This window comes from Manduca sexta, chromosome 8 (genome assembly GCF_014839805.1).
Source record: "Manduca sexta isolate Smith_Timp_Sample1 chromosome 8, JHU_Msex_v1.0, whole genome shotgun sequence".
Classification (NCBI taxonomy): Eukaryota; Metazoa; Arthropoda; class Insecta; order Lepidoptera; family Sphingidae; genus Manduca; species Manduca sexta.
This window is the reverse complement of record NC_051122.1, coordinates 2,479,410-2,607,356: the sequence shown is the minus strand read 5'-3', so window position 1 is coordinate 2,607,356 and position 127,947 is coordinate 2,479,410. Positions and strand designations below refer to the sequence as shown.

The 127,947-nt window shown below is 36.3% G+C and overlaps 6 protein-coding genes across 11 annotated transcripts in view; 4 read left to right on the top strand and 2 right to left on the bottom strand.

Moving 5' to 3' along the window:
- Positions 1 to 16,932: 16,932 nt before the first annotated feature.
- LOC115451369 lies at positions 16,933 to 26,122 on the bottom strand. Of its 2 annotated transcripts, none has more exons than XM_030179658.2 (7): positions 25,716 to 26,122; positions 24,860 to 25,385; positions 24,230 to 24,446; positions 23,521 to 23,637; positions 22,898 to 23,102; positions 20,409 to 20,594; positions 16,933 to 19,817 (listed from the first exon to the last, which is right to left on the bottom strand). In XM_030179658.2, exons 1-7 carry the CDS (start codon positions 25,903 to 25,905, stop codon positions 19,519 to 19,521), a joined length of 1,740 nt encoding a protein of 579 aa, XP_030035518.2. In that variant the 5' UTR covers positions 25,906 to 26,122; the 3' UTR covers positions 16,933 to 19,518. The 2 variants fall into 2 exon arrangements, with proteins under 2 accessions (XP_030035518.2, XP_030035519.2); XM_030179659.2 differs by having other exon boundaries at positions 22,898 to 23,053; positions 25,716 to 26,121.
- Positions 26,123 to 26,363: 241 nt separating this feature from the next.
- Positions 26,364 to 28,665, top strand: LOC115445955 (immediate early response 3-interacting protein 1). Its single transcript, XM_030172476.2, has 3 exons — positions 26,364 to 26,587; positions 27,483 to 27,584; positions 28,499 to 28,665. Exons 1-3 carry the CDS (start codon positions 26,500 to 26,502, stop codon positions 28,552 to 28,554), a joined length of 246 nt encoding a protein of 81 aa, XP_030028336.1. The 5' UTR covers positions 26,364 to 26,499; the 3' UTR covers positions 28,555 to 28,665.
- Positions 28,666 to 29,953: 1,288 nt separating this feature from the next.
- On the top strand, positions 29,954 to 44,881 carry LOC115445944 (zinc finger RNA-binding protein). Of its 5 annotated transcripts, none has more exons than XM_030172462.2 (20): positions 29,954 to 30,104; positions 30,301 to 30,440; positions 33,069 to 33,280; positions 33,734 to 33,857; positions 34,295 to 34,388; positions 34,987 to 35,110; positions 35,249 to 35,495; positions 36,209 to 36,519; positions 37,126 to 37,245; positions 37,338 to 37,421; positions 37,845 to 38,033; positions 38,165 to 38,247; positions 38,930 to 39,149; positions 39,222 to 39,345; positions 40,269 to 40,363; positions 40,858 to 40,953; positions 41,811 to 41,963; positions 42,352 to 42,447; positions 42,774 to 42,882; positions 43,407 to 44,881. In XM_030172462.2, exons 1-20 carry the CDS (start codon positions 30,052 to 30,054, stop codon positions 43,475 to 43,477), a joined length of 2,745 nt encoding a protein of 914 aa, XP_030028322.1. In that variant the 5' UTR covers positions 29,954 to 30,051; the 3' UTR covers positions 43,478 to 44,881. The 5 variants fall into 5 exon arrangements, with proteins under 5 accessions (XP_030028322.1, XP_030028320.1, XP_030028321.1 ...); XM_030172460.2 differs by having other exon boundaries at positions 34,966 to 35,110; XM_030172461.2 differs by having other exon boundaries at positions 33,719 to 33,857.
- Positions 44,882 to 48,241: 3,360 nt separating this feature from the next.
- LOC115445947 (poly(A) RNA polymerase gld-2 homolog B) lies at positions 48,242 to 67,720 on the bottom strand. Its single transcript, XM_030172466.2, has 10 exons — positions 67,358 to 67,720; positions 66,993 to 67,287; positions 57,325 to 57,513; positions 57,046 to 57,164; positions 56,511 to 56,688; positions 55,991 to 56,122; positions 55,592 to 55,720; positions 54,913 to 55,039; positions 54,299 to 54,384; positions 48,242 to 54,182 (listed from the first exon to the last, which is right to left on the bottom strand). Exons 2-10 carry the CDS (start codon positions 67,273 to 67,275, stop codon positions 54,007 to 54,009), a joined length of 1,419 nt encoding a protein of 472 aa, XP_030028326.2. The 5' UTR covers positions 67,276 to 67,287; positions 67,358 to 67,720; the 3' UTR covers positions 48,242 to 54,006.
- A 351-nt stretch (positions 67,721 to 68,071) lies between these two features.
- On the top strand, positions 68,072 to 78,108 carry LOC115445946. The gene is made up of 2 exons (XM_030172465.2): positions 68,072 to 69,796; positions 71,766 to 78,108. Exons 1-2 carry the CDS (start codon positions 68,342 to 68,344, stop codon positions 71,889 to 71,891), a joined length of 1,581 nt encoding a protein of 526 aa, XP_030028325.2. The 5' UTR covers positions 68,072 to 68,341; the 3' UTR covers positions 71,892 to 78,108.
- A 2,987-nt stretch (positions 78,109 to 81,095) lies between these two features.
- LOC119188677 (chondroitin sulfate synthase 1-like) overlaps positions 81,096 to 127,947 on the top strand; it is a 54,954-nt gene continuing 8,102 nt past the window's right edge. Inside the window, exon 1 of the mRNA XM_037436600.1 lies at positions 81,096 to 82,358. Coding sequence (XP_037292497.1) covers positions 81,594 to 82,358 — 765 coding nt within the window. The 5' untranslated portion in view covers positions 81,096 to 81,593. The remainder of the gene's footprint in view (positions 82,359 to 127,947) is intronic.

Here is a 127,947-nt window from a genome sequence, read left to right as displayed (position 1 = left end):
TCGAATGCCGCTAAGTAAAATTATCTGACAGATTAGTTCACTTTAATTAGACAGACATCGTTCTTATTCCATTTTAACTATATACTAAGCTTAAGACAAGGTCTGAAGTAAGTGGGAGACTATCACTATTTTAAAACTTATGATTGCAATTAGCTCCTTGACTTAGCTCAATTTTGGAGCCACGATTTACTGCATCAAAAATATTTATGTATCAATTGTCTCATCAGGAACAGCTTCCTTCAATGTTTTAATAAATTGATTAATGTAAGGCCAAAGTCATCAATTACTATAGTCAAGATGTTGCATTAGACTTATTAAATTATAACGTCTAGCCGCAGAGAAAACATTTATACTAAATAACCTAAGTTAAATAGAATGGGATTTTGCGTATAAACAACAATTAATTATTTTTTTTCCAAACAATTGATAGCCTAATTCGTTTGTGTCATACAAAATATGAATAAATTATTCACCTAACCTTTCCTCTTGAATCGCTCCGTCCATGAGTGAAAACCGTATGAAAATCCGTTCAGTATTTTTTGACTTTCTCACGACATACGCATCAGAGAGACTTTGTTTTATGATATGGAAGAATATTCGTGTGAAATGAACAGACGGTGTCATAAAAAAGTGAGTAAAAGAGATTCATTATTACAAGACTAAATTATGTCTCAGCAAATGCATTTAATAGAACAAGACAGCAAAACAATTAATATTCATATATAGATCCATATCGTTTGCGTCTTCACGGCTTACAGGGTTCCTAAGTGGTATAATTCAAATAGATATCCGTCCCCCACCTTTAATAAACCCATTCTATATTACAAACTATTATATCAATTAGAATAGATTACCTTCTTTATTTCCAAATGGTTTTACAACCAAGCTTGGTATGTATATTTTCACAAGATGGATATTATGCGGACGCATTAAATCTAGATCTCTCTTGGAAAATACCTTTTAAAGGTCATATTTTAGGAAACTGCGCAGAAAATCCTCTGAAATCTAACAGATACAAAACTTGATCTAATCGATTTTCTCGTCATGTTACACAAAAATTAAAGCAGTACAATAAAGATATTGGAATTATTATTCTGATTGAAGACGCTACTATTTACGAGAAAAGGTAGCGCTTACTAACAAACGAGCGACTTGCTCGTTTCACCATTTACTTGTACAAATACATGTACTACAATAAGTGTAACTATAGTCGGCACAGAATCACGTAACATATCTGTTATCATTGCATAAACAAATCTCGCTATTTATACAAACTTTACGGCACAATAGAATGTGGTGTGTTTACATTCCGCGTGTTTGGGCACATGTCTGTCAAACAAGCACCGAGTATTTACGCCAAATATAAGTTCTTATAAGTCTAAATCCAGAAATGTCCTTAATAAATAACGCCTTTATCACCATTAAACTGATACTGCTAATGCGCCAACGCTTCACCGCTGTTTCAGTTCATTATTGTGCTGAAGATACAACCTATTAACCTATCAACCTATATAATCTAATTCAAACCCAACTTACGGAAATCCTCACATTTTGATTCCGCAGTCGCAAATCTTAAGAATCCTTTAATTCATCACAACACATCGAACATCTCTATTTCGATCCCGAAGCCCATCCCTTGCAATCATAAAGAAGACCCGTGCCCATCAACGAGACAATTCAATGCAAGGCTTAAATAATAAATCTCAGGTATAAATTGACTTGCTGTCCATTATATCGCAGCACAAATTGATGAACACAGTTGGCACAATTTGCATTTATTTGTTCCTAGATGCACGTGAGGTGGTCGTAAATTAATTGTGGAGCGGTTCGCATTCAACGTCAGTCTGTTGTGGGTGACCGCACACACTGCAGGGACCTTGAAACCAGAAATATAATAGACCAAATTATAATTAATAACGTCAGGATCAGAATCGCCTCATTGGCCTACTTAGGCCGAAACCGGCGGGAACCTGGTCGAGGTGGAGCAGCAATGAAAAAAAATGCACCTCATTTGCTTAAACTAAACTTGTTCTATTATATCATGACGGGGACCTGGGAATTTATAGTTACAAGTCCTCCCTATTTTTATTTCATAAATTTGGTAACTTATTAGATAAAATCGGCTCAGTGTTCCCAGAGGCGCGTTGAACTTGTCAGTTCGGTGTCATAAAAAGTTGTGAATACTATCTAATCTGGGTTAGTAGCCAAGAAGACTGATCTTAAAGCACTTTAAACTAAACATATCAAAAAACTAAGCTCAGCTAACTATTGATAGTTGTCATTTTTAGCCTCAATGCCAATATAAACACATGAGTCAAATTAAAACATTAAGACCAAGGAGTTAAAGTTGACAGTTGACACACAAATTGATGGTAACAAATAACAATGAGCAAATCCCAGCAAAAAATGTCAAAACAGACAATAAAAAGAGTCATAAAGTAAATCCTGTTGCGTCACTGCTAAATAAAATCGTGCAAAAACGGCCGTCAATACACAGGTCAGTGCATATGTAACGTGGTTTATTCGCGCCGGACGCGACTGGAAATGTAGACTTGTCAGAGAAAATATAGAATAGAACCAAGGAAAAAAAAAATAAACCTCAAGGGGTCAAACGATAGAATTAGGTCTACATGGCACAGAAAATAACCATGAGGATAGTGCTAAGTATAAAAACCCAATTAAAAAGAATAGTAAAATCTGCCAACTTTTTCACTATATGTCTCAAAACTACAATCTCTTGGACAACGCACGTTACGTCCCCGTCTCGGCGAAGCTTTCATCCCATCCCGTATGCCACAGGCAATATGTTCTCAGACAGCATGTCATCAGGAGCCGCCATGTGCTCACGAATTACATCATGTTTCTATAGTTTAGGCAGTTTCGCACGTTTACGATCTTGGTCTAAAACTATTATTAGTTGACATTAGATTTATCGCCGCTGGACATACGTAAAAAAATGTTTGCGTTGCTTCTGTTGATTTAGGGGATCGATGTAGTTGAGAAATTTCAAATTGTAACGCCGTACTTAAAATGTATTTGTCTCAATTAAAAAACGATATCTGCTGTCGAGGCAAAAATATTTGACTGAGGTCACCTTTAGTATCAACAATAATACTATGTCCGATAAAGGACTATATTTTAATAGGGTCTCAAAAACTTCAATCCGACGTTATGGTTCATAGTCATTAGAATTCTGCAACATTTTGTAATTTGAATTTTTCCACAGATTCTTATCAACAAAACCGTCGTTACGCTACTCATACATCGACATCAAGCATTCGATTTTTCTGTTTCTACAGAACCCGTTTTAGCCTCACAGGATCACACTTCATTGACTTTTAATACTAGTCCAGCAAAGTTCCATTTTGCTAGTTTTATGATTGTTTAACTATACCTATTAGGCTGTGTGTAGGCGTCTCGATTTTATGTAATGGACCGTCGCCAAATTAGGACTAGGATTCTTAAAAATTGTTCAGCCGACGCCTTGCCGTTTTAGTTAGTCTTTTATTTTTATTGAATAATTTTAAGTTTTTATATATTTTATTAATCAGTCAACGACCTTAATATTATAAAATATGTTTATATAAACTAGGAAGATCACTTCTCGGTGTTTATTCTGTCCGAAGCTAAGAACATCTTGCTCATAGGTAGATTCACCATGGGTGTAATATCATGTTAACGAGAATTGTTGAATAAGATTTTTAAAAATATGAAAGCCAATGCCACATTTTGACCTTTAACATCAAAATTCAAGGTGACAAACGTGGTGCATTGGTCGAAACCTCTGGGTGGCATTACTACTGTTTAAGGGTGCGAAACTTCCTCAACAAGCAACAGCTTTATTTCACCATTCAATTCTATAAAATAGCTTCGAAATTAAAAATAAATAATAATAATCAAAATATAACTAACTATGTATATCATAATTGTAAACAATCCAGAATGTGCACTAGGCTAAATCTATTAACGTAACAATGCCAATCAGATTGTTTGCCACCATTACACCAATCACAGGAATGAGAACATCGCAGTGACAGGCTCAATCGAACGACTAATCACTAGGCCATATGCGGCCGGAGTTTTAGTTTTGTTATTACAGAGTGGAAACGGTGATACCGATTATAAATACTGCCAGCTGACAACTAAACAAATTGCTTTTTTTGAATTTGGTAGAAGCATCAAAAATGCTGAAGTAGTTCATAAAAATTATGGTGCTGCTATCGAAGAGGACAGAGAAGAATTATAATCTGGACCTCTTTTTTCCCCCTCTCAAATTATATGCCTCTGAATTACTTGATTACAGGCAGCTAGGCAACTCTAGGTATATCAAAATCACATACGAAGAAGCGTAGGAATATCAATACAAACAAAACCAAAGTAATTTCAAAATTATTCGCAGACACAATTAGCAAATCGTCCCAATTTATACCGTCTGGTGTGGTGGGAACTCTCAGTGGTACAGCTAACTGGAACATATGCGCCGTGTGTTATGTTGTGTGTTTGTTGTTACAACCGCTGCGGCTTCGCAAGTCGACGTGGTTGCGGTCACGTACTGAATCTGGACAGCCTGAGGGTTTTATATAGTAAAGGTATAAACACTTAACTGGACTTGAAGCAGCGTGAAATTTAGGAGTTCTTGGATTCAATAACCAGACGTGTTAAATTTATATTTAAAACTAAATAACATTTCGTAATTTTTGCAACAAATGTGTGCATTGTTATGAACACTAAATCGAATTGGGATCAAAGCAGAAACTAAAACTCTACATTCGAACCCGAGGGTTCCATCTCGGCATGTCTTCCCGTTTCCACGGGCCATCGTAATATACTTATATATACTAACGTACATTTCTCAACGTAGAGTACCTAGTATTAAAAGTATGATTTGTTTGGAGTACCTACACTAACACAAATCCGAGAGCCTGTAAAGCCGCTACATGACGCACCATCGCAAATAAACCAATCTGTGCAAGTTGGCCCACATTTAACGTTGGCCACATGTTCCCAACACATTTGCTGGTAGCAGCTATTGATGTATTCGCAATCGTTTTGCGAATCTGCGAATTCGTGAAGACATCGAGTTTTGTTTACATCTCATTGATCAAGGCAATCGAACTTTTCTGTCCATATTTGTTAGTAAAAGGGGCACTCAAAGTATTTGGCGTTGCTTGGTAACAACCATCGTGCGCATGATAAACTGCAACCACCATTCATGGACACCAACCTTCCCATATTGGATTACTATATAAACCCCATATTGAGCATGTTACCCTTTCATCTTATATAGTAACCCAAGAATAAAATCGTATCTACTCTCATATGAACATCATGAACACCTGAACAGAACTATCGAAATAAAACATTGTCATTCCAATTCTCATAAGTTTCAACTAACATCGATGGCTTTTCGATGTTATTCTACAAATTATAACACGTCAAAACTCTACGGACCCGCAATTCGCAGACGTTTCACCGCATCACCAGGCCTCCACAAGCCTGACGAGTAGAAATATGCGTTATTAATTTCTGAACTATTTGTTCATATACACGAGGTCTTTCACCTCCTTATACAAATGTTTAATTAAATTATTACACATCAAAAACGGTGGATCACTTACATGTGTAAAACTATGTGGGTCGCATTTAACTAGTTTCTTTAGTCACACGAAATATCTATAGGATTTAGGTATACTTCTTTAAAATTCTTTGAATAAACTCGGCTAAAAATATATATATATATATATATACTCGGCTTAAACAAGAAGTAGATACACATTGCGATCGATTTAATAAATACATTAAGATATCAATCCAAAAATGTACACCTTTCAAATTAATAAGACAATTTACAAAAAATATCCTATAAAAATACCTATAAACTTATTTCTCTTGATGAAGTCTAAGCAGTTGTCAGAACACGAAGTAGGTCTAAGATTAAAAAAAAACTAAAAAACGAAGGGAAATGTATGAAAGATGTAATCCTTACTCTCATGATAGTATACAACAATTACATTTTCCAGAGTATACCCGTGGGTTTGGACTTTGGACACATGCCGCTGTAATAATATCTTTACGTGTGTTAATTGAAACACTGAGCATAATTACCAACATGTGACCAAGGCCATCCCAAGCAAGTAAAATGAACTTACATATGTATGTACATACTATCTTTTACTCAAAAACGAAAAAAGCATCTCATTGACGTCTGTCAATCATTCAATATAGCTATTATACTAAAAAAATCACAATAATATTTACAGATCATATGTACATACACAATAATATAATATATATACATACACATATATACACAAACACGTTAATTATATGGGTATAAAATATACAAACATATATGAATGAAAAAATTATACCGTTTGAGAGCTTGAGTTGCGTGCGCTGCGTAAACGGTTAAAGTTAAGCTACAATAATGTATGGCGGAATTGTTCCTTTTAAACAGATCTAAAAAAAATATTTTAATACAAAGTCCCCCACCGCATCTGTCTGCCTGATGAACGCGATAAACTTAAAAACTACCCAATAGATTTTGACGAAATTTGGTGTGGAGATGGTTTCAGAACCTGGAAAACAAATAGGCTACTTTCTATCCCGGGAAAATATGTAGAGGGCATGTTATCCCTAAATCCCTTTCTTAATATTTCAATTGTGTCTCCAAAAGGTCTCCGTTTTCCGTCGCCATTTCTTTCCTCTATATGTATTCTTCTAGCATTATAGCCCTTCATTACATGCTACTGAGTCAAGTCAGATATTTTTTCATGTTAACCTTCTACTAAAAACAAGAATCACAATACTCCGTCTCTATTACTCCACTAAAATGTTTTGTTCGCCTCATATTTCAGATATTACGTACCGTTGAAAAAATTCGCTCGTCATCAAGCGGGATTAATCCGACCCGCGAGATAACACTCTAGCATCTTGTTACTATGTACACTGAGGAATGTATGCTACTATGGAAATTAAAAACAATTTACGTGTCTTTGTTTTATATGAGATCATTGGTATTCTGTGACGCGATATATGTTCAATTATTGTTGAGGTCTTCAATACATTACCTCAAGAAATCAATTTAACTGATGAAGAAATTTAAGTTTTATATATGCTCCAACATATTAATCATAGGAAAGGTTTTATTTCTTTACTTTCTTCTAACATTGAAAGCTTTCGCTTTTCGTTTGATTGTAATGCGTGTAGCGTGTTAAAGTAACTTAGTTTTACACGTCATGGTACCTACTTAGCCCAATCAAAAAACTAGAGTCTGCTCGGTTTTGGCGCCACATAAGTGTGTCACGTTCCGGGATCGGCCTTTGTATATCCGGCTCCAACAGGCCGGCATAATTGTGACGACTGTCGATGGGTAATCATCTCTCGTCAGTCGACATCCTATTGGACCCACTCCACTTACCATCAGGTGCAGTGGGGTCACTCTGTTGTAGCCGTCTAAAAATGGCCTAAAAATCGAGAAGTAACAAACCAATGATATTATTCAAACAAAACCAAATTCCATAGCGAAACACGCAAAAATCTGAAACGTAAACTAAAATGGCAAAAGCCTGAAACAGAGTTCTTTATCAGTGAAAACACAGACATACTTTCGATTACACTCACTGTTTACTTAAAGCATACCAGATCATAATTTACAATTTGATAGCGGTTCATAAACACGAGTTCATATAACTTGGACGAAAATAAGGGATAATTTGTGGACGACAGAAAATTTTCTTACTTTTTTTGTTGTTAAAGGTAATACTGTCCAGCATTTTTTATTGCCTCCGAAGGCAGATGATTTATGGTTACCGAATACCGAGACGTCGGCAATGCCAGGAGCAAACCTAAGCCGCTGCCTACAGTAAAAAAATATATTTCTAAACCTCGTTTGAAAAAGGAGGAAAATCGCGCTAGCTACAATGATACCAACAGGAACACAACAACGTTCGTACAATTTCTCCGAAGGAAGCGTGTTAGCTGTAACACAGTTTATAATTGCAGCAGCTATTATTTTTCACTTTGTTTCTGTAGTTTTAAATATAGTTCAATATAATGTTTTTATTATTGATTAATTCTCCTTGGAAGCTGTAACAGGCAATGCGATGATATAGAACTTATAGTCGAAACGAGCATGTTACTCGTCTGATGATAAGCATCCTGGCTGCCCACAAATAGAAACTTTAACGAGAACTTCGAATTGTAAAACTCTGCATAGCGCTGAATTAGTCTCGTCGACCGAGAAGAATTATTACAATATTATATTAAGGCACTGGCAAACTGCAGCTTGACAACAGAAGTAAACAAAAAGTTAATAACAAGTAAATTAAATATTCCAATTAATGATCTTACAAAGCATCTCTTCGGCTTGTAAAGCATCTAGCAGCACTAGCCTCTGTTTGCGGCAACACTCGCCTATAAATTTATTCTCACGATAAAATCTACCTTAAAACAATTGTTAATACGGTAATATTAAAGGTTTCCAGCATTGAAGATAAGCAACTAACGAATTCATACAAACAAAACAACTATTTCTACAGCTTTACTTATTATCCTTCTTCTTCAGCCTATATATTCACCCAATGCTGAGTGTAGAGGCCTTTACTTACCTATTAGTGTAGATATACATTTAGAACGCAATCAATTATTATTTTCTACAACTAATTTAGCTTCTAATACAAATTCCACACAGAAGGTGTTGTCACGCGCGTGCGCAGACCGCCGTTCGCTATATCAACACAATGTTTGCGCTTCGTATCTCGTATCTAATCTGCGTGTTTGTCGCAGCCTCCTTACTGGGCCTGACCCAATTTGGCGCGGGTTGATTTCTTTTTACAAAATAATTAATGGCGTAATGATTGTCAGGATTTCTGTATTGCTAAATATGACTGATTAGGTTGCTAGTGTTATAGAGACCCGCTGAAATTTGTTTCGTACGTAACATTTACTTACAAGCTACAAAAATAGACTTTCACGGCATGTTATTCATCTTTTCACATTAAGTATATCTATTCAGAAGCATTACTCGTAGGCCAAGCAGTAAAAAAAAAAAATTTAGTTAATTTGATTTCTTACTTATATATACATCATGACTTTTTTTACATCAAAATTGCGGTTTTACTGAAACTCTTGACCGTTTTACGAATAAAAGATGAAATATTTTCTATACAAACGACAAATATTTTAGTTCCATAACCATCTATCGAATTTTTACAGTTTTAAAATTATTTAAATATCATTTAATATTATTTAATTAAATCTTATTCACCTCTGACTCCCGCCTGCCGTCACAAGCAATAAAGAAGACTGCAGTATCCTTCATCAAGATAGAAACAGAAACTATCTATTCATTTAGATTAAATAAATTAATGATCCGATGACGTCACGTTTCACTATCAGAGTTAAGTAGTCAATTAAGATGATATTACGCTTCATGTACTAGGCAATAGGCATTATTCGTTTGATCTTGTTTTCGCAATGTTATCGCGACCAATAACTAATTAACGCGGTTCGCTTTTATGTAATTGCATATTAGAACATAAATAAACATGATTTTATTAACGGAGGCGCTTCGTTTCCATTATTACCATTATATAAGAGCAAAGATTGAAAGAAAAAGACTGCGTGGAGTCGCTTAGATCGTTCCATGCGAGTTCACGTTAAATATACCGGCTTACCTAACTGAACTATCGAGTCTTCCGTTTTTCCAAAACAAAAAATCATTCCTCTTTAGCAAATATCCAACTACCATCGTTTGGTTTCTTTCACCATTCAAAGTGCTTTTATACTGTCGACCGCTAGCTAAAATGTCATTATCTACATAACAAAATTGTATACATAATATTTGTAACATTCATCAGGCCTAGAATATCGCTCATAGTTGCCAATGAGCATTGTTTTAATTTCGGCGCAGTTTTTTTGCTCGTATCCTGTAATTTAGTTTTTATAGATAACGACATTTTAGCTAGTGAATGGCAGATAGGGATCCGGTTTAAAAATAATTATTGCAATTAAAGAGCATTCTTGAACTTATTATGTAATTATTTAAGACGTCGGCGGAGGGAGCGCAGCGTTATAGTATTTTGTAATTCTAAGTACAGAGTTATGTTACAATCGTTTATATGAGAATACATAGTGCTAACCATTCGACGTTTCTCCTATTTTAATGCAATAAAAAATTACTTCACCCCAAGTTATCTACTTTAGGGAACTTTTAGACAATAAAAAATTTACATTTATTCAATCAAATAATTTTTTTAAAGTATTCAGTACCTTGGACAATCCGCTGACCAGAAAAGAACGATCAAGGATCTCAGTCTTTATGTTTTCAATTCTTACATCCCCAATAAGAGTGAGAACCACGCTGTTTCACCATCAGGAATTTCGCCACTGTAAATCAATTAAACGCGAATAAACCGCATCATCCAATTCGCGTTTATCTCAATTGAAATAGTTTGTTAAAATTAATTGCGTTATCTGTAACCTTGGCGTTAAACTATTGGTACGTGCGGTTATCTAATAAAACTACTGTTATAAAACATATTATATATTATCATAGGCGTACCCAGGCGACCGAATTCAACGCAAGCACATACTTTTGTATATTGTATATGTTTGCGAAGTGTAATATAGGGACTACCTATTTGAAATATCTGCTTTGCCTCTCTCTGGATTAAAATTTGAGTTTTTCCCAATCAAATTTGAAAGCTGGGTCCGTTAACGTATATTATGTTTATATAGTTACAGCATACTAAATCCGACTTTGGGTTTTATAACACTACCAGCCCTATACCCTATACCAGTCTTGGTAATGTCCCTCCTACTACTTCTCAGAGGGTTTGGGCATTCTCCACTACGATGGCCTAGTGAGGTTTAGCTAAAATCGAGGTAAGGTTGCTTGTAATTTATGTACACTTAAAAATTAAAACCGATGTTATGGAAAGGTAATTTACTACAACAAGTGATAAAAGTACCTATCTTATCGACAAACTGTCATTAGAGTTTCATTTATATTTCAGGATAATTAACGTAACGCAGAAGCTTGTTGTGAACCAAGTTTTGTGCCATTGCTGCTGATTACAGGTATGACCACTACCACCAAGTAAGCTCATTACTCATCTTATCAGCTGTAAGAAAAGGTTTACATAAAATCACTAATCGCCATTTTCAATAAAAAAAATCAATCGCTTTATTAATTCATCACGAAAATGGACCAATCAGAACTAAGATTTTTGTCGTACTTCCAAATGCCTTATTTTGATTAGTTTATTCTCCGGATCCGATTAAATATAAAGATTAGGATTTTTATATTGAAAACAGCCGTTATAAAATACTTATTTTGATTGACTTATTCTTGGTATCGAATTGAGCATTAGGATCGAGGATTGTGGCCTGTTGTAACCGGATATACACTGGCTGATCCTGAAATGCGACACACTTGCATGGGCCACTACAGCGGGCTTAACACCTTGTGTACGGTGGTCGCTGTCCGGGCGGATGTAAAATGTGTCCTACCGCCAACAAATTTAATATTTTTTCTTGACAGTTGACCCGCACAGATGGCGTATAACACATGATAATTAATTTATACCGCCGGTTCAATAAATAACGTCAGCTAAGGAGCTATTTAACGTAACAATTATGTAACATCAGGTTAGCGGAGTGGGATAATATTTGCTTTACATTATTCAGATGTTTGCGAGTGCCGGCCGGCGTAACTCGGCGGCCGAGTGACATCATGCTACTGCTAGATTAACAATATTTGTTATAATACAATATTTGTTTCAATATGTTAGGTCTTCAATGTTGGAAATGGTTTTGTTTTCAAATTTAATGACGAGATTTGCATGACGCTTGCCTGAAAGTACGATACGATTGCCCTAAAACAGCATTATTACCATTTGATTTACAAAATTCCTCGTGGTACTGCACTACAGTTGTCACCCTGTCAACAGATTTTACACCAAAGTGTGGTCCTACTGGTCGTTCTGAAACTTATGGCCAGTAATTACATTAGACAGGGCACAAGACCACCGTCCGGTCCTCAACGCCGAGGAATTCGCCACGTTCCCCATACCTAATAATCTTATAACATTCCCGGCCCGCGTGCCAACGAATTCGGTAATGGACAGTTAGTACGTACGCTTATCATTAATCGTTGATGTCTAATCCTTTCCTAGTGCCAGCCCTGAGCTGAAATTCGTGACCCGTTAGTGGGTTGCCTTTAGCATGGTCATTTAATTTTTCAAGGGTTGCGAGCGCCTAAAGTAGTCCAGTGACAGCTAATAAACAAGCCCTTAGCGTACGAGAGCCCTACCTTCTAGAAAAGCTAAACTGTCTCTAAGTAACAAAGGCTATATTTTATAACAATTTACTTTTATCATGCAAAAGATTTACACCCAACAGTTAAAACAAACATAGGCGCTAATCCCTAATCTCAAGGTTTTTACAGCATCAGACATTGTATAATGCATCATTATAATCCACAGCTCACAATGAAATACAGCGCTAACGCAGCTGCAAGGCGAGACGCGACCTCAAAAACTGTTGGTTTTTGCTATGCACCAAGCACGCGCAAATATTTTAGCATCTTTCGGCCTGATTATAATGTTTGCGTCTCTGGTGTTTCATAATGTGCAACGGCCTTGGAGCCAACCCCTTTACAAACTGGTGCATCAATCTTATCGTAGATAAGTTTTTGGGAAATTCATTTGGTATTTTGAAATGATTCGAAACATATTCAAGGAACATTTGATTAAAAGAAATGGTGCAAGCATTCAAGCCTTATAATAAACGTCTAAACCAATATTACAATTTAGTTACATGAGTTTGACCCGAGATAAAAAGCCTATGTAATCTGAAAAAAATTGTTAGACATGTTTATGTCACCAATTTAATACTTTATTGGCCATCTTCTTCCAAGCCAAAACTTAATAGCTTGCTTGGCATAAGAAATACACAAAACCGTACACACAAACGGGCTTTAACGTACAAGAGACCTTCTTATTAAATTCAAAAGAATCCGTGTCCTAATTAAAAACATTGGTTGCGCTATAAAACGTGATGGGTGTTGATTATTATTCAATAATATACGTTCATTGTCAATTAACACTTTTCATATCGTGATGTGCGAAATGCGCTAATTGTAACTGCAGGTTTAACGGTACCACGGCAGACCGGGGAAGAATTGTGTAGAGGACGAGACGGATGAGAAATGAAAGGTAACAGGTTCAAACCCCCGAATAGTAAATACAAACCTACTAATCTATACATATTATAACACAAAGTCCTCGTTTCTGTCTATCTGTATGTTATCGATTTTCTAAAAATCTACTGATCGGATTTTTATGAAATTTCATATGAAGATAGTTTAAGACCCTGGGAAGGTTATAGGTTATTTTCTATCCCGAGCCGCGAGCAAAAGCTATAAAAAGTATGAACATATGCGAAAGTTTTGACAACCTTTTCATGTAACGTAGTCATTTGTGAACGGAATTGCATGACATTTGGCACACAATTAAACGAGAATACAAATTTAGGCAAAAGGTAATACATTTCCATATTATCATGTAAGTCATTACCTGGTGGTAAGCGAAAAGCCTCTCTCACTCTGTCTACGTGAGAGTGAAGGAACAGATTACACCTGTATAATATATCGCAAACTTATGCACTATAATGTCTCCTGCGTACCTAGCTGATCTCCGTTGAGATTAGCCGCCGTAGACGAAATTCGGCTAGGAGGGATCCATTAATTCAGTCTACCAAGACGTTAAAAAATTGAGAATTCTTTTTTCGGCTTTGGGTATATTAGAAGTGATCTGAAGGACAAAATCATACAGATATGATTTATTTATGAATGCGTATTTACGGTTTTAGAGACAAATCCGGTTCTGGTAATACTATTATTCAGTTCTGGTACTCAATCTGGTGAACAGTGAGGTGTATTGGTAAGGATTAGATCAGATCCTGGTTGTAAGACTAGACTATTTCTGCCGCCAAGCAGCAGTGTGTATTCACTGTTGTATTCCGGTTTGAAGAACATTGTAGCTAGTGTAACTACTAGACATAAAAAGACTTAACATCTCATCTCAGGATGGCGAGCGCAGTGGATTACCAAATAATACTTTGTAATTCAAGGTGTTGGATGATTTTCCTACTGTTTATGGGCGATCGTATCGCTTACCATCAGGCAAACGGCTTATCATCAAGCTCGTCTCATCATGCAAATAATAAAAAAAAGGATGATTGCAAACAGCTCAGTCTGCACCTGCCTGATTAGTTTTTACATAATTCCTAAACAATTCTGGTAAAATAAACCTAACATTGCAACCCGAGGACAAATTCACCCAAGTTATTAAAGTTAGATTTCAGACACAATCAGTGTTTCGTGTAAACATCACGACCGTATCCGAATCCGGTCAGAGTAAGTTTTTGGGTCATGTTTGAACTGAGAAGTGATGGCAAAACTTTGTTTATCTCTCGCGATAATTACGCCTAAATATACATTACGTTTATCTCGGAACTAAATTTAATATGTAACGTGTTGCGCGGTGTATGGAATATATTTTCTAAATGTATAAAAATTGGGGATCAAACAAAGTGATATTGTGTTTCGATGTGAAATAGTTTCCGCGTTACATCAGGCTTTTTTATAATTGTATGTAACTTTGACTTTTGATGATGTCCACGATACATGTCTATGTCAGGCATAGCCTAGTGTGGACATCGTTGCTAATTGGTATAAGATGTATAACTTTTTGGAAAATAAATTTATTTCTTATTTATTTCTTTTAGGACGGCCAACACCTCAGTCCCCCCGTAACCATGAAGGCTACAAAGTCTTCGGAACGTATTGCTGGGAGAAATTTAAAAATAGAAATCCGCAATAAAATCCGAAACCTCGTTTTATTTAAATGTCTAATATTCGCAAGAACATAAGCAATTATTATGGGTTTTTCTACTCAATATCAGCCTGCAGTTTAGAATTTGTGCCCGATATGGCCACAGTCTCGCTCCCTATCACTTCGGGACGGAACACATGGCGAAAAATGGGTTCTCTGGTTGCACTTCTGTCTACCCCTTTGTGGGTAAAGACGTATTGTACGTTATATTCAAAATATATCAAATAAATTAATTAGGTTATAGGCTATAAATATTGTGAGCGTTCATCAGTGTTGGGTTCCTGGGTAGTACATTGTGACTATTTCTACTTCCACATACTTAGATACATTAATGTTATCCGTTCAGATTTCATGTTTATAGCGGTAACATTGTCATATTTATCTTTACCCGCATGGGCGTTTCTATCTAGTAGGTTACAGTGCCAAAAAATAGGTAAATAAACAAACATACTTCTGGCAATTATTACCTGGAATTCGGATTGTTTCGCGCCACTTGCTTGCAAGACGGTTACATTTTATATGAATTTGTTAACTAAAATTCTAAGAACACGCTTTCACGCTGAAGGAAGCACGCGCGAAGGCAATAAACACAATTGGTCGGTTGATTGATTGGTTGATTAGCTGGTCTAGTGGCAGCGAACTTGGGCAATCAATACCATCGGCCCATATTTACACAAGCAGATCTGGTTGTGAATACTAATAAACTTGTAACAAAAAATCAACAGGGTGGCGATTGCTTTGAACCGATGTGTCCATTTCACTTATACAATCTCATATTGTTTATCTAAATGTATCGGCAATCAAGCTTAATTCTGTCAAATCCGAGCAGCTGAAGCGACTCAAAACTTACTGAAATTTCACTTTCCAGAACTTGAACCAAGAACCTTTTTATTAGAGCTAAAATCGCAATAGGGCAATAGGAAATCCCTTTCAGTAGCAGAGGAGGCCCGTGCCAAACAGTGGGACAGTATATAATACAGGGCAGAGACTATTATTGTTATTATAATACGGAATGTAATAGGGGCGTAGAAATGATTCTTAGTATATATTTTTTCAAATATCTAACATCCAATGTATATCAATAATGTAGATGATAACGCATTTATCAGACATAAATATTGCAAGTGATATTACAGAAGGCGCTGAATCATACAAGAATGGTAGATCTCTGACATGCGAGTGTCTGCACGGTTAAGTACCAATATTAATTATATTTTTATGTTATCTTTTTAATTTTAGACTGTATCAGCAAACATAATTATCAATAGTTATTATTAGTATTATGTGCCTGAATCGCAAATTATTTAACGCAAATGCGTGACAAAACAGTCTAAATCCTAATTAATTAATAGTTAATTACAGACAGTTATTATATTCTTTGAGATTCTAAGCTTTCCCCCGTACTCTATTATAGGTCATGCACATCCAAATAACGATACCGCGTCATTACGTACCGTCGCGACTCCAAACATCCTAGACCTGAATAGCAGTTGAACCGATCGCGGTTAATGAAGATTGAGCGATCCGCGAGATTATGAGATAACTGCGTCGGCTGTATATATCGCTGTGTCGATAAACACTGCACGTACCTTATAAAGACAGTCGTGATGAACTACATTACTTCATTTTTTTTTTATTATGACGAGTCGAGCTTTCCACTCGTCTGATGGTAAGCGATACGACCGCCCATAAACAGTACAAGAGCTATATTCACGAGAGCTGACGCCGTTCTGGTTTGAGTGGACGGGATTAGATAGATTCCTTATCTTGGGGTAAATCATATAAATCAAATCACTTCAATTATTCTACTTAGCCCATAATGTCATCACTTTCCAAATATACAGATCCCTTAATTTATTTCCAAATATTGGCTGAAGCAGTCTCTTTCAATCTGACCTAAACCACAGAAACCTTTATCCTCCACTCTTGGATGAAATAGTTAAAACTATGACAACGTTTATAGGTAATGAGGTTAAAGATTAAAAACCAACCATAGGATATAGCAGTAGGAAAGGAAAATAAAATTTCAAAATAAAGAACTCACTTATATTTAACATATAACATCATAATTGAACATTCAAACATTCAGTAACATAATGCAAAAATTCTTAACAATAGTAGAGGTCATCTTCTGGGTTTTTTATTGAAAATCGCACATTAAAAACTTACAAAATGCGCGCAATTTAACACGTTCTCAATTAAGTCAATGCAAAACCTCTACATCTAAGTGTTTTGTCAACCTAGGGCATATTATTTTATTTAATTTTTTAATTTAATATTTATTTATTTTTACAGCACCATCGTTACATAATGTCTACAAGTCTTATGCACGAGGTTATACTATCTGTACCCTGAGCACAAATATATTTAACGTAAATTTCGACTAAGTAATTTTTTGTATGGAAATTATAGAAGCGCCCCGTGAGTGTATTTAGAACTAAATTACGACAGCGTAGACATTGCACGCGTGTAAACTTCGAGGAGTACATCACGCAATAAACACGCAGTAAACAAAAATATATGGGAGTCGGTCCTTACAACCTACTGATACTCCTAATGTGTGGGTGAGGTATAATGTATATCCACATTTTACAATGTGTCAAAGTAAAATGAACAAAAGCTTAAATTGTCCGTGGTTGCAATATGTTACCAACACGGCGATACACTGCACGTACTCGCAATTAATATCGCGAGAAATAATATTGTATTATACACTAGTTGCATCTCTGCCCACCCCTAGATAACTGGCGTGAGTGACCAGACGCATATAACAAGTTATTAATTCCAATGAAACTGATCTCAACGCTCACCACTCGTCATCAATCACGCAAAGGAAACCTCGTTGATTGACCGAAGTCATTTCCAATTTAACTGCATCTGCCGCTTGCTAAAACCGTATGCACGCGATGAGTCGACCCTTCATTGGAGTGTACATTCTTATTCTGCTTGGAATTCTATATATATCAATGAGAAAGCAATTGCTAACCTGATTGGAACATAAACAATCCATAGCCATAAACAATAAAACTTGGAATTACATATTGGCATAACACTGTACTAAGGCCCACATAATGAGACATTTGCCAAAATAAATGTAAAAAGAAATGAAGTCTGATACCATCCAAAATTTACACTGGCTGAAGGCCAGAGGGGCCGTATATTTGTTGGGGGCTCTTCGGGGCAGTACGAACTTTTGGGCGCCCGCTTAGTTTAATGTAGGGCCCCAAAGTTCGAGGGCCCACATCACTGATACGCCGGTAGCTGCGCCCCTGCTGGTAACCCCTCAGTGCTAGGCTCATAAAACAAACATGCTATGACAATTTTACGAAGGCCATTACATGATTTTTTCATACAGTAAGTAATATATTAGGCATTTTTATAAAAGTATCTGTGGCATTAATAATCCATTGCTATAAGAATTTTGAAAGGGTCGTTCTTTAGCTTCAAAATCTTTGCAAAATTTCTGCCTGTGTAATATTCCCCACTTCAGACACAACGTTCAGACAGAACATGTATTTTATTGACCTACTGAAATATCATTGTTTTGACCTTCCACAACCAAGGCCTTACTAAAATAAATGTTATTATCCGATATCCTCTCGTAACGGATGTATGCCCTTATCAACTTAGTACACGGATTGCAAAAAAATCTTATAATAAATTGTTTTTATCAATTATAACCTTGATGACAAAGAGTCAACACATGAGTAATGGACTAGAAATAGAGAAGGTCCATGTTCGTATATAAATAATATTAAAAAAAAAGTCGATAACTCTTCAAATTGAACTTTATTTATACGTTACAATACTGTTCTCCCGCTCCTGTGATTCCCTAGAACTGGTTTTCTTATAAGTTATAACATGGATTTTTCTTGTGGCACAAAAATGACGCATCCTAACAAACTCGCATATCAGAGATATACTATGATATTCTAATATTTATTCTGTAAAACAACATGACTCTTTCGCCACCATGTTTAGAGCATTTCAATGACCGGCAGACCAACTCTGTCTGTCTTCGTTGACCATAAATTGTCATAACAATACCTCTTATACCTAAGTATCTACTACGAGATTGTTTTTATATACCTAATTAAGACTAGTACTAAATAGGTCTAGCGAACTACAAAAACAGCTCTGGCCCAGAATCTTTTTGGGGATAATTAAATTTTAGACCTTTTTGGTCCTTCGAACCAATATCAATTGTTGCACACATTCAATCATATGAAAAAAAGATCTATCCTTTATTATTATACACAAAAAGACTTATTTTAAAACCCTGTCTTCTACAACCTCGCGCAGCGACATAATAGGAATACGATTAGCATGAGCGTAACTCCCTACGAAATCTTCAAAGGTTCTTAAAAACCGGGTAAATCAAATCCCATTTTGAAATCTTACATCTTCTAACCTAACCAGGGCGGGTGCTGTAGGAAAAACCAACTATCCACCAATTTCAACAAACGATCCCAATTTTAATCTTCGATCCAATCCCGATAATAAACATTAATAATCTTGTTCGGATTGGCCCATTCTCACGATTGATAAAAGCGATCGGGCTCGTTTATTGAAAACGGCTGTATATCGACATACACCACCTCAGCACGGCCTGAGCGTGTTAGTCTCGTTGCCTCTGTACGGATACGCCTTGAAGTCGCCTATCTTCACTCCGTCGATGTACAGGTACTGCTTGAAGCACGTGTCGCAGAAGAAGGCAGGGTCGAATGGTACTCTGGGACACCCCACCACCACCCACTTGGCGCCGAACTCCGCGCACGTGGTGCAGTACACCGTCTGGTGCTGCGACACGGCGGAGTGGCGCGGGTATGCGGACAGGCGGAGAGGGTCCGAGGAGGACAGCAGGCGGATCTCGGAGAATGTGAACACGTGCTCGCAGTTGCCTTGGTGGACGTACACCTGCGACAATAATTATTTCAATATATTTTTACTAGATGGATCGACGACTTGAAAAAAGCGACAAATAACGGATGGATGGCGGGGTGCTCAGGACTGGGATGGTTGGCGCTCACTTAGAGAGGTCTACTTTCAGCAGTGGACGACGACAGGCTGGTTGATTAATGGATTTTTACTAGGTAAGTCTACTGTATGTCCCTGCCTGCCTGCATAGTAAGTTATCTAACCGAATCCGTCTTTGTTACAAAACGGTAATTTTCTAACTCATATTTTGTTCTTAATTCAATATACATTTTAAGAGAAAGCAATAATGTTTCGACATTTGTATTCCATATAGTTAAAATCACTTGTAAAATAAATCTTTGGATGACATTCAACCAAGTTTTCTCTAAAATTAAACGGGCGGTCCACCCCGTGACCACGAAAGTTGCAGTCTTCAAAACGTCGTGAGAAAATTAAAATATAAAAACCGCGATAAAATCTGAAAACTAATTTAATTTTAATGTCTACCATTCTGGTAAACATAAGAAATCATCATGCAAATATTTTCCTATTTATTCAACATTTTTATTGGCTGAAGTAAAATCCCGTCACCTCCGGATAGCCCAGTTTGACGACGACGTCCTCGAGCCGGACCGCGTGCATGTCCCGCACGGGGAAGTCGCCCATGCCGCGCCGCGCCGCCCACTCGCGGATCCCGCGGCTCAGGTCCTTGCACCCCGCGCGCGTGTCCACGTAGAACGTGTTGTTTATGAACAGGAAGCCAGACGGGAACACTTCCTGTACACAATACACTTCTTGAATACTGATGGATGGGTGATGGACGATGGTAGGGTATGATTATGATTATTTTTGAATGATTTTTTATGTTGTGTAAGGGGTCAAAAGATCTATTATCTATGTTCACTTTCGGGAGAGGTTCCTTTATCTATCTATACTATTATATAAAGCTGAATAGTTTGTTTGTTTGTTTGTTTGTTTGTTTGTTTGTTTGAACGCGCTAATCTCAGGAACTACTGGTCCAAACTGAAAAATGCTTTTTGCGTTGGATAGCCCTATGTTCGTGGGTGCTATAGGCTATATATCATCACGCTATACCCAATAGGAGCGGAGCAGTAATGCCTAATCTCAAGAACTATCGGTCCGAACTGAAAAATTCTTTTTGCGTTGGATAGCCCTTTGTTTGTGGAGTGCTATAGGCTATATATCATCACGCTATACCCAATAGGAGCGGAGCAGTAATGGCTAATCTCAGGAACTACCGGTCCAAACTAAAAAAATCTTTTTGCGTTGGATAGCCCTTTGTTTGTGGAGTGCTATAGGCTATATATCATCACGCTATACCCAATAGGAGCAGAGCAGTAATGCCTAATCTCAGGAACTATCGGTCCGAACTGAAAAATTCTTTTTGCGTTGGATAGCCCTTTGTTTGTGGAGTGCTATAGGCTATATATCATCACGCTATACCCAATAGGAGCAGAGCAGTAATGCCTAATCTCAGGAACTACCGGTTCGAACTAAAAAATCATTTTGTATTGGATAGCCCTTTGTTCGTGAAGTGCTATAGGCTATATATCATCACGCTATGACCAATAGGAGCAGAGCAGTAACGGCTAATCTCAGAAACTAGGAGTTTGAACTGAATAATTCTTTTTGTGTTGGATAGCCCTTTGTTCCTGGAATGCTATAGGCTATATATATCAACACGCTATGCCCAATAGGAGCGGAGCAGTAATCGCTAATCTCAGGAACTACCGGTTTGAACTGAAAAAATAGTTTTGTGTTAGATAGCCCTTTGTTCCTGGAGTGCTATAGGTTATATATCGTCACGCTATGACCAATAGGAGCGGAGCAGTAATGAAACATGATGCAAAAACGGGGACATTTTATTAGTTTTGAGAGCTTCTGTTGCGTGCGCTGCGTAAACGGTTAAAGTTATGCAACAATAATGTATGACGGGATTGTTCCTCTTAAAAAGTTCTACAAAAATATATCATAAAACAAAAGTCCACCGCTGCATCGGTCAACCCGAACCAGTTAAACTCAAAAACTACCCAATGTATTAGGTTAAAATTTGGTATGGAGACAGTTTGAGACCCTGGGAAGAACATAGGCTCCCGGGAAAATATATAGCGTGACTTTTATAACGGAAAACTTTAGCCCGAAAAACTTTATAACGCGGGCGGAGCCGCGGGCAAAAGCTAGTACTATTATATAAAGCTGAAGAGTTTGTTTGTTTTTTTGTTTGTTTGTTTGTTTGTTTGTTTGAACGCGCTAATCTCAGGAACTACCGGTCCAAATTGAAAAATTCTTTTTGCGTTGGATAGCCCTATGTTCGTGGAGTGCTATAGGCTATACATCATCACGCTATGACCAACAGGAGCAGAGCAGTAATGGCTAATCTCAGAAACTAGGAGTTTGAACTGAATAATTCTTTTTGTGTTGGATAGCTCTTTATTCCTGGAATGCCATAGGCTATATATATCATCACGCTATGGCCAATAGGAGCGGAGCAGTAATGGCTAATCTCAGGAACTACCGGTTTGAACTGAAAAAATATTTTTGTGTTGGATAGCCCTTTGATCCCGGAGTGCTATAGGCTATATATCATCACGCTATGACCAATAGGAGCGGAGCAGTAATGAAACATGTTGCAAAAACGGGGAAAAAATATTAGTTTTGAGAGCTTCCGTTGCGTGCGCTGCGTAAACGGTTAAAGTTATGCAACAATGATGTATGACGGGATTGTTCCTCTTAAAAAGTTCTAAAAATATATATTATAAAACAAAGTCCCTCGCTGCATCTGTCTGCCTGAACGTGTTAACCTCAAAAACTACCCAACGTATTAAGATGAAATTTGGTATGGAAACAGTTTGAGACCCTGGGAAGAACAAAGGCTCCCGGGAAACTAATACTTTTATAACGTAAAACTTTAGCCTGAAAAACTTTATAACGCGGGCGGAGCCGCGGGCAAAAGCTAGTACTCAATAAAGTGACAGAAATATGGTACAAACATTTTATCACAAAAGTGCATATGAATTTGAAGTATCGAGGCAGTCACCATCGATATAACGGTGCGGTACCTTGGCGCTGGCGGCGGGCGGCGCGTCGGGCGCGTGCGCGGCGTCGAGGCGCATGTCGAGGTCGTTGGTGCAGACGATGCGCTCGCGCACGGCGCTGAGGCGCAGGCGCCCCGCCGCCACCATGTCGCAGCTGAACACCGAGTGCCGGCCCCGCGTCTGCGCACACACCATTACTAACGAGCCACTTCGGCCACGACATACCTTTCTGAAATAAAACCCTACTATCTTTTCCAGAGTAAAGTATTAAGTTGTAATATCTCACTCCAGGACTTAGTTATAATTACTTTAAATCCACTTAGTGTTTTTTGTATTTACTTCTAATATTTTTCGAAAACGACATGAAAAATCAAGCCTACTGAGAGATTAAATTGAAAATGCTCCCTAATCTCTTTGAGATGTAACAAAACAATGTTAAATGGAATTGTTCCTCCTTGATAAGTCCATATAAAAGTCCAAAATGGCACATTATGTCTATCTTTCAATAATACCTTACTTTACCCATTTTAAAGTAAAAAAAACACCATTGTTACTTTAACTGAGCTATGTAGCACTCTGAGAGAGACAATATAATGACAAAAAATTTGGCATATTAGAACAAAGTAAGATGATTTGATAATACTTACATATCTCTCTTTAGTAATTTGATAGTAATACGGCCTGTAGAGACGTATGCGAAACAGGATGTCTCTGCCAGGCTCCAACATAACATCATCAGGCAATAGTGACATGTCTTTATCCTCCTAAACACAGTGAAAAATTACTTTACGGTACCTAATTATTCTAGAGGCTTATATGCGGTATTGTAGCTCAAGAATGACCATTTTTAAGTTAATAACAAGGGGCAAAATTGTCATTGTTTGTACAGAGGTTGAAGATTGACCACACAATATAATGTTGCAATGGCAAAGTGGCCATAAACCCCGGTTCTTACTAGCTTCCCTTTTGGGTTTATGTCTGTGTGTCTTTGTTTTTGTTTACTGTAAAATTGGCCAAGGCAAGTTACCAAAGAGGTTTTTTTCCTCTAGGTACCTTTTGAAAAATTTCACCCTTCACCACTGTTATGTAGACAACTGGTATTTTAACTGTACTAAACAATACTTAAGATGTGAAACCCAATTTGTACCCATATATAGTCACCATGTCATGCAGTTAATATTATAGCAATGTAGTGAATATTATAGTAAGTAATATTCATAAATGTAGTGAATATTATAGCAATAAGATGCCTCGAACTACATTCTAGTATTGAAAACCGTAACTAATGTTAATAAAGCTATGCCCACCCTTTCAAGATAACAGATGAGCCTTGAAACATTTGCTAATGTTACTTACGTCTTGATTGAGTGGTATCAACCTCACACCTCTATACTTGAGCTTTGTTGAGTAATTATTTGCTTTGTCTTTCTCAACTCGCATTTTACATTTCTTCAATATGCACAAATTTGCTTTGACATTGTCCAGTTGTGTGGCATCATCAGCACTCAGGATACCTTGTGATGGCATGCTTGCTTCCACCACTAACTCTTTGCCAGTTTTTAGGTTATTTGGACTGGAATTGGACAAAAGGAGTTTCCTTTTATTGTTTATATTGGCTATTCAACACTAAAAGAATTATTCAATTCGGTTTGAATTGATTAGTAGTGCCTGAGATTAGTGTATTCGAACAAACAAACAAACATACTCTTCAGCTTTATATAATAGTATAGAAAGACCTTTACAACAAAGCTCGGATACCTCAGGTTCTGTCAATATCAAGCAGATACCCATGTGTCAAAACCAAGTCAAATTGTTTCTGCAGCATACTATGCAGGAAAGTGTGTTATGCTGTTCAGGCCCCACTTTGGAGTCACAGGGACAAGCCAGAATTAGAAAAAATAGGAAGACAATCCCATAAGAACTATTAGCATGAAAAACTCAAATTGATATAGGAATTCGCTGTTATGTAAAATTTTAACATCTTACCTACAATACTTGGCTAGCTCCTCAAATTCATCATCATCAATATCTGGCCCAATGAACTCCCTTATCTTCTCTCGGTGGAATCCGTCCACATCTCTATTGTCTGGCCTACCAAAAATAGGCAGAAACTCAAACTGTTTTGTCAAATTCTTGGGTATTATAGACCGTGTCACTACATTCCCTTTAACATTGTACCATTCAGGACCTTTGATATCTGTGAATAACTCTGCTTTTCTCCTTTTATATCCATCAAAATCATCTTCTTGAACTTTTTCTTCTGCAGCTTTGTTGGAGCTTTCTTGAACTCTTTTCCTATTTAATTCATTTACTTCTTCAGGGTTTGTTGATGAATTAACTTGTTGAGTATTGTTATCTCCGATATCATTCATGTTACTGTTTGTTTCTTTATCAATACCACTTGTAGATGCTGATGCTGGATTTATATCATTAACTTCACCAATATTGTTGTTTTCAATTGATAGCAGAGTTACATTTTTGTTTTCTTGACTGTTTTCTTCTTCCATAATAACTAAAATAAATTCAAGGTTTTAAAAAGATATATCTTACTATTCTAAATTTAAGAATATACTTAGACCCAATATTTTGATTTCTGTCTGAGCATTCTGTTGCCCAACAATACTATAATTATGAGAATATTTTTAATAATCTAAAAATGTATTATCCCCAAGTATCCCAACACTAATGTCTTCATACATTCATGTGTAATTTTGTACCTTACACCTAAAATACCATGTTAGTAATGAATTTAACATTTATCTGGTGGAGTTCTATATTGTTAGTAACTATCGAATACCATAAAGTGACTTGAGGCTCACTCGTGTCTGCTATTAATACTCACCTGTAAGTAATTTAACATCCGTTAAATCATCGTCTTCGGACGTCTCTTCCTGTTCGGACGCTGGACTATCATCCAACGTCTCTTCCTTTTCGAGCACCGGTTCCTCTTTGGGCGCACTCTGTTCTGCAGTTGAAGTTGTTTCTTCCATTTGAACCACAACTACAAAGTCATTCTCCTCTGCAGTTTCCATGTTCTTTATTTAAATGTTCAGAATCTTTTTGTGGATTATTATGAAAGTTCTAAGGTAAATTATTAATAATACTGCAGCGAAACTCAATACTGAACACCACAATTTACTGAATTCCCGCAGTATTATATTATTATTTTCTTTCAATACTAGCGCATTAATTAAGCAACAAAACAATCCAAATGTCAGAATTGAGAATTTCTTTCTGTGAAATGTCAAAACTGACTTTAATGATCTAAATAATCTAAGGTTTCAGAGCAATGATATTCTTTGTTTGAGCCATAGATTTTTGGTCTAAGGAAAATGGTTATTGTCGTTTATTTTTATTATAATGTCCTTTCTTTATCCTTCATTTTTATTTCTTCTTTTTCACAGGACCACAATCGATTCAATATCAGAGATTTTGACAGCTCTAATATTACCTGTGACTATTAAACAGAGTTGCAACACTATTAATTTGACAGAAATTGGCACTTGGCAATCGATTGTTGACAGCTGGTTGACAGTAAAGAATAGAGATTTGACAGATTTGTTATGATTTGTCGCAAAAGGATTTAAAAGTTTGTTTTTAAATAATTTATTTAAAATTTTCACATCATGTTGACATTGTGGAATTTATTTGAAGCTAGTTTATTATGCTTGAATGCCGTTTGCGTACTCCATGAGGAGAGGTTTATGCAAAAAAGTAAGTAAGAATAACCTTAAAGAATTTAGTAAAACAGCCTGTGTGTATAATTAACCGTATCAAATACATTTTGTACTAATGATTCAATATCCTCCTTTGTGAATGGTGTTGATGCGGATTGCGCAGAAATTATACTTTTATAATAAATGAATTAATAGATATAGTATGCGCCACGCAGCTCCCAAATGAACTTAGCTTGAAAGGAGGGAAGGAAACGGTCTAGGGTAGGGGTAGGTTATTACGGCAGGAGATTGAGGTAAAAAAAAATATAAATTCTGCCCAATAAATTTATAACTTTAGTACATTTATATATAGAACATGTTTAAACTTGAATAAATTAAATGTTATTATTTATGAAAAAGTTTCCATAAGTATCCCTCTCACCTACCAAATTTAATTCGGAAACTAAGAGTAAAATTAGGTACCAACACTTACATCTGAAAAATATTTGCATTTGTTTTCTGTTATCCAAACAAAGTGTGTTGTACGTTTTTAAAATTTACAATATTCATTAATTGCAGATATGTATTGTCTATATCTATCAATAATTGCTATTGTATACCTGTTTTTTCGGTAATATGGCATCTGACTGAGGAATGCAATGCGTCACATCATTATACCAAGCATAAAATGCCTTTTCAGGGAGAATATTGTGATTAACAATTTTCACATTTTTATTAGAGTGCGTTTTCTCTATTTTTCTATTAATTTTTTTTATATTAGTTTGTTTTAATCTTCAATCATTTTTATATAATGGTTATTTTTGTAATGTAATACTGAACATATACTATAAATATTTTAGAATAAAAGGCTCAGATCACTGTGAGCATTGATTCTGGTTTAAAGACAAAATGTACTTAGTACCTAATAATAGATTGAAAATAATTGTTTGCAGTGGGCTGGGGAGCGAACACACCAAACCAAGGCTTTGAAGACCAATCCTCCATCAAATTCCAAATATTGAACCTAGTCAGATCAATCAGAACTGTCACTAGGAGTAAGTATTGTTCTTTCCATAATGTTCATTGTAAAATTTTATAGAACCAAAGGCAAGACAAAATATAGTTGTTTAATGAACAGTAAGTACCACATAAACCAAGTTGTAAAAAGAAAGATTCTCTTTCATTGATTTGTCTAGCACTAACATTCTCAGCAATAAAGAAGTACATTATAATGATAATGTTTTTAATAAAAAAAAATTAAATTCCATCAATTATATTTTGGAAAGTCTAGGTCTAGTCTAGCCATTTGGCTTGGATAGCAAAATTTTCTCTGCTCAAGACTCCAAAAATTTCTAAAATAACATAATACAAGTAGTAAAGTATTTTCCTCCCCCCAGTCCAGGGTTTGTTCCCGCAACTCTGGGGTCAATATATTACTTGATACTTATATATAATAATAAACATAATGCACATACATTATTTTTTTATTTTTAAGGAGTTTTTTATGTTGGTGGTTATTTAATTTTTTATTCTTGATATCAGATTATTCATTTATGAGTTAAAAAAACATACATAAGTACATATATTTAAAGGGGCCATTCAAGTATAGCGTAAGCAGATTTATTACAATTATTTATTTGCGGGAATCCCCAAAAATGCGTTTCTTTTGCAAACATAGATAATGTGTGGGTTGCCATATGTGCCCTATGGCCCACACGCCCTCCCATGGTGCTTACGTAATACTTCAACGGCTCCTAAAGAGATATCAGTACTAGGTTACTACAAAATTCAATTATAATTATTGTACATTTATAAAAAGAACTATGTTAGTTTTTTATAAATTTTAAGAAAATTTGCAAATTGTGCTAATTTTCAAATTTGGTCTTTCATTACATTGTGTCAATATTTTTTTGTGCTTACTATACTTACCACAAGCTATAACTAATATGTATATTTTTTTTCTTTTCAGTTCCACTGATAATACTCAATATTCTAACAATTATATTTAAATTAATACTAGGGTAACTGGAGATTGTCAGAAAAAATATAAATGTAAGGTACAATAAATTGAGTTAATAACCCAATAAAGAATATTTGGTAAATAAATGTACTCAATAAAGCATATTTTTTATGGTTGAAATGTGTTTTAATGCCTTATCCTTAAAATAATATATGACTATTTGAAACAAATCTCTTAAATCCACAAATAATGGCAAAACTACCTGCCGATACGGGTGCTAGTCAGGTTACATTGCAAAAAGTCTAAACATTTTATACAGACGTGCGTCCACTACAGACGAGCTGCAGTGGAGCACATCGATGGAGCGAGTCACTACGTCCGCCCGCCACTAGTATTGCATAAATATATATTTGTGTAATCCAGCAGTTCTGCCTTCATCTGCTCCCCTCTAGCTATGATTCTGGTCGGATTTGTTGTTTTTCTCTCCGAGGACATTTAAGTACCTTTTTACGCAATTCTAAATTCTAATCTATGTAAAAAGAATATAATTCGATTTTATATATAAAAGCATTTATAAGTAAGGAGAACTAACAATAAAGGATAATATTATTGTTGCAATAATTTTCTGAACTTTATCGATGAATAGTCTACTATATTTTTGAGAATAATTTATAAAAAAAATTATATGCCACATAAACTTATTTTAGTAGCCTCGTTTCCAATAATTACCCCAAAAATAGTGAAGGACATAAAATAATTCTTGTTTATTTTTATAAAATTACAAATAAATAATAAATAATAACTTAACTTTATTGCAACAAAAAGAACACAGAAATAATACATTTTAAGCATTTCAATTATTGTCAGGGGTCCCCAAACTAAGCTATGCCTGTATCTTGGGTCACCTATAATGAGAGTCAAAAACTCATGAGTAGCCGATAATGCAAATTACAGACAAATAAAAACAGTTATTCTAAAAAATATATAATAATAATGAACAAACTAAAATCTACAAACTCTTTTATATAACAAAGAAGAAAAAATAAGTATCTCTATACAAACTTGGCAAACATAGGTACTTGGATAATTATACAAATTCGGAAATGAAAATAATGCATGAAGTTTCAAATAAAAAAGGTACAAAATAAATAAAATAATAATAATGTACAATGTTAAAGTGATACTAGCCATAGTTGCCAAAGAAAAGAAAACCAAAGGGAATCAAAAAAATAAGATAAAATGAGATCAATTTCTATCAATTAAGTAAGTAAGTGAGTGGTGTCCCGCATCGGGAGCAGCAAATTTAAACAACGGTTATTTTATGTTGTGGATATTTTATGTTCATAAATGATCAAATTGCTAGCAATTATGATTTTCTTGCAGCCAGACGCTGCAAATATAGGTATTATAAAAAAAAATAAAAAATATATGCTGAATTTTTTGTAAATTAGTATACTGGCAACATTGTCAGATTTATTTGTCCGCCATATTTGCCAAAGACAAATACGACGCCGGTCTTTTCCGCCCGAAGCGTCAGTTGTTTCAACGCGGAAAATTGGTAAATGATGGCAGCAAATAACTATTTCGGGTTTACTCACGGAGGGACCCAATATGGGTGAGTTTTTTTCCATTAATTCATTCGAAAGAATACAAAATGTGAGCGGTATCAGTTTTATATCCCGGATAAATGATTGATAGCACACGGGCTCGTGTTTGTCTAATCAAAATGGCGCCTGGTTTTTATTGATCGTGATATTTTACAAAGTGCGTGGATATTTTTTTTGAAAACCGGCGTATTGTGGTATCGATAGCGCCGCAACGGCGAGTGCGGCATATGGCGGGCAGACTGGATACGCCGTAGCGCCAGCGGCCACCGCGGCCACGTACGGCACGCAGCGCGCCACAGCAACTGGCTACGATACCGCATACCAGGCTGCGGCCGCCACACAAGGTAAGAACCAATATTCTCACTATTCCAACAATTCTAACTTGTTTACATAATAAACACAACTGCGTCTAAACCCATGTTGAATTAACACGCAGTTGCGTTGCTATCATAATATCGATTTTGTTACGTTATGATTTCACGTAATTGAAGGATTGAGATGACCGTTTATTGGACTAAGGCGGTTTTTGAAGAATGAATCACATTTTAATGTGCATTTCTTGACGTTTTGTTCTATTTGTGAGGAAGGTAACTGTATCGTATCAGCAACTTTACGCTCTGTTACCTCTATTCAGGTGACTGACTCAGTCTATCAAATAACCTATACCATACTAATAAACTTTCAACGATTCATATCAATTCAACTCTCGCTTTTGTCCCCCAAAATGTAGGCAGAGGTATAAGTTGCAAGGCCTTAAGTTATTCTACAAAATTCCTATCCTATTCCTAGGGGCAAATCATGCGTCTGTTTTGGAATCAATAAACTGACTGAATGTTTTGACTACCCAATTCTGATTTTAAAAAACAAATTCTTGTACCATTCATACACAAATATGGAGTTGAGATCAATGAACTTCATGAAAATCTAAATATGATAAATATCATTATTGTCTGCACTATGAGTCGAAGGCCTTTTGAGTTTAATGACTTACCATGTGGTGATTTTAATACCTGACTGATAGATTTTTGCTTTAATGTTTCTTAAAATTTTCTCATTACTTGTCTAATATTGAACCTGTCATCATATTTGTTTAGTTATTTATACATTATATCTAATGCATTTTCCATAAATAAGTAATGAGACACATTGGCCTATTTTATAAGTGTAAACATTATTTATGCCAAGATATTTTAAAAAATAAATAGCTATTAGTATTCAAGGAGAACTAGATATAAGTAAACATACACATTATTCAATTATCTACATTGTTTGTTGTGATAACAATAGGTTAATATTTGTTTACATTTATGTTTTTGTTTCCTTATAGCCAGTATTTCTAAATTTATTTGGGTTGTTTTCAGTAGTTAATGAAAAATAAAAATATAATCATTAATTATCTACACACATGTGTGTTATATTTGGGTGTCATAGTTATAAAGGCAAGTTTAAATTAAAAAAACATGCATTCAAAGTTCTGTTTGGTATTGATAATGTATAGGCAGGCCATAGAGCCTTATGGTTTCCATGACATGAGTTACTTATCATACAATTGTAATAAAAATCTGCACTAAGGAATAAGGTTCTGTGTCTCTAGGAACTCCAGACTTAATTTTTGATTTGATAGCAAACATATTTGTTAAAAATGTCTTGATTTGCAGATATGTTTTAAGATACAACTTATAGGCTTAGTAGTAGTCTTTTTAAATTGTTGTGTTACAAAAATTTCTCTTTCTATTCCTCTCCTTAGAGAGAAATGGAAGAGGTTAAAGGAGGCCTATGTGTTTGCAGGAGACGCTGATTTAGATTTGGATCCGGACTAATGTGCACACTTATATTCCATGTAACTTCCATGTAAAATCAGTAATAAAGGCTTTTGGATTACAACAATATAATTCAGTCAATACTACGAAACTGAAGATAGTGTACAGAAACCCTGATTTAAAACCTAACATATAGCTGGGAAACAACCAGAGCGAGTATGACAATTCAAATATATCAATGTTTGTGTAAATGAATCATGGGTTTTCATATCAAGAAATTAAGACCCAGAAAAACCTTGCCCATGTTTGTTTCAATATAAAGAGAAAGTCTCTGCACTGTCATCAATTAATAATCCACTCAGGGTGAGGATACTTTTGTGCTATATCTGGCTTGTTGTTATGTGCGACTGCAAATTGTGTACTTTAAAAGATGATACCACAACATGCTTAGAAGCATTTGAAATGTGGTGCTATCATCGCATGTTGCGCATAAGTTGGACATAAAAAGTCAGGAATGATACTGTGCTCCAGCCTGTCAATATGCCCTGAAAAATATGCAAACTATCAAACAGCAAGATAGGATATCTCGACCATGTGCTTATGCACGCTAGATAAACGCTGCTACAATTAATAATGATGGGTAAGGTGGAGGGGAAGAGATGCACTGGGCAAAGGAACAAATCATAGCTGACAGACATCTGGGAGTGGACTGGTATCGACTTGGTTCAACACCTGGTCTACGTCACCACTGACAAGAAGGAACAAAAGAAGCTGACTGCTAATATTCAACAATGAAGAGGCACTTAAAGAAGAATATAAAGGCAAATGGCTCACATTTCATGTGACAAGAATATCTTGATGGATCTGATTGAGAATTTATTTTGGCAGTGCATTAGTTTAGTTTCAATTCAATGTTGCCAAAATAAATATTGGTATCTTCTTCATATCAAACTGGTGGTGACACCTAAATTATGTGAAATATAATACACATTTTACAGCATTTGAGTTATGTGGCCATAATATGTAAATTCAGGTGTCCTGTTTCATTAAATCTTAGTTGCAACTAAGTTATGTAAAGAATAACTATTATTTCCAAATAGACACTTAGAAAACTTCCCAAATCATACTAAATGGAGTCAAATTCCTCTGTTATCCCTCACCCAATATAATTAACCGTATTTGCGATTCGTATACAAAGTTTGTGTTGCGCAGTGTATGGCGCGAGCGGCGTAGTATCATCAGCGGCGGCGCACGCCCACGCGCACGCGGCGGTGGCGGCGGCGTCCGCGTACGACGCCAGCAAGAGCGCGTACTACCAGCAGGCTGCGGCCGCGTATCCCACTGCCGCGCCGCCGCAACCACAGCCCACGTACGATACATCCGCCGCCAAGCCGGCCTACAGCACACCGGCCACATACGCACAGGTAGGCATTTATCACTCAATATTACAGGATGACACTTATCTTTCCACATCTGAGAATTTTTCTTAACCGCTCAGTGGTGTAATTGTGTTGGTTAGTACTACTTCCGCTCTAAGGCCACGGATTTGTATTCTGGCTGCACATGTGTGATTTTTTTAGTAACAAAAGTAGTGGAGAAATAAGTTGGTTAAATAAGATACTTTATGAACAAGTCATAAATATTTTTATTTATATTGTAACATATAAGATTTCAATCCTGATAAATTAATATACAAAGTTATAACAAATTCCTGTAAATTGCCTTGAAATATACAAAATACATACAGTGGAATGTATTAATGTGGGAAGAAATAGTCACCAGTGGAACCTAGCCAAATTGTTTTGAGGATATTTTTTTTTACATACCATACATTGAAGGAGTTAGGTGAATAATGGTGGAAGGTTATAAATGTACAGGGAGGCGCACGCGCAGCGGTTGGCACGGCCAAGACCGCTTACGGAGGCGTGTATACCGCCACCACCGCGGCCACCTCTTACCCCACGCAGGCGTACACCGCAACGGCCGCACAAACCGCTAAACGTGAGTAATAGCTCTGTTTTTTATGTTTATTTTATAGACTGAGATTGTTAATATCCCCAAAAATATGGTGATTTGATACTTATGTTACTGAGAGCTTTAAGTGATGCTTGTTTTGAACTTGTATTACATTCATTATAGTGTAACATGGGGTTACACCCCATTATTTACAAACAATGGTACTTGAGATTAGTTACCTTTCCTGTAACCCTACTATTTTTTATTATAAATAGTTCTTAATATTATAATGAATTCATTTTACAATAATATTATGTTTATTAATGATCACTAGGTAGATTAGAGGTAGTCCAAAAAGTCAGTTACAATATCATCCTACATTTTACTATTATTAATATTGCTTACACTCTGCAAGTTCTAACGAATGTAAAAATACATTTACAAAATCCAGAAAGTCACACTAAGAAATACCTTTATTGCAGAAACCACCAACAGAGGGAACACTGCATATGACACAGCATTGTACAACGCAGCTACCATGTATGTAGCCCAGCAGAACAAAACCGGCGGTGGGGGGTGAGATTTACTTTTCTAATATCTGTTATTGCACATAGACATCCCATGAACATGACTGGGTGAACAAATAAGTATGAAATTGCTGCATTTTTGCCATGTTTCTAACTGTACCGGGAAGTTGCCATGCTTGCCCATACAAATTCGCAATTGGTCTTCCAGCTGATAAATGGCTTTATTTGACTTTCATTACTACTTGTTTTGTGGTAATCTGTGTGTTTTTGAAATTCATATTGTCAAACTATGTTTATAATAGTGTTTAATTTATTTATTTATTTATTTCAATTAGAACGGATAAACCAATTACACTAAATATGAAATATGAATGTCAAGTGGGTTTTGATAATAGATGCAAATACAAGCTACAATAGCAAGATATATTACACAAATATCTTTTAACTCAATGGTCTCAAGATTGTTTTATGGAAGTTCAATAAAACATAATAATTCACCAATTTTATACCAAAGGAAAGAAATAGGAGTTATTCACAATACAGAAAATCTTTACATTTTAAAATAAGTAGTATAATTGCCTCCTCAGACCTATCATAACATTACGTTAATGAAAATAAAAAAATAGCGTGAACGTGGTGTGTTCCAGTGGGTGGAAGAACTACAAGGCAAGTGGTGGCGCGGGCGGAGCGGCGCGCAGAGCCAAGCCGCCGCCCAAGGCGCAGCAGTTGCACTACTGTGACGTTTGCCGCATCTCTTGCGCAGGACCACAGGTGCTACATTTAAATCATATGATTAGGTTTTTCTCTAGTCTTACTCAGTCCCGAAAATGAAATTGTGTAAATGATTTAATCGGTAAATGTAAAGTGGAAGTCGAGAAGTATGTGGTAACTGTGTTGTGCGATGTGCAGACGTACAAGGAGCACCTGGAGGGACAGAAGCACAAGAAGAAGGAGGCGGCGGTGAAGCTGGCGGCGGCGGGGTCGGGCGGGCGCGGCGCGGGCGGCGCGCTGCGCTGCGAGCTGTGCGACGTGACGTGCACGGGCGCCGACGCGTACGCGGCGCACGTGCGCGGCATCAAGCACCAGAAGGTCGTCAAGCTGCACACCATGCTGGGCAAGCCCATCCCGTCCACCGAGCCCACCAAACTCGGCGCCGGTACATGTCACTCTCACTACCGACCCTCGCATGACTGCCCACAGAACCCTCTCTGCTACTGTCCCTGTATTGGCTGCATATGTATTATTATTTTGTACTCATTAAATTGTTGTTAGTTTTCAGTTGTCGATATCTCAGCATTATTTTGACGGAAATGTTTGTATGTATGTGTGTACGTCAGATATGATCTCCATGGGGATGGGAACGTGGAGATCGTATTTGTCGCGGCGCCCAGACTTCTGTGCCGATCCCCCGCCAGCCACAGACACTGTATCTGTATCCAGACGCGTTCTCGGCACGTAGATTATCTCGAGACCTAGATGCTATGGTCAAATTTTCTCTGCGATAATTAGTATGAAAATCGATGTCTCGGCACTCGGTACAGATATGGAGTGTGACGTATGTAGTAATATATTATGGGCCTTTTTTATATACATGTATACTGCATCATATATGTATGTATATCTGTAGTATTCAATGTCTTAACTGTTAATTTGTTAAATTGGTATGAAAAAAGCCAGTATCAAATACACTAAATCAGTGGCAAATAAAGAAAAATAATTGCTAAATCGATACAAATAGCCCTTCATGCGAGTTGAAGGTGAATTGGAACAATTTGTAGAAAAGGCTCAAAGGAAGGCCCGGCCACGCCCCAGTTTGAGTGTTGTGATGAAGGTGTATTCAAGAGAAAATTTGACTTCCCCATCTATCAGCCAAAAAGACCGTCGCCGGAACGCCGAAGATCGCATTCGTGGCGTCGGGGGGCCTGAGTACAGTGGCTGGCACCTCCACCAATGAGAACAAACCTGCAGGCGACAAGGACAAGGAGGGCGACGACAAGGACGATGACGAGACTGAGCCCGAGGTGCAGCCCGTGGGGCAGGACTACATCGAGGAGATCCGCGGCGACGACGGCAAGGCGCTCAGCTTCAACTGCAAACTGTGTGACTGCAAGTTCAACGACCCCAACGCCAAGGAGATGCACATGAAGGGCCGCCGACATCGCTTGCAATACAAAAAGAAGGTACGTACATATACACTTGTATTGACACACAAATTGGTCACAATGGACATGCTGTCAAAAATACTTGGTATTTGGGCAAAGTAGAATATTATTCTAGGGCAAACATTATTGGAAAAAAAAAATGTATTTGATTCAGTTTGGTTTTGAAATAATCTTTGTTTTCTGGTTTAAAATTAGGTTTTATCAGACAATGTAAAAAGATTCTTCAAAGAAGTAATTACGAGGTAGGAATATACAGGGTAACCATAACATGGATATATTTGAAATAGAGTTATTGTGTACAATTCACAATAAGATAACTAGCCTGTGGTCCTCCAATGATTACTTAGTAAAAGGTTTGAGGCGCGCGTCGAGCCTGGCGGCCTACCGGCTGCCAAGAGATCCGCGCGTTAAATGATTTCAACTTGCAATGAGGATGACCATTGTATTTTATAATATAACTATAATATATTCAATGTTTGGCTGTAGTGCACGGCCATGGATTATGTTGATTGGATGGCTTTGCTTCTAAGTAGATGTTATTACCACGAGCAACTTACATGTCTTATTCAGGGAGCCACATTCGTTTCTTGAACATGGTAATTTGAAGTGAGGGCGGTGTTGCAGGTGCAGCCCGACCTGGAGGTGAAGGTGAAGCCGTCGATGCACCAGCGCAAGCTTGCGGAGGCCAAGGCACAGCGCTTGCTCGTACGTGATGAGCTCTGGGCCAGGAGGCGCATGCACGACGTATGTATATACGTTTACATACAAAAATACATATACTCTTTACTGAAATTCATTAAGCTGTATTTTAAATTGATAATTAATTGTGTCAATAGGGCATGGAAGAAGATGAGCGCATGTACTGGGAGGGCGGTATGGAGCCGTGGTGGCGAGGACCCCACCACCATCACCATCATCATGTAAGTAATTTTATATAATACTAGCTTTTGCCCGCGTTAAAGTTTCCGCTCCTATTGGGTATAGCGTGATGATATATAGCCTATAGCACTCCACGAACAAAGAGCTATCCAACGCAAAAAGAATTTTTCAGTTTGGACCGGTAGTTCCTGAGATTAGCCATTACTGCTCCGCTCCTATTTGTCATAGCGTGATGATATATAGCCTATAGCACTCCACGAACAAAGGGCTATCCAACGCAAAAAGAATTTTTCGGTTTGGACCGGTAGTTCCTGAGATTAGCGCGTTCAAACAAACTCTTCAACTTTATATAATAGTATAGATAATAATATTACTGCGGTGTATTTGTTAATTAATTACATCATATGCTTTGGTATACAATAGTTTTCATTGTATAGATATAAATTGTAAATGAAATGGTGTAGGGCATGGGCATGGCGTACGGTCCGGTGGCGCGGCGGCCGGAGACGTCGGACGACCGCCACGTGTTGGCCAAGCACCAGGAGATCTACCCGGGCGAGCAGCAGCTGCAGCACATCCAGCGCGCCGTCTCACACACCGAGAAGGCGCTCAAGTCGCTCTCCGACGCGCTCGCCGACCACGCCAAACCCAAGGTACAGCACTGCACACATTATACACTATAACTACTTTATAACTTTTCTTGTGATGTAGACGGCCCGGCATAATTGTTGTGACCGCATGTTTTTACGTATAATCTAAAAATATTCTGTTGTTTCAAATCCAGACTCCAGGCAAGGGACCAATCAAATCTGAAGATAAGAAAGATGAAAAACCAGAGGGAAAAGAAGACGGCCGCGACAATCAATTGTAAGTAGTTATTATTGTGTAGTAAATTTATAGACTCGTCAGTATCGCATCATAATGTTGGCTGGATGCACTTTCACACAGTGGGCACAATGTGTGGCGACCGGTATATGTCGGAGGTTCGAATATAGAAAAATTGAACAGGGACTGTAAAGGAAATAGGTAACTTGAAAATACCTAGTATTGGTGTATATTAGAACAGACTCAATAATGTAGTGAAATAGGCGTTACAATAGTTATTAATCAAAGTAGTGTAGCTAATGTTATAAGTTGTCAAAGTAGATAGCTTTACGTAGCTCGCAAGTAATCCTCGATATAGGCATTATTTTATGTAATTATTGATAAATTATATTTGCGAATACATAGATTAATGACGCAGAATACTTGTTAGCAACATTGTCTATTGGAGTACAAATTAGTGTTGGTGATATTTTGCATAACAACAGTGTTGTCATGTAGAATATCATCTGTGTGCCTAGGCACTGGCTTAGTTTTTTGCCCTATTTCTTACCTGATGATTTGTGTGAAATAAATACAGTATCACAATATTGTTGACAAATATGTCATAATAATGATGTGTCTATTTTACACGAATGACGGTGAATGTGAATATGGGTATAAAAACTAGGTCTAGTCCGTGTGGTGTTCCCTCGGGCAGTGTGTTAAGGGTTGTGGTGCGGCGCAGGTTCTCGTTCGTGTGCGAGGGCGAGGGCGCGTGCGGCGCGGCGGGCGGCGAGGGCGCGCGCGCGCTCAAGGGCGTCATGCGCGTCGGGCTCGTCGCCACCGGCCTCGTGCTCAAGGGCGACCGCGACGTGCAGCTCGTCGTGCTGTGCCACGACCGCCCCACCATCGCGCTGCTCAAGCGCGTCGCCGCCGACCTGCCCGCCCATCTCGCCAGGGTCAAGGTACAACATACAACAACAACAAAGACAAACATAACCGATCGACCGGAGACTCATCGCGCGACATGCTCCCAGGGACCCGGCGACGAACCCAAGTACAAGGTGGAGCTGCTGCCGGCGGAGGGCGCGGTGCAAGTGTCTGACGGCGCGGTGAACGTGTTAGTCAGCCTCACGTCGGCTGTGATGCGCGAGCCCGCGGGTGAGTACACCGCCGCACACTCCCACAGAGCGATTGTCGACTGCGCCAATTTCACCCCTCCCGCACCACTTGCAAATTGTTACAGTCACCTTCCATATGTTTAAGTTCTCAGTACGTGCAGTCACGATAGAAAAACACTCCTGATGAAATTGGTCGTCGAAATCCTCCGAAACATATGTGGGCCCGTGAATATGAGAACAAACTATCTCAATATGGGACATTCACAGTAATTTTGTATGTATTTGAAAGTTGTTTATTTATATTTTGCTCTAATTGATGTGTCAAAAAAAGATAATTTGTTCAATTTGTTTGGTCCCGGCGCGAGGCCGGGTTCTGTGTTTGAACGCTTATTTTTAGGTGTGATTAGGTATGTGCAGCAAGAAGAAAAGGATTTTTGATCATCTATCACGATATATCACGCGCGATTCCACACCGCCGTGGTATATCCCCCTACTGAAACGGAGCAAACATTATTCTAACCTTACTTGTATTTACTGTTATATTGTTTTTTATTTTGCGAAAGCTAAACTACATAGGATTTTGAGCATTGTGAATGGTATTACTGTCCTGTGTCCAGTTTGCTTCGATATGATGGACATACGTTTTGGTGTGTGAGTAACTGTGTGAATGTATTATAATTTAAGTACTTTAGCGTAACGTATGTCCATTTGTATTTGAGCGTGCATTCTTCGGAACGCGGCGTGCAAGCGTGTTCCGAAGAACGGTGGTCGCGTTCGTTACCGACGCATAGATTGCAATGTAACAGTCGCGTGAGTAACTCAGTAATGATAGAGTAAAGTGCTGCCGGCGTCGGTAGCGGGCGCGCCGTAGCGCCGCTCGGCCCCGCTAGGTGTAGGCCATGTGCCATGTTTGCCCCGTCGATGTTGTTGATGGTCAAACACCCTTTGTGTTGTTGTCGCTAGACGGTGGCGACATAAAGCGAGACGACAAGGATGTGCTACCGCGGCAGAAGTGTTTGGACGCGTTGGCCGCCCTTCGGCACGCCAAGTGGTTCCAGGTACATTCGCCAAACATTTACAAAACGTGTGCGCACTCCGCAGTCTAGCTTTATACATTTTTACTAATTGCAACCCCACAGAGGCCGAGTCAAATCGAACCTAACTTTGTTTGCTTTACCGATACGAGGGGAGTGCGCACGTTACCTTAGTCACATGTTTATTTTCTTTTTAATTTGTTTACTGTAAAGAACATAGCTTTTATTTTAAAACATGAGAAGCGTCTCCCATGAACATGTGGCTACAAGTGCTTTATATCTGTGAGAATGCAACTGCGTTTCCTAGCACTTCGTGAGCGTTCATTGGGAGAGTCGGAAGCGCAGTTTATGTGTCAGCTCTCCACATTTATTGCTCTGTTTCTTTGTACGAATATTAATTGCGTTTACTTCGAGAGTGGAGCAATAAATTTGGCAGTCCGCGGAGGGGCGCGCCATGTGGCGCATTCCGGCCGCGGCCCGTAGGAACCCTACTCACTGTGTCCCGCTGTGTGTGTTAGGCTAGAGCGGCCAGCCTGCAGTCCTGTGTGATCATCATCAGGATTATGAGGGACCTCTGCAGGCGCATACCCAACTGGACGCCGCTCAATCCATATGTGAGTACATTTTTTGTTTAAATAAACTAATTAATGAATCAATACTCTTTAGTCTGACAAAGCAATATTAAAGTTACATAAAAAAAAAAATACTTGGCATAACATTATATTACAATCAATATTTATTTTTTGTCCTTTGGCATAGGCCACCACTGACCTTCCTTCACTATGTTCTCCTTCACTATCCTATTGCTTACTATATCACCCATTTACTGAGTAATTTGCCTTTTTCTTTTTCCCGTTCTTATGTGCCAAATCATGCCTTCGGCTCCACTTATCTATATCTCTTACGTACATCTGATTGGTAAATTCATCTGGATATGTAGATGGTACGAGCAGCATTATATCCACTGTAATGGTGATCATCACAATCATATTGCCCCCACTTCTAAAAAAACTCAATTATATTATAAATAGCCAATTCCTATAAATGATATTACCTACTATCTTTGGATATGTCATTATAATGGACCAATCAGAAATATAATGTTTTTTTTACAATCTATTTTTCACCATTACGAAATATATTACTTTTTGTTTGGTTTATTTTAACCATTAACGCGTAGTTAGCGTTTACGATAATTATTATAATCAGCCTTAAATGGAATACTTGGATATTGTTTTTAGAGTTGCATACCTCTCAATGAACCCTTATAGGAGCACTTTGTTGTCTGTCCAGACACTTTTTCTCAGGAACACTTAAAGGTATCAAGTTTAAATTTATATCAACTACTATGGTCTTTTTAACTTCTGAAAAAATCAAACTTGTATAAATTATTTCTTGTTAGTATGTATTTTAATGTCGAACTCAACGTGAATAAAAGATTGACCGTTTATGTCGATTTTCGTGCGCGCAGGCGATGGAGTTGCTGGTGGCGGGCGTGCTGTCGTCGGCGGGCGCGGCGCTGTCGCCAGGAGAGGCGCTTCGCCGCGTCATGGAGGCAGTGAGCGGCGGTCTGCTGCTCGACCACGGACCAGGCTTGAGGGACCCCTGTGAGAAGGAACTGGTGGTCAGTATTAGCACCCACATACTTGTAACAATGTACCGAAATAACTAACAATATAACAGTAAAAATAAACCGCTTTTAAAAAAGGATGGCGCAGCTCAGGAGCATGGCGTGGCACGGAGTCGCTATCTTTCCTATTCTTTCGTATATTTGTCTCGCTCACTGGATGTTGAGAAAACCGCACGGGTTTCAAGTTCCTGGCGCGGCCCTATATTGACGGGTTACATATGAAGCAGCTTCTTGGCCGACATTATAATTTGATTCATTGAAGTGGGGTCACATAGAATTTTTATTTATTACGCCACTATTAACAAAACTGTATTATTTAATTCAAAGGATATTGTATATATTTTTTTGTTTATGCACTAATTAACTACCACCTTTGTTACAGGACGCCCTTGGCAACATGCCGCCGCAGAAACGCGAAGATCTGACTGCCTCGGCGCAGCAATTCCTCAGACAAATTGCCTTTAGACAGATCCACAAGGTGAGCACTCTTTTGTATTGAAAAATGTTGCTTTATTATCTCCTTAAAATATATTTCTTATAAGATTTATTTGTTCTCCGGTTTTTGGAACTAATAAATTTTAATTTAATTCACATATTTTTAAAATGCCACTACTTTTATTCTTCCCCGCTATTTTTGTCTAGAATTAGACGCCTAACTGGAATGTAGGCATAATATTATTATTAAATATATTGACTGTGACGCTACATGCCTGATTTATAGAATACACAAGAGAGGTAAAGGAGCAAGAGTGGATTTTTTAAAATATTGCAGCCAAGTAAAAACTTTTCTAATGATTTGTGCAGGTATTGGACATGGAGCCTCTTCCGAAGCTGAAGCACGCTACCGGTGGCTGGAAGTTCCCCCGCAAGCGCAGGCGCTCTAACACAGATGCAGAGACTGACCAACCCAATGGTACACATTATATTAATATACACATAAGCATTACATTCGTCAACAATCACTAACGCCTTATTGGTCTTGAGGCAACATACATAGGCCTTTGATCTCTAAGGCTCTGGGTTCATAATCCCAGATCAGGTTAAAATTCTTGCCTACGCTGTGTAGGCATCGGAAGTGATGAGACTTGATGACGAGTCGTAGCGGCCGCCACGTGTCCGGTGCGCGTGCGACGGTGGCGAGTTATTCGCCGTCCCGCGAGTGCGCCGGTGCGGGCGATCACAATGGCGACATGGCACTCTGATCCGATATAATCGTTTTATAAAAATCTTATTAGGTCACAATTTAATTATGGCGTGCATATTTTTATTTGGAGATATATATCCTGCTATAAACTTTTGAATTATGATACAAAGTTCAAAAATATGAAACTATTACATTGAATTAATGCAAAACAACTATTTAACTTTTAACGTGACTGTCTTATATTCACAGTTCTAAATACAAATAGCTAATGTATAATATCTGACGAATTGCAGGCGAGGGTAAGGTCGTAAAGACGGAGGAGAAAGCGGACGCCTCGGACGCTCCGGTGGCGGTGAAAAAGTAACTACTATGGCGTTGGTGACAACCACCGCTGCCGCCGCCGCGATAGCAATAAGCAACCGCAGCCGGGCGGCGGGCTGGCCGCGCCGACACCATCTCCATGTGATGTTCTCCCAAAAGTATTTAATATTAGTAGACTACAATGTCGGTGGCTTGCGCTCCACCCCGCCGTCTCACCGCCGCCACACCACTCTCTTCACTTTAACAACTAATCGGTGAAAACATGCTATAAGCGTATACACACAGTGATTTCACAGTTTATTAATGTGGAGAAAGCGGTTGTGAGTAGCTCGGTCCTGGGTTTTACTTGTTCGCAAGACTTGAATCAAATGTCGCGTAATATTTTGTACTGAGTTGTTATTTTTGTGTCGCTCGAGTCCGTGGCGAGTTGATCTGTCCAACACAAAACAATTAGATCCGCGTCTGTTTTAGCGTTTTAACATAGCCATAGGGTATATTCTATATTGTAATTTAGCGTTAGCTGTATGTGGATTGTGGACGTGTGACAGGGATAGTTAGTGAGCGCGCCGCGGTGCCGGCGAGGTGCCGCCGCGTCGGCCCGAGGCAGCGCTGTTAAGGAATTGCAAACCGGGACACGACTGCACAGCTCGTGGGGCGTCTTAGGATTACTATATTTTTATTTTTGACCTTTAGTTCCTTATTCGCCGTGTAGCGGCGCCGTTGCTGTACGCGACTCTTCTCTATAAATTATATACTGTTTAGTGAGATGTATATTATTTTTGTGTGCTCGAGCGCGGGATATGTCCACACCGGTGTCGACACATTAAACTTCGATGAAGGTGGCCCGCGTTCGTGTCGCCTGTATTTATTACAGTGAAAACTATATTATGTATCCTACAAGAGTAGGCTAACGTTTATTTTGACAATTCAAAGCCGTGAGCTGATGTCGAGTGTAATAGTTTAGACTAGATTAATGAAACCTAACATATGCAGTGAGTTATAGAGCGATACGAGAGTTTTAGCTATTATTGACTAACTATACATAAGAGGCGCCGCTGGAGTCTTCGTTTTAACATTCGGTCACAAAATAATGTTATTAAAATAATATAAGTGACTGCAAGTCGTTGTAGTCTTTCTATTAATGTACAGATTGAGAAATTAATATTACTATTTGAAAGTAGAAGAGAGATTTTGCGTCCCACAATAATTATTACATGTTTACAGCACATAATTATAACAATCCGCTCGGGACTCCGGTCGGTGCGGTGTTAATTCGAGAATAGAATACATATTCTCATATAAAATAGAACTTTTTAGATACATTATTGTAAAAAATCTGATTCGTTGTAAGATTCTATGAAACACACGTTTGTTTCTTTTGTGTTTTCTTTTGTATTCTATAAAACTACTTTGGAGATTAATGTCAAATAAATAATATAATGACGAATTTTTGTTTTATTTCTACAATAAATTATAAATGAACCCTGTAATTATACTTGGTCGTTAGCGCTAATTCGATTGCTATTTATGATGAATTTCGAGTAAATTGACTAGACTGAGTTCGAGTATTCATACCCTTAACACTCGTTGCGGCGCACGCAAATAGTGCGTAATTTCAGGCGCGACAAGAGTACCTACATACGGAATCCAAAACTGCGGCGCCCGCACCGGGTGCGTGTCCGAGCGCGCTACGACTATGCGGATAAACACTTCTTTTTAAACTTATCTAATTTAGCCTGCTGGGGTCGGCTTATACAAACACGGGACTCTTGTGAGCGCTTTAGACGCTCGGAACCCTTTGAAATGCAGTGTCCATTCTGAGAGCAACCCAATAACGGGTAACGACCCTCGGCTCAGAACCACCACTGTGTCAGTTCTATTAACGCAAAGAAAATATATCAAATATGTATACCTTACGTAAACTATACTATTTGTAAAACGCTCTTTTTACAGTAAACATTATATTAGCAAAATAATTACAGAATACAATTTTAAACATTCTTTTGACAACGTCCAGCCAGAGAGAATAATAATAGAATAGTCGCCGCGTGACATATCTTCTCTTCTGCCAGCCTGCCCGCGCAGCCGAATACTTCCGGAAACGCCCGATGTCATCGGCTAGGATAGCGGCACGTAACATCGGCCATCCTGCAAAGTGAATACCGTAAGGTATTCACAAAAATAAATTTGAGAAAGTAGAACTGAATTGGGTACCTATATTTTAAACAAATAGGGCCCAGCAACACAAATCAGAATGCTCATGTCTGCACACAGAATATGATCAGAATGCTCATGACTACAGACAGAATATGATCACAGACAATGAATGACAGAATATGTTCATGGTCACAGACAGAATATGATCAGAATGCTCATGGCTACAGACAGAATATGATCAGAATACTCATGATTACAGACAAAATATGATCAGAATGCTCATGACTACAGAAAGAATATGATCAGAATGGTCATGGCTACAGATAAAATATTATCAAAAGGCTCACGGCCACAGACAGATCAGATTAAATAAAATAAACAGTTACGCACGTTCGCATTGTCAGCCTGAAGTGTTGCGCCACCGATTTGACTTCACATGACTCCAGTCATTCCTGTCTCCAATGATTTAGTTTCTAAGAAAACACCCTCTCCAGTGAGCCAAGCAGCCGGCATAACGAAGTTTTTGTTATTAATGTCGTTAATCGTACTAATGTGCAGACATCAATTCCATATGCATTCCCAACATATTTACTTCAACAGACGTAGACGTTGCCATGGTAACTAAAAATCTGAGAATCTGGTAATTTTAATTTTGGCATTCAATGATTCATCACAGATTTATTCCGATAGTTCTCTTCACATTCGAATTCAATGTAACTTCAAATTATCATTTGTATAATCCCACTTCTGAATGTAAAACGCTCTTTTTACAGTAAACATTATATTAGCAAAATAATTACAGAATACAATTTTAAACATTCTTTTGACAACGTCCAGCCAGAGAGAATAATAATAGAATAGTCGCCGCGTGACATATCTTCTCTTCTGCCAGCCTGCCCGCGCAGCCGAATACTTCCGGAAACGCCCGATGTCATCGGCTAGGATAGCGGCACGTAACATATTATAATATAATGCTGAAGAAAAGCAAACTAGTCTAAGATTTATTTAAGGATGCGTAAAATTATTTTATTGCAAAGTATATAATGAGATGGAAGGAAATCTACATTCAATATTTTTGTTTGCTTTGATCGCCCATAAACAGTAGATACACCATCCACCACCTTGAAATATAAAATATGGTTTGGTTATTACACTGCGCTCGCCATTGCTGAGGTGAGTTACATTGGCTACAATGTTCTTCAAACCGAACACAACAGTGACTACACCCTGTAGCTTAGCGGCAGAAATAGACATTGCGGTGGTACCTACCCAGGCGAACTCTCACAAATGAGAACTACCGCTAGTTGTCGGAATATTCCTTTATTTTCCAGTGATTTTTATAAAAATTACTAGCTTTTGCCCGCGGCTCCGCCCGCGTTATAAAGTTTTTCAGGCTAAAGTTTTCCGTTATAAAAGTAGTAGTTTCCCGGGAGCCTATGTTCTTCCCAGGGTCTCAAACTGTTCCATACCGAATTTTATCTTAATACGTTGGGTAGTTTTTGAGTTTAACACGTTCAGGCACACAGATGCAGCGGGGGACTTTGTTTTATCTAATTTTTATCTATTTTATTTAATCTAGGGTTGTCCACCCTTAACTTTTTTTTTACAAAAAATAGGGGTTGGTGATAGAAGGGTATAAATTTAGGGTTGAATGTATTTTTTAATGCGACATAATAAAAAAAATAAAAAAATAAAAATTTATATAGAATTATAAAAAAAATGTTAAGGAATTTATGAAAAATAGATGTTAGCCGATTCTCAGACCTACTGAATATGCATGCAAAATTTGGTTAAAAACGGTAAAGCCGTTTCGGAGGAGTACGGAGACAAACATTGTGACACGAGAATTTTATCTATTAGATATATTAGAAACCCATACTTACGAAACTAGATTTTCTTTCCACTAAGGATCGATGGACTTTTCACATTTTGTTTATAATGTGTTTCCAACATACTTACACATTTTTAGCATTGTGGGAATTGTTATATCGTAGCCCACACGAGTGGTGTGAGGGGCGCAAGTTGTATCAGCGTTGTAATTCGTAACGCTGGTTTACAAGACGACTGGACCAGACGGGTAGGTATTTGCGTGGTTAGAATATAAACACACATCACGCATTTATCCCCGATGGGGCATACCCCCAGAAGCGCAACCAAAGCACCCACTTTTTGCCAAGTGTGTTCCATCTCATGATGTGATAGGGGGCGAGCCTATCGCCATATCGGGCACAAATTCCACACTCCGGGCTGATACTGAGCAGAAAACCATCATGTTACTTTGCCAGACCGGAGATTCGAACCAAAGACTTCAGAGCGTAGTCGTACCGCGCGTACAGTACAAGTACGCCACCGAGGCAGTAGAATATAAACCCGACTAGTAAATTTTTAGAATAATCTCATGATTATTATGAAAATTGAGACGTAAAAATAATTTGAGTAAGTTTTCAGGAATCATGGTTTATATTGATAATTCCGCCCCTTTTTAAGCCTACAAAAAAAATGGTTTCTTAACTATTGAAACTTTATGCACCCCCATATTTCAAAATACAGAAGTATTGCGGGAAGCCTTAGGTATTATAATATTATGAATTGAATTTCCACTTCTTCGGACGCAAGTACAGATGAGGTCACATTAGAATAAAACAAATTGTGTTGGCAGTTTGTATATATTTTACTATTACAGAATATTTTTTTTACAATAATCTCTCTGTACAACGACCAAGATAAAAACTCGCTCGTGTTCAAATAAAATAAAATGCAACACAAGACGTAAAGTTGTCAAAAATGTGACAAAAAACTCTTAAAAAACAAACGCGCGCGCGCAGCCATTTGTACACGTACCATTATGTTACAACTCTAATCTATAAACAATAACAACAGTTATACAATTTATATATATTTAAATTTAAGTTAATACAACAACAAGCAAGGCATATATTATTGCGATAATTCCAGCGTTAGATTGCATTTTATTTCTTTGAACCACTAATAATTTTGCACTTTTAAGTACAATGTTTTAAATAATCTCACAACTCAGCCACGAAGCAAGCGGCCAGCGAAGGACACGCGCGTCTCTCGCTGCGTCGGCTCAGAGTACAAGAAAGCGTATGGTTGGCTTGATCGGCATGGATTGTGTTATAGAACTTTAATATTGGATTGCAAAAACTGCCAATGATACAAATGGGAGGAAAATTTTGGCAGTGATTTGTTCAACGATTTATAAGGCAACGATTATGGTTTTAGAGCAAGATTGTGACTAAAGGAACAACAATACGACTGTTATTCAACGGTATAGTTAACAATCTTTATTACATTTAAGGTGGAGAATCGAGCAAAATGTATATAAGACGCCTTTAGTCACAAAATGTGTGATTTATAAATTCACTTCAAAGATTAAATCCGTAAATTTTACTAAGAATCTTAAATAATTTCATAATATGAAATTGTAACGCACCAGACTTATCCGAACATTTCACAGTGTTCTCTGTATTTGTACAATGATTGCTGTTAAAGAGAACACTTCCGTCGGCTACGCTTACATTTTTAGTGACAATGATGTGTAATTTGACAGCAGCTTTATTAATCTCTCTTTTAATTTGCTGATCCAAAATATGTAATATCAAGCAAAAGACTTAAAACACAAAGATAACCGATCCTTCTTAATATTAAACCTTTTGATTAATATTATTGTTCTGAAACTAATCACAGGAAAAATGGCATTTTGTTGTAATTTAAATTCATAGTTATGTTCAGGCTAAAGCAAAACTGCTTCGCCAGAAAGGTCGTACATAGGTTCATAATATAATAAAATTACACTATTTCTAGATTTGGGCCAAATAATATATGACATACCTAATATTCCAGAGTCAGATACAATAAATCCAACACAATGTCATTTTCCCTGTGATGCAAAATAGTTTTTTTTATTGCTTACGCGGTAAAAAAAAAATGTTATTGTAGATATGAATCGATAAATGCTCGTATATTTATGTAGAAATGACGTCATATTATAATTTATGTTTCAAAAAGATTTCCGCGTAAAATACATGCTCATAAAAATAACACATTGAGGCAAGTTGGACGCCCATAATTTGCAAATAAAACACACAATAAAATCTGACTCTGGAAAAAATGCAAATAAAAACAATATTTTTTCACAATAATCTTTTTCATACTTTTCTTATTTTTTTTCACTTTTTGTTTTTTTTTATATTTTTTTTTCTAATTTTAGTTTTTAATTTTTTTGAACGTCGGCTTCATCGTATTATTATTTTTTTCGACATTTCAAAAATTAAATAGTTTTTTTCGAGACACCTTTATTTATACTAATCAGTTTGCTTACACGCAATGTTTTTTTTTATTATTATTTATTGTACTTTATTTAAAGTGCCTCTTATGTAAAAGTTTTATAAAATTAATCGCAACGCTACATGTTGCCAGGCTAATAAATAATAACAATAGTTTGGCTACGGGGACTAGATGGCGGAATCATAAATGCATTAAAAATCTAATTTTGGTATAGCTAACATTTGGCATCATTAAAAACATATCGGCTGGATGCCAAAAAGCTTAAAAGTACAAAAACAATTACTGTCTGGGGCGTTTAAGTAAAATACTGTAAGTAAATAACTGGGCTTGTATAAAACTATGTATCATTTCATAAATACTGTTTTTATAAGGGTTTCACGGAAAGAAGCGTTGATTACTGATTCGTGAGAATCACAAAAGACCAAGCAATGATCGCTACTGCATATTATTCGTAGTTTATCCTGTAAACGCGCAGAATTCCTACTGCGCGAAAAGTTAAGAAAACAACTGCATATTTCTGTATTAATATTTAAGAAGATATGCACAATAAATCCATTTGTATTACTAGTAGGAATTCTGAAAATATATTTCAAAGGATTTTCTAATTCACTTTGGTGTTTTCTTAATTTTTGGTAAGAAATTATTTTAAACTAATTCATTTTTTATTTAACTACTATTCTGAATATAATGCAGGTCATCAATTTTATAGGCTATTACGGCTAGCTGATAAGCTAAATCTAAAGTATGTATACGTAGCACCATTTATGATTGAGGATTTTTTCCAGTCGCAATCTTGAGTACTTTTTTCAATACTATAATTTTTCTGAACGAATTATTTGCAATCAAACTGCATAGGTAGCCTTAGATTAAAGATATAAAGTAAATTTTGATCGAGTCCAAATTAGGGTAAAAATACTCTCATACGAACTATGTTTCGATGATCAACTGTGCAATAGTAAACTTGCAAAGGATTTCATGTAACATTTTTTTTTATCTCAAACATAAAACCTGTTAATTCCGTTTTATACCCAACTTAAATAAATACATAGCGCCATTATAATTGTTGTAGAAACTGATTTAACGCAGTCCATCTCGAAATTAGCACCGTTTCGTCGATTTAACCAGGCCGCACTAACGTTTTGTTATAACCTTGTGATACTTGGCGATTTTGTATACTATTTTTACCATCGACTTACCCCGTAATGCCTTCAACCTGGCTTGAGCACGATTTTACATAATCAAGCGTGCTTAATATATAAATATATATAGGGGATATTAAGTGTATAGTATCCGATCGATATGGTCGTGTATTGAATACAGAAGGCAGAGGATTGACCTTTAGTCCGAGCATCTGTCTCCGGTCGACAATAACAAACTTATCGACAGTGACACCTGTGACCATTTCCTCTAGTACACTATACAATTAAGATCCCTTTTAAAACATTTTTTTGTCATTTACTCTTCAACAACACAACACTATGTACATACACAACACGACCCAACGAAGGAAAATATTTGTTTTTTTTTTTCATTTCTTACTATGTACACGTAAATAATAACTTATATATAAACAATAAATATTTAAAAATTAACGGGTCGCGTTTCGTCGACGCGGCGCAATACGTATTGTCGAACGTATAACGCGAATATAATGGACATAATATTTATTTATTTAATGTTATTGTCCTATACTAACTTTTGGAACTAGAGTCGGCATATCGATAAACATTGTCGATATGTACGCCCCAACGTGCTTGTAGGGATGGACGTAATTTCGATGATTTTAGAATTGCTCGAGCTTCTGTACTAAGGTTCAGTCTTGTTGAGCAAAGCCTTTGGCAGCGCTGGATTGAGTACATTATTTAGCATCTGTTGTCGATATTGTTCGTTATTGATACATCGGAACATATTGTGCCGATTAACGTTTACATATAAATATATTGGAAACAAAAATTTTACAATTACAGTTCGACAACTTTTAAATAATTATTAATCAAGTTACATGGGTTTCGGGTTATTTTAACCCACAATGTTACACGGATCTATTTACGCACAGAAATCTGCAGCAACTGTATAATAAAATAAACTTTGTGAAGTTACCCAAGTGTTCCAAAATTTTGCATTTTTCTCTTTATTTACCGGTTTGCTGGCCACACTATAATCCATTGTCCCATCCAACTTTCCAACACTAGATAGGCAGAGAATGTGGTGGACGAGTGCGACCTGCATTACCATATTAAATAATTATTTAAAACCTGTCGATATATTCGATACCTAGATATGACACTATGTAATGTAAACATATAATTTTTCATAGTGACATCTGATTAACATATATTTAAATATATTATAATGCACAACGTACATATATTTGCTCCAATGTTAATTAAATTCAATTATATTAACAACAAACTGATTTTGAACGTTTTTCTTTGTAAATTGAAGTGATGATTTAAAAGGGAATGTAAAAGCGAAATAAATAAGTTAAAACATGTTCCGGTGTAGTCTAGAAATTTCAATCTTAGACAAAGATTACGAAATATTTTCAGACTCTCCGTATTTCAGAATACATGCAAAAAAATATTAAAAAGTCGCAAATCATATTTTTGGTAAATCTGCTTGTATATTTCATAAATAAAATATTGTTATTTAAAAGCGTCAAGGTTCAATATATTGTTAATATGTTGCACCAGTTTTAAAAAAAAAACGATAAAAATATTTTTGTTATTGTCACAAAGAGAATTTAATTACCACTGGAGAACTCTAATTCATAATACTATTATAAGGTATTTCGAAAATTCATTTGGTTCCTACCAAAAGCGATTTATCAGCCAAAAAAATTATCGACTCAGTACCAATATGATAAAAATATAGTTTTGTTCAATTTTGAAAGTGTTAAATCTAAGTAAAATTTGATGTCCAGACGTGAACTTTTCTTGACATGAGCAAGATTTTACTAACGAAAAAATCAAAGAAAAAACATTAACACTTTTGAAAAACCAAATGAATGTTGAAGATGCCTTTTTATATAAAATACGTAATATAGTGGAGTGGTATTGCGTTAGGAACTTGATAAGTAAGCTGCGCTTTGGTGGTTCGTACTCTAATATCTTTAACAAGACGGCTGCAGACGGCGACGCGACGTCTCACCACGTTGAGCATTGTAAAATAAGTAAAAAGTAGGAAAATAAAATTAATTACATTTCTTCTGCCTAATTACTGTTTCACTCTATTGGATTTGAAATAAAATGTTAAAAATTAATAAGGATGTTAATAATTTTGTATACATACTTGACGTATCAAGACGTATCGTTTTGCATTCAAGACGCAAAACGCGTTCGTCACGCACGTGGCAGTACGTGTCCGCACGTGGCTGTACATGGCGGTGCGTCGGCGCCTGCGTCCGCCTCAACTACATGGACGTCGCTAAGTACTTAACACTAACCTAGAACGTATTTATAGGTGATATCAGTCGCATGTCACAGCCTATAAAATTTATATATATGTATATGAACCATTTATTTTCCATACAAACAATTTTATGGCCACTATTTGGGACTGTAACACCCTTTGGTCTAGTAACAATATAGACTAGAAGCGACATTGTCGTCCAGGAGAACGTTCACGGTCAAAGAAGCGACCGTCTACCACGCGTTAGCGATCCGTGGAGATTGAGCAAAACATACGATAATTTGGAAACACAATAAAATAACCGAACTAATATTTACAAGTTTCAAAATTAGGTATATACAGCAAAAATCATCAAAAACTATCATAAAACGTCCAGCGTGCGGTCGCGTCGCGTGCGGCCCACTTTGACAATGTAACGCCGCTCCAGGTAGCACCATCGCGATCCGTGCAGCATATCCGCCTATAATTTAACCTAAGCCGTGTGTATCACGTAAGAGCACTTGCGAGATTTCCAACGACGCCCTACAGCCGGAAACGTCGTAGTTAAACTATACCGATCATAGTCCAAACGATCTGGCTGAGGCCACAGTCCTGGCGACAGACGACGGTCGAGCCTCACAGACAGGGACGTCACTTATAGTTAGCCACGCTAGGGGTAGCGCAGTGCGAGAGCCGCGGGTGGCGCGCGGGCGCGTATCATCGCTGCGGCGGCGGGGGCGGGTGGTGCGGGGGGTGCAGCGGCGCGGGCCAGGCGTCGCGCAGGCGCAGTGCGGGCGCCAGCCGCGCCGCGCTGTCGCGGAACGTGCTCACGATCTTGTCGAACGTCTCGGGGTCGTACACCGAACGCGCTGTGTTCGATAGATCGAACGGCTCTGTAGGGCGAAACAATTATCCTCATATTACTACATAACACAAACATATTTTGAAAATAAAGTCTTTTCTTGTCAAAGACTGCATAATAATTGTTAACGTATGTGAAGTAGCCCACCTTCGACGCAGATGAGCGAGGCGGGGCGGGGCGCGGGGCGCGGGGTGCGGCGCGGCGCGCGGATCGAGATGGCGCGCTTGCTGAACCTGCGTCACACACACACTGTTACAATCTTACAGAAATCGTTTGTACGAGTCCACTGAACTACAATGGAGATATTTGGCGTTTTTAAAAGAATCAAGTTCGATACATTATTCTGAAATTCGAGGATAACTTTTAAAATTATATACCATTGAAATGTAGCTTACTGATTAATCACGTTGATAGTTGTATTTTCTTTAAAATCTTTTAACGACAAACTAGGCATAATCGATTCGCAATGTTATCTATACATCGATTTAATAGACGGAATGATAGATCCTATAAAAAAATCAATGCATGTTCATTATCAGACATCGATGTTTATCTATCATCGCCGTTTTTGTAAGATCGGTCATCTGTAACGTACTGTTTTTCATGTGTGTTATATATTCTATTTGGATATTGAGAATTAATCTATATCAAATCATGATTTTATTTATATATCGATAATGTGCCATCTATTAGGCTTAATATAAAGAAGACGTGATGTATCTGTTCGCGAGTGGTATGTAGACGTGGTGGTGTGTACGTACGGGAAGTCCGCGTAGTACTGCAGCATGTTGAGGAAGAGCTCCCCGAGCGTGGCCTTGTTGAGCGGCGCGCGCGGCGCGGCGGCCGCCGACTCCTGCGCGCGCGGCAGCACCGCCGGCACCGCGCCCGCTGCAACAACACTCGCTCTACACCCATTCAACTCTAGATCCCCCCCTCTGCCAAGGCAATTATTATAACCTTGGACCTTAAGCTATAGCTTAAGGTCCATTTTTCCTACATTTTGTTTCACCTTTAATCTGGGTAACTAAACAAGTATTGGCAAGTAAAGAATTTAAATTCACGTCTAGTTAGTGATTAGTTCTCGCAGTTGAAAGAAAAACGTAAAAATAATTAATATGCATGGATATTTCGGCCTTTAAAATTTCGTCATATTAAATTTTAAAGGTCGAAATATCCATGCATGTGCAAATGTATGAAAAATGGACCTTAAGCTATAACCTTAAAGAGGGTTCCTTCTCTTTGCCCCACACTTCCTTGCCCAGATATCTTCTCCCAACTTTCCTCCAGGCCACTGTAGTTGTTAAGGCGGGAGATTCCAGTATTCCATTCGCAAGTTTCCCCCGGTGATGAATGCCGGATCCGATAAAAAAAAAAACTCCACACGACACTGTTTCAGTCAATGATTAATGGACACAGCTATTAGTAAACCAGTACACTCACTCTGCAGGAAGTGTATCACCATGAGCGTGAGCGAGTACGAGGAGAGCGTGCGTTGACGCGCGTCGTTAATGTTGTGCGCCTGCGCCCACAACTTCATCAGCGCCACCAGCGGCCGCACGCGCCAGTCCACTGCGAAATAAACACTCACATTAGCTATTTATGGAAATATATCTTTCTACAGGTTAACATATATTTCTACCCTCCCATGTTGATCTAGCTGATTTCTTAATTTTTTTTTATAAAAAATTAACCAAGTCTTATCGATATTTTCCCAATCCAATATTATGACGGAGAGCCTATCTCGCACTATTATGCAGAAATTCTTACCATGCACAGTTTACATGATGAATGAAAACTAGAAGTTAACTTTCTATACGTAAAAGTGTATGAGCGACTTACTCCTGGAGAAACAATGCAGCAAGTCGGTATTCCTGATCCCGACCACGTTGTTGCAGTTGAGGTCCACCTGCAGACCGTTGCGTACGTCGCGGAACTTCAAGATCGGCACCTTCGCCTGGATCAGCTCCGCACCTGCTCACGACACAAATGAGATTAATTCATGGGTGCATTCGGGGTTTTATCTGCTTTATGATAATAACAGTTTTAATTTCTTAATACTAAAAGGTACGTCGACGAGGAGATGCACCACTGATTGTAAAATATCACTATCATATTGCTAGAAATACCTTGCAATATTTTAAAGACGAATAAGAAATGAAAAAAGGATTTAGTGGTTTTATATCACTTGTTATTTTATGTCACTAAGATTGTCCTAAACCTAGCTATATGAAGACACTGAACTGAATGTGGTAGTGAAGAAATATGTAAAACAGCATTGTAAATTTTAATCTTCAGGAAATAAACAGTGTTTTTTTATTAATTATATAATTTTATGTTAGTGAAGGTGCTCAGTGCCCACCGGGGTCGAAGCTGCGGATGTAGCCGAGGATGTAGTTGAGGTGCAGCAGCGCGTGCGTGCGCGGCTCGACGTGTGCGTGCGCGCGCACGTGCAGGCACAGGTCCATGTCCGACGACTCCAGCCCGAACCCCGACATCGTCGAGCCCACCACGTACAGCCCGTAGCGGGGGAATATTGACTGCAACACGCGAGTACAACTATATTATCTGTTCTACATGGATTTACTCTTCTGCCTTTTATTTGGTTTCGCGGAGTAATTCTCTGACTACCATAATGTGCCAAATGTGTAAAACGTACACGAAGGGCGGACGGCCCCAAGCCGCCCGCCGACGATCCCAGGAAGGTCCCTATTAGTCACCTTTTACGACAGGCAGGGGATATCGTGGTGGAATTCTTCAAACGCCAATACACAGGGCGAATTTACTCTTCTACCTGTCTTTACCCTATGTATAGCAGTTTTTAATCTATATCGGCATATTTCAGCTAACCGTTTTTCAAATTTGCTGGATTGCTAGTATTGTGACTGGTGACTCACTTTAATAGTGATGTACAGATATCTCCAAAGGTTCATCTTCTTCCTGAACGTCTCCTCAGTCTGCTGCGACTTCACGAACTTGTCCCAGATCTCTTGCGATAGCGTGTCGTATTTAGAACCTGACAACAGAAAAATACCTTTGGTTTTTATACTGCAACAGATTTATTAATATTTTTCTAATGGCAGCTCAACACCTTTAGTGCAGCTATATAATGACAAGTATTTTGTTTACAATGTTATAGAACTACATTTATATTTTAGACAGTAAGCATCACGTACCGTTGAGCAGGTCGTCGGGCGTGAACTTGACCTGGAAGGGGTATGCGGCGTTGAGGAAGCGCTCGGGCGCGATGCGGCGCTGCGGGCGCGGGTCCCGGCGCCGCCCGCGCCACTCGCGCGCGCCGTACCCGCCGCCCGCGCCCGCACCGCCCGCGCCCACATCCGCGCGGCTAGAGCTGCTGCTCTCACCTGCCACCATACCGATTGTAATCAGTGACTACCGTTTCACCAAGTTTGGGTAAATTCACCTCATTAAGCGACATTTAGATTAGCAAGAAAACTTGCAAAAGTTGATTTCCATAAGTGATTTGTAACGTGTAAACAATCACGGTAAACAAATTCTGGTAAATCTTGAAGCTTGCGAGACTTGCTGAGAGTTGTATGTGAATAAAATTATCAAGATATTGCCACCACTTAAATGCAACTCTAAGCTCTTACGCAGTATATTGCTGCAACAACTTGCTAGTATAAACTTAATTTTAAATATTAAACCTGAAAAGATGTAAATCCATTTTCCAGTCTACATCAAGCACTAATATATGCTATTTTTTTCTTAATAAAAGGGATCACTTCCCGAAAATTGTACGATTCATTTACCTGTCTATTGTACGGAAAATCTCGATGTATGTCATGAGATTTTTTTGCGTTGGGTTCCAAAAGAAAATCTTCTTATTAGCTTTAACCTATCCTAAACATTTGGAGACTTCTTGACGTTATAAACGATGTAAAACTGAATCTATTACTTGCAATATGAGCCTTGGGGAGACTACTGCTGGACATAGCCCTCTCCTCTAAAGATATCCTACACTCACCTACGTGCCTACCAAGCATGGCGAGTTTTGGCAAATGTAATTAAGATGGGTTAAACGTCTAGTCTACACAGTTCACAATCTAGTTATACATTATATCCGTATTATTCGCTGCACCAGATGTGAATTTAACGCAGTTATTAAAATCTATATATATAAATAATAAATCGGATTTATCCTTAAAAACTACGTGACAATTGACTTGTCCATCTGTTTTGACGCAAAGGGAGAGATCAAGGTCAAGACACAAACAAGCACGCCAGAAATCAACCCTTGTGCGGAGCATGTTTTTACACAATGAAGGGTCGAGAATAGGGGTGCAATTTACATGACAATAAATGACCTTTATAGACAAAAACACAAAACATTCTTGACATAACTTAGGGTCGAGAAGAGACATTGGTGTATTTTGTTTAAAAGGAGCAGTATTCAGTCAATGTCTGCGGAATGCAGATGCGCTGAGAATTTAAGTAATTGTTATAATAAACAACCAAGTATGGCACGAGCGCGGTATTGAACCCGCGACCCCGATATCAAGGGGAGCGTGTAACGACCAAGCCTGTTGGTATTGTCACCGACCCGTGAAAACACACAAATCGACCCACACTATACCGTTATACAATCCATTATTGGTCTTAGAATCAAGGTTTTAATGTAATTTCGAGTTTCCACACAGGCATAACGCATTCTGGATAAGATAACTTAGGCTACTATTTATCTCAGAACATCACACAATAGTACTTTTAAAAACGTATTTCATGAGGTCAGAGACGCAAGTTACAGTTAGCTGTTTCTAGAGTTTTTGGGTAATGACTTTAATACGTAATGATTCATGTTATTTACCAGCTTACATATTATTTTCGCCTTGTATTATATAAATATCTCTAGCTGTTGCTCGCGTCAACGCCTGCGTGAAAAAGGTTTTTTCCGGGATTCAAAATATTTAACTTATACCAAATATCAACGGAATCGGTTTAGTAATTCCAAAGATTAGCTCCTACAAATCTACAAACAAACTTTTCCTCTTTATAAATTAGTATAGATTATATCATTTATGTTATAAAAACATGTCATATTTAAGTTTCATTATGCTACATATTACTAAAACAAAATTAGCGATTATCAACTTGATCATAATCAGCCGATGTGGCGCGATGTCTTGAACGTTTTATTGTTAAAACTCTTCGCCTCATTAATCTAATTAAACAACATACTTTGATGTATTGAATTTGTTATATATATTCTATATTCCTGCCTTCCTGTTGAGAAATAGAGACATGGGTTAAGTTTATAGTCTACTGCCCTACTGCTAATTTATATCTTAGCTGGTATATACATTATACATATCTATAATGTATAATGTAGTATAGAAATATAAAGGAGTCGAGGGTAGTGCGACCCGGCCTGTTCTCAACCTACCGTCCCAATAAAAAATAGTCTCGATTTACGTGAGTTTCACTGCGCTTCGTCCTAGACAGTATCTTGGAAAGATATTATTATAATATACACTATTAGCAAAACAAGTTTTGTCACGTGGTGGACTAAGACTTAAACAATCTCAGTAGTAAAATTGTTTTATTCTCAGCAATGGCACATCAGAGCTTAGAGGTATTTATTACATGGCTGGTATTGAGAAAAGTATTTCGCTACCACTATGGCCATGACATCATCCAAAAAACCTACAATTTGGTGCGATATTTAGAAATCCATTAAATCGACATCCACGTCATTCGAAGTGACGAATCCGCGTCTCTACAACTGAATAATTGCCGAAAATAGGCTACGTATTACAAGCCGATGACACCGACTCTTGCGTACTTATACGTGTAAATTGTTGACCTAATTTCTATTTCGATCGTTCGTGTGCAATTCGCGTTTTTCAAAGTGTTAAATTATTCTTTAAACGCAATTGCATTTTACTTTGTACAATTATGGCATACCGTCACGCTCGCATGTTTAATGGGTAGGCAATAAGTATAGCACCATGAGTGCACCTACAATTCATCTGGTATTGTTGAAACATAAATATTAGAAATCGCGAGCATACTCAACCATACGGAAGATTTAATACTTATTACCGAAGGGGATCAAAGTAACTAGAACACGATATTTTATTAGTTCTCTTTCACGAGCCCTAATAAAATCTGGGCAGGGTAAAGCTAATGAAGACGTTAGATAAAATCTAGAATAGGCTATTTATAAACACGAAGATACGCGAAAAAATGCGGACAATGTACCAGTAAAATTATTACGAGCGATTATAACAGTTTCATCGACATAACATCGGACGTATCATCCCACACTATATGACATCATTTTTACTGGGATTTTTCTTTACGGGAACATAAAATGAAATAAATCTAGAAAAGTACTTGATACGCCATATTGTGTACTCGGCAAGATAGCGATCAGCGTAGATATTGTGAAATATCTTTTAAAGTAGCTTGGTGCGGGATTAACTGGTGTGCAGATAGTGTAAAACAAGCCGGCATAATTCTGGCGATCGTCAAGGGACCAGAGACCTCAATTCTCATGTTACGCTCCGTTGTCTGTCAGTTAGTCGGTCCGTATAAAGAATTTAATTAACAATATAATTTGAACAGCATTGTCTCACTACAATGTCTTGAGTTCTTTACTATATTGGGAGATTTTATAGATGAATCAACCTTCCATTGTGTTGAGATCCATAATGGACTTACCATGTGATTCATAGTCATATTGTGGAAAAAAATCTTGACTCGATACAATGGGACAACAGCTAATATAAATAAATCCGACTAATGTTTTACACGCATTAGATGCGTAAAAATAGTAGTAAACAAACTAATTCTCATTCTTTTTTTCTCTCTCTCTCTCTTTCTTTTTATCTGGGAAATGCGGATGTTTCTGAAGGTAATGAGTTACTCGAGTTGTGAAAAAACCTCGTTCTGGATACTATCCTTAGATAAAGCAATTAAGAATTTGTGTTTTTATGTCACTTGTCCGACAATTACACTGGGACATGTAATGCTAAGCGACTCTTATTGCCTGTCTATAATATTGGAACACTTAGACTTAAAAAGCAGCGATAGCCTAGTTGGTTGTGGAACGGACTGCCGAGACGAATATCCCCAGGTTCAAATACCAAAGGCACACACCTCTAACTTTTCAAAAAAAAATATGCGTTTTGTTTAAGAATTATCGCTTGCTTTAACGGTGAAGGAAAACTTCGTGAGGAAACCTGCATCCCTGAGAAGTTCTCTATAGGAATTTCGAGGGTATATGAAGTCTACAAATCCGGCCAGCGTGGTGGACTAAGGTCTAATCCCTCTCAGTAGTTGATGAGGCCCATGCCCTACAGTGGGACAGTATATAATACAAGGCTAATATTATTTACCTTTTAAGAAAGAAAGCTAGGTAAAGGAAGTTACTTCCTTGTAAGCAAAGACTAATTCATCAAAAACACGTATTTTACGCCCGCCAGCCCTGATTCCTGCGTCAAAAACACTGACCCACTTGCCAACATATCAAAGGGGCCACAATTCCCTGATCGGCGGAAAATGACATTACTCCCGTGTGTAATTGAATGAGACTGCCTGGGTAAGACTGGGTGAGTCAGAATGGACCGACATGCCGACTTAAATGCGCGTTCATCACACCTTCCGGCTGTCACGCGTAGGGTCGTCGACCACAATAATAAAATCTATATAAAGTTATCTTCTAAACTACAGACTGATACGAAATCAGTAGGTAATGTATAACTGTTAATCTATATGTATAAAAATGAATCCCTATTTCCCTTGGTCATGCCATCACGCGTGAACGGCTAGACCGATTTCTCGAATTTTTTGGTGTTGTGTTTGTTATTGTCAGGAGAAGGTTCTTATGAAAGAAAAAATTCAAAAAATTGCGTGGATAATTAGAAAATTTAAGAAAACTTGAATAAAAAAAAATATTTTATAACTGTCAGTCATGACAGAATGCGCGCTGAAAATTCATAGTTAAGACGGGACAACGTCTGTCGGGTCAACTAGTTACAAATACATATTGAAGTCAACTTTCTAGGTTCATAATATATTTAATTGCATGTCAACAAAACCAAATGTATATGTATTAATTTAGCGCGTAATTGTTTGTCAGAAATTAATTGTTCCACACCTTTCTTTTTTGAATTTAATGTTATACTTTACACCAGTACAATGTCAAAAATCGTTTTAGAAATAAACATACAAAATTCATCTTTTAGTATAAATTTTTCGTTCAAAAAGTTGCCAACCCTAGTAACTTTGTCATCTACGGATATGGCCATATCTCATCATACTATTGCCCCACTGCCAGGAATGCGCATCATGGTTGGCATTAAATGGTTATGGGTGTTGTTTGATGTTTGGTGTCAGCAAAATTTTAAAAATATCAAACGTCAGTCAATATACTTAACTTTTTTATCTGGTAACCGAGGAAGTGAGTACTGAGTAGCATGATGAAGACCAGAGACCCAGAATCGTGATAGCCTTTGTTACATACATTGTTAAGACAGTGGTCAGTTTTTGTTCAGTCGTAAGTCGTAACTACACTGATATGACGGCACGAAGAGTAATGGTATATTAGCAGCCACTTGGTGGTTGTGTGAGATAGGAATGTGCCGACCTAATCATCCTGTAGATAAAACTCGCTCCAGAGTAGCTGTTTGTATTTCTGATTCCAAAACACTCGATAATATTTGCGGAATAAATAAAAAAAATGTCACATTGTCGGTACGGGAAACGAAAATCGCATGCGCTCCCATCTTTCCAATCGGTCAGTCCGCCAGATCATTATTTACTGGACCACAGGGGCAGGTTATGTTGGATCGACTCCTTATAAATAACATGACATTATATCTTAAGGTCGATACGATCAATAACGAAAAAACGAAAACACTATTATGACGTTGGGAATTTTTGGCACAGTTTATTGTGCGAATTGTAATGTCATTGAACTAGATTTGACATCCTAAAAAGATGCGAAGGCGTTTAAAAAAAACTCGATAAATTACGTGAATATGTTTTATTATATCGTTGCGGTTCAAATCAATATTGTTCATAGAGAACTCCTCAAATGTTATAAATAAGAAGCTATTTAATTTAGTAAACAGTAACGAATGAGCAAGTCCGGGGGGACTGCAGTACATTTCAGAGAAAATCCGTCCAATTTTCCATGATACGTCTCTTTTAAGCTAGAATCACTTTGGTTGCAGACCAAAGGCTAGGTTTGTATAGCTTAGCTCGCTTTGCTGACAAAAAGTCACATGGTAAATAGCTTATTTTACATAGTTTCCAGTCAGCAACCCATCAATTTGGGTGGTAACAGTTTCTACAGCCTAGTAGCAATCTGCGAGCACTGTAGTGTTACGATTTTAATGAATGAAAGCCAGGGTATTAAGAGATTTAGCATATCATTGAGTAACGAGCCTAGTGCAGAGTCGTGAAGTTCTTTGTAATTCCTCTAGGTGGTGTTACTACCCACGTGTGGTTATAACTACCAAGCTAGCGACATCCCCCTTCACTAATATAAAAATAAAACAATAAGAGCGTTCTATTGTCATTACCAAACTCATATAACGTAGAAAAAACAAACGCAACTACATAAATAACATCACAGCGCGTCCTTGACGGGGCAGACAGGGAATATAGTCGTTTCTAGGGTTGCCGCGCCGCACTGCGCATATTGGCCCGTCTTCCGGACTTTTAGGGATATAAATATGTTTTTCATTTGTATTAGTTACGTGAAAATCCGCGTATCTCAGTTTGTGTAATATATGAAGTAAAGTTTTGTCGTTAAACTTATCAAATTGATTTGTAGTGATACTTTAATCCGGTCTCTTGATATACTGTAGGCGATCTCATTAAAAGACATTGTGATGAGTTTTATGGAACCAGCAACAAAATTTATTCGGGGTTTGATCCACCAACTAGAAATAACGAATCCTACTGAGAGGTTAAATCATTATACATTGAAACTGATAGATATATATTTTTTGAGTTGCCACCCCTTATACAAACAGTATGGTAGGTATATTTTTACTTATGAAATTCGTCCTAAAACGTAGATTCCTCTCGACGTGCCACGCTAGTATACTTTTATCAGTTATGTTGCCAAGGTCAAATCGGTTAGATATTTACTTACTGTGTTATCTAACCTGTTTGTTAACACAATTCTATTGTAAATATAACGTTTCATGACGTTGTATGACTTAATATGTTAAATTATTAAGTAACAAAAATGAACACAAGCCGTGACCTATAAGTCCGATTAAAAGAAAAGTAATGCAAAAATTTTCACAGGTATATTGTATGATATTGTAACTTTTAATATACCCTATTTACATAAAAGTCGAATCAAAGTTTTAGACCAGCCTTTTTCGATCAAAAAGGAGTTGTCTATAGTGCTGTACTCTCTCTAACTTTTACTGCTCAATAAGATTGTCACGTGGACCGCGTGCAAAATAATCTGTCTAAGTAAGAAATTGCTAACCGTGCCAATATTTATGACAACATATCACATCTGCTTTAACACTGCAATTTTAATATTGATTATAATTTCGAATCCGCATTGCCGGTTAAGCTAAACAGCGGGAAATCACTGGAAATGTCAGCATAGTGGTACAAGAAGGTGGTTACAATAATATTGGGCTATATCTGCTTTGCTTCAACTATAAAAGTCCTTTTGGTGACGGTATCCTGTACAATCAACAAGCAATTAGCGTCATAATATCATCGCCGACATTTCACACGAATGTGTGGATATAAATCGGAGCCGCTACTATCTGGTCAAAGCTTGGAAAGTATGCATATTCCTGCACTTCGTCAATGTGTTTTTCATAACAGGCATGCAACCGAGCAACAGTATCGCGCGATCTCAACAATAATCTTCACTAAGCTCGTATTAGAACTTAAAATTAAGATAAATATGTAACTGACATAAACAACAAGACTCATTTGCAAATAGAGAACTATTCTGATAATTATGTGGTTAAAATTTGATTCTAGAGCAAGGATATTGCGCGAGGAGACCAACAAGCGGAAGCTCCGCACGTCCCGTTATCATGTAGGCTGCAAGTCTTCGAAACGTCGGGAAAAAAATATAATCTAAAAAACCGCGATAAAATTCGAAAATAGTTTTATTTCAAATGTCTAACATTAGCTTAAACATAAGAAATGATTCAGCGAGAGCTACCTTAAAAAAAGCAAACCAATATTAAATTTATAAATTGTAACAGTGATATTTAATAAACAAACTTATTGTGATACAGTTCAAAGTCTTTATAAATCTATTATATTTACAAGATTAACGACTGCCCTCTTAATATACATATTATCAGTATCAATCAATCCCTAATGTTATTTATAAAATATCAGATCATTATTTGTTTACATGATATAAATAATTTATCATTTCCTAGTAACACGTAAACGTAATTAAATTTAGTAATTTATGGCCATCGCACATCAAAGCGATGCGACGCTGCTACGCGCAATTCCAGACATCGCTATTCGCTTTAAGTCGTCGTGGGACGCACCGCGGCGCTATTTTTTTACAGGAACGGCAAATTGACTCCACTGGACCTGATGGTAAGTGACATGGAGTCCAATAGAATTTCGACTGACGAGACATGATTATCCTTCGACAGTCGACACAATTATGCCGGCCTGTTGGACAGGCTGATCCCAGAATGCGACACACTTATGTGAGTCACTATGGCGGGTTTTAACACCTTGTGTGTAGTGTTCTCTATCCGGGCGGTTATAAAATATATCCTGCCACCAGCAAATGACATTAGAATTGTAACCATTTAGTAGTCTAAATTACTTTTTCGTCGCGACATACGTGAATAGACAGGTACAATGATATGATATAAAATGTGGTTACATTGAACTAAACGCTAAAGTTTCCTAGAGGGTTTCCATTTTACATGTATTATTTTAATTTCATTGTTATTACCATGTTTATTACTACCCTGGATATTCAATAGTATTAGAAGTCAAATAGTCTCTTAGGTGCAACATGTGATACTCAACATGTTTAGCAATATTATCAGCACATGACAGTCATTACAAGGCCAAGGTGTAATGGTGCTGCCTGCTTAGAAAGATAGCCAAATGATGTAGATAATTGCAATGTCATGTGTGTTCCCACCTTAACATTCAATATTGAAAAACAAATGCTTCCCATTATGTCTCCGTGTTGAGCAATGCTCTGTGTGTGTATTCACATAGCCATGGCAATGACATTTTAATAAACTACAAGATAGTTGTAATGAAAACATGTCTGGTTAAAGCAAAGTGGTGTTGTAGATAAGTATCAAAATTCCGCTTTGATTGGTACAAGTATGAGTGCACCATGTACCCAATCAATGTTATTGTTGAGTTAGCTTTAGTTGTTCTTTTGGCTGGAGGGCAGTACATAGTCATTATAACATTAGTAAAGGATTTGTATTTTATATGTATTTTTTAATTGTCATTAATATTCTAAAATGTTCATGTATATTTTTTATGGTCAGTATAGGATTATTTATTCCCAAAATACAATAAAATATATATATACCAATAAAATTGCCACCAATTGCAAATTGGAAAGTCCTTTTATAGAATCTTGTAATATTGCATTTAATTTTTTTTTTATATGTGGGTAAGTTATAAATGAATATGGATACCAGTTTACTTGGTAACTAATTACATTTAAATTACTCAAGTATAGAATCTATGAACCTATGTAACAACTACCAAACTCCATGGAGTTTGTACACCATGAAATATTAATGACTTCCTTCAGTGTGCCCTACCCTATCTACTACTACATTTGGAACTAAATTTATATAGTATACAATAATGTCGGGCTCACCTTTATCAGCAGACTTGTTGGAGCTGGAAGCATTACTAGATAAACTGGAGTCATCAGAATCGTATCCAAAGGCGGTGTCTCGATTGTTCCTGTCGCGGCGCGGCTGCCACCGGCGCGGTGTGCCCGCGCTGCCCGGCGAGCCTACGCCGCCGCCGCTGCGACTGCTGGCCAGCGGCTCCAGCGCGTACTGCCGCGCCTGCCGCTCCATGGGGCCCATCACGTACACGCCCGGCCCGCCGAACCCGCCGCCCCCGTGGTACATCATCGGCGCCCCCTCGTTCATCCCTGCCTGTACCTGTCGGCGGCACCCTTGTCACTTCACCGTACTCAACCGGCAAAACGCACCCACCGTTCCCGGTACCCACCTGTTTCGACTATATCCAACAGTGTCCGCCTTTGCCGTTCGGTTATTGCGTCATAGTAGGCGTAGCAAATTAATTACAATTTATGCGACGTAAACTCGAGCGATTCTATTTTTCCTCTTCGATCCTCCGAAATTCGAGACGTTTGAAGTGCGCTGTCTATCAATCGATGGCTGACGCCTTCTAATTTTTATATCGCACTTGTCTCTTGCTTCCACTGTTTAAACGGAACGAGTAAAAACTATTTCTACGCCGCTAGTATTAAATCTACCCACAAATTACGGCAAATCAAAAAAATCTAATGAAAAAGATCCGCCATGACTTATGAGGAACAAACTGGCGACATCTGACGGATATCGAAATGATGTCACACGTGATTTTATTTTTTTCAGCTTCAAATTTTCGTGTTCCTTTTTCAGCCAGAACAATTTACACTTCAGACTATTTTATTTTATTAAATTTGTTTACTAATGTTGTTTTTATTAGGTTAAAGTAACAAAAAAATATATAATAAATTTTATGAAGTAGTCACATGACATTTTATTTTTTTCAATTGATTTTTCCTTGTTGCAATAACGGTACGACATTGACAGAAAGAACATTCTATCCTATTCCAGTACTAAAAATGAATATATTTAGCAATGTATGACATGTATCTCACACACTTGTTCAGTGACGCGATAAAGCCATCCTTTTCTTTGTTTAGAAATGCATAATAATGTTTTATTTGACGTTTGACGTGCAGGTTTGTCAATCACAGAGAAAAAGATTGCAAAAAATTGTGGAGAAAAATATTATATGTCCAAATAAAAAATACTTCTATGTGAAATGAGAAGTTTATGGATTTCGTGGTACACTTAGAGTAGTTATAAATTACTTATCGAGTGATGACGTTGAACGAAGGCTATGTAACCTTAAAAGTGTTAAAAGAAACAAACTTTGCCGTCTCATTGTTTGATAGTCATTATCGCTATACAGAGTGTTGATATGTCGCATTTTGGGGATTATATGGACGGTGTGCCCGTTAAAATATCTGAAAAGTACAAGCGGCCACCGAGAGTGGAACTGCCTTACAGCATAAACGAGGCTCCAATCAGAGCGCAGAATGTCGTCGACAATGTTAATTACAGCTCCACGTTTGAAAAGAACGTGCTCGCGAAGCTCAAGGAGCTGCGTAGCATTAAGGAGACGAAGAAGAATGAAAGGCGGCACCGTCTCCAACTCCTTGAGGAAGAGAAACAGAAGAAACTAGACGCTATCGCGGTGGCAGAAGAGGAAGACAGGTTAAAGCAGCTCAGTGTCTCTGAAGTGTCCTATCCTAGCACTGATGAGATTAGCGCATTATCTCCTGATGAGAAGAATGATAAAACCTGTGATACTAATGAAGTGGTCATAACGGAAGTCATCTTACCATCCACCAGTACAGCAACAGATTCTCAAGTAAACATCCTGCAACCAATACAAGTAAAATCTAATTATGAAGGCAGTTTATTGGATGACCCAGATCCCTTACAAACACTGAAACTGAGCTCTAAAGTTAATAAAATACAATACAATCACAATGTTGATATGTTAACATTTCGGGACTTTGAGAATGATACGTCAAGTCCTTTCGACAATGTTGAGCTGAAGACTATAAATGACATGGAGCTGTTAGCTCAGGTGTTACAAAGCCAGAGAGAGTCTGCCACAAGTTGTCCTCAATATGTGCAGGATCCAAACTACACTGTGAACAGTTGTGGATCACAAGTGCAGCTAGAAATGCCATACATACCTAATGCTTATGTAGAACAGCCCATCCAAGGCCCCAATTTAATGTATTCCCCACAGAATTATCCAAATGGTTACTATGTGCAAGACACAGAGAATGTCAATGTGTATGTACCGAATTACCAATATTACGTACCTCCAACCTCTTACCCGGTAGATCCAAACTACTATGGAGGTCAAATGCCTATACCAGCAGCAGAAGTACCTCAGGTACCCAACGGATCATACATACCCCAAACATATTACCCACAGTATTTACAATCGACATATGAAGCTCCAAATACTTTTGTACCAAAAGAAATGGAGACTAAAAAACAAGTTCCAGAACCACAGAATATACAGACTACTCAACCTCCCATTACTCAAAACACTGTAAAATCAAGGTCAAGGAGTGTTCCTGATATAGTCAAAGAACTCAATGATGAATTGGAAAAGTTGAAGACAAGTGAAAGGTCACACAATGTTAGTCCTGCACCTAAAGTTGCGCCACAGCCTTCCCCAAGTGAGCAGAAGAAACCAGAAAGGAGGAGGCGGAGGTCAGAGCATTTACCAAATCCATATGATAAGCTGTATCCAAAATTGCAGTCAATATGCCAAAAGATACATGGCATGGGATTCCCGCTGGACAGGGTTGCCAGAGTTTGTACAATTATTGGTGAAAATGAGAAAAGGGTAAGAATTTGTAGACATTATTAATAAATACAATTTTATTCATACGCTATAATTTGTTAATGTTAAAAATTTCACCTCACATATGGAGATAAATTTGTTATAGTTGTGGTTAAGATAAAATGCCTTCTGAGGTTCACCAGTATATATAACAATATTCACTGGTGCTAGTATAGTTTTGTTAAATGTTAATAGAATATAGCATCTCTTGGTTGACATAAGTGGCACTATACTAAGAAAAATAAAGCATAATGCCAAATATACATAGTTTTAGTCTTTTCAATTAATATTATTTCTAAAATTGATATTAAATTTTTATTGTATTGTAGTAGACTTGGTGATAAATAAAATAAATAAAATTGTTTTGCTAGGATTGTGAATATTGGTAATATAAGTAAAATTTTTGTATTGCCACATACATATTTTATAACTCCTAAGTAAATAGAAACTGCTTGGCGAACTACTTGCAGGAGTATAATTATGTGAAATATAATTTTATTAATTATAATGTAATATAATATTATACAAATTATATAGTAAATAAAATATTATAGGAAGTATTTTCTAAGTTTTCCATTGGGGATTTGATAGACTACTCTGTCAATTTAAGAGACAAAACTTTAAAATATTTATAATTTACCGCACCTGCAGAATAAAAACGCGAAAATGCTATTAAAAAAATGAACTAGTATTTTTGTTTGACAGTTTAATTAATTATTGCTAGATATACTCAAGACAATATTTTTGCATTTACGTGTAATCATAGGAATGCGATGTTAAAGGGTATGTACCCACCCTTCCATTGGACCCCACTTCACTTACCATCAGGTGCACTGGGGTCGCTGCCGTGCACAAATAAAAAACAATGGAAATCAAATTTTGTAAATGCGACGTTCGCGTGCGTGTATTTCTTTACTTAACTCATAGCGTTTTATAATGCGCGCCAACTATATAAAACGTTACTTTCGTTACGTCGCTCGAGTTATCATGGGCTGCCTAAGAAATTAAGACCGCAATTTCCCTGAAGTCTAGTGGCTAGGAGTACAATAAGGAAATCCATGTACAACTAAATCAATAGATGTCATTATTGCGACCCCATTAACAGTCAAACACTGCGTTTCGGATCTGCGCAAGAATATTACGTTTTTAAGTCGTGTTGACATCATTTTGGGGTCAATACGTATTATTTCTCTCGCCCCTCACTGCGTAGTCTGAAATCATTGATTTTAGTAAGTCGCAACGTTTTGTATGGATAGAGTCTAGACTCGTATGGATGTAATGCACTACTGATAGTAGTGTGGTTGCTATTCAGAGAAAAAAATGTCATTTGAAACCACGCCGATATTTCTTATTCCATTAGGATTTCGCAGTTACGAGGAAAATAATACTCAAAATATATTATTTATATTTCGAGTCTCGAATCTAGTAAGAAATAGTGGCCTTAACCAACGCGAAGCTCTGGTCGGCAGATTATTTTGAGGCCTTTGTACCCGTTTGCTGAAGTAGGGTAATGTTTCTCTCTCTGGGATCTTCGCAAGAGCGAGACCCCTGGTATCCGAGGCTTTAAGCGGTTGCCCCGTTCGCCAACCCCTAAGGGCCAAGAGATGAACTGTAGGCCGAGTGGTTTTGTGACAGTAGCGACAAGTGAGCGAGACAGATATACGCGTGAATAGGAAGCATGATGATGATGAAGGATGCCTGAAATAGAGCAGTGCGGACAGCGTTGCATTGCCGCGTCGCAGCCCGTTTTCGTGGCTTAGGGCCTTGGATTTAAAGTTTTCGAGTAGTGTCGGGTCTAAACAAGATTGCTTTTAATACTTGCATCAGTCTGTCCAATTACCAATTGGCCTTAGTAACTTTTAATTATAAGCAATCTCTCGATACACTGCAGATAAAAATAGTCAACACAAAACCGTAATTATAAAAATATCTTTACATAAAATCGCTTAAATTATAATATCATTATTTCCAGGCGATCGAATGTTTGCTTCTAATCGGCGAGTTGATGGACCTCGGGTTCTCCGAGGCGAAAGTGTCAGCCGCCCTGGCCAAACACAAGTTCGACAGGGACAAAGCGCTCGACGACCTGGTTTCCTAGCGTTCAAGACTTGTACGTATGTACAGGAACAGAATGATATAGAAGATAGTGCGGAGCTCGGGGTAGGCAGAGAGAATGGTTCAATCGGCCTTGAATCCACATTTCTACGGAGTAAAAAGGTACCAATTAAAAGATGCAAATATTGTAGGAACCTAGGTATGAAATTAAGATTTGGTGCCTTTTTATCCAATGTTGGGTTTTCTCTCTGTAGATATGCCCCTGCCCCAGAGCTGAATATGTGATTATGGACTCCTTTGAAGTGAAATATAAATCTGTAGTTGTCTGATCCTACATAAACTTGTGTAGTTATCAGAATCTTGGAAGGTTTATTGTAAATTTTGCCGATGCATATACTACCGAACGTATTTATGATTTGTAATCTAAAAGAACGTCACAAGAGCAGTAACGCACCAATATTTTGTTATAGCATTATTTTTGTTTAATGAGAAAATTGTTTAATTCTTGGTCCTTGGTCCTTCACATTGGTCCTTATTGTTAAAAAATTAATAGTCGGAAAATTAAATCATGAAACGTTTACAAAATTAATCAAACATTAGCTTTTGCTCGCGGCTTCGCCCGCGTGAAGGAGTTTTCCAGGATAAAAGTTCTGCTATATATTTTCCCGGGATAGAAAGTAGGGTAGCCTATAACCTTCCCAGGGTCTTAAACTATCTCCACACAAAATTTCATAAAAATCCGCTCAGTAGATTTTGAGAAAATCATAAGATGTAGACAGACAGAAAGGGGACTTTGTTTTATAATTTGTATAGATATTGTTAAAAACAGTGAGTTTCGTCAAACGGTCTCACAAGTTTCGTACATTGGCCGTTATTTCTCTTGTGGTGGCATTTGTATTAACATTTAAAGCGAGCATAAGCGAATTTAAACCTACTCTAGTTTACCAATATTAAGCTGAGTACTGGAATGTAGATGTTATGATATAGAAAATTATTTCTTTATGTACATATTCCTACACGGCGAGCTTATATGTTGACACCGACAATAAACACCGCGACGTCGTAAGGCGTCCAACTTGAAATATTGGCATGACGTACTATAACTTCATACCAGTTAAGGAGAATCTTCCTTGTTTAATGTTTATGCACATAGATTAGTTTTAAAAAATTTCAACGACTTAAAATAGAACTATAGTGTATGAAACACACTAGCTTAACAGCTACAAACTTGTAAACATTAAGTCGATGGCCGTACTTTGATTGTTGCTTGATTCACTTGATTGCTTTAGTCAAACAAGCAACAGTCAGCAGCTATGTGGTGACATCTTTTGAAAATAATTGGATTGTGTTTAATAACTATTAGGCGTGTATGATTTCTCTAAGGAATTAAATAACTCTATGTCAATATATTGTCTGTATAAGAGAATTGTAATAAGCATTTCTTAAGACTCAAATGAAGTCAAGATATGCGATAATAAATAAAATTTGTATAACGTAAAATCTGTTTTGGCTATATGCTGACAATTAAAGAGATATCTGTGAAATACGATTTTGAGTATTAGAAATTTGTTAAATTGTATATACGGGAGTGGGGTGCACTAATTATAAGAGGCTTTAACAGATGCCGTTTGAAGACAATGTATTATTATGCGAGTTAAGTAAGTTAACCGTATTTATAACGATCGTCTAAAAGTATTTAATACAACAATTGTCAGTTTTAAAGTGATAACACAAATTCTCAGATAAATATATCGCATCTTAGCTAGACGAAAATCTTATACATTATTAGTAAAGTTATTGACGCATATTGTATACTAATTAACTTAGTCGTGTCGTGAGGCTAGCTTGGTTGTTGAATATTAGTTTCTAAGCTCCTTACGTACGAAAATAAACCTGATTATCTTCTTTGGTTCCATCAGATTACGGCTGCTATTTTTCGGTCTAGTAATCGAGTGATGATTTATATCTTGTGAGGGGGTTTTGAGGGCTTTTACTGGCCCATGTTTGATGAAGATAATATAGCTAATAGCCAATCAATATTGGATGTGGAGATAGTATCAAAAAGGCTTCGAATAATGACGTTCTAAGGATATTTGTACCCGGGTTTTATTGTATTCTTACATAAACCTCATTGAAAAATACAGATGTATACAGGAAACAGATTTATGCCGTGTTATTTGTGTTCTTTCGAATTCGCTCGTTTTGCAACCATTTGTAGAGTGGTTGGATTACAAAAATCAGACTTAAATATTTGTTAGTTTATTTTATATAAAGGTCACTAGAAACCTAAATTAATCTTTAGTTTTGATTTATGTTAACAAATGATAGTATAAAAGAGTTAGTGCGTGCGGCTCCAAAGTGACATTGGTGATTTGATCACAACCAATATCTATTAATTTAGATAACATCTTTTAGTGGATTTGTGATTTTACTTTAGATACACTTCAGACGTGTTCGATAAAAATACATGCATTTAAAATTGTTTGTACAAACAATCATACTATGATAAAGTTGTTTAGTTTGTGTGTTCTGATTGTGGTGAACATAAATTTTGTTTTAGTTACTTTATTAGTCTGTACACGTGTAAATGTTGAGTTGTTTTGTTTCATCTTGTGACGCCATATGTCCAGTGGAAGGATAAGGTGCCACCATTGGTCTGGTTTCGGTACCCGTGTCGGGAAATTAGAATTTTCTTATTTTTAGATTTGACGAGGGGGTACATCAGGATTAGGATTTGTTCTGGATATGATGACTTATGAAGATATGTCCCTCTTTCTATTATTATAAATACGTAGAAATACCTGGACGAGTGAAGAGAATACCATTATCAGAAAGGAAAAAAATAAATCAAAACAAATTTACACCTACTTTTAAAAGTTTTCAATAATTTCGATCAACACATTATTTTAACGGAATTGTATTTTATTTAAGCTTTTCCCTTACCGTAAATCTTCCATAGTTATAACTACCTAAGCCATTCAGGGATAAAAATGCAAATTACGAATAGATTCCTTGTTACTATTACACCTAATTAATATTAAATATACTATAGTATAGTATATTTTTAAATATTACTGCACGATGGTTCAAAATGGCGACCTTTGATAAACTTTTGCTAACTGATAATTGATATCCTTGTTAGTATCTCTCACTACGAAAATAAATATGTCTATAGATTCTGAATGTTTAATACTAAGTAAGCTTGTATACTCGGCCGAGAGAAAATCTTGCCTTCTAGAGCATAATGCCTTGTTTGTGTGTACTTGATAATCAATTGTAAATAACTTCTATATTTTGATCTGATATGGTATTCAATATGGACTTAATGCGTTCATTAATATTTTCATGTAATTTAAAGGTCTTTATGTAAATAATTAATATTTAATATGAAAATAGCTCGAGTGTTAGTTAATATGACAGAAAACAATAATATAAAATAAATACAGCGTTCATATATTTTACCTACATGGTAGTACTGGCCATACTCTGTATTTAAATTGTGTCAAAAAGTACCAAGGAATTACAATCACGCAACACTTATGACGAAATGTTACTAATATGATTTATACATTTCGAAAATTAAGTCGTCAGATGCTTTGATTATTCAAAGGTGACACATGTGTAACCCGTACAAATAAAGGATGGGTGCCGAAATGAAAAGGGTCTTGCCCATCCGTTTTACGGGTAAAAAATAAGTCAGCAAAAAAAATCATCAGGTCCCTTTCGAGTACGTGCAATATTAAAAAAAATCCTCATATTTAAGTAACAGCAAAGTATAATGACTTGTCTGCACATATTTATATCTTTTCACACACTTAGCTCACTTACGCGGATGACTTATTTAAATATCAAGTACTTCAATAAACCCGAAAACACTTGAACACTCCCGTTGAAGTACATTCAAAGTGTTTGAAAGTAGCTCTAAATTAACAGTCGTGAATTTCAAGTGGCTAAAACTTGTAGAGATTTTTTTTACTTTATATCCGAATCACTTGTATATAATCCACTGTTAGACAGACTTCAATCTATGTTATGAACTTATTTAATTAAAAAGATAGAAGCCCAGATGGTCATTTATATTATGTACAGTCGTATTTTGAAATATGACCATCAGTGGTATATAAGAAAGCCAAGACGTATAGTAAACAGCACGCCAGATATAAAAGTCTAACTTTAATTAAGCTACTAGATTTGTGAACTGTTATTAATGTTGGTACGTGTATATTGATATTAAATTTCCTTAATTTTCTATTAGGTATGTCTATAAAACATATTGGAGATAGTTGTATAGTTATGTGTCTTCACGAATGCCTTGGTAATCATTGCTAATTACTAAAATGTATTTTACGTGGTAGTGCGCCATTAGCTCTACTTATTGACTGAGCATGACGTTTATACACGTCATTAGGTGGTTAGACGTTAAATGATGCTTGCTTACCACTAGTTGTGGTAGACGTTCTAGTAGATTTACCTCTAATGTCGCAGTTGTATGTAAATGAATATTTATGTATAAGACTTGCAATTAATCGAAAAAATATTGAATAAGGTAAGAGTTTATATAGGGTCATAATTATTGATGCGATTTTATTACATTTTAATTTGGAAAAATCTTGTGGGGTTATCCGGGATCGGAATTCGTGCCCGATGTTGCGTATGGTGATAAACTCGTTCCTAAAGCATCATGGGACGGATATACATACATAAAATGCAACGTTGCAATGGAGCAGTTACAGTGTGTCCATGTCGCTCCGTATAAGAAGCAATGTCACGGATTCTCAAGGGTTTCTGTTGTATTAATGGAAACAGGCATAGAATGTCTTATTGATCAGAATTATGATCCTGTAAAAGCCAAAATAAATATTGAACACTATTTCCATTTATTTATAGTAAATGTCTATTTTGTATATATGGTGTGCAATTCCTTATGATGTATTGTTAGAAGTAGGAGACTACAATTTATGTTCCACGGCCTGTAAAAAGTAATAAAACTGCAAAATACAGGTTAAGTTGAAAATTTTAAGTGGCACGTGTTTTCAGGCTGTTATTATAACTAGGTGGCTTGTGGCTATGTCGAGCGAAATGGAAGATTTTAGAGACACTCCTAATGTAATCCGTTCTTACCTACCTCCCAATAAATACTGTTGAGTCTTCATTGAATTTAGTATGCAAAAACGTGTTTCAGTAACGCAACGTTGAAATAGGTCAACGTACTATCACGTCTTAGTAGTATGATTGTTAGGAATTTCCGTTAGCATGACGCGGATATCTATTTAATACGGATTATCTAATGCCAGCTACCTAAGTGATCGTAGCTGCAGTGCTCAAGAAAGCATCTATATCTTTTCTGTATTAGTCCACAGATGGGATTTCAAAATTATAAAAAAATTATGTCAGACTAAACTGAGTACGTCTCTGTACGTTTATAAATATAGAGACAATGATAGTTCTCCATTGAGGCGGCGTCTAATTGAGCTCACTTTTCGCTCGACATGGTTAAATAGATGGTATAAATTGCTTTCAATATATAATTATTTTTGTATGTAGAGAGTTTAGAGATTATATAGCGCGTGTACAGGTGACGTTTGTTTAATATATTTTATTTATTATGTTTTTGCGGTTCCGAGTGCGGTGCGTTTCTTAATGAACTTTTTGACGTCTATGTACGATGATTTGTGGGTTATAACAGCCAAGCAGAAGCTGGATGTTTGCATGGTAGATGCGTTGGCAGGAACGAAAAGTGAAGTAGTTTTATTTGAACGTAATGACACGTTCTGCATGAGCTCCGCCGCTATTAGTGAGTTGTTAGTCGCTGTAAATTTTAAACGATCCGCCATCTCCCATCTCTGAAGATGTGTAAAGTTAAAAATAATTATATCATTTTAGACATGTCATAAAGATTTTTTGGAGGTAACCAAAATATTTTTTTGTTTTCGAAAAAAATATTAATACCAGCAATATTTGCATAGGTACAACATTTGCCTTTCATGTTAAATCTGTATTTGACTTATGTTATAAAATTACAGTTGAGATGAAAGTTTATAATGCGCATAGGTACGTAATACAGCAATACCTATCAGTTATTACTATGTTCGAATACTAAACGTTATTTCGTGGTGTATTAACGAATATCCGCATAATATCCGAATCGGACACAGACAGTTCAATAAGAAACGCTGTTAGTGATGTTTTCGCGTAGTCTGAATATTATTTTATACACGCTTCACAAAACAAATGTAAAATAAAAGGTTATTTTCAAACAATTTCGTATTTATTTTCCTGATTATATTGATATCCGAAACAATTATTAATAAATATCGTCAATTGCATAGAAGGTCGATATCTGCAAGATTGTTTTCCTGGACTAGTGTCCATGAAGTACTTTCTAGTCCGCCTTTTGAGACAGTAAATTTATCAACGATTTTTGCCTTGAAATGGCCCTTACACTTGGGCAAAAACTTAAATAAATAAATCGCACTCTTAATAAAACAATGACCCATTCCGAAATTGCCAATTTGTGGGAATCGTCAAACAACCAATTTCTGTTTGCGAACTTTTAGTTCTTCCCCCCCCCCTTTTTTTTTAATGCTATAGGTAAATTTTTTTATCTGTCGTTAATAAGCTCAATTATATAGCAATTTAAAAAATGGTAGCAAATAAAAATTAGTTTACCGACGACTGCCACAAATTATCAATTTTGAAATAGGTCATTATTTTATTAAGAGTGCGAAATATATGTACCATTAGTCAATATTAAACGCACAACAGCCCGATGTACTACGGACTAAGTGCGGAAAAAGGAGCCCCTTAACATAATCAATATTAAACCAAATCGACCTGCCTGTCTTGTCATTCTCTGTGAAAAAAATAATTAATGTCTTCAAAATATATCAAATGCTCTCAAAAAAATCATTTGCTTTATACAAAAAGTATAAAAAACCAATGTTCCGCAACATTACTTCGTCATAAGATTGATTACATTAAAACCGTAAGCACAGATTTCTTTTTATGTGAGTCGATACACCCGACATCCTGTTATTACATGAAACAATTTTTGAATCTATAAACTGCAGCGTTGATGGAGACGATCCATGTGTCATGCAAATGGTCGCCTCCGCAGTGGCTCTCATGTGTTTTGCATTTGTTTCTTTTTTGTATAATAAACCTTATTACTTAGTAATACAGCGTTCCAGATGGTTGTGGGTCGTGATGGTCCATTTCGTTAAATGGGTCAATGGCAGGATTTCGGTGAACAGTGGGTGCAATTGAAAACATGTTTCCAGTTTCCAAGAACGGGAGTGATAAAGTGAGCTTTTTTTCATGGAAAGAGGCAAATGAATAAACGACTCGTTTAACAGTAGGTAATTAGTAATCACTGATCACCGACCTACAAAACACCCACACTCCTATAATAATGCCCGATGGGTTCTTAGCCGTTTTAAGTTATTGTTAACTTTTTAAATAGAAATCTAGTAAGGTCAGTCGGGGGAAGTGCGCCATAAAATTTTCATAGCTGGATTCAATGCAAAATAATTTCTTTTTGTGCTGACTTAAGAATGTAATTTTATTAATTTAAGAATATTTGGTATTTTGTGATAACAACCTATAGCCATTCAAGGAAATCGGACCATAAATTAATAATATTTTGCTCAAAGTAAAAAAAAATGGTAGTAGGCGCACTTGCCTCCGGAAATGGGGTAAGTGCGCCTGTGTAAAAAAAAACGCCAATATGAAACATTATAAAGAAAACACTCACTTTAGTCCATAGAGAAATAAGTTTTACACGCATTGCTCTTGGATAATTTTAATCAATCAATATTATAACAAACTATGGCTGTCAAATCAAATTCGGGGGTAAGTGCGCCATATATATGTAAATCAGGGCTTGAAAACATTTTAGAATTTCTATTGATATATAATTTTTTGCTATGTTAGAGTTTTGTGTGCGGATATGTTGGAATAAAAAAATGTTAGCCGTAATATAAAATCCATTTTATTTCTAAAAACTAAAAAAAAACATACAAAAATTTAGGAATTAACAATTTTGAATGCGTTATAACTCAATTACTTAGAATTTGGCCTTATGACATTTGATATGTTTTAGCTGCATTATATCCAGATAACGTGCCTGATCGAACAGCAACCTATTCACATAAAGTTGCTCTAGACCAAGATATTTCAGTTTTTCTTTTGTAAAAACGAATTAACTAATACGCCCTTTTATTTAAGTCGGCTCAAAACAAAATACCTTGAGTACAAAAAATTCTGCTGTTAAGTATAACATTTTAATAATAATAATTCATATTAGTAAAACTTATTCTCAAAAAGGTTGGTTATATATGGATCAGGGGCAAGTGCGCCATACGACTATTAACTGTGGCGCACTTGCCCTACTCGACAATTTTAGGTACATTTTTTCGCATTGCTAAAAAATAATTTATTTGAGTATATATAAATAAAATTCAGGCAGGAAGTTAAAATAAAAGGTTTAAACTATGTATTCACCTTACTGGTTTACAGAAATATGTTAAACATCTTAAAATATTTGATGTTATCTTTCACGGGGTCATCTCGGTTTATAGGTCTAAATGACACTTAAAATAAAATGGCGAATAAATCGTATTAAAATGAACATAGCCATTTGTTTTTTAGTGGAACTGTACTTCAGTTAGTAGCATAGATGTAAGATTGCGGTAATTGTATAACATCAATAGTTCTCGATTTTTTTAGGGTAGGTGCACTTACCCCGTCGGCTCACTTGCCCCACCTGACCTTAAATCATGTAAACTATACAATTATTGACATTGGTCAAACTATATTTATTAATTATACGTAAAGAAACACCAATTAAATTGAATGCCGAAAAAGAATGGCCTGGCGCCACCATAAAGGTCAAGGGCAAACAGATTCACATGAATGTATTCATAGAATTTGCAGACAATTTAAAATGCAATTCGGCATGGTTGCATGCGTAATTGGCGGCAAAGGTAAAGGAATTTGATTTCCGGCGCAGTCCCGTAGTTCCTGAGCTGAGGCAAATGGGTCATAAAATTGAGTTTCCGCGAGACGGTGACCTAGCAGACAATGGGCGACCACCGCATTGTCTATTGTCATAGCCGTCAGACGGCACGATGAATGGGACGAGTGAGATTCGGCGTGGCACGACGTGACGGCGGCGAGACGAGGATAGACACTGCAGCCGCCTCGAGCGCAAGCGAGACGCGCGCGCACATCGGAGTGCGGCGACGGGCTAGCGCTCGCGCCGGCCGACAAGCGCAGCCGCGGACACTCGGAACTACCGCTGCTTGATTTTGTTTTGAGCGAGTCCAGTTGGTCTGCGGCACGGCGGGCGGTGCACGAGTCGAACCGTTGACACGCGAGCCGCGTCTGCGCCCGCGCTATCAGTGATTCGGTGCAACGTAACATGAGCGGGTCGCGTCACGGCAGGCGCCGCGCCTCGCCGCACTCGTCGCGCTCGCACCGATAACATCTGCAAATCCGATATTTAGGCCGGTGATATCGCGATAGGGTTCGATTCGGAAAGGCGCGACGGTCCGTCGGCGACGTGCCGCGCTGCCATGTGATCGCTCCCCGGCCGACGGGAGCGAGGATCGAACAAAAAAGCAGCCCGCTAATGTCTACCCCTCGCGGCCGACACAAAAAAGGGATAAAAAGGTTATTCCTGGAATGCGCACATGTGGACGCCGGGTAACAGTGGTTGCCTCCGTTGACTGCCAGTACCGCCACGATGCCGCGCAGAAGCAGGTGGATGCATCTGGTGACGGGGCTCGTCGCGGGCGTCACGCTCGGCGTGTTCCTCAAGCTATGCCTTCGCAGCGGATCGCGTACCACGATGGAGCCTTGTCCGGAGGCGGCGCGCTCTATCTCAGACCTGGACCCTCTTAACCTCGTCGGGCTCGCCCCCAACGAGACTGTGCAAAACTCCAACAGAACTTTAGTGTTTGTCGGTGTCATGACGGCTGAACAATATTTGACGTCGCGAGCCAAGGCAGTGTACGAGACTTGGGGCCAGGAGCTGCCGGGTCGAATCGCGTTCTTCAGCTCAGAGGTGTCGCGCGCGCCGGACCTCCCGCTGATACCATTGAAAAATGTGGACGATAGTTATCCGCCGCAGAAGAAGTCGTTTTTGATGTTGTTGTACATGTACGAGAAATATGGCGACAAGTTCGAGTGGTTCATGCGTGCTGACGATGACGTTTATGTGAGAGGTGATAAACTAGAGGAGTTCTTGCGTTCAGTGGACAGTCGGAAGCCTCAGTTTATTGGGCAGGCGGGTCGAGGCACTGGTGCTGAGAGGGACGCTTTGGCTCTGGACTACAATGAGAATTTCTGCATGGGTGGTCCGGGAGTGTTGATATCGCAGGAGACTCTCCGCAGGGTAGCGCCGCACGTCAAGTATTGTCTGAAGCACCTGTACACCACTCACGAGGACGTGGAGCTGGGCCGCTGTGTCGCCAAGTTCGCTGGCGTCTCCTGCACATGGAGTTACGATGTAAGTCTGATATCTTATTGAAATTCTTATGAGTTTACAAATGCTGTCGACGTGTTGACACGTTCATAGAAGCTATGTGCGTAAACATTTTCTTTTACGATTTTATAAATTGAAAATTGTGTGCTATAATTTTTGTAAAAGGTAAGGATGCCCGACGAGCGCAATTAAGTGCAACCTATTAATTTGTTTATATTAAAGTTCTGGGTAGCTCTTAGTTCTTCTTGTGGCAATCGTGGCGCTTACCATTAGGCGAACGACATGCACCTTCGTCATCTAGGTGCATAAAAAAATTAAATAAGCAATCGAAGTTTCTGGTCTCGTTCGATTAGACATTGAAACCAATGTGAATAATTTTATACGCTCGTCAGAACTGCATATTGATTTATTACGAGTGTATGACCACTTTAATATAGTATTGATTTAAATCATAACAGGAAACAAAGTAGTGCGTAAATGTCCGATAGTTATTTGCGCAAGGTGAATTTTATCTGAATCGCAAAAAATACGAAATCTTCTTTGTTGTATTTATAGGTTATACAGGTAAAAACAGCGTGGTGCGTTTTTTGTGACGTTCGTACCGGTTTACGAAATAGCTTTACAGGACAATTTAAGTTGGTTGCGTTATACTTATTTTACCAAAGTACTTATTAAGATAGTAATGCATACCTAGGTATCTACTAAAAGAAACAATATTCTTATTTACTAATATTATTTTATTTAAATGATTTATAAATCTGCAGCCATATTTGGGATTCTGTAGAAGGCTGGCAGCAATTTTCGCCTTGGCCTATTCATTTCAGCGTAAACTTTATTCCGGCTATTCACAACTCGCAACTCACAATCAATCGTAAGAAGCCACGTCACTCGTTAATCACTAAACGTCATTCGACTGTCATATTCTGCATGCTACCGAGATAGTAAACAGAAAGACGGATCACGATTACTGCTACGTTAATCTTTTATCTGTGAACTGGTAGCGATTAGTGGCTAAGGGTTTATATAACCCTTATCCTTCCGGCTTTCCTTTATGTAGAATTTACGTAAAATCCAATTATAAGAACGATTTGAAGACCGCATTTATGCATATTAGTCAGTCCCGGATCTTGAATTTTTAGGAGTCGGGGCAAAACCTGGATAATGCCGCCCACAATCACCTTTTTAACTTTGTCATCATCATCATCATTTCGCACCCCGCGAGAAATAATTTATGTGTGTAATGTTCTGGATGTCTCAGTAGTCAAAGTTGCGTTAATTATGAGTTGTGTATTCGTCTGCTAAGTTTGGATTTGTCGCCCTCTGTAATTCGCCGCCCGGGGCAATGGCCCCGGCTTGCCCCCCCCTTAGATCCGGGGCTGATGTTAGTACATATAGGTATATGTAGTGTCATGTTCCGTTTTAGAAAATTTCAGCTTTTGCCACTGGTAGCAATAACTTTAAAGTAAATATATTTTGAAGCGGTCAATTAAAACTCTTATGCGATGTTAATTTTGAAACATTGCTACCACACAGTCAAGCTGGCCATTTCTCCAGCCTTGGCTCTAATGTAACTAGAACACCTTTTACGCTTTATTCACTTTTAAGTAGATAATGAAGGTGCTACAACAGTTTCAGTCACATTAGAAGCTATTAGTAAATATATTACAATTTGACAAAGTTACAGCCACTTTTTACACCACACCAGAAAGATTTCACTTTGAAATATTAATATTATTATAATCTTCAATTTCCTCGAACTTATTATTGATAATCAGAATCATGCAGGACTAGTTGTCGAACACGATGTATCGAAATTCGAATCCGAGTAGCGTCATATAGGTATATATTGGTTGACGTAGAGTGGATGTATTTCACCTTAGCTTTTCGGTACTATTTTTTATACAATTATGTAACGTTGCCTCGACCAATGCTAAGCAAGAGACCTTCCATTTAACGAAAAGCTAATTATAGAACTTTGAATAAACAAAGTAGGTATCTACCGCTTGGATAGGTACTACCTGCAATAAGCTACGTACTTGGGCCTAGTATGTATCCTTGATGTTAAACAATCAAATTAACATAGGACTTTGTAATATATGTTTTAACATCCTTCTAATTGAAACATACCAAATCTGCTTAGCGGCAGAAATAAACGATGCGGTGGTACTTATGAACTACATTGTAAGTGGTGCCGCGGCAACTCGCTACTATACTACTTAATAATTACCACAATATTTTGGTTTATTAATAAAATCTCGTGACTTCTATTACTACCACGAGACTGAACTGTGCGAGCTGTCTGTCTCGTAAGATCAGGATTTGAAAATTTTACAAATTCTGCCAAATCCGAATACTTTTTGCTTAACCCCATAACATTTTGTCTTGCATTAAGAATATCCGCATTGTATTGTGTTTTGCCTAAAGACCGGATTATCTTTATTCTATAGCTATTGTATTTTAAAGTGATTAAGCCTCAAGGGCGTAGGCAGAGAACGTATGCATTGTCATGTTTTTTTTTTATTAAAAATATAGGGGTTGCCCGCATCCTATGTGCATATAACGGCTTTATTTAGCTGCTTTATTTTGCCCAAGAACTTATGTGTAATTTGTTTTGCTAAATAAAGCAGCTCTATCTCTTTAAGAAATAAAGCCAAATTATTTCTACCCCATGACTAAATAGCTATAGTTTAGGGCTAACTCATATTAGAGTGAAATAAGTGAGAAAAATTGTGGTGATACTTTCTTAAATATTAGTAGATATATTTATTTAATTCATAAATTCTTTAGAATCTGTATAATCTGTTTCTTTAGTATTGTACTAGTAAAAGCCTTTTATAATAAAATTATTATCTGAACTGGAGGTCAAACTCAAAAATACCATAACAGCACATTTGTAATATTCGAAGCATTAAGACAGGAAAGAAATAATAAATTCGCTATTATTGTGGTTAAAAGAAAAAAAAACTGTTCAAATATTCTGCACACAGACATGCGGTTAAACTCACATAAAACTGCATATCGGGTAGAAGTCAATGACACTTCCGTGAAACTGCAATAATTGCTATCGGTTAAGCTAACAAAATACTGTTATCGAAAAATTTGCGGGTTTTTAATAATGTTAAATCTATCTAAGAATTGTAATTTAATCTGATTTTTTATTTATACCTTGTGGATTATTAAATATCATTAAATCAGTAAATAATTTAATAATTGTTCCGCCTGTGGCTCAAATTATGATAATTATAATGAAAAGACAAAAGAATAAATAGTTGGATCTAAGGAGTTTATTAATTAATAAAAAAGCTATATAAGTTTAATGATCTTTATCTTTAAAATGATAATTGCATTTTTTAGCCACATACAGCCTGAATGTTAGTTTTCCCTTTGTATAAATTAGTTGAAGACTGCGCATGCAAATGAGCTATTCGTACGTCATAAAACATTAAAACAAGATGCTTCGACGCTTCCGGCGCGCCATTTTTGATTAATGATACGAAAAAATAATGAGACTCATCAGGCCTGCATTACGTTTGCCACATGCTTGCGGATATTATGAAATTAGCAAAAATACTGCAAATTATTAGAGATTATGGTTTCGTAAAATTATTAATTAAATTCAATGTATCTTACCTTTGTGTCATGAAAATCCTTAACTTGAATTACATGGTAAAGGAACATTCCTTCAAATTGGTCCAACCGTTTTGAAGATTAACTCGTACAAACACAGAGACAAAAAAAAACTATTTGCCGTTATGTGTGGCTAACAATATTATATTTAATATGTAGAAAATTTATAGAAAAGCCTTTTTTTTATCATAAACGAACACTTCATGTTAATTAATTCTTTGAGACTATTTCATTATAATTATATTTAATGAGCGATAAACTTTCTAGTAGTTAACACATAACAGAGATGGAAACGACTTAACACGACTGATCTTGAAACATAACACTAAACATAATCACGGGAATTCATTGAACGCAACGTTTGTAAACGAATAAAAAATCTAAAATCATACCCTAAAAAATATAGACATCTAACTTACATACTATTATTCAGGTGAAAGTATCCCAAAATACTTCCATAGATACATGAAAACTACGACAGTATTTTGAAAGAGGAGAGATTAATGGCGGTTAAATTTGATCCGAGTATCCCATTGTGTTTTTAAAAAACTATTTTTGGTAGCCATATAGCATTGCCCCCAGAGTATATTGCAAACAATATCCTGACACGAAACGAATACAAGTTCTCTCGCATCAGTACGTTAGCCATCGAATACATAATGAAAGTGATATGTGCTCCGAAGCCTGTTGGGCACACAAAAAAGGTGGCAGATCTCAGATCCTTTTTGCTCTGTATTAAGTGTAGTTTTAAGGTTAACGCACGGTATTTTGGTGATATTACTTTTACCACAGATGAAGTCATGATGGAAGCCTAATATTCCTATAGTACCTGCTGTTTTGCTTTAGCATTGTAAATAAAATAATTGATGGTGACATGTCCTTTATTTTGTGGAAAGATTTTAATACCCATTAAAATCCTTTCACTTTGTGTATGAAGATTTATTATGTTATTAATAATTATTTATTTTGTCGATAAATTTTATTATAACGGGTAACTGTAAAGAAGCAAGAAACGGGTGTTAATATAAAATTTGTAAAAAAATAATCTTTAATATAATCATTCATCTAGCGTAATTAACTCAGTTAATTAAATAATACGGTAATTGGAGTTTCAGAATCTGTGCAAACAATAATGAACGGTACATTGAGGCAAATTATTATTAAAAAAGTTCTCAACCAATCATCAATAATCATCAACGTTAAAGCAAATACTTAAACAGTAGCTGAACTTCCTTGTACCGATATCGAGTGAATCCAAAATGCCCGCGCTCCCGACGCGCTGTGCGGCGTGGCGCGGCGGTGAGCTGGTATCTGACCAGGATCACGTGTTCGCCAAAACAAACCGGTTGCCACGGCTGTTGACTCCTCTGTCGGCTGTCGCGAGATCACACGCGTCACTGCACCCACACACCCACAGTTTCACTTACTTAACTGTTATTGAATCTACAATTCTTTGACTGTCTGCTTTATCGAAATTCAATTTGGTCGCAAAAGGCTCGACAATATGATTCGAAGTCTGATAGTACGGTTCAATAGAGTTTGCAGACAGTGTAAATAAGGCTACAACTTTTGAATTGCCTGGTTTTTGTGAGGACATGTGCATCTCAAGTTATCGACATTGAGGAAATTCTTACTGTAGGTACTTACTATAAGGAAATGATGTACAGTTAGGTTTTATTGGTGAATAAATTGTTAAGTCAATTATTTGTAACATGTACCACTGACAAATAACTTTAATCTTTGCAACCCATCAATAAAAATATATACTAATGGAACAAGCACATACAAAGGTTAATAAAAATCATATTATCACGGGGTTCATAATTTATTTTTCTTAATTATTAATAATAAAAAAGACGGACAAATGATAGAATCAGATGGATAGTGATCTCCCAATTCCCGAGGTATTTTAGATACTTCGTTGATCTTTAAAAAATAGAAATAGAAAGAAGGGCCTTAGACTAAAAGACTTTATTTGTCTTCGGCAATCTCAAGTTCTCATCGTCCCACGGTTTCGAAAAAAAGCAACGTAATTTAAAGATAGAGAACATACAAGATCATTAGATAATTCAAATACACATTAGAAAAGAATGAATTGTGAGCAAAAAGTGTTTATGCGTTATAAGAAGTTTAAACGTAACGAGTGCGAGACGAGGTCAGATGATTTATTCCAAAGATCTGCTTCGTTTACATGCGCAGCTACGATATAAAAGATCTATTGAGTTTCAAAACTTGACCTGGACGTTTTACAATTATTTTGTTCGAAAAATATATAGCATATCGGTTATGAAAATAATTAGTCAAAACTCTTGAAGTGAACTTTCTTCTATAATAACCTTAATTCAAATGTCTTCAGTAAATATAAGGATTGCATTGAAAAGAACAAGAAGGCATCGACTAATGCCTTGTTATCGATATATATGCTTTGTAACAATGGGAAATCAGAATTCATTATCTGATTTATTAAGTTAAAATGCATATAATGTAACCGGTCGATAAGTTTTAGACAAAGGCAATCTAAGGCTCTTTACTTTGATGGAATCACAACTTGGATTAAAAGTTGTTATCATGAGATTACTAGACGCGATATGATCAGCATTGTCAAAAGTCCAATTTCGTTATCATTAAGAAATACAAATCATCCGCTAAGAAATTTGGAACTTAAAAACTGATGCTGGATCAGAAAGCTTAAACAGCATAGAATAATTATATAAAACCTATTTCAGATCAAACTTATCCAAGAAAAAATATTGAGAAACCAAATTGAATAAACATATACAATTTGCGTCAGTTCCTAGTAAATTTAAATAAGTTGCGAGGAAATATATTATTATATCATGCTTTCCCACGAAAACCTCGCCACAGACAGATAAAGCAATAAGGAAATTAATACACGAGGCGTCTGACACGCTGCACGCGACGTCAATTCACACTGATTTATTGTAAGCGCTATTTGTGGGGCTGTAGTACACTTATTACCTAGAGCATCATAATCTGAAATAACTAAAACAGTGACAAGTTCCTAAAAGGATTGGTGAACAATAGCAAAAAATTCCAGAACTTTATTTTACATTTCTAAGCACTGCATTCTGACACATTAGATAAGTTTCCGAATGTATATTGCTGACACCAGCTATCATGTCCTTACGAGAAACGAGCCAATTTGATGGGTCTTTCATTTAATTAGCATTAGTGGTAGATTGATATTTTTTTATTTTATTTATCATCATCATCATATCATTATAAAACTTCGATTATCCTTTGACAACGGTCTTTCAAATGTCAGCGGTTTTTTTAAGGTTTTTTGTATTGTAATGAGAGTGAGATGGAATATAAATAACTGGAATTGAATATGAATATTCATTAGCATTAAGGAGGTAACGTAATAAGTTGTGGCCTTGACTTGTGACCCTAGTATCTTAGAAGTAAGTACAACATATTGTTTTTGGTAAATCTATGCATGCATTTATACGAGGTTATCAATTTTTATTCTTGATAATTATCATGTGTTACAGGAAATATATTACAACTAAATTGAAACATATGAGATACGCAATCGCTTTTGTATTGGAAAATGTATTCTACTTATGCTAATAATGTTTAAAATTCTTTACACTGACTACGTGCATAACTAATAGGGCAAATTAAATCTGTAACTCTAGAAATATGAGTTATTGCACTTGAGTAAAGATTTCCTCATAATAAGACATAACCGAGTATTCGTTTTTTGACAATTCATTAATTAAGGAGATTTTATATCTTTTTTTTATTGCTGCCAAAGGCAGACGAGCTAACGGCCCACCTGATGTTAAGTGGTTGCTGTTGACCATAGTCGTTGGCAGTGCTAGGGGCACAGCCAAAGCGCTGCCTACCATGAAAGACTTTTTTAAACCTCGTTTGAAGATATCTGTTTGGGTACACGACGAAGAATGATATATTTTTTGTAATACGCAGTAGGTTATAATTATCTGTGTCACCCGATGGTGTCTCTCAGCGTGCAACTTCAGATTAGCATAATTTTATCAAAATTTGGGGTCGCAATACACCTTTCAAAAATTGTGAAATTAATTAAACTAAACAGAGTTTAACATGAGCCTTATCATCGCCATTAATCTTATTGTGGAGCCTCGGTTCAACTTCGAAATAATTAAGAGGTGGGACATATCTATACATATGAAGACTTTATAAAATACTATTGCATCAAAGCTTGCTAATTTCTACAATTTCGCGATTTTGAACCACATTCGTTTGTTACTAAGATAGCAACAAGACGGAGCAAAAACGACTCCATTATCTAACCGTGCCACTTTCGGACAATTCTTATTGAATTGAAAGGAGAAACCGTGGAAACGAGGATTGTCTGGTGTCGCCTCTAAAACATCGTCTGGTTTGTCAAAATAGACATGAAATCGATATAGGAGATAGTTTCGGTGTCGCGTAAACGATGTTAACTTATTGACTAGAAGCTCTACACTACTAGCTCTTTAAAGACTTCCAATGCTTATTTTGCAAAGGTCTAGCTACAAATATACACGTTATCTTCCTTCATGCACTTAAGTTCTAACCTAAACTACAACCCGCTTTTGTAATTTACACCAATCAGGGTAGAAAGAACAGGAGTATATAATTTCAGTTTTTAAAAAATATTGAGCAACGAAATTGATAGACAGGCCTAATTCAAAATTCAAAATGTTATATCAGCTGTTAGGGATTAAATATTGCATTAGACACGTCACTGATAAGATTACTGATAATGTCAGACGCCATTTTTTATTTCCAACGAGTGTGCGAGCGAGATGCAGCCTCGTACACCTCAATCACAGCACGAATTGATAATTGTGTGGCCTTGTTGGGCTTGCGTAGGAAATTGTTTTAATGTTTTATAATTAACTGTAGCTGCACTTTGTATTCGATTATATAATTCGCCGTCAATTTGTCGCTAACCTGATGGTATGTGGCAGACTGACGGTGTTATTTTAACTTTCGATATTCTCCTACCTTTATCCCATTTCATAGGGACCAGCCCAACATACTTTTAACGATTGCTGGAGTAGCGATTCAGTTTGTCATGCTTTGCTCTAACTGCTTAGAGATCCAAAGGTAAACCCAAACGAAAAGTTGGTATATCAAACCCAGAACTTCCTAGTCCATAGACCATGCACGTTCTTAGGAAGAAATATTCCAACATTTAATATATATCATTCTATGTAACATGACCAAATTCGGCGTGAAGGTTGACTTATGAAGTTCTTTATCTGATCGAAATATTTGTTTAGCCAGGTGTGAACAACTGGAAGCGAAAATGTCAAGATGTGGCCTTGTTAACGAGATATTCATTTGTGTTGTATGTACGAGAAATTGTTGTATAACGTACACGTTAGCCAGAATCTACTTCCTACATCATCTAGATTGATGTCAGGTTCATTATTTACGTAATTGAGTATAATATATTTGCATTATCTTATTTAAATTAGCCTTAAATCGAAATACAGAAACGTTAGTACATTAAATTAACAATATTTTTATATTTTCACTTAATTATTCGAATTTATGACTAGATTACTAATAAATTCTTTTGCTGTTTTTTAATTAATATTACTTATAAACACTTCAAATTTAATTATGACAAGAAATCAAAGTAGAACATTCTTTATATTAATTCATTTTTTTATATAAAAAACTTGGTATCTTGAGCACTATATTTAAATTTAATTGTACAATTTACTTGATAACATTATCTCTCATGTATACTAATGTTATCAATTTTAGTGTTCCTAAAGCATTCTGTTCCTCGGTCGATGTCGTTTAATATCTCAAGTATCTCATTTATTTGATTTATTAAACTTTTAATATAATTTCTATAGTCGTTAATAATACTGGATAGCAATAATTTTTGACAAGTACTCCTCACGGTGAAAAACGATTTTCTTAAAGAAAAGCGAAGTGATTTGGAAAAATAGTTTGAGATTCTTTCATTAAAGTGATTCAAAATTTTCTCGGTCATTATCGATCAAATGACTAAAAAAGTATTGTCGGAGTAGATACTTATAAGGTTTTAGGCTACGTCCTGGAAATACATTTTCTACACTCACATTTAAATTTACCGAAAACTTGGCGCCCTCAGTGAAGGCTCGGTAGAAGATTCGACCAAAAAATTTCTACAAAAGAAAAAAATATGTCAGCGCAACTCTGTTGGACATTACAAAAAGACGTTTATGAAGCAAAATACAGAAGAAAATCATTAGGAACACTGGTGTTAATATAACAATATAACTTCATTTCATTGATAACAATCGCAATTATCAAAATATAATAATAATAATTTACTAATAACACTATTAGTATTGGTACACTTTATTTTCATACTTATTACTCTTATTTTTATTTAAATAAAACTAGGCCAACGTTTTTACGTTATATACATAAAAATAATTTTTCTTGACCAATGCAATAAGTCAATATCGATCGAAATACATTTAAGTAAATGTCGATTGAAATAGGCTGTTGGAATCAATTTCATAATGCCAGAGATTATGAGATTTATCAATAAATATTATTAATTACTAATTAACCAAATCAGTATTTTGTTATTTTATCCTTATGTCAAATTAAAATCATTAGTTTTTTGATAAAGCTAGTTAATACGATAATATCGTTAATTGACATAGTTAAATAATATTTTTACCAACTATGAGCACCTTTGGTTTAACCGGGTTAGTTAAACGTTTAATAAATAGTATTTGAACTCAACTTGCATGACAAAATACGCGACGAAATTCCATAAAATTAATCACGCATAACTACACCAAAGATTTCTTTCTTATAAAAATCAATTTTTAAAAACCAAATTACTGTGTTATCTCCGTTTTATGTTATAAAGTAACAATATATATGAACCGCAATACTTTTTAGTACATGTCCAAACTGTGAAGCCATATCCGTCTGAAGCTAACAGTTGCGCACGATTCGCCAAAATAACGGACATCATTGCAAGTAAACTAAACGGTCTAACGTTCGCCGCACACTGACGACTTTTGGTTGCGCTACTCAAAATAATGCACATTGTAAAAAAAATAAGACTTTAAATAAAATGATTTTATGGAACCGTGTGTCGTTCAGTATTGTATTTTATGCGCTATTACATTTGTTAGGTGTTATTTTCCTGGTATTAATTTTATAAGTGCGGTGAGGTGCTTGGAAATTTTATTTTATTTTCTAAGGAAATCTGTATTATTATAGTACTTGTAGTTACGCAGATTAGTTATGTAGTAAAAAGGCAATAAATATGCAAATCTTGAATTTTAATTATACTATGACAACTTAATTTATACCAACATTATGTTAAGGTCATGCAAAGAACGAAGGATATGATATTTAATAACTGAGTAGTTAAAGAACCGTTAGAGATTTATTTATTGTAACATGTACTATTCTCAGTATACTGCAACCTAGGCGATGGATGTGGGCTTACGTTTAAATTATTTATTTCAAAAAATAATAGTTCAAACCATAAAATCACCACGATTATTTGTCGCATGTAATTTCAAATCGGATGATTAAAAGTCGATAGTGCGAGCTACATCTAAATAGTCACGAGAGTGGTCATTATTTTCCTTTGTCAAACGAGGAGTGTAAATATTTACTTAGACCGGACCATTGACAGTAACTGGTTCGGTTCTTGGAAACATACTTCTAAATCCAACCGAGAATACAGCATGAATGGGTTGGCTCAACCGGGGTTGTGCATCTGTCTCGTACATACGCGACGTAAAGTGAATGAATTATTCTATAGCTTACTGAGAATTAAACCCCAGAACACCGTAGTTCCCAGCGCAAGTAAGCTGCCACCAGACCGAGCGGGAATCCAAATATATTTTTAAATTGTCATTCCGGGCATTTATAGATGTAGTAGTAAATATTATAATTTTAGCATTATATTTTTGGCTGTGTATTGAGATTTTGCTTACGTAAATATGTCAACAATTGTCGTAGGCGGTAAAAAGTTTCAGTTGTTTTAAGATAATACTAAAAATGTCGGTATGTCGTCGGTTCAAAGTCTCTGGCCTTTGTAAATGTTTAGGGTGCTTATACTGTGGCAAAACACGACACGGCTTAGGGGCTGTTCGTATTACGTAACGCAATTTTTGAAGATTTTTGACACCTCCACCCCCCGTGTAACGCGCCGTAACGTTTTCCTGTACGCCCCCATCCCTCTCAAAAAGTTATGTAACTCTAAAATAACATTTTTTTCGCAAAGTACCGGAAAATCACTAAAATACCTATGTTATTTTTTTTAAATAAAAAATCCAATGTTACGTAACGCGTTGTAAGAACCCCCCCTCCCACGCCTGTAACGTCTTGTTACTTTTTACAACCCCCCCTCTCCAAATTGCGTTACGTAATACTTGAACGGCACCTTAAAGTCGTTTTATTGTGATTGGTTGGAAGACTAACACGTGACTGACGCATTTGTCTCTTGATTATAAACATCAAAACTAAACGACATCGACTTACGAGTCGCGTTTCTTTTTGACCTTTTAAGAGGGCAGATGAGTTCTAAATTGGTTTTTTAAACAGGAAATTAGAAGAGGTCAAAATATGTGTGCAGGGATAAATATATTTGATGAAAGTAATATAGTCAATGCAATTTATATTCATAAAATCAAAATACTTATACAAATTATATCTTATATCGATAGTCATTGACCTGGACTTAAATTCCTTGTAAGTTGTCTGAGCTCAGCTTTTCCAGTTTTTTTCCACTTCCAATAGGTAACACACAGAGATTGTCTCCGTGTATAATTTGGAAATTTTCGATATTGTCCTATATCAAAAATTATTTGCGACATCTATAACTATAAATAATTTGACATTGCAAAGTAGAAATGAATAGGCATCATTTATTTTTAACACAACTTCATCTATTCCTATAATGTTATCCAATACATTAAAGGTTAAATAATTGTCATTTTCTATATCAGTTATCATTGTTTAGGTTTTTTTTATATAAAAACATTTATACATGTTTGAAGTTTTTCTTTTCAAGCTAAGCTCGGTATACTAAGCACCCGCTCTAGGACCCTCAGGAAAAGGGTACCCAGTTTCCCTCTAATTGAAAATGAAATCTTCTATAACTTTACTGACTATTTTTGTTGTATGGAGTGTAAATATATATTTTTTTTAATTATACAATCTTCCATCTTGTAAAAACTGCTACACTGGCATGAACTTTTTTTCATATAGAAACTAGGAAAAAATATTTATTTTTTTGTGCAAAGTCTGGGCAGCAGGGCAGGGGTCTTTACGAATGAGGTCCTGTATCCACGCCGGACCCGAGCTTGTAGGCTGTTAGATTTGACAAACACTCAGAATGAGGCAGCAGTGTGAGGCATTATTAGTTATTCTTCCCTTTAAAACAAGTGGTAATGAATACAATAATTAATTACTTAACGTGGACATTTATGGCCTGGTTAGGGGTCGAATCGCCACCTTCGTGTCGGTTTTGTGCCCTTGCCAGTGGCCATTACTGCTTTTCAAATGGATAATCATCTTAATATTTTTACAGCATAGACTGACAAAAGAACTGACACCTGCTGATAACATTAGTGATCTCATTGCCCAACACAGCAGAAGAATTATAGATGCAATGTCAGCTTTAAAGGGACATTACGGAGTAGGAAGGGGAGTCACCCCCGGAAAGACTATTTCTTCTACGAAAACGAACATTAATCCCCTTGCACCAAATCCTCATTTCGTTTAATCGTAGATAGTTTTCGTGCTAAACCGGGCTGCAGTGAGTCACTGATCATCTAATTGCAGCCGGCCAGTGAACTGCGCTGCTCGTTTGTCAATCAACTGAGGTGACGTAGACATTGGGACTGTACTATTGGTGGTATATATAGCATTGCTGGTCATCCAACAGCCAGCGGGTAAGGCTACCCTATCCGATTTGGACCTAGGAATTCTAATTCTTCCTTACGGCTATATAACGTAGTACTTATGTGTTTAAAACATTTTGTGGACGCTAATCTTGATTTTATACTGGTCATCGCGACGAATTTATCAACTAATTTGTTAATCACGGTCCCTGAATTCTACCGAATTCATACTATAAATATCCTCGGATGAGCCTAACTGCAGAACATACTTTTCGTATAAAATATTCAGATCTATTTGGTTTTCGCAAGTATCGATTCGCAGCTAATAACTCCGCCGTGATCGACTCACTAACAGATAAACAAACATTCGTTTATTGTGTCAGTAGCGCTGTTTGCTTTACCAATTCGGTTTCCCGCCAGCTGCTTGGACAACAGAACTCATCAGAACATCTGCGAAATTGAGGAAACTGTTATTTTTAGTTCATTTACTTTTATAGTCTTATCCGTAATAGAATACTCCGTATTTCGGACTTGAAATGTATTATATCTGGGCTCTGGTTCTCACGTAGCTTATGTCTTACACCTTTATGCGACTTTATGTGCAAAACACATAATTTCAAAATGTCGTATGTCGTATAAAAAGAGTATGACCGTCAGCTTAGCATGTCGTATACGACTTAGTCTTCAACGCAACATTCCTGTGACTTCATTTTATTTATGCGGCCAATATTCGTATTTCAAATATATATATGTCCATTTGATATAAATCTTTACTAAAGTTATCCACTAATCTACTAAATGTTATATAGTTCAAATAAAGTTTCGACCACTCATTGTTCTCCGAAGGTAAAATACTATCTTGGATTACCCAAACTGGCATTCGTAGTTTAGTTAAAATCACGACACATTTTGTCAATAATGCGTTCAAAAATGGACTAAAATTTAAATATATTTTTGTTGATTTTCAGGCCACATAGATTATCGTCTACTAAGTAATTGTAGTACTGTATTACTATGTATCTGTGGCTTTACGTCGCTTCCTAAATCGAGGCTCGTTTAAAGTGGCTTGCAAATGATTTGCACAGTATAAAATAGCTCATTCAATTAGCTATTAAAACACGAAGTTTCCCATGGGACTCAACAGGGATGGATTCTAGGAAAAATTAGGGAGTAAATACTCTAAAAATTAAATAAAATAGCTTTTAATTATCGAACATTTATTACAATACATGTTTATATGAAATAATTTTGAGGTTAGGAAATATTTATTTGTGTGGAGTGTATTTGTATTCTTTTAAATTATTGTTTATTAATGAACGATTAAATTACAATTTAATAAAGTTCACGGTGTATTATAAAATTGCGACACATATTTTTTTATTTAGTTTTGTCTGTATGTATTAAAATTGTTCACTTTTCCCTTTTGCCATATAGCGTGTGAAATGTGACTAAAGTATTCCTTTTAAACGAGAATTCTTACCAGCTTATAAATAATGTAAACGTATTTCACGAAATGTGTTGTGGTTGCAATTAAACAATAGCTCTTAGTGTTAGTCTTTAGAATAATGAGTTGACTGTCCGTTGTATTCTTTCGGTATAAAACTTGAATAAAACGCTCTCGCAAAATTATTGAGGCTTTGCAAAAACTGTGTCATAATTTAAACTGTTCACTCTGTTGAAATTTTCTTATGCAACTACATTGCAATCGTTACATAAATATCCTTAAACTGTACCAAAAATAAAATACCAAACTGAGTATTAGGAAATACTTAATTTTTTTTTTTAAATATAGGTAGCTATGTTGGTGCATAGCATTGATTCCCAAAATGGTCCAGGTGGACCTCCAGCTGTCAACGGGGGACTTGATGAGGGCATATGTTGGCGTGACCAAAACATGGGGGTTCACAATGTGTCTACGAAATTGTATCTGGTTTGATAGTAAAGTACTAAAATGTTGGCTTGACTTCACCTATCAATATAGGCAGATAATATTGATAGGGGTCGTAAGGCACGGTGACCACAACATAACTGTTAAGTCCTCAACATAATTACCCCCCTTAAAGAAGAGCGGTAGTGGTAATATCCTTACATGCAAAAAGAAAAAAAGGTCCACCGGAACCAGCAAAATTTTGAAAGTGGTCGATAAAAAAAAACTTTAGAATCCTCTGGACTATATACTATAATACACATCAGAACGGATAAATCAATATATTCATGTTTGACGGCTTTGGGTCCTCGTGTTCCTAATCCCTCCCTGTGCGAGCTTTTAGTTCCCATCGTAAAGCCGATGGAATGCAAAGTTAACGTCAGTTTTCAGCCTCTCGCCGCACTTTATTGTGTACATAAAAACTTGAACCTATGTCCTCGAAGTCTTGGTCTCTTTGTAACCACTCAGCTATTAACGTCTTGTTATTATACGTTTATCAAATTGTACTTATATTGTTTTTGTTAAAGGCCTAAACGTTTGGAAATGTCTTTATTTTAGTAATGTAAGATACCTTTCATTTAGCACAGAATAAATCCTAGCTCTTTCGTAAATTCCTCGTAACAGACATATTCATGCTATCTATACTGTCTAGATTTTTGGGCCATGACCATCAAGTGACTTTTTTTCATTATTCTTATTAACATTAAAATCTCTGTACTGGTATTTATTGTTCTCTTTGTCCGCTAATGAATATGCCTTGTGTTTGAAGTAAGATATTATGCAAGTGAACTAGTTGAATTTTATGTTTCAATCACGACTGTACAAGGCTTGGCTTTTGTTTTTACCATCTAAGGGCGCGTTCGAAGCTCCATTATCCTTGGTATGCCTTATTTCAGAAAGTTAATTTGATATTAGTATTTTAAATTTACTAAATGAATAGGTAAGCGGGGTCTGATGATACGTATAGGTCTATTATAATGTTATTTTCTCTGATTATCGCCAAAATTATGTAGGCTTTATACACTAGGCCAACAACGAACAACCAGATCACCAAAGTAAAGTATCAGAAGTCTATATATCAGAAGAATCTTTCATATGCTGTCACATTTAAAAGAAAGGCATATAGATTGAGGTGTTGGAGATGTTTGGGGTTAGCAATTGACATTCATAATTCTTGTTATTGCTATGTTAAAACTTAAATTATAGTTATTTGGAAACAAGTTTACTTGATAATGTTATTTCTTCAAGTATGGGAAACTAAACCACGGCTACGAAATGAGTACGTTGGTCGATTTATGACGTCTAATTTGATCTAGGTGCGTCATAATGTCATGTTTACTTTCTCTTCACCCTTTGGAAGTCCACTGCTGAACATCTTCTCCCCTAAAGATTTCCAGACCAACTTGTAATTAAGAATTTTTATATTAATAGCTATTGCTTGTAACTCCCGCTGCGCATATTATAGAAGTCTTTATCTCGAAATAAATTTCAACATTTAGAATAAAAAGAAGTCGGTGTCATACGTGTTAATCTAAAATTGATTGATGGTTCTTGCAAATGAGTACCTACATTGGGCGCTGTCTATTTACTGTCTCAATTTTTACTACATACCAAGATTGTATGTAACTGTCACGTCATTAAAGTAATTTTGGTGGGCACGCTAAAGAGAAACATTTAGCACGTTTTACAAGTAACGTGCTGTGTGTACGCTTTCACAATGTGGAACCGGATCAGTTTTAAACCTGTGTTATCTTTTCGAGATGTGGATGACAATATTGAGAAAAATACATTGTCATTTGTACCCAAGTTGATTGTGGACATGGTAATCTGCTAGCTAGCTTTGATGACGCTTTTGAACTCAGCAGTTGCTGCTAGTAATGTATTGGGCATATAACAATAGTTGAAAGATCTCGTTGGTAGTTATAGTTCCATTCAATTAATTTGCTAGTAGTAGGATATATTTTATATCCGCACCGTACACAAGGTGTTAAAACCGCCATAGTGGCCCACGTAAATGTGTCGCGTTCCGGTATAAGCCTGTGTATATCCAGTTCCAGCAGGCCGGCATAATTGTGTCGACAGACGAAGGGTAATCATCTCTCGTCAGTCGACTTTCTATTGCACCCCACTACATACCATCAGGTACAGTGAGGTTATATTGCCGTGGACGTTTAAAATAATCATAATTGAAATTCATATCAGACGACCCTCATTATTCATGGGTGTACAATACATATTTGTTGTCTATCGTGCGGATATCGTTATTGCTACCAGTTTGGACCGTGGCCTTGCCAACTATTCGTTGGTTTTGCTAAATCATGTTAGCAATCCGGTCGGGCCAGACTGTGTGGCGTGATATTTTAATTCGCGCTTTTTGCAACTATCTACTGGTTTTAATAGGATTGTCTGACTGTTGTGGTTTATGGTTTTGGTAAGTCTAATTGGATGAACAGAGTAAAATGTCCAATGATAAGTCAATGATATACAGGGTCATTTTGACATTGCGTTACTAAATGGAACCACATACTCGTCTTCACCTTCGCTCACATTGTGCCAAAAATCATAAATTAATAACGAATATTTTCACCAAAAATCCTGGTTTTAGTTTTCTGGTGTTTTGATAATTGTGTAGTTTAATGCAAATATAGCATGTGCGTGAGTGCACTTCTGACTGAAAGTATGATGTTGCCGATGCGACGAATTGTATTAGAGTAGTAGTAGTAGCATTAGGGCGCGTAAAATTAAAATGAAATTTTTTAACTTTTAATGATAGTGTCCCGAAATATCCACAGAATTGATTACGGAAGATTTTTTAACAAATATTAATAAGACAAAATGCATAATCGATCCGCGAGTAGTACTTGATTTTATCTTAAGCACTGAATAACTAGTTAGGTGCCGATGTCCTAATAAGCACTACCTAAGGTATGCATTGATATCCGGAGTTGCTCATATTAGTATTACAAATAAAACATAAACCAAGTGCTCTTAGGTCGTTAAGCGACTTGTGACCGGAGAGTAGAACGTTCTAGACTCAGTCGTCTCGGATATTTCCCCAAATATCTGAGACCAATATTTCCTAATAGATTTTGCTTATGGTTATGTCTAGTTTATTCTAGGAACAAAAATAATTTCAAATTATTTAGTGCCGTTGTCACCAAGAGACAGTGTAAGTTTGTATCAGTAAATAATTATGATATTAGGTTCATATAGATGGAAGAATGGATAATAGATGGGAGAGCTGTAAGGTGTAGACCGCACCGAACCTTTCAATGTCAGATATCTGACATTCTTAGTAGAGGCCAGGTCAAGAGTACCCTGAACCGGCGGGAATGCAAAGATTGATGAAGGTGGAGGAAGTACGAGAAGTATGCCAGACTCTAGCAAAGTGGAAATCCATAGTCTCTGCCTAACCTTATGGGAGAGAGGCGTGATCCTATGTATGTATGTATTATACACACATAAATCCACCCTTTTTATATTCATAGAAGTAGGCAAAGGGGCAACTTGTGCACCACTTTACCGCTCTGTGTATTCTGTGTCATAAGCGAAATTCCAGAGTCCAGGCTCATTATTAATTAATAGAAAAAACCAGTATCACTTTGCCCCACCCGATGATCAAACCTGAGACCTCAGCACTGCAGCCGTACCGTATTACAACGCCACCGAAGCAGTCCGAGAAAATAAAGTATTAAAAAAGTTATTATTTTATTACTTATTTTGCATATGAGAGACGACTAAGTTTTATTTAAAATTGCCTCATAATTGAGTCATCAGTTTCACCTATTCTAACTACAATGATTATTGTGAATATATATTTGTTTTTACATGTTAAATTGGGACAGAAATGTGCATCGATCGCAAACGATACTCGTGTTTGTAAAACTACACTTGCATCGCGCCATATTTACGCAGGCAGATGCAGGGACGGAATCGGAAATGGTCAGGGGCTCACTATAATAATAGAATATATTTAAAAAAAAATACATTATATGAGCGGGTTGGGGCTGGTAGAAAAGTGTAATCCCATAAATAAAATTAATGCTTTATTTTAATGATAATCAAAGACAGTAATACTTTTATCCAGCCGTATTACAGTTATTCTTTGTATTTAGGAATTCACATTCTTTATTCGTAGGTGCACATAACATTTATACTTAATTTAAAAAATACTAAGTATATTTATAACATTATAATATATTCATATAAATGTGGTATTACGGAGGCTAACAAAGACTTACGCAAGCAAGGTTATTATAAGTTATATACCACACAAATTTTTCCAAGTTCTGATTTGTAAGTATTTGTTTTCACTTGATTCTTTACTTTGTGTTATTGCTAGTATGTGCAGTATACCACGTGGGATTCCCCGTCAAATAAAACTTGACTTAGAAACGGTCATTGTTTTAGAATAATATTAAATTCGTTGTTAAACTGCATTGAAGCCATCAGATCTGGAATGCTGTTGGGGTAAAAATAAAAGTTTGCAGGTTATTTATTGAGATATAAGAAAATAAGTTATAACCTAAGCCATGAAAAAGGATACATCAGAAACCATAATTATAATTCAAATGTATGTAAAATAATTTGTTTTAAAAATATGAGTTTTATGAAGGTGTTTAATTTCGGGTACCTGCATTTTTGGGGTCTTTGTTTCTAAAAATAACGCTGGCGGAAAACATTTCAATTGCTTTAGTCAGCAAGTCATAAAAATTTTAATCACAAGATTGCGGAGTACGATATTATTTTGGATGAGCGTTCGACTTCGCAGCCTCCTCAACGTTTAGACAAGAAGATGCATTAGTAGTCTACTTTATCTCCTTCTCTAAAAAGATGTTATAACATTATCTATTTAAAACCAAGTAATACTTTTGCCCGTTAATTGTTTACATTAACGTGATGACCAGTGCCGGATTTATATTTTTTATGAGTGTAGGCCATTTTATTTCCGCCGCCCCAAGTAGGTAGGATTATGTATGTATGTAGGTTTCTAAAATACTTAATAATTTTCCATTTGTATTATGGAAGACACTAAAGTTAAATAAACGAATGATTAATTAAATCGAGTGAGTGTCCTCTGAAATCTGCCGCTTCAAGAGGCTGCCGCCCATAGGTCACGGCCTATACGGCCTATTTACAAATCCAGGACTGGTGATGACGCGTAAAACTAGAAATGAACAAAGCAAAATCAATGATTGAAACGTTAAGAGCCGTCCAAAATGTCACGATTTCGTATTTAATCGGGTAACAATGATCGCGGTTAGTGGTCACGTTTCCACGAGACAAAAAACTAAAACGACCTGGGACTATTGTCTATAACGAATTAGAAACCACGCGGAATTCCGGTGATGATTAAACAAGGGTAATGTGTTTAATGTGAAATAAATTATTAGTTATCGTAAGGAATTAGGAAATCTACGTGGTCATGTTCAATTCAGTTTCATAGGTATAAACATGAGTGACTTATTACTGATTCCTTGATTGAAAACCTCGCGGAATTCTCGTAATAGGTATAAAAGTATTACCATCCTTTTTAAATGAATAGGGAATTATTAAAAATACCTATATACTTTTGTTTTTTCTAGTGGGGACTATAAACTATCGATTTTGAGCTGTTTCTTAATTCCGTTAAAGAAAATTACACTGCAATTTTCGAATTTTATAGCATTTTTAGTGCACTCTAAATATTTTAATATACAGAATGTTTTAATGTTTCCTCTTCCTCTATTAATATTTAAATTTCCATCATGTTCAAATATGGCCCATAACTTCCTGCCGTGTTTTGGCTCTGGTTAATAACATACAATTCGAAAGAAATTTAGTAATTACATCTCTAAAAAAATTTATAGAACAATATAAATCACCGCTCATTCTTAACGTAAAGACAACATCTTAATACCTATATTTCCACATAAATTTGAATTTGGAATACCCTCAGATCAACATGGTAGACTAAACTATCGGCCCGTCAGTAAACGACATACATTATCCCTAAACTAACCAGCATTCCATCTTTATAACAATTAATGTGAAACAAGTTTGGCAGCTTAGCTTACGGCCGGTTAAATTGCGGTAACCCTTCGGTAATTGGGCTTTAGTTATACGATTATAAACTTTCGGATTTTGTAGTGCGTTGCCCTCTCCCAACATCCTTCTGTTTAGGTCTCACTTCTTAGTATTGTGCCTTTGTCTGTTTTCCTTATTTGTGGTTGGTGAATATCAATTTAAAATTCATTTAAATTTACCTTTTTACGTCTTGAATGAGTTTGCATGATGTTATGATCTTGTTAACATGATATCAAACAATGTTTTTTTGGACGAGTTGAAGACTGGAATATTTTTTGATGGAATATAATGTACCTTTCAAACAGTATGAAGAACAAATATAAATAATAAATATGTATACAGCATAACAACCTAAAAAAATTACTAATTTAATTGTATTTATTTACTAGTTATATGTTTTTTTCTTTAGGTAGGTATATTGATTTCTTATGTTTACACGAATGTTAGACATTGAAATAAAACTATTTACAGATTTTATCGCTGTGATCTGGGTAGGTAGCCCCGTACACCATCATGCAACTTTTACTACAAGTAAAAAACTACTAATGGTTTGTAACTTGAAGAATTGTAGTCAGTTTAAATTTACTAACCACCTAGCAACTTACCATTTAATCGATGAGCTTCGGTATATTAGTTACTATTCTGAAAGTGACTTGCTATTAGTCGTATAAAAGCTTCGATATATTGAACAGTTACTATCAAGCAAGTGACTTGCTCATCAAACGTATAAAAGTAAGAATGGTCCAATTCAACCGGCTACACAAATATCGGTAAGCTAATAACTCATAAACTTGATTGGCCAAATAAATCTATATGACGTAAACATTGGCACGGCCACTTTCGATTTTAATATGTGGCATATAATATTTGGCAGGGGTCAACGACCGCGTCGTGCCAGTCACTTGTCATTATTAGACTGAATTGCCGTTTCTGTTACATTGACCGGCTAAGCCGTCGGGTCCAGTGCTAGCGATGCTATTTCTCTATGGAAGATTGATGGATTGGGTTTGACCGTTCTGTTGATGCTATGGCTATATAACTAATGGCATTATTTATCACATAAATCCATTTGAAAAGTCGATAGTCACGCCTTATCGTGATTTTTACATTTTGCGACAGAACTTACTTAGTTACCTTTTACACATAAACTACGCCTATTGTCAGCTTATAGATATAGATAAAGACTATTATAATTTGCAAAGACTTGAGTTACTACTTTTGCTTCATATACTTTTATTCTTATGTATTCCTGGCGCAAAATGGTACTTACTTTTTATTTGTCTTTTAAAATGTGAATCCGTGCTCAAAGTTTCGCTGCGATTAACCCCTACCGACTTTTCAATCTAAATTCACCCTACCTATTTCTTACCATCTTCCTCATATCTATCCTCTCCAAATATCAGTTGCATTTTAGGTACTATATTATAGTTTTGTCTTTTAATCTATAACATAATTTCACCTGTTCTCGGTAAACAGGCTGTTGAAACTCGTGCGCCTGCGCACCACTTGCGAAAGTAACCACGCAACAATGTTGAATGACATAAACATTCGACAGGATATGGACACAACACGAAAAGAGATATATTTTTTGTAATCACTTTTTAATTATACTGTAAAGCTGTTTGAGTTTCGCTTTGTAGTACATGACCTCATTTTTTAAAGTACATTACGATAATTATTCTGGCGGTAGGTTCGCCCCTATCACATCATGAAACAGAATACGCACGGCAAAAAATGAGTGCATCAATTGCACTTATGCTTATTTCTTCGGATTTGATTTATAATGGCAATTATGTTAATAAGTGGTAGTTAATAGTCCGAAATTCTTTTATGATAACTTGTTCATCTACCTCAAAATTCTTACAAAAGTTGATGATGATTCCAATTCTAACTTGCTGAAATTTGAACGAAGTAACATCACTCTGTGGAACACAATCTTTAAGTGTTAAAATCACTGGCGGCGATCCAGTGCCGCCGAATTACAAGTTATTAGCTTTTTGTCTGTCTGTCCACACGATACTTATCATTAGAGCGATACATTTTATCTTCCATACAAAACTCCATTGACGTAGTACCTGGCTTCTTAGTTTGCAAGTTTTGTGGTTGAAGTACCTATCTTCTGAATAATAATCGACTAATCTCTAAAAAGTCCACGTGCAGTTTTATAGGAGAAAAAAATTGCCAAATTGTAACCAAGTTTATTCAGAAGTTTACTACAAACAAAAATCTAAATCCTATCAATATTATAAATGCGAAAGTTTGTGAGGATGGATGTATGGATGTATGTATGTTTGTTCCTCTTTCACGGAAAAACTTCTGAATGGATTTGGATGAAACTTTACCGTAATATTGGTTATACATTAGAGTAACACATAGGCTACAATTTATAATTTTGTGTAATTTGGTCATAATATAAAAGTACATATCAAGTAAGTCGGAAAAAATCCCGGAAAACTCCTTCACGCGGGCGAAGCCGCGAGCAAAATCAAGTATCTTCATAAATATTCGCTATATTACTAAGATACAAGACAGTATGTTACACTCTTCGTTACTCAGATACTTTCGTATTAACTGTCAGTCATATTTCAAAGCCGGCCTTGACCAGCACACGTGGAACTCGGCTATTCAGAATTACATTATAATGTAAATAAACTAAACATAACAAACCTGTTAAACGTTCAGATATTTCTGTTTTAAAGTTTCCTTTTGGATACGAGTGAGTAATAACTAATACCGTTGAGATTAGTAATCGGAAATTGTCGAATTCCTAGAACGTATCCCGGATGGTAGACAAGCATTAAATCTTTGCTGTCTATGAGTTTGTATCAAATCGGAGCTTCTTGAGTTGTATTTAATGCTGATATAAATATTTCTTTGATTTGGCTTCATTTAAAGTGATCTCAGTCGAGATCTAAGCTATGCGACGTTAACAAATTAGTGGTGAAAAGCTATGAGCACTCCGATGTGTATCAGTAGTTTGATAATGACAATAATATTAATTAGTCCCTTTACTGGAAAGCTAGCGAACATGGGCATTAACACCTTGACTATGTTTTAACTGTAAATTATCGATTATTTTATCATTTATTGGTATAACTTTTCCTTTTCCAAAATCAATTTCATATAGTCTATGACCCCCACAGCTCCACCCAAGTCCATCCACAGCACATCTCGCAAGCTCAGTGACACAGTTCCAGCCATCCCACGTCGCTTGCATCAACCGCGACATTTGACTTTATACCCCATTGTTAACTTCGGCCCTGTCGGAGTATCGCTACGATGAATAGGCAATCGTTCTAAGCAATTATGTAAATATTTAATCGTTTGGAACTGATCATAGTGGACGTAATTGGGGAATGGATAGGGTCCCCAAAATTAATTAGTTTTTATGCCCAATGTATGTGATGTTGCAAGACATTCCAAAAGTTAGAGGGACGAATGAGAGATGTTTCGTCTCTATAATCACAGAATAAAGAATACTATGGTTCTCAGAGACGAGTTATATTGAAATAAAATTAAATGAAATGAGATGATTTCTTGGAATCCGTAATAGATTCGGTCAATATTAACTCTACCACCAGTTCGAAAAGCAGTTCTTACCAAAGAACGGGAAGGAAACTCTGGTGTTGCTCTTTTCAAATTGGTCTGCTGTAGTTAGTGTACATGGTGTCATCATGGTGGCAGGCTCTGGCTGAAACTTATATCAAGTTACTAATTAGGGCTCTCTAATGACTTATACAGTTGTCGCTATGCAGAACTATTCTGGCACCTATACTCTTTTACAAAAAATCACGACGATGACGTCAATACACTTTGAAGACTTGTTTCAGCCCTAGCTCTGTTGAGGTGAAGATATGTCTTCTTTGCATCCTCAAGATGTCATCAATCAATTAAACAATCCAGGAGTTTATCAATTACGTGCATTAAAAAAACACGCCTTCAAATAATAAAATACCGTCGAGATTCTCAATTTGAATTGAACAAACCCACGCATGTTAGCCGGCCTGTCAGATTCGTGGGAACGCTGCTTTCGCTTTCTGAATGTAAATATTATTAAAATATAAAGTCTAGACTCTATTCTGAAGGAATAGACAGAAGCGGAATTAGCACATCATTTTGCTAAGATTATGCGTCCAATATTTTAACGAGGAAATCAATATCAACAACGTAATCTAATCTCGGACTCGAATCAGATAGTTAATTATAGCTCAGTAGTTAGTAGCTACTCAGCCTACCTTTTTAGAAACACATGCATGCTTCATACGCATTTCCATATAAAGTCCCTAACAGCCACTTACTTTCGCGTCTCCCTTGACCAACTTTGTTCAATTTAACACTCGGCCAATACGGTTTGATTATTGCCCCTAATAAGGAGCATTATTCTGGATACCAATCTCTTCTTGAATTAATATACGATGTTATTTCAAAATGGCATTATTTCGAGTAACAAAGGGCAGACATTTTTGCTTCGTTTGATAAAAATCTGACAACTGTGATGAAATTTGGGTGTACCCCTTTGAGTATTCCCTTTTAGGAAAAAAAAGAGTGATATACGTGTGATTTTAACTTTTAATAAATTTTGTGTTTTGAATTAAATAATATTTTTTTTTGCGTATTGTTAAAAGGTGGACGGACGACCTGGCTAAGGCCGCAGGAAGTCGCTGGATGCAGGCCGCTTCCAACAGGTCGACGTGGAGATCCTTGGGGGAGGCCTATGTTCAGCAGTGGACTTCCTGTTGCTGAGAAGATGATGATGATGATTGTTAAAAGTGATCAATACCATTGAATTGACAAAAGAAGTTTTCTTTGACTTTGCAGTTATTCCATAAGCAATGCGTCCATAAATCCTTAATCTAGATATTAGGTGAGTTGGTAAACACCGTAATGAGTTAAGGTAGTTTGATTTCCCAACATGAAAAAAAACTTGATTAAGGAGTTTTTATCTTTCTCGTATCAAGGTTCATACTTAAAAAGTCTATCTGACGTCAATGCTTTGAACATTTGAATTGGAAATAACAACTTCAGTTCTTCTGATTTGTTTGTAGAAATATCCCTCCGCTAGATTTCCAAATAAATATTTGGTAGTCATTGAATATACTGGAGATAATATAATGCGTCAAGTCTTCGCTATTGGCAACAGATTCGAAAGGATTCTGCCAACTTCGTTACAGGTAAAGACAATGATTTATGTTACTAACAAATCTAGGTAAAGGACGGCTGTGGGTTTTCAACGAATTCCCTGTACCTTCCTTAATCTATTTCTCCTTTCTAGCGGCCAAAAACCCACTCGTAATTCATCTGCAATTGTTTTCCATTGGCATTCGGTAGTGTTTATTCAATATCGTTAACCTCGTCTGCCAAGGATCTGTTTTATTTCATATTTAGATCTGCCATATCTTCGCTTTTATACTCAAAACCTCAACGCAAGATTGAAAATATAATGTCAAAGTACTGTATTGTTCAGCACTCTTACTTCTCACTATGCAGTATCAGATGTTACGTCCCGAAATCTCAGAGATATTCAAGCCGATATTCAATAATGCTGGAAGCTGTTTGGCGGCTGTAATATTATCCCATATCTATGTGATAAAGTAAGTACGTACCCAAGGACGTTGCCAAGCGATCTGAAAATGTTCAACGTCTATTTGTTATCGATAATCCACTACACATTGATAAAATATTGCCGGATTTTAGACTGTCATCTGTAACTGAAACACAATCATGCTTGCTTTTCTGTCGTTACAATATTATTTTTGATTAAGTTCAATCATATTAGACCCATTATTAGCAAGTCTGATATGACTTCTTTTATTGTAATTAGAAACAAAATCAATAAGTGTTAAATCTTTACTTTAAAAATTGAATTTGGGGAGATACCTGTCTTAAATTTCTGTCTATTGCTGCTGCCAAACTACTTCAAGCATTATTGCCTACTGATTTACACGCACAATGGCCCGACTATTTTACGGGCTAAGTGCGGAAAAAGGAGCCGATAACCATGAACCATGAACCTTCTGATTTAACGCCATTTTCAAGAAACAATTCCAATCGCTTTTTTCGATCTATCTTAAAAATGGACCAATCAGAACAAAATGTTTTTTTGACATGCTCACAAATTTATTTTGATTGGTTCATTCCCTTCAACGAACTAATCAAAATAACTTATTTAATTCTCTACTGTAATCAGATTGAAGATTGAGATCGGGATCGTTTATTCAAAACGGCAGTTAGACAGTGTGTTTACTGCATATAAACTCGACGCCGGGGTGACGAGGGCAATATTATGCAGTGATTTGCAATACAAAGTTGTTGGCAGTATCTCCGCCGTATGAGCTGTCGATGCTTACTATTAGGTGACCTACTCGCTAGTCTCTTTATTCAGTTCTAAAAAAAGCGTAGTTACCAACTAAGCTACCTATATCATTGAGGAAATTGTATCTGTTATCTTTACGTTAAGATTCAACACGAACTGTATCATTCGAGTATTTCTCGCTGATTCATAAGTTTTTCGATGACTTGTTTTCAGTATATTTTAGTTTGTTACTTTTTCTAGTTTCATAAAGATAGCGTTCTTTTGTTCAGGCACGGGGCGAAAATATTTATTAGACTATCGCCGCTCTTCTGTACCTGATATTTGTAGCAGTGGCGAAGCGTCCATACAAGCCGATTCCTACCGGGTTACCTTTTGTAAATTAATCAAAAATAATCAAAGAAAAACATAACAATATAACTAGAATGAAAATTAGTATATTCAAAAAAGTCATCTTATATTTATTAAATTAAATCAATACTTCAATGATATCTGTCATTCATATCAATTCGTTAAATCATAACTGGCACGCAGTACTCGCGCCTTATAGTGTTCGAAGTGAACCCGGCCGCGCATAGCTTCCCTCGCGATATTGTTGTCTCTTTCACACGCAGCGCGGTGTCTTTTTCTAATCTTTTGGAAGTGACGTGAAAATACATGAGTGCGTGCGTGTCTGTACTTCAGGGTAACCCGAGAATTTGCGGCTTCATGGTGAGATATTGGCGCGAAATATTTTTAATCATTTATTAATTCTTGTTGGACTCTTTTAGGTACCTATGTTCAAAATATATAATTATTTTGTAAATTTAGACACTAGACATAATTTTTATGTTAGAAGGAAATTATTAAGGATTAAGATACTTATTTTACTGATTTTAATTTATTGTGAACAGCGTATTATATTATGTTAACTATAGAAAAAATATTTTATCGGGTTCCCTTTTGAAAATTTCCACCCTTCGCCACTGATTTGTAGTGTATTTTATAATGTAGAGCTGATGGTGTTAGATAACTTCACTGTGGGCCTGTGACCCCTGCGTTAAACAAAGGCTTACGTCAGCTATTACTAATGTCGAAATACTCACACATTTGATCGATACGTAATTACATTTCATTTTAAAATATTTTTCTACTAAATCGATCAAACCAAAACTAAGCTGAAATTTTCCGAAAAGGAACCGGACATGTAGGTACTAATATGTATGAATGCAGTCTACAAATCGTTCTAATGATAATTACTTTCTAAATAAATTGTACACGAAAGGCAGCCGGCAGGAATTGGGTTATATGAATTAATTTAAATTAAATCAATTATTTTTCCCTACGAAGGTCAGTGTTTTAATAATAATATTTGGTTTGTGTCCTTTTTTATTTGTTTTTCGTGTGTGTGCAATAAAGAGTTTTTGTATTGTATTGTATTGTCAGTGATAGGGCGGTACTGATACGAGGGAATCCCCGTTGATAACATCATTGCCCTTCACCGGGACGTCTGGGAATTAACATTGTGTTAATTATACTCCCCTTCACGAGGTCATGAGATTGCCCGGAGCATATCCTTTCGAAATATTAGTATAAACAATTTAATATATGAAAAATATTATTGCTTAGCACTTCTAAATGGATCGCGTTCAGAACCGGAACATAACAGGCAGAAATAGAGAAATGGTAGTATTTACTTTCCCAAACAAAAGAGATCATGAGCGACATGACGACTAGCAGGGTCGATATTTAATATTTCACAATCTTTAAGATCTGTACCACAACTTCTGAGCAAATGATTGTTGCGTAAATGTATAATGCGACCAAATACGAATGTCACACTCTAAACTAGGCTCCCAAATAAACAGTTATAAAACAAGTACTATTTACTTTAGGTGTTTAATACGATAACTGTTCTATAGGATTTACGTGAAATTTGTGAAAGAGGCCCTAAATAATATTGCTTATTAATAGAAAATTCTTTTACGGATTTTATTGCGATTTTTTAAATTATAATGTTTTCCCGCTATTTCGAAGACTTTGTAGTGTTCAGGGTCACGCGGGGACTGAGGTGTTGGTCGCCCGAAAAATTACAATATATACCTACATTTTACAATTATACAAAATTTTTATTTGTGTTAGTTATTGACGGTCCGATCTACGCAGAATGAGCTCACAATGTCTCCAGTTCTAATAATATTTATTAGAACTAGTTCTAGCCTTCATAAGCTAGTAACCTGCATTTATAAATACTGTCTGGCCAACGTGTAACAAGTTAATTAATTGTCGCGCATTGCATTCAGTGTCAAATGTCACCGTACATGACCGGCACTAGTGATGTACGCAGCATTGGATTCGGTTACTATCGAGTACTTGAAGGATTTAGTGCTGTGGTCAGTAGTATAAATTATGGTAGTCAAAGTTCATACTAGCATACGTAAAGCAAATTTTTATAATTGTAACAAATGTGTAATTTTAATAACTTTAGTGTAATAGTCAAAGTTTATGCTAGCATACGTAAAGTAAATTTTTATAATTGTAATAAAGGTGTAATTTTAATAACTATTTTAGTGAAATTATGTTGTTATAATTATCATGGGGCTCATACGAGGAAACGAAAGCGAGTTTGAAAGAATTCTCTCTATTTTTAAATATCCATTTAGGATCTGTATTCTACCCTCATATCTGATATTCGTATTTATATTTGCTGTCTGTCGCTAATACAGTCGCTTCATTGATAAACAAATCTTGTCAGTTAATTAAATCATGGAATTACACAAGAAGTCACTAAAACCAAACACGATAATCATATTCTATATAAAGCTAAAATCTAGTTTACATTTTTGGAACGAGATTGACAAAAACGCCGTACTTTTATCGATAAAATACATCACTAAGAGCACAAAACTGTGCGATTAGCATTCGTTTTATCGGGCGGCCGTTCCATTAATATGTTTTGATACCATCTCTAATTAATAACTGGCCGATTAGGAACGATTATCAGCAGTTATTAATTAAATACATCTATCGCTTTGTATGCAGCCGACATTGTCTATGCAACAAGTTAATTTAATAGTGTATAAATACTTATATTTATCAAATTAATTGACGTCCCATCTTGAAAGTTTTTCTTTTTTATACTTTTGAAGGACGCGATGATAGGTAATTACTGCACATAGGTGCGCAGTAACAAAAGCATAAGAATTTTGAATTACAAAAAATTGCGTGGAACTGCGCTTCCCTCAACACTAAAACAGTCGCGTAATGCCAAAAATTACAATGAATTAATTACCTTTTAAACCGAAATTCCTTATCGACTGTACACTGCAGTTTGTCGGCAATTATTGCCAGTCAGTCGCACAAAAAATCTTCCCAAGCCGAGTTTAACAATGTTTTCCCACACGTCTCCCATATCAAGGTATGGTGTTTATTTCCCTACTTGTCCTAAACTAGACCAATTACGGCAGGAAGAGTGGCCTGGCCAGTACATTTTAGTTCAAGATTGACGTTTCCTCGTGTGGTGGCGTCTCCGGGCCGTTTAGACGGCGGGGGGCCAAATGGGCTCTTCCTTTTGTTCCAGACTATTTTCTTATGATTGATGGCCACGTGTTGGCTCGTATAACATTGAGATTTTATTTTTGTATCAAATTCAAATGATGTTTTATACGGATACATTAAAATAAGTCTACTGCATCTGGGGCCTTGTTCTCTATGCCATAAGTCCTTTTGACTGTGCGCAACAAGAACGTAATGCACCGAGTCGCGTTTAAGATAATACAAATTGGCATACAGAATACCATTCCACATTAATTTCACGAAGATAACGTAACTCGGCCGTGTTACGCGCTTACACTATCATAGACAATAAGGCCTCTAATATCGATGTGTGGTTCAGATAGAGTATCGTGACGAGAGGTCATTATCCCTCGCCAGTCAACACAATTATGCCGGCCTTTTTGGATATACACAGCGTGATCCCAGAACTCGACACATGGGTCACTATGGCGGGTTTTACACCTTGTGTGTCGTGGTCGCTATGCGGGCGGACACAAATATCACAAATTGTTTCGGAACAAGGTGGCTACGGACAATTTTGCACGATTGATCTATAATTAATAAACAAATTATTAATTTACTAGGGCTCTAGGAAAGCCCATTGATTAGATAAGGTCTGACAAAACACTCAGTTTTTGTTTTTATAAAGCAGTACTATATTCATAAAGGTTATTTTGCAGTTGTAATCTCTCTCAGCATGAATGGCTCGACTGGCAGGTACGACTGTTACAAAAAGATCGTGCAACAACAAGATTGTTAGGGCTAAAAATAAACTCCTTTCTTGTCCCGGTATCACTATACGGATGGGCTGTAGTACATCTGTAAGTAACGATAATTTATTTCCGTCCTATGATAACTAGTCATATGCTTAATAATAATAATATCAGCCCTACTACCTACCCAACTAGGCTATCGCCGCCATATTCTTAACGTGGACAATTCATGTAATTTTAAATATAAATATAACCTTATAATTACAACCCAAGAACGCTACCAATATCAATGAAACGATCAGATTTTTTGGGCAAACTAATTGGATATTAATAGCCGTTCACGCATCTTTCTATCACGCTATTTTTAGAATTGCCTCAATAAAAAGGTCATCCAGAGACCTTGTACAATCGTGTGTTTGATGATCATTTGATGAACCTTCAGAACTGCGTAAGATTTCGCCATTATTAAACCAATATTTTTATATTTGTCTTCTCTTATGATGTGCAAATGTATTATTGGCACATCATAAGAGAAGATAAATATAAAATATTGGGTATTGTGTTTATTTTTATTGAAATGAATAAATTCATTAGACGCTAACCCGTTAACAGTGACATAATATACTAAGAAACAACCAAGTGGATCAAACACTAGTTAAACTAGGTATGATGTCCTGGAATTTGATTAATTTATTTCCTAAACGAATCTCGGCCACGGTGGCAATCTCGACGGAGATCTCTCAAGTACCCAGGACATATTAGAGTGCACAAATATGTGCGCAATACACAGGTGCATCCCTGTTTCTTCACCTCATAGTTCGGTGAGAAGGCAAGCCGACATGACCGGAGAGAGACCAGGCGCAGGACCCACGGCTTTACATGCTATCCTTTAATATAAGTGTAATTCAATTAATGATAAATACTCAGAGGATGGATTATAATTTAGAATAAACTGTACAGCATAGGCTGTGCTTAAAATTATAATGTTGAATACGAGAAAGTTCTACCGGCAGGGCACATAGCTCCTAGAACTGATGGCCGTTAGGGGGGAAAAGTTCTGGAGTGGCGATCACGAACCGGGAGACGCAGCGTAGGCAAGCCCCCCACGTGATGGACCGACGATCTGGTGAGGGTCGCCGGAGTCCGATGGATGAGGGAACCCAAGAACCGGTCCCTGTGGCGCTCAATGGAGTAGGCCTATGTCCTGCAGCGGACGATTCAAGGTCTGAAATGATTTTGATGATGAATACGAGAGATGTTACCTTGAATTATGGTAGCACATTTCCCCTGATTGATTTCGAACTGCAACTTCTTAGAGCAAGACACCAAGATGGTTTTTTCACCACGTGTTCGCTATCCTTCCCCTCATCGGTTACAAGATCCGGTAACCTCCCACTGGCATTTACATGAGATGAGGAAACGTGTTGAGATGGTAACAATTTGCGCCGGCCGTATTGCGGTCACAAATGAAAGTTGTGATTGCAGCTAGCGTTGCGTTATGATTATATTATAAAGCATTCGCCCGCGGTTTTGTTTATGTAGTTATCCAATTATTGCGAGGCGAGATAAATAAATACTGCTGATTATGTAAAATTTTAGCATTTCTATAGATATAATATACTACTACGAAACTGTTCTTTGAGATTGGAAACATAACCGCAATTATTTATAATGTTAAAGTGTTCTTTAACACTATGACTAATTGAGTACTAAAATTTCTGTCGTAAGAAATCCTTCCCACCATAATTCATAACTATTATTTTACACATTTACGCAAACCATACGAAAAGATTCACTGTTAGGATTTATTACAAATTCGACGTTATCAGCAAGCGATAACATTCAAGGATGACTAACAGGACTGTGAGTCTACGTTATGTAGTTATATGTTTTACGTTGCCGCTGGTTACTACTGAACTATATCTTCTGCCATTTGTTGTCTTTAGATTGCATTTAAAACTAACATTGACCCTTTTTATCTTTGAGGCTCTGATATATCCGTGTATAGTAGCTTTATTATTTAGGTCTCCTGTATGAGAGTCTGTCTAGCTTTGTCTATTTTTGACGCTATATATTATGTTACTATTCTATTGTTTTATACAGGGATATTATAGCTGGTGTAATCTTTGAGCCAAAAAATTTAAAAAGATGCACTGCTTTCTAATTCAAAGGATTTCTTCTTTTCTGTGTTGACACATAGGGGAGGTTTTAATGCTTTTATTGCAAAATAAGTTTTTCATAAAAAAACTACTCTTGGTTTAAAATTAATTTTATTTTCTTTACTGGGCTAAAAAGGTACTTAAGGGCTTAGTCTTATTGCGTACCTTTCCTTCAACGGACAAACTTTAGGGACATACCTATTTTTTAATATAAGTTGTGAAATATTCCTCTCAGTAAATTGAAATCACTTCTTCAATTTGGACACAATCGTTCAGCCTATTCCTAGCACCATAAAACAATCGAGGGTGCGATGGCCATAGCCAATTATGATCTACTTTAGTCTAGTCTAGACTCAATTCAGCACTCACCGGAGTCGGCATTTATTAAATTGTCTATTGGCCGAATTAGGTTCACAAATAGTTAAAACATTGGTTCGTATGAATAATATATTTATTTGCGTCAATAGATAAGAGGTCGCCTTCTTTATCTAGTGATAGGATATAGAGAGTGAACTAAGAGGAATTAAGTTTTATTCCCAGATTTGGTAATATTTTGTTGTGGTCTGTGGATATCCAAAATGTACCTATGGGTGTATTGTTCTTAATCAATTGCCTTTAACAATTATTGTGCGCTAGAAATACGTTGTGTATAAGAGGCTTTATGTATCATTAAATTGCGTGAAAGAATTTAATAAATCAAATGCGTGATTTATAGAAACCTTGAGTGTTACCTTGAGAATTATACAATCAATATATCATGTGCGATGAGTATATTAATATTAGACTCCATTTTTATCTCTTGTCTTTCGGGAGATCGCATACAAAATTCGAGCATAGACCAGATTTGATTTATTTTCATTAATTTATTAAAAACATTTTAAATATCAACTCCATAGTTCTAGAAAATATCTCTTACAAATAAAGTGGCAAACTTAACAATTATCTACTAAATAAAAAAAATAATAATAACGCAAGAAACTTAAATAATTACATGTTTAATATTAATCATTTGATTGTAAGAAATTGCAAAAAAGTCGTTTCTACCTACAAATTTTCCGTTCGTACTCACTGTGTACAAATGCATTCATGCAAAACACTCACTATGAAATTTACAATTTTTTTTATCGATCACAATCTTAATTCTCTACTTCCGTTGCCTAAACCAAGTAAATAAGGATCAGACCGTAAAAAAAAAACGTATTTTTTTTCGAACTTCGGCTATCCTTGCGCAGTTACGAGGTCAAAGACATTAGAACAATTTAAAAATTCAAAGAATCACTCATTTAGGAATAATAATGCGGTGATCAAGTGGCATTTTGGTTGAACATCTCAGGAATGTGCTAAGACCACGTTGGCGGAAAATGTTTTGCATACTCGGCAAAGTTATTTATTGAAATAAAACTATTTTTCCGGAGTTTACGGTGGCTTTTTATATTTTATTTTTTCCCGACGTTTCAGACTTCGTAACCATAATCACGGGGGGACTGAGCTGTTGGTTGTCCGAAAAATTCTATGTTTAACTGCGTAATATAATAAATCATTATGACGTATTTCTAATAGGGCTGATGGTGATGTTGGGTTGCCCTGAGGAAATTAGTGATAGTGAAGTATTTATCGGTTTTCGTTAATACTGACGGTTTAATGGGTTTCTAACTATCTTAAAAGCATTTATATAGAATATAGTGAACAGTTTATGTGATCTCATTGTTGTGTATGGGCCTGTCTTCGTGCTACACAATTTTAATACTTAGATAGAAGTTATTATTTCAAATAAACGATTTTTTGTTAAAGTACTTCTCATTATACGTGTTTAATGTCTAATGATGAGGGCAGTTCAGCGTCATGCAATAATTTATAATCCGAAGTTCTAAGTGATGTAAGCCAAGAGAAATCCGGGCGTGATACTATCTCGACATCCATAAAAAAAAGTTAGTGGAAAATTTCTTAGTCATTAAATCTCGGTATCTAAGTAAACTATCGTCATGTTACGCGCCTACGTGATGTGTACTAGATGCGTTTAGACTAACAAATACTTATGCAAATAAAAATGTCACGGATCGTCTGTGAGTGCTAAATAATTATGCAAAGCAGGCGTTTTGGCGGGAATTTGGATAATTTTATCGTTTTTTGCTCTTTAGTTGCGCACGGCGAAATACGTATTGATGAAAAGAGACTTAGGTATTGATACTTCGAACTGTATGCATTCTGAAATATTGTTAAAAATATTAAGAAAATTTCTGTTTGAATATATTACAGAAAAGTTGGTTAACTTGTGTTATACAAATATAATTTTTTTATCTTTATACTCATAAAATTAATTGCATTTTTTCCTAGCAATAAACTGATTACTTTACACCTGATAGTAAATGCTACGTAGTCTAAAATAAACAAAAAAGACGTTCCATCTTTCATGGCAGTACTAAGTATTATTATCTCCAAACCAGGTTTTACTTTTCCTTGTAAAGCCCCTACTGATTATGTTTATGTCCAAGCTATATTTATAGGACCGGTGTTAATTGTTCTGCATTTAGACCGGCCATATGTCGCGAGTCCTGGGAAGATATGCAACTCGTTTACCATCTCTTGATTGGGTTGAAAGCTGTTATTTAACGTCTCATTAGTGTAGTGCATTGCAGCGGACATACGATATTTATTTATTTTTAATATATGAAAACACAAAATAGAATTATGTTATTATGTTCCTGTATATATATTATATAAGCCTTTAATATTTAATAGACATTTTAATGATTGTTTTCTTCCTAAATTTCCATGCACGCTGTGGCGACTGAAGATAATGCATTTACAGTATTATTAGTAGTTTGTAAGGCTTAAATAATTTAATATAATTACTTCTCTTTGTCCATGAATAATAAATTAATAAATATTAACATAATAAAGCTTTAGTTTCCTTGATAATCTCTAGAACTATTGCATCTATTTTGAAAATTATTTTATATTACATTATTAAACGCCAATTCTCCCTCCTTGTGGCAATGACTTAAATTAAGCATAATTATTGGGATATAGCGAGTATCCCTTAAGTATTTTACTGTCGCTTTTTATAAAGACACGTTAGTAAATCTATTGCACCTGATGGTAGATAAGTACTAAGTGCAGTGGTGTTCAGATAGTCTGATAAGAATTGATTATCCTTTGCCAGTCGATACAAAGGTGGTTTGTTTCAAACCGGATATAAATTGAACCCGGAACGCGACAGACTAAAGATCACTGTGACGGGATTTATGCTTCGTGTACGGCTATCATGGTAGATATAAATACCCGATACGAGCGAAAACTACTACTACTAGCAAAATCAATTTATTTATATGATTCTACGAATGGGGTGCGTTATTTCAGTCTATTTCTAGATAATGCCGCTTTGTCTCCCTTCTTGGAAAGTGAATCGGTTGAATGATAGTTTCTTAAAGTGCATTCACAGACTGACTGGGACCATTGTTGGTTTTAATTAAAATTCTACGACGGTACATAACTCAGGGATCATTTTTTCTATCAAGATTGAAAGGAATCCTTCGTACCAAGGTCGTTTATTGTAATGCATACTTATTAAACTATCTATTTTGGGTTTTTATCTTATATTTAATAAAGGTATTGTTACTCTGATGGTTACCAACACTTATTTATGTTAATACGTGAAGACCAAATTTTGTATCTCGCTCCCACGGAGGAGTGAGATGGAGTCAGATTTGGCATAATTAAAGTTATTATACTGCCGTGCTAAGCTCAAAAGCGTAATCTAAAAAAAAAATGTTTTTTATGTCGTCAGATAGTTTAAAGAAATACCCTTCTAATGAAGTTACCTAAGTAACGGTAGCTTGTTGAGAACTTACTAAAAATAAACTTAAAAATGTTTCCCTATCTCAGTTTTACATACAAAGCTATATTTACATAACTTCGATTATCTCGAAATAATGTTTCCCTTTAGCACGGCAGTATAGAGGAGTATAAAAAAATATGTATAATATGCGTCACAAATACTCTACTTTAAGAACACTAGTATTTTTGATATTGCAACTACCTCAGAACTTTTAGATACAAAATTGTCACTGCAATACTCTGATACATTATGTAAAGTATTATAACATTGAATTATTATGACTGACGTATCCGATAAGAAATATATGATCTAGTATACTTACTTTTATATCTTTATGTATAAGGTCAGAAATAATATGGCAGTTCTTCTCTAAACGAATTCTCGTAAGCCATAGTTCTTCAATGTCATTTAAACTCATTCATTAGGTTCTATAAGCAAAGATTATTTATGATTTATGTTTCCCAGTCTAGAAGCTAACAGGTTCGCAGTTATTGCTAAAGTACTAGATATGAGCCGGTCTTGTGAGGGACTAGAAAGTGTCCCCATAATGTCTTGATAAATGTTATATGTTTTATAAAGACTAGTTAGTAAATTGATTATTTTGTTGCATTTTAAAAGAAGAGATAGTATAGTTAATGCTTGATATTGATGTTTATTGTGTTTTTTTTATTAAAGTTTGAAATTGTCCGATTGGTCAGACTTTGAATTTATATTATTCGTATAAATCTAAGAAGCAAACTAATGAAAAGTTTTGTCAGAGTTTTTATTAGGCACCAGGCTTATCTAAAACATTAGCAACACATCCTATAATACTTACTTTATACAATTATAAACTAATTATACTCTGAATAGGATACGGAGTAGAAGATTAACCGCTATTTCCAATGAATGATCCTAATCGCTTTTTTCGATCTATCTCAAAAATGGACCAATGTTTTTTTAACATGCTTACAAATGACTTATTTTGATTGATTCATTCTCAGAATGGGATTACAGATTAAGATTGGGATCATTTATTGAAAAAGGTCGATAGCGGGCAAGAACCACTGTCTAAAATTACGAAAAAAACTTGACATGATAAAAAACAAATATTGTCGAAGTTGTCTATGGTCCATCGCTTGCTAAGTGCTTACTTTGTTGACCATCGACAAACACGCGGCAACCGGCCGGTACCGTTGCAAAGTGCGCTTGCGAAATGACGGTAATCCGTGCGAAATCTTGTTAACCCGAGACTGGTTGTGATTCACTACGTTAACACTTAAAGCATCGGAATGTTAGCCGGCAAACATGACAGCTACATGACATTACGCGTGTCACGGAAAAATAACCTTATTATGTAGTATATAAGGTTATATTCTCGTGACACACGTAAATGTCAATGTAGCTGTCATGTTTGCCGGCAAACATTCAGATGCTTCACGGGCATGTAAAAAGGTTCCTCTTCATGGGTCGTATTGCTGTTAAACAGCCGTTATTTATGGATTTAGGTCTAAAATCCAAATGTCTTTCCTACCCTTTTACGTTTTAGTCACGGTTTAGTTATTTGTCGACAGCATGGTGTTTCTGACAGGTAGTATTTTCTCACAGAAAACCAATGTCAAGTGTGAGTTATCTGTTGCGTTTCACAGGCATAGAAGTTAAAAACGGGTACAGTCAGTTGCTATGCCCGTTTCTATGGAGTGTTTAATTTTTTGACGACGCGATGTTGCGAAGTTCAATGTCTAAAACTAACAATCTAATGCCAGTATCTTTATTGACAGTATCAGTCAAATTAATAGTTACTTTTGTCTTAATGATGACGTTTGTGTTGTGGTAAATCTCATGCCTTTAACTATGCTACATTTAAAGTTCATGAAGATTTATTAATCAATTCCTGCATTACGTTCGTCATGCTAACATTAATTAATCTCTGTAATGCTTTATACATATATTAAGTCATTAAATGAATATATGATTGTTAGTAAAAATCTTTTTATTATTTAGCCACGATTTTGACCTGTAATTAAATAAATATCACAACACCTTGGCAATGTCATTGATAATAAAATCATAGATTATAGAATTAGTAGTAACTTTGTTTATTTTGTCTGTTGTTGTTAATGTGACCTTTACTGTGTTGTCGTTATATGATTTTCGTGCCGTTTCTTTGATACGGTCTGTTATTTAAATAAATCCTTTATCAAGGTGTAAAATTATGAAATTATAAATTTGATTCAATCATTAATCTTCTACTTGCCCTTATGCCAAAGTTATGTTGTGGTACAAGTTTTTCAAGTCTATAGAAGAGACAATGGTCCACAGACTGGATGTGAACGGTGATATTCATTTATCGTAAAATGATGAACCTACCTGGCAGTCCGCCATTTTAAAACAAAGTTGACAATTTTTATTTTGATCAGCGAAATATTCTCTGCAATTTTTCATAAAAACTACATCAATGTACAGCATATGCGTTCTTGAAAAGTTCTATAGTTTTTAAATATGATTTGACATCGGACAAGTCCCCTGTTTGTCTAATTGCAGTGGTCTCTGCGAGGAGGGAACAGGTTTTTTCGAAAACAGCCATTGTGTGCAAATCTCTAGCCCATATAACGCGAACTTTCTCTCGTTCAAACAAAGAGCGCGTTGGTATTCTTCAAAATTAAATATGTAATTACAAAAAAATAGTTTTTTGTTTGTTTGTAAATTGCGAAAAAACTTGTTTAAAAACTTTTTTATTTTCTTATTCCTCGCACTTCAACACAAAAACTGTGTTAACTTACATCTTAATATGACATGAGAAGATGAATTATGAAATAAATCTCCTGTGACAGCAAAGCAGGTCCAAGAATTTAAGAGGCCGTGTACTCATTTAGCTAGAACAAAAACCACAGAAAAAGCTGATCGCGTTCATATTTATTTTTTAAAGCAATTATTATGACAGTGTCTCATACACACGAGCCACCCAGGTTGTTATACACTCCTCAATTGAATAGTCGAAATAAATGTCAGTTTCTATTTAGAATTTGTGTCTCCCGACCCGAAGAAGGTCGGCCGTAAGTTCATTTCGCTCGATACGGGCTCTTGACCTTGTCAATCTTGGGGGACAATGTATGACTGGTGATGCAATGGTTTCGCTTGTCTTTGTGTTTTGGTTGAGCTAAATATTAAATGTATTTTTTCGAAAGATTTGTTACATAAAGTATTAAATTTGTTAGAACTGTAGATGATTTAAAAACGGTTTTATGACATGAGCTCGAAGTACCAGTAATTCATTCAAGAGACACAAGAATCAATGTACAAAAAATATGGTCAACGTGAAATAAGAAAACTTCGTCTCTAAACAAGTTATTATTAGATGTATACATTATTCAAATCCGTCCAGACTTTATAAAATTAAAAACCCAAACCCTGCCAACATGCTCAAGAATCTAGTCTATTGCAGAACAAATAAAAATAGTACATTCTTCTAATTAATGTCACGTAACGGCGAAGGAATACCTCGCGACACTTGCATACATAAAACATTATCTGTAAGAATTTCGCAGTTACCAACCCGTATTTCGGCCAGCGAAGTTAAGCCCTACCTCCTTATAATAGAAAGTGCATCAGGACAGTAAGGCTTTGTACAAGGCCCTTCGCGATGGGAACAAAAGAATGTTTTAATTACCGGTTTATAAATAGAGGTAGTGTTGTAACAGCTTGGGTATACGGTACACGTGTAATTGTTGAACTGGCTTGCCGAGACCTTGGGGTAACGGTACTCGGGCCACGCGGCCGCGCAAAAACGCGTCCGACACCGCCGGACTGGGGACATGCAAATGGATAAAACTAAGTATACGCACTACTGGAAACTAAAAAGAACTATGAAAGAATATTACACGTGAGTTATTTATGTACCGTGTGGCTATAAAAGGATAAAGCAAAAGCAAAATGTGGTATTAAGTGAATTAGTTAATTTAGCATATTATTTTATGAATTTATAATTTGGTTAAGTTTGTTCATGCTATCAATAAAGGCTTTAACTAAGTTCAATAGGAAACTAATTATTATCTCTTACACTTTTTGTTTATATTATTATTTTTCCTAGTACAAAAAAGGGTTTGGAATTTTCGTGTGCGTATAATAATTACTTATTGTTTACTAGATTTTCAAGTTTTTTTTCTGACTTATGTCGATGTCTTAGCTTAATTTTTAGCAGATACCTAGTGGGTGTTGTCTCGAAATACCGAGGTCTCGAAATACTTAGCTACGAGGTCAATCACGCATCATCTAAGGCGTGTATGACTTAAGAAATGATGTCAGTGCTTCTCAAAAATATTGCAGAATTATTTGATTAATTGCTTTCACTCTGCTGCACAGTGCATGAATTCTTATCTTTGTTACCCTTTAATCATTAAAAATAGACCAGTATTATGAACACCTGGCCATGTTGCGGTAAAATATGTTTTTTTTTGTACTGGCAACGTTAACTTTAAAAAAAATGGTGGTGCCGTCAAAGCAGGACTTTTATATTCCTGGACAGGCTAAACATACAAGATTCTTTTAGTTTTCTGTAACCATTTTACATCTTAACTCAAATTTTAGTAGATAGAGTTTATTAGCCGCCTTACAGTAATTCAGCTTGTATCATAGTCCTTAATAATATTTTCTAAGGATAGGGAAATATGTAAAATTCCGAGGAAATCGTATAATTATTATAAAAAATCTTATCAGCTCTATCTTTTGATATTTGAGCGAACTTTAAAGCTTTACACTCACGTCTAGGCAAGTTTTTCTGTAGGATATTGGTTGACATTTTTACCTTCCCGCTGATACTAATAAGTGTCGCCTTTTGCCGCTAGATGTCATTGAAAAGCAATGGCTTGAAGTAAAATTATTTTCACGCAGTGTTCATCAATAATGTACCTATATATTCAACATCAAAAGATTTATTTTCACCAAACACCTGTTTCTGTTTAAGTTTGAGTAGATTTATGAAAATAAATATCTAGATTGCCGATCAACTAGTGTTTAAAATACCACGACCGTGTTGCTAGCTTTTTGATTTTTAAAATATATCGGTTTTACATAGCGCCATTGTAATCGTATACTGAGCGGTAAATTTAAAAACCTATTTAGAAATGTTTTGAACACGTTTGGATTTAATTAGTAAATACAGAAACTGCCGGGTGTATTTTGATTAAATATTGCATGGAGGGTAGAAATAGAACATATCTTGGATTAAAAGTATTTACAAAGTAAGATTTTCATTCCCAGAAATGTATAAGGATGAAGTTGCGACAAAAACCTAGATATTGGTTAAAATGGAAAATAATTGTCGTATTTCTATTGTAGTCTAAAGGCAGCGTACTTGAACTATGAAATCTATGATGTCAAGGACTAAATTATGACATACATTAAGGCTATGGAATAAAAGTGTAAATCTAACAAAAACTTTATGATAGTCTGGTTTTAGATGTAGAGATATGGTGATGATAATGCTTTCCTCGTATCAAGGAATGGAAATGAGTTATTTGAAACTCAAATTGCTTTCTTATCTACTTGTCTGTCTGTTTGGGGATTCAGTCTTGAGCTTATTTACTTTATGCTGCGATTAATTACATAAGAAAGAGTAGAAATCTGTACGTAACCTTTAACATTAGTTTCAGTCTAGTCATTTTCCAGCTGCGAAAAAAAAGTTTTAAATAAAGACCATTTTTTTTTTATCAGGTCTATACGGATAAAATTTCTATACTTTTTGCTATATCAAAAACATGTAATTTGTCATATAGAGGTTTGGCTGGTTCTACTAGTTTTGCGAAGTGCGTCGATAAAGTTACTCACCCTACAGATACACCCTATATCAATAGACTGGAACTACCCACCCCACCCTAGGACGGTAGGTTGTGCATTATTGATTTTAGGAACGCTAGCCTGTCTGGCTTGCTATATGCACGTACTTTTATGCACTGTTATATTTATGTTACTCGTGTACAAAGAGACAAGTCTCTTTTGCTTATAGCTTAGCGCTTTTAAATACCATCACAGCCTAAATTTTATAGCCCAATTATTTCGCTTTCCCGGTAGATATAAGCTAGGTTCTAATCAGGTTTGCTGGTTTATAATGTTTATGGGAAAGACTGTTGTACGGTTGCATAGCGCTCGCTCCCAGACGCCAGATGTTAAGTCTCATTATGCTCAATAATTAAACTGAATTATTTTGTATGCTTGTTAAATGGCATTGCGTTTTATGAGCATTGAACAGGGTTTTGCGCGTTTTAATACATCTCTGATATGAAATAATGATTTTTGTGTGGTTTTAACTAAATATTATAAAAACTCAATTAGGAAACATATTTAATTTGATAAGACATATACCTATAACAGTAACAACGCCAAAGGGTATTTATAATACTAGCAACGCCAAAAACTTTGACCCTAGTTTTCTGTTATTACCTTAATTTATGAAGTCTGGACCTTATGTTTTATACTGTCTATTATTAACATGGTCTATTGTATAAACCGAAAGGTACATTTCACACAACCGGGGGGAAAATAGCGCAGTTGTACTTACCCAGACGAACATAGACTTCCCCTTTTTATAGACAAAGGGGCAAACAAGCGAGTTACTCCCTCTATGGCAAATGCATATGGCTTTTGATACAATCAATATCAGAGTAATTATAGTTACCTTGATTTAAAAATATAGTCAGAGTCTTATTGCGTCTACGAGGGCGAATTCGTCTTTTTGCAAGTACAGGTGTTCTAATCGAAGTACAACTTTGATAGTTGTATAGGAAAGAGAGTCAAAAATCCGCTATTTATCTATATGGCTATCAAAGCTGTCCTTCCATTACAACGTCCGTAATTGCAAAAAGATGGATATGCCCCCGTAGACGGAATAGGGACCCCTGACTATAGACCTTCTTTTGAATGTTCCTATATTAACAGTGTTGAATATAGCAAGCGAAAGCTGATTCTATAAGGATGTTTGGGGAAGAAAATTGTTAGCAAATTATTAATCTTCTTGCTTTTAGATAAAAATATGCACTTGACTTTCGTATGCAATGATCATCTACGAAATTATACTTACACCATTGTAGTATCTGAAGTAAAGTTGGTTGAGTTTTCGTTGTGCTAACTCTTCGCTTCTTCTCCAGGCAGCTGAGATGAGTGAGCTACACCAATTTGCGGTATCGGGTTACTTTGTGTTCATGTTTTGTACAAAATTTAGGGGAAAACCCCTAAATATTGCTTTTGTTCTGATGTTTAGTATAGTGTTAAAAGTATGTTCAGCAATAGATTATTCCTTTACCAATTCACATGATCAACTAGTAATTAAACTGATCATTGTTTTGTGACTTTATTATTTCAATTTTGTAATGAAAATCCTTGATCAGATCAATTACCGTTTAAAAATGTTTTTGGCAAAGTGAGTATTTTGTGCAGTGTAGGGGAACGGGTAAATAAAAATCCATATTTCCTTAATTCTAAGCTTATAATTAGGTTTCTTAACATATAACTTATGACCATTCAGTGGCCATCTCGGCAGAGCTGCCGACATGGCGACCGAATAGCGGTACGTGATATTCTCATGAAA

What these genes read in the sequence shown, in the direction of transcription:
- LOC115451369 (XM_030179658.2), bottom strand. Translation starts at nt 25,905, where the DNA reads ATGGAAACTGCAGAGGAGAATGACTTTGTAGTTGTGGTTCAAATGGAA. An exon ending in GAGCTAGCCAAGTATTGTAG is followed by an intron (nt 24,447 to 24,859) that starts GTAAGATGTTAA and finishes GTCCAATTCCAG; the next exon opens with TCCAAATAACCTAAAAACTG. An exon ending in TCAAACTGGGCTATCCGGAG is followed by an intron (nt 19,818 to 20,408) that starts GTGACGGGATTT and finishes TTATTGTCGCAG; the next exon opens with GTGTACGTCCACCAAGGCAA.
- LOC115445955 (XM_030172476.2), top strand. Translation starts at nt 26,500, where the DNA reads ATGTTGACATTGTGGAATTTATTTGAAGCTAGTTTATTATGCTTGAAT. An exon ending in GGAGAGGTTTATGCAAAAAA is followed by an intron (nt 26,588 to 27,482) that starts GTAAGTAAGAAT and finishes AATTGTTTGCAG; the next exon opens with TGGGCTGGGGAGCGAACACA. An exon ending in AATCAGAACTGTCACTAGGA is followed by an intron (nt 27,585 to 28,498) that starts GTAAGTATTGTT and finishes TTTTCTTTTCAG; the next exon opens with TTCCACTGATAATACTCAAT.
- LOC115445944 (XM_037436595.1), top strand. Translation starts at nt 30,052, where the DNA reads ATGATGGCAGCAAATAACTATTTCGGGTTTACTCACGGAGGGACCCAA. An exon ending in CACGGAGGGACCCAATATGG is followed by an intron (nt 30,105 to 30,300) that starts GTGAGTTTTTTT and finishes TGGTATCGATAG; the next exon opens with CGCCGCAACGGCGAGTGCGG. An exon ending in CCTTTAGACAGATCCACAAG is followed by an intron (nt 42,448 to 42,773) that starts GTGAGCACTCTT and finishes TGATTTGTGCAG; the next exon opens with GTATTGGACATGGAGCCTCT.
- LOC115445947 (XM_030172466.2), bottom strand. Translation starts at nt 67,275, where the DNA reads ATGAACGAGGGGGCGCCGATGATGTACCACGGGGGCGGCGGGTTCGGC. An exon ending in GCCCGACGACCTGCTCAACG is followed by an intron (nt 57,165 to 57,324) that starts GTACGTGATGCT and finishes TTCTGTTGTCAG; the next exon opens with GTTCTAAATACGACACGCTA. An exon ending in CTCGCTCATCTGCGTCGAAG is followed by an intron (nt 54,183 to 54,298) that starts GTGGGCTACTTC and finishes TTCGCCCTACAG; the next exon opens with AGCCGTTCGATCTATCGAAC.
- LOC115445946 (XM_030172465.2), top strand. Translation starts at nt 68,342, where the DNA reads ATGTCGCATTTTGGGGATTATATGGACGGTGTGCCCGTTAAAATATCT. An exon ending in TTGGTGAAAATGAGAAAAGG is followed by an intron (nt 69,797 to 71,765) that starts GTAAGAATTTGT and finishes CATTATTTCCAG; the next exon opens with GCGATCGAATGTTTGCTTCT.